Raw genomic sequence first — 144,179 nt, forward strand, 5'->3', positions numbered from 1 at the left:
TTCTATCTTACACTTTACAAATTTTTTTACACTTGCCTTCTTGAGTTTGTAAAACGTTTTTTTCGATGTAGCATTTTCAGCGATGTAGTACATCAGAATACGGCTAAGACGTGCTAACTATCAGGCTGGTTTACTTATATTGAATTGATAATTTTTTAACAATTACCAACAAATTTTCACTGTTTCGACGACATCTGTGCACTGGAGAGGTTGCTTGGCCGGAAAGGTTCACTGTGGGCGTGTGTTTTGGTGCGATGTAGCCAAAATTTCTTGGGTCACAGCGCCGAGCGTAACCGCGTTTTCAAAATTCTAAAACCTTATATGGATATTACTTGAGGTGAGCTATACGTCCCACAAAATCAAAGGAGCCTACCAGGATTAGTTAGAAAGTTAGGCATTCAGTATTCGTTAATTAGCCTGCTAGTTATGAGTTAGCAGCCTAAAGGCCCCTGTTGGCGCTGTAGAAACTAGTTTGAAAAATGTGTCAAAGTTTGACAACATTGATGCGCTTGTCGTTTCCGTTCAGGAAGTCAAGTTTAACATCGCCATAGCGCACAACGACATTAGGGGTTCAGTAGAGGACATGAATACCAGAATGACCCGAAATAACCTGGTCATCAAAGGACTTCCTGAGGAACATCATGAAGGATATGCCGAATCGGGATGAATTGTCAAAGCCTTCTTCAGAGACACTTGAAAATGCAAGCAGCCGACATTGAACGTTCACATCGGATAGGCCAGCGCCTAGGGGTAGTATATAGGCCGGTAATTGTCAAATTCTTGAACTTTAAGTAAAAAATGGAAGCCTTATGTAATGGGTACAAGTTGAAAGATCTAGAGTGACCTAAAGCCTGACTGGAAGAGGACTTTTCCTGGACAGCGCACTTGCACGGAAGAAACAACGTGGCTTCGCTATAGAGAAACAGAAACCGAAGGATCGCTTTTCCATACGCTTTAACAAGCTTCATATTCGCAATGGAATCTACCGGTATGATCCTACCTCAGAAAACGTAATATGCATAAAGGAGGGATAACAATAAAACGAATGACAGCCTGCGATTGGGAAAAGCTCAGACTAATGCCAGCCGAGTGTCCTTGCTCATGGCAAATTTTCACAGCACGTTTCTGAAACTTGACATATTTAAAGGTAGCATTCATGCAACCTCATAAGACATTATTCTTGGGACAGAAACGCGGCTTTCAGACGACATCAGTAGCAGCTATCTCGAACTTCCATCATTTCTAATTTCTTCGCAAAGATAGAACTGTATCTGGAGGAGGTGGAGTGCTTAAATTTATTTATTTATTTATTTATTTATTTATTTATTTATTTATTTATTTATTTATTTATTTATTTACTTATTTAACAATACTGTCACCCTTCGCGCGAGGGTCCTTACAGAGAGTGTATGAAAACCTCATAGAAAAACTGCATTATTCGCAAGCACTGAATACATCAGCATGAAGCGGTACATTGTCAAGCATCAAATGACACCTTCAAGCAGATGGTTATTCAGAGATCGTCCGAATTCACGCAGATCACTCTGTTCCACAACACTCATTGGCAAATCATTCCACATTTCACTTACTTCGGGGAACAAAGAATGTCTGAAGGTTTCAGTACGGGCAAAGTACGTCTGAATTATCCGACTATGATTTGTTCTAGAACTCAGTTTGCCTTGTCCTTGCATGTATGTTTCCTTCTGAATATTTATCTGTTCTTGGAGCATCTGGAATAATAGCTTCAGTCGATTTTTTGTCTGCGTGCTTCTAATAAATCCAGGTTACAGGAAAAGAGCATATCTGCCACTCAGTCTTTCCGGCTATATAGGCAGCAAGTTAAGCGTACTGGGTAGCTCAGAACTCTTTCGAATTGCTTCTTTAAATAATTCTGATTAGGTCTCCATATTACTGATGCATACTCAAGGACTGGCCTCAAAAATTTTTTATATGCAATTAGTCTTACATCCCGTGTAGCATGCTCCATTTTTTTTTCTCAAGAACATCACTTCTGGTATGCTTTAGAACATACCTTTTCTATATGTGTGCCCCAATTTAAATTTTGTGTTATAGTCATTCCCAGATGCTTAAATAATAATAATAATAATTGGATTTTTGGGGAAAGGAAATGGGGCAGTATCTGTCTCATATATCTTTGGACACCTGAACCGCGCCGTAAGGGAAGGGATAAGAGACGGAGTTAAAGAAGAAGAAGAATTAGGTGCCGTAGTGGAGGGCTTCGGAATAATTTCGACCACCTGGGGATCTTTAACGTGCACTGACATCGCACAGCACACGGGCGCCTTAGCGCTTTTCCTCCATAAAAACGCAGCCGCCGCGGTCGGGTTCGAACCCGGGAACTCCGGATCAGTAGTCGAGCGCCCTAAACACTGAGCCACTGCGGCGGGGCCTAGATGCTTAAACTGAGTTACATATACCAAACATTTGCCACCAATGAATTATTGGGACGAACGGACTTTTTACGTTGTAATGCGCGTGTATGTTGATTTCTAATAGTTTATTTCCATGTTCCAGTTTTTGCACTATTCGCTTAATTTCTGTATAGAGTTATTATTGCCAAGCTGTTCGTCCGTGTTTCTAACTGTAGAATAAATTAAACAGACATCTGCGAACAACTATAGTCGTACATTTGGTTCCCTGACAACACAGATATCAATACATAGTTAATTCCAGTGCCTTTGCTTTACCCTTACTATTAGTTGTCTATTTTACGATCTTCACCAAAATGATGTATTTTTTGAACTGTTATTACTAACCCTATTTTTCCTCCTGCAATAATCCCCAATGGGATTAGAAGTATGTAGAAATAAATAAATAATAAATATAAACAAAAAATAACGACGGTCCCTGAACAGAACCCTGTGGGACTCCTGAAACCACTGCTAGTGAGCCGGACACATGACCAGTTATTTTGACCAGCTGCTTACGATTTGTTAAGAACGCTTTTATCTATTTTACAATATTCATATTAATTGCAGCTCTTTCAGTTTAAAAACTGATTTATTGTGCGGCACTTTATCAAACGCTTTCGCCGTATCTACAGTGACTACGTCAATCTGCTGCTTCGCATAAATCGTCATTTTCATATCATGAATTGTCTATGCGAGTTGTGTAGTGGTGGTAAGGGCTAAGTAAACAGCTTGTTTTTAGCTGAAGAAAGATGTGATTCGCTATATGTTCGATAAGTTTGCAAGAAATCGATGTAAGAGATATTGGGAGGTAGTTACAAGTGTTTGGTTGCCTGCTTTAGACACCGGAATTACTAGTGCATTACGCCAGTCTTGTGGTACACAATGGGTGTTCAAAGATTTTTGAAAAATAAGTTTAAGGTACCACGACGCCCACTCGGCACATCTTCGAAGAAACTGGGTTGGTATGTTGTGTTGTCCATCGGCCTTTTGTTGCGATAGCTATAATACGGTAGCATTTCGAGCCTTCAGCGTGACGGCGCCGCCACCCCGTGGCTGCGCCGCCACGCTGTCACGTGGTTGGTCACGTGGTGCGGAGCAGCTGCCGGCGGCGCGGCGCCGTGGCTTATCACGTGGTTGTTCATGTGACCAAGTACGACTCAGCCAGCTGTAGCTATCGCGTCACTGCAGGTTTAACCAGAGCTAAACCACCGCCAAATGTTTATCATCCAAATTGCGGAGCTGCTCAAATACTCCGTCCTGCGAAATTATGATGTCATTCATTTGGCTAGGAAAAGCGTTCTGAGCTAAAGACTATGGCATCTTTGCTTGAGGTGAATACGGAATGAAAAGACATAATTATCCGTCTATCATTCCTGTAGATTCGCCCCTTGAATCAATTCGCGTTTCCGTCAGATTTGGCCATGTACACTGCGTTTTATGCGTCTGCTACCGCCCGCCAGACAGCGGCCCTGACTTCATTGATTCATTAGGCGAAGCACCTGAGCTGGTTTCAAAAAACTCTTCTGAATGCCTCCTAATATTAGGTGGGAATTTTAACTACGCAGCCATATACTGCATATCATCTTCCGTCTGCGCACAGAGTAACCGGACCGAACCTGTACGCTCTTTTTACTTACTCCATAGTCATGGTCTGACACAGCTAGTTCCTGAAGAGACGCGCGGGAATCAAAATTTACATCTTCTATTCATGATAAATCCTGGTGCTACCGAAACAGAAGCTCTAGAAAAAGTCAGTGATCATAGAGCTGGGCACTGTTCGTTCTCGATCTTATAGACAGACAAAACAAAAACGAAAAGAATCATTCTGAACTATCCGCGTGCCGACATTGACAAAATGAATCGAATTCTGCAACCCCTCTCCATCGACTTTGCGAGAAGATTCGGGAATCGGACGACTAATGAAAATTGTTGCATATTTCGTGATGAGCTGAAAGGGATAGAAGATTCTTCCGTCCCAAAATTGACAATAAAATCACAATCTCGTGAACTATGGTTCACGCGAGAAGTTAAAAGGTGCCTGAATAAGGAAAAAATAGTATAAAAAGCGTCAAGAAAGAACACCTCTGCTGACTGGCAGAGCGACAGAAGGATATCTGGCTTGACAGAAAAAAATATCCTTGACATAAAAAACCAGTACTTCAACTTCACGCTTCCTAAAATTCTAAAAAAAACCGACCCTAAAAAATTCACAAAGGTTGCTAATCCAAAAAATATTCACTCGTTTCCAATACTTCTTGGGAAAGCCGGCCTACGTGTACCAGTGTTTGACTGCACAGAGGAGTTTAACAATAACTTTGCGAAGTTATTCACAGGTGAACTGCCCCTTGATAATTCACTAAGCTTTCACAACGTTCAACTGAGTTTTCTTTTAGACCAATCTCTATTACAGCGCGCAGAGTATCCAGGGCAATAGAACGCCTTCCCTTTAAAACAAGTCTAGGTCCCAACGGCATCAGCGCCAAACTTCTAAATCTTACAAATCAGTATTCAGCTCCCTTATTTCTTTAATATTTCAGCAATCCATCGACACAGGACGAGTACCCGATGATTGGGGGACTGCATTTATAATACCTGTATTTAAATCCAGTGACAGTTCCCTTCCAAACGGCTATATGTTCATCTCACTCACCATCAATTAGCTTCAGGTTAGTAGAACACATACTATAAACACGCACATAACAACATAGTTGTATGAAAATACTCCTGAATAATAAGCCCGGATTTCGTAAAAGCCTTTCCTGTCAAACTCAATTCATCGAATTAGTGACTGATATATATCGTTCGCTGTACTCATCGCTCTGTGTTGATGCTGTGTTTGTGGATTTTTCAAAACAATTTGATCGCTTCCCCTATTAACTATTAATCCTTAAATCCGTAGCCTCAAACATGATCAGAAAAACAAACAAACTGGATATAACATTTTTTAACCAATCGTTATCAGTCTGTCAAACTTGACAATCACATCTCGAGCCCGGCACCAGTAATAGCAAGGTTACTATTGGGCTCACTCCTATTTTTAATTTATATTAATGACATAGCAACTAACATAAATGCAGCCGTTTCTTCATTCGCAGACGACTGCGTAATATACAAGAAGATAACGAGCCCTAACGGCATTATTGAACTGCAGTCTGTCGTTAACAAACAGAGTATGGTACTCTGTTTGGCAGATACAAATTAATGCAGAGAAGACAAAGCATCTTAAATTTACCTCTTTGTCTATGACTCTACTTAACACATATGCAATTAACAAGACCTCAGTAGACTCAGTTTTGGCATTAAAATACCTGGGTATGGTATTTAATTCACTTTACGTGGCATGACCATATACAGAAGAAAACTTCCAAAGCTTTCAAGAAACAAGGCCTTCTCAAGCCACGACTTCAACTGACCAACAGTGACACTAGACTTTTCGCATTCAACTCTCTGGTCCGGACATCCGTTAGATTACGCGTCAATCATTTGGCATCGCTACATATGACGTGGACCAACTGCCCTAAAGCTGTCTAAAACAAAGCAGCATGTTTCATCCTGTTATCTTACTCGCCATTCCAAGCCATCACCAAACAAAAAGGCATCCTGTGTATGCAATCACTGGCCACGCGCCGAACATTTTCTCGGCTTTATTTTTTCTTCCATACCTTATACCATAGTATCGCGTCATTTTCTCGTTCACTTTTTTCCAGCTCATCACATTTACAGTAGGATTGATCACGGATTCAAAGTGAAACCGATTTTTGCCCGCACTGAAAAATTCTCCAATTCATCGCTTGTATTATATTACAATAGAAATAATTGTCATCAAGTGTTGCCACTATCAACTATGCTCGCTCTTTTCAATCAGCTCTGCAGTCATTCATCATTGAAGACATAATATAATTTACAATTCAATTTCAATTCTTTATTTTCTATGTACACATGGAGAGGGTAGAGGGAAAAAAGCCAGTAAGATGTCGCTTGACGAGCCCCTCGGCCCCTACACACAGCGCAGAATGCAACATGAAGCGAAACATATGCAATCAAGCTAGGGGATGAAACAGCAATAATAGCAAACAAAAGAACAGAAAGAGAATATAGCAAACAAAGCGCGTCTGAGGTTACTTCAATAACGCCGTTTCATGAGAATTCGAAACAAGCAGTGAAATATGCATGTTACAATCTAAAATATAGCACATGCACTCTGTATATCTTTGCGGCATACTCGGGACACGTCAACATTTGCAGCATGAAACTTATTTAAAAGACCCGTGGTAACGTGTTTGCTAGGCTATGGGTATCATACATTGTGCTGCATGTGGAACGTGCCACAATTCGCTATGTCTGTGTGGGTAAGTTTGTACTTTTAGCGAAAGATGCGCCATGTCGCTCATGTGATTTAAATTGTTTTATTTCTTTTTTGTACCGTTCAGCCAGCCTAACATGGTACATTTGAAATATTTTTACAGCACTGAGTTGGTTGAATAGATCGCATGTTTCTACTCCATAACCGACGTTAAGTACGGCACGCAGAGCCTTCTGTAGAATATATATTTTTTTTATTTGCAAACTGTAGTTGTTCTCCAAACTAGGTGAGCATAGTTCACGCAGGACATAAATAAGGTGTTATATAGGAGAAGCTTAACTTTGTATTGAAGCATGTGACGATAACTGTTGATACCCGTGACAAGAGAAAGTTGGCTAATGACAGCGTCAACATGAATGTCCCAACTGAGCTGACAATTAAAATTTACCCCTAATATATTATTATTTTCTACAACCTCAATCTTTTCCAAACCAAGCATAAGATCGCATGGTGCCGTAATGCATTTATTTTTTAGTCTTAAAATAACATCTTTTGTCTTAGTTGCATTAATTTTTACCTGATTTGCAAGTGACCATTCGTGCAGTGTCCTCAATGTTCTGTTTGTCTGGTTTATGCCTTCTTCACCTGCGACTGACGAGAAAATAAGTGTGACATCATCTGCATACATAACACATTTCACATTAGGGCATTCATTAACAATATCATTAATGCATAAATTAATAAGTAGAGGCCCGAGAATACTGCATTGAGCTACGCCAGCGGTTACTTTTTTTACCGAGGATCGGAAGCTATTAATACTGGTGAACAGAAAGCTTAGTTAGTTAGTTAGTTATATTGATTTTAATGGCGCAAAAGCAACTTAGGCTATGATGCGCCAAACACACGGTTAGAGCTTTTGTTAAAGGTTACGCTTTTTATATCTAAAGTTTGTATAAAACATTGGCTTCTCTGAGAAATTTAAAAATACTAGAAAAATCAACCAGTGCTTGATCTCCTAAAAGTAACCTGGGGTGTAGTGGGATGTATTCATTGTACAATGTTGTGAAATATTTTTTCCTCAGTTGTTCCAGTTTTTTGCATACAATTAAAATGTGGTTTACCGTGAGTTCATCGCCACACATTTCGCAGAGAGGTTTGCCTTTTTTTGTCAGTAAGAAGTTGTGAGTAAGGTGTGTGTGTCCAATGCGTAGTCGACACAAAATAACTTCTATGAAACGCTCCTGATGTGTACATGATCTCCATTCTCCCAAAACAGGTTTTATAGAATGTAGCTTGTTGTTTGTTTGTTCGTCCCATGCAATCTGCCACTTATTCCTGAGTTTACTGTGCAGTAATTTAGAAAAATCCCTCTGTGGTATGTTAACTTGTTTTATATGGCCAATTATAGCTTGTGCTGCGCAAGCATCTGCTCTCTCATTACCTAAAATTCCAACATGACTAGGGACCCAGCAGAATATAATGTTATGTTTTTGCTTTGTAATTTTGACTATGTTATGTATGATTTTTCCTATTATGGGTTCAGCAGCGTTTGTAGAATGCAGCGCTTTTAGCATACTGAGTGAATCGGTGTAAATGATGCTATTTTTTATGTTTTGTTTTACTATTTGTTCTACAGAAAGCGGTGCTCAAGATAAGTCGCAATAAGTGCATGAACAGGACCCCTGAGACCGTAGTCAGTTTTGCCAAGAGTCGGTTATGACTGATGTAGTCAAAGGCCTGTGAAAAATCTATGAAAACACCTAGAGCAAGTTTCTTGTCTTCGAAACATTGCAAGATATACTCTTTCAGGCTGAGTAATGCGGTCTCAGTTGACTTCTGTTTAATAAAACCAAACTGAATCTGTTATAATTTTGTGTGTCACAAAAATATGCTATTCGAGTGTGAATGACTCTTTCCAATCCCTTAGAAAAGATTGGCAGCGCAGAAAACTTGTCTATAATTCGAAATACAAAGTTTATCGCCTTTCATATACAGAGCTGCAATTTCTGCAGTTTGCATGCGCCGTGGAAACACTCCGGATTCTAGACTTAGATTAAATATATGTGATAAAACTAGGGCTAAAATATCCAGTACATGCTACTCTTCATATTTAAAAAAGCTGTGAATACTTCAGAACATGTAGTTGGATTTAAGTACATAGAATTTATACGGGGCCTGATGCGAGTCTCATATGCTATGTTTGAGCTGCTTTGGTATTCTCGAGTCACAAAATATTGGTTGAACGCCTCTGCTAAATCGCGTCCGCTTACTTTTTGTCCTTGAACAAGCACTTCTTGAGGAGAGCTAATCTGAGGTGTGCGTAAAATAAGTGAGTTAATCTGGTGCCGTAACTTTCGAATATCGCCGTTGCATGATCCAAATTTACCGTAGTAATACGTGTCTCTAGCACCCCTTAACTCTTTAGTTAACTTATTTCGAAAACTTTTGTACCTTAATAACTCTGGATCGCGTGTAGTGATGAAGTGTTTGTACATTTTTTTCCTTAGAGTATCTTCTGAAGCAGACGTGACGTCATCCACTCCTTGTGCCCTTTCCGAGGTGATACGTGCGCCTTGTATGGAAAATGTTCCGCATAAAGAATTTTAAATTTGTCCGAAAGACAGTCATAAGCAGCTTCTGCATCTGTTACAGTCAGCACATCCGACCAGGTCATGTCTACAATAGCCTGTCTGAAAGTAGCAGGGCTGGCTTCAGTCATGGATTGATAGAAGTAGGTATGTGGCGGTTTTCTTTTAATATGTATTTTCACTCCGAGCAATATCGAGAAATGGTCGCTAAGGTCATAATGAATGACAGAAGACATAAAGCTTTCTTTCTCAAAATTTGTAATAAAAAGGTCAATGAGGGATTCTGTACGAATAGTAACCATTGTAGGTGCGGTGATTGTATTAACGCAGCCATTTGCTGAGAGTAGTAGAAAAAATTTTTTTGCCGTGCTGTTATCAGAAAGCAGGTTTATAGTAAAATCTCCACCTAAAAACCCTGAAACCATTCTATTTCACAAAAGTTAAAAAGAGATCAATGAAGGAAATGAATTCTGCAGTGCGGCCATCAGGAGGCCGGTAGCAAACTGCAATAATAGTGCGGCCAAACTTTAAGCACACCATTTCGCAGTCGGCAGTGACAACAGAATTCTGGCATAAGATCACAGCTTATACAATTTCTTACCAAACCACAAACACCACCACCACGCCCTGAAGACCTGTTCATGAAGTATGAATTGTAACCAGGCAAACTGATTATTTATCACATGAGTACCAGGTTTCTGTAATCATAAACACTTCAACAATACCTAGTTGATTAAACAAATTCTCAAGATCAGCCGTTTTGCTCAGTGCAGACCGTGCATTCACATGAAGGCAACAAAAAGATGTATATTATAATATATCTTCCCATTTTACTTTATTGCCATAAAGAGAACTTCGAGTACTTATCGCTGCCGATGACGGTTCATGCTCATGTTCAAGCAGAACGTTCTCGAGGGATCGGACTTTATTCATAATGCTGCTAGCATTTATATTTATAATCGTCAGGTCCTTGACCGTGTGCTGGGTTGAGTAACTGGTGGGCATAGTTCGTTTTTTTCTAAAGGTACTTTGTCATCATTCGCATCTTTTTTATTCAGTGGCACAAGCTCCCTTTTTTTATAGTCCCAGAAGTATACGCGGCCGTTGATAAACAACTTGTCGAACGCTAAGGATGCCTTTTCTTCCTTGTCGCGCTCTTCTTTCGCACTCGCCCATAGGTTTTTTCTGCGAAAAGTCTTCGCCAATACAGAATCGCGTTTCTTTTAATTTGTGACCGTTTTTCAATATAGCTGTCTTTTGTTTTGAGTCTAATTGTTTAAATATAACCGGTCGGTGTATTAACTGCTTTTCCAAACTTTGTAGATAAAAAATAAAAACTAATCCAAGCGTGAATTACTCCATCTGATGCCTCTACTGTTCTGTGAAGTGACCTCTGCCGATTGCCATTTTTATGTCATTATTTGCGAAAAATAAGTGTGCCCAACAAACGTTTTCTGCACATGTACTTTTCTTTGCAGGAAATTCTCATTCGATTAGCAGTGATTGCATCTTTTTTTCTTTTTTCTTCTTCTCTTCCGTTTGATTTTCAATACTTAGCTTTTGTGTTCTATGTTCAAATAGATCTTGTGCCTGTTTTATAATCATAAGTGTTGTTTTTTAATAAACACCACAGCCCCCCCCCCCCTCTATGTAATGCTCCTCAACCGGGCCCTTAAGGTGTATATATATATATATATATATATATATATATATATATATATATATATATATATATATATATATATATATATATATATATATATATATATATATATATATATATATATATACTGTAAGACAGCCAATTGGGGTTTTATGCTCCAGCGCCCAGTGCCGACGAAGGAGAAAAAGCAGACGGAAGACGAAGCCCACGAAATACAATTTGGCGCTCAGGAACGCTTGACTACTGAGCTGCGCTGTGCTGACAGACATTGCGGCCGTCAACATTTACTGCTACATTTGCGTCTTTACACTTGGTGGAGGTGCCGCCTGTTCTCACCCTGTAGCTACGGACCTTACGGACCAACGGACCTGCGCACCTTACCAGGCTCTGCCATGATGACTGACACCCCCCGACCCAGCCGAGCGAAACTGTTCCCGCCGCTGTCGTCTGTTCGGGTCCCGTGCGTCAGCGCTACCCTGTGATCTTCAGCAGCACGGACGACACCGATACCGACGATACCGCCGTTGAAGACTGGCTCGCCTTCTACGAACGTGTGAGAGCCTACAACAAATGGGATGACTTCTTTAAGCTCAGGACGTCATCTTTTATCTCACCAACTTCGCCAAATTGTGGCCTCGCAGCCACGAAGCCGATTTTTCTACCTGGTATATTGTCTTCGGATGCCCCGCTGTCCGAAAGCTTCGAGCCGAACAACGGTTGCGCAGTCGGGCCCACTAGAGCGGCGAGTGTGTCACAATACATCAATGAATAACGCTTACAAAATCAAGCACATTCCTAAAGGGATTGAGGACGACGCATTTCAAATATTAGTGTCCAAAAATGCCCAGTCTCCGAGGTTGTTTCTTTACGTCAGAGATATGACGAGCCCCGAAAAAAGCGTGTTGTCAGCCGGCGCACCATTTTCCCGGAGGACACTCTTTCGAGCTCGGCTGTAGGCGGTCCTGCTCACGATCAGTCGAACCTTCTACACTACATCCAGCAGTTTGCGCGGGAGGAGGTCGCCCGCCAGTTATCGTTGGTTACCTGCACTCCCGCAGCAACACCGTCGCTCTCGCCTTCCATTCAGCGTGTCATCCAGGAGCAGGTTGCGGAGATGCTGCGGACCGCTACTCCACCTCCTCTGGTCACTGCTCCACTGACATATGCAGAAGCTTTCGCCCGGCCACGACCTCAGCCGGTTGTTTCTTTTTCGCCTCCTGGCACCATCTTCTCTCAGCCGTTGCTCGCCCCTACACTGCCCCTCACCCACCAACCTTTCCCTCGCCCGGTCCAGGGCCTACGAATCCGTGGCAGACGCAAGATAACCGCCCGATTAGCTATGATTGCGGTCTGGCTGGTCATGTGGCCCATTGGTGCTGCACGCGCGGATCCCGTCTTCACGACTACGGGCGAGCGCCTACGTACGATGTTTCCTTGCCATCCGCACCTGTCTCTACGTCAGCATGCCTCTACATATCGCCACGACTCCTACCACCGAACCCACCAGCCGCCGTCTCCTCGCTTCCATTCGGTCTCATGCTCCAAGCAAGAGACTATAGCCCAGAGTAGACCGGACACAGAAGAAACGAACAACACGAGCGCTAACTTCCAACAAATTTTATGATATATATATATTATATATATATATATATATATATATATATATATATATATATATATATATATATATATATATATATATATATATATATATATATATATATATATATATATATATATATATATATATATATACATCAAAGACAGGTCATCACCTGTGCTAACAGTACCGTTGCCTCAGAAACAAGAGTTCATTATCACAAAGAAAGATAGAGAAAGTGCTCACACATGTCTCGCCCGAAGCATTTATCCTATCAGCTTCAATTATTAATCGTGTGGTCATGTCGCTACTTTTTGCTAGCTAGCACAGCAGTTTTTTCAAAAATTAGTTTGCACGCTTTAGATGCGCATGAATGAATGTGGCCAACAAGCGATTTCTCTTTTCCGTTCTTGACGTCGCGTGCGTGTTCCATCAATCGCTGATTGAGGCACCTCCCCGTCTGGCCGATGTAATGGCCTCCGCACGATAACGGTATTTTGTATACGACACCTTCAAAGCATGTCACATACAGCTTCTGATGAGTCATGCATCCACGTGTTCTGATGTTGGTTTTTCCAAACTTGCACAATGAGTCAAGTTTCTTTGGTGCCGAAAATAAGACAGTTGCGTTTGCGCGCTGTCCAATTCTTTTCAGATTGTTAGAAATCTGATACAAATATGGCAATACAACAAAGCGCTTCCTTTCACCGAGCATCGGGGCCGGTTGGCATTGATCTTCATTCAGTTTCCTTAGAAGCTTCTCGGCAATAGACACCTGAACATCGTCGGGGTACCCAGCATCAGTCAGCCTTTTGGTCTGCTAATGAAAACTTTCATACATCCTGTGCGCATATGATTTTCTCAGGGAGTTCTGAAAACACATGTTGACGATGGCTCTTTTTACTAGTTTGGAATGTAAAGAATTATAGGTTAATATATGCTTGTTACTACGAGGCTGGTAGGCCCAGCAAATATGACTAGGATGAAAGATGAAGTTGAGGTCTAAAAACCTGTTAGTCATTTACTGGAAATTAAGTGGTTAAAACAAGTGGTTCAAAACAATCCTTCATGATGGATAAAATGCCTACGGCCTTTGACTTTAGTGAGCCAGAGTCTGTGTTAACAAGGATTACGAAATCATCAACAAATCTAAAGATTTTCACATCGTCCTTTCCATTAAGACGACTAAAAGCAGTCTTGTCAAGTTAGGATAGATAACAAGTTAGTTAAAACTGGGGCCAAGCATGATCCGATACATATTCCATCTTTTTGAAGGTATGGGTTTCCTTTCCAGTTTATAAAGGTTGATTTGAAGTAAAATGCTAAAAGCTCCGGGAAGTCGGCCACTGATATACCCGCCGGGTTTTGGAAGGCAACACATTCGAAATCTTCAATATAATCCTCAACACAGCAAAGCACCTTGTCATTTGGCAACGAATAATATAGATCCTTAATATCCACTGAAAACGCGTTAATACTTCCACCTGGCCAGTTCCGTACAAACTCAATGATTTCACCAGAATTCTTAACAGCAAAAAGATCGTCATTCCACAAAAGGTTCAACTTTTCTTGCAAATACATGGAGACAGTTTTCTGCCATGTGCCATTTTCAGAAATGATAACCCTGAATGGTTGTTCCGGCTTATGCGTTTTTACGCTGAAAAACACATCTAGAAAATCTTTCTTTGACTCACCTATTAATTTGGCAAGCTTGGTAAGGTTGAACCTATTAAATAGCTTCTTTGCTTCGGCCTTTACTTTCGATATAGCTATATCGTCACATGAGCCAAACACTGAAGACACGGCTTTGTCTGCCTTCCAAGAATAAAGTTCTAAAGATGAAACAACAAATGCACCTTCTTTGTCTGCTGGAAGTACGCGCAGTCCATTTTCCCGTATGTACGTCTCGTCGCGCTTGAGAGGTATCTTGGAACAACCTGCCTTGGAGCGGTGTACGACGTCGACTCCTTCGGATATACATCGGTAGTGTTCCAGTTGCGTTGCATGCTGCGAAACTTGTCGTACCATCGACAGTAATTGTGGTACTGACGGCTTCGGCTCTAGGCCCCAAAGATAGCACTTTGGACACGTACACCGGTAGGTCCAAAGCCTCCAACGTGTGGACGGCGCTACGGGTAGCCTTCGGCTTCCTAGAAGCTTTAGTCAGCAGTTTTGACAAATGCTGCATCCATATGAATTCGGTTGTTTGGGCTGTCAGTCGCTGGTACTCTCGAAGAGTTTGCCAGGTGTCTTGGCCTTCACCGTGTGGAGAGAATCTGAGCCTCGAGGCACTGCCTGTAATTTTGAGCTTGCCTGTACCACTCGGATTTCGCGAGCTTGCATGCCCTAGTGCCGTATCCAGCTGATGGGACAAATCCTCCAAACAACCGCCTCACATCCTCAGGAAGCACCTTGTTGCGAATGCAAAAAGACAACGAGCGCACACGACAAATTGCATGTGCCATCTTAATCATGCACCAACTAGCGCAAAAAGCCACGCTTTTGAACCACATCTCATGCTCCGTCGGTTACCACCTCTACAAGCGGAAAACTAGGCACCGCAGTTGCGGACGCAAGAACTGCGCCGTCAACGACCGTCTCAAGGCCTATTACCGCCCCTGTAAATGTTATTGAAGCACCGGTTGAAGGCGTTACTGTTCATGCGCTTATTGACACTGGTGCTGCCGTGTACATCATTAGTCGCAGTTTGTGCCGCAAACTAAAAAAATGTGACGAAGCGGCTTTCTGAAATGTCCCTTCGAAGCTTCAGTGCTGATCCCATTGGACCTCTCGCAGCGTGCACAGCCCGCCTCATCATCCAAGGCCTCTCCTACACCACTGAGTTATTTGTTCTCATCCTCTGTTCTCATCCTCCGGTGGGACTTCCCGCGCATCACTTATCATCGACTGTGCACGTGCTCAAGTTTATTTGTCGGCGCTGTGTGATGCTCTTGCGGACGCCTCTCCTGCTACCGCCGCGTTTATTCTCGCCGCTGACGACTCCGTCGTGCCGCCTGTCTCTTCTGTTCTTGTGCCCCTACTTGTGCTGCACTCTGTGACGCTACTGTCCTTTATTCACCCTTACCCCTTTGCGCGCACCACAATTGTGTCATGCTCCCGCATGCTGTGCTCAGAATTTCTGGCGGTTGTAGCGCCCTGTACGTTGCGAAGCCGAGAATCGCTTGGCACGTTTGATGTCATCGATTTCGATGACGCTGCTCCTGTTCGCGATAACCCTGCCACGCATGACATCAACGCCCTCAATCCCCCCATCGAGGTAGCCGACCAGACCTCACCCGACCGGCTTCCCATTCTGTCGATGCCGCTCTCCCAGCTCTCATACCCACCCAGCTTACCCCTTTCTTCAACGCTTCGGCGCGTCCTTCGAGTCTCACCAAGACACCTTGGGTCGTGCAACAATGGTTCGCCACCATATCGACACTGAAACACATGGACACTTACGTCAGCGCCCCTACCATAAGCGCCGCATCATTGATGAACAGGTGAGCGACATCCTACACCGTGGAGTGATTCAACCCTCTCACAGCCCGTGGGCTTCTCCGGGTGCCCGTCAAGAAAAAAGGACGGTTTCATTAGATTCTGCGTAGACTACTTGCGGCAAAACAAAATTTCTCGGAAGGACGTGTACCCCGTTCCTCGTACAGATGCGCTTGATTGCCTGCACAGAGTGGAGTACTTTTTTTCGTTGGATCTGCGCTCTGCGTACTGGCAGGTCCCGATGGCCGAAGGTGAACGCCCGAAATGGGCTTTCATCACGCCTGATGGGATGTATGAATTTAATGTGATGCACTTCGGCCACTTAAACGCCCCTGCACCTTTGAGCGCATGATGAATACCATCCTCAGTTCGAGAGCCGGCTCTCGAACTGGACGGACGTGTTTCGCCCAGCTCCTGCTTGCTGGCTCTGGCTCGCGCACCCCCCGGTGCGAGCAGCGCTCCTGCCTGCTGCTGCCGGTGACGGGCCCTTGGGTGCCGGTTGTTCCTGCGGTCCTGTCACCACATGCGGGCTTCTCTACGGAGGCCGCCAGCGGTTTTTCGACCGCATTTTGCGGTTTTTGCGGCATTTTGTGGGCCTTTGCTTAGGCGCCGCCGCCTTTCACCGAGGCCCGGGAGGACAAAGAAGAATCTCCTCTCGGGCGCCTGAGCTGCGCCGCTGCCTCGGGGTCCTCCAGGGCCCTCTGAGGCACGTTTTCTGGCCGCGGGATCTGATCGGGGCCTCCCCTGCGGGACTCCTGCGTGGCCCGGGGTCCTCCGGTCGCATTTTGCGGTCGGGGCCTCTTCTGCGGCTGCCCGCTGGACTTCGTGCTTGCGGGCCTCCGGTGACCGGCGGCCGCTGTACCGGCTTTTTCTGCGCCGCGGATTTGCCGGCTTTGACTTCTAAGGTGATTTTTTCACCTTTTTTTGGCGGCGTCCATACTTCGCGCCTCGCACTGAGGCTTGGCCCTTGCGAGGCCTGAACCCGCCGTCGCCGTGTGGCGGCGGTGGTCGGGAGCCGTCTTCACGATCACTGCGGTCATGAATGCCCCCGGCGCTTCCTCAACTGCGTCGCCCACTGGGGTGAATCGACCGGTGGTGACACTCTGTCACTTATAAACCGACGAGACCGCAGGCTCGGGTGCCCCGGAGACCCGGTCCGACCCAGGCCGATCACCATTTTCGGAGGCCGGGGACGACCTCTTGGCCTCCGTCCCGGAGCCCTAGCCCGCCTGACTCCCTCCTACAGCGACTTCAAGCGAGGCGACCTCCATCGCCGGGGAGACTGCCTCGCCTTCTCGATGGGACCAGGACTCTCGATCCTCGACTGGGGTCGCGGGCCCGGACGGCGCCGGGCCTGGCCCTGACCGGACCCCTCTTCCCGGGGACGCTGCGGACGCCGGTGCCAGGCTGGACCTGGCTTTTACGGCAATGCCAGATTTTGCGGACATTACGAAGATTCAGGAGCGCCTCACTGCGTTCCTGAACTATGAGAAGAATAAGATTTCAGTGCAGGCCCGGACTAACATCTCTCATATATTTAGAGAGATTGTGTTGCGGTGCGTGGAGTACCGTGCCCTGGCGTCCGATGCCAGGGGTCGGGTCGAGGTGCTCCGGGCAATGTGGTCGGCGGAGCGCCGGGAGTCGTCGGAGGCCAGGGCCTCGGCCTCTGTGGCGGAGGCGCGACTCGGGGCGGCGGCCCCGCCCGTTCCCGGACCCGTGCCAGCTACGGGCGTCCAGCCTCCTACTTTTGCGGAGGTGCTCCGGGGCTCGGCGACGCGGGCTCCCACGGCGACATCAGACGATTCTGCTACTGCGCCCCGGCAAGTGCCGCCCGACCATTTTGCGTTTTTAACATCAGCGCCCGCGGCTAATATTTCGCCCAGGGAACTTATAACAACATTTAAAAGAAACAGTTCCCGAAGACGCGGGCATAGGGCCCGTGGTGCCCCGTGACCACCGCTGGTTTTACGGTGATTGCGAAAGACAAACCATCCTTAGGAAACTTGTGCGCCGCGGTGAGAACAAACGAAACCACGAAATCAGTCATGAACGCTAGGGTGGCGGCGTCGCCCGCACGTCAGCATCTACGGTTGGCGGCGTAGCCCGCACTCAGCATCTAAGGTGTCGATCCTGACGTTGCCAACGACGACGTCGTCCCGCAGCTCAATGCAAAAACCCGGGTTTGGACCTGAACCCCCGTACGATGACCCGGAGGTATACTTTTGCCCAGCGCGACGGCGCGAAAGCCCACATACTCTCCCTGGCCCCGGACGCTTTCAGGCGCCTCCTTTTCAGGGAGAGGGTAGCCATCGGTTGGTCCTCGGCCGAGGACACGCACGTGGTGCACGTTTTGCTCAACTTATGGGCACTCTAGGAGGGCCTGCCGCCAGCCCATCCACCCGGACAGGGCGGTCTGTACTAAGTGCGCCGGCGCCCACCTCGCGGAGACGTGCGCGGTTCGCGCCGGTGACGCGGCGGTTGCCTGCGCGGAGTGCCGGAGGACGGGCCGCGAGGGCATTCGCATCCTGCGGGTGCGGCGTCCTGTCCCGTGATGCGGGAAAGGGTTAACAAACTCCGCGCAAGAACTGATTATGGCGCCTCTTGAGGCGAGGCCAGCGACGACGAGTGGGTGGGTGGCTGCGAGCCTTTTATTCTTTTTATTCTTTTTGCACCGCACTTGGCGCCACGCTTCGGCCAGTCTTCTTTTTCTTCTCTTCCTTTTCGGCGAAGACTCTCCTTTTCCGTTTTCTCACTTTGACGTCTCTACGACGTTACATTTTAGAGAGCTACTGTTTCTCCTACCTATTTCTTTTAGATTGTCCTCTTTTTTGCTCCTGCCTTCGCCGATTCACTTTTTTTATATCCCGTGCAGCCTGCCCGCCCACACGTTTTTCTATTCTTTACACATTTTTTGTTTCCTTTTTCTGCCCTCCGCTTATCCGTTCCCGGGCGACGTAATTCCAACTCGAGGGTGAACGCTCCGCCCTCCTCCTTTCGCCTGCGCGCCTGCAGTATTTTTCTGGTCCTATTTCCTTTGTTTCATTCACTTTTCATCATCTCACTTTTCCCCGTGGCTTTAAATTTTCCTTTTTCTTTTATTCAGACAAATTTGAACCACTGCAGGCGCGCAATGGGGGTTTTGGTAAATGGGATGCAGGGCGGAGATTTCGACTTCGCGCTTCATTCAGACACATGTCTTCGCGAGAACGCGATACCCTCTTTTCCACAGGAATAGACGGTGTGTGGGGCGCTGGCGGGCCCGCGGTGTGCGGTTGTCGTTCGGCGGCTCCGAGTAGATGTTTTTGCAACCTACGTCTCCTCGCGGGTGGTCGCCATTCGGTGGGCGCACCGCCAGCGTTTCCTTCTTACTCTTAAACGTATACGCGCCGCCGCAGTCGCCCGTGGCTCCCGTTCTCGCGGAGGTTTCGGCTGCCCTCGCGTTGGCGGCCGATGCTCCGGCGGTAGTCGCGGGAGACTTTAATGCTAAACGTGAGGTCGGGGGGTCGGAGCTTTGCGAAGCCCGCGGCGGCGAACTTCTGCGTTTCACCGCGACAGCCGACCTCCTCGTCCTCAACGATCCAGCTCCGCCGCCCACACAGAGTTGGATCGATGTCACCATGGCGAGCTCTAACACGGCGCTTGCGGGTTTCACCTGGTCCGTGGCCGCGGCAGAGGCTATCAGAGCATCGGCATATCGAGGTTCGGTTTGGGGCGGGAGACGTGCCCCGGGAGAAAATTTTAACAAACCGCGGTTTGGCTGGCGTTATTGCGGCCCTCCAAAATTTCTCATTTTTCCCGTCGGTTTTCGGTGGCAATCTTCAATCCTGTAATGCTCTAGATATGATTGTCTCCAAATTTCACCAAATTTTCGACCACGAGCGCCGGCATTGTTCGTCCGCCCGTCCGGTGTATTCCCCGGGGAGAGGGAGGGCGTCCTGGTGGACGGACGACTTGGCCCTGGAGCGTAAACGGGTGCGCGCGCTGCGCAGGTGGTACCAGCGCGCGCACGACTCTCTTCGAGCCATTCATAGGGCCGCATTCAACGCGGCCTTGGCGCGTTTTCCGAACCGCGTCGCTGCTGCGAGGGAGGCGGCTGCGCGCGATCTTGCCCGGGAGGCGACGTTACAAAATCTCTTTGGTCGCCTGTTTAAGCGTGCATTTGGCCGCTTTCGCCTACCTCCCTTGCTGCCTCCGGTATTGAGGCAGGATGGAGCTCTCACAAATTCAGTATTAGAAACCGCCGGCACCCTTCTTGAACACCTCGTTCCCGGTGACGTCGAGGACCTTGATGCGCCTGCACACATGGTCATACGCGAGGCAGCGGCTCGTCCTATTTTGGGTGGTTCGGGGGATGTTCCCTTTCGGTTTGGCGAGGTTGAGTTGGCTGTCTCCAGAGCCAAACTGGGAACGGCCTCAGTCCTCGACGGGATCACCCCCCGTATGCTGCGTGCACTTTGGGCGGCGCACCCAATTTTTTTTATGTACGTCTTTAACGCGGCGCTCCGCCTTGGTTACTTCCCTCGCGTTTGGCGCAAGGGAATATTCATCTTTTTATTGAAACCCGGTCGGCCGCCCGAGGTCCCCGCGTCGAACCGTCCCATTGTTATCAATTCTGCGTTGGGGAACGTTTTAGAGAGGTTGCTTTTCGATCGCATATACCATTTTCTAAGCCGTCGAGGACAGCACCACGAGGCACAATTCGGTTTCACGAGGGTGCGGGGGGCTGTTGAGTCCCTTTACGCTCTCGTTTCAAAATTGACAGATGCGAGACACTGGCCTGCACGTACTGCTGGTGTCCATAGATTTCCAAGGGGAATTTGTCAGCGTGTGACATCCTCTGGTCCTGAGTTCTCTTTCCAACTGGGCGTGCCCGATGAACCTCTGCGCGTTGTCCCGGTCATTTCTATCTGACCGAGAGGTGGTTTTCCGCTCCTTCGCGGGAGACTTGGTCGCGCGTCCCACCCGGGGCAGCCCTCAGGGATCCCCGCGGTCTCCCTTGCTGTGGAACGTACTGGTACGTGGCCTTTTTTTGGCGGTGCCCACGCCGGAGGGCCTGTCATTCCTGGCGTATGCGGACGACGTTGTCGTTCTGGTGCCTGGAGCCAGCCGAAAAGAACTTGAGCTGTTGCGGACTATTCGCTCGGCCGAGTCACCGCGTGGGCGAATGGGGCGAGGATTACCATCTCGCGCGACCAGACGGTTTGTGTGCTCATCTCTCCTACCAGGAGGGGGATGGGCCGCACCATGCCGGCAGTTCACCTTGTGGCGCCCGCCTGTCTTTCAGGCCTGCCGTCAAGGTGCTCGGCATCGTCTTCGACAGCACTCTTTCCATTCCCCACGCGGAGAGGCTCAAGGAGCGTGCCGAGACGCTGTCCGCCCTCCTGGCGACTTTCCTGCGCGTCAGCGGCACGCCGGCACCGGCCCGTCTGAGGTTGGTCTATAGCCAGGTGGTGTTGACACTAGCGTACGCGTCGCCCGTTTGGTGTACTGAGTGTCCCCATTCGGGTCTCTGTTTTCGCCTCGTGTCTTCGTGTTTCCGCCTCGGCGCTGTGTGGCGCCGCTGGCTTGTTGAGCCCCGCTCATGCGCGCTGTCGTGCAGAATTGTGGCGCTCGTTGGTGCTGCCATTCCGGACTACGTTCGGCGCAGCACGTAACTCCTATAAGACTTCCTTTCTTAGCCCTGCCCGGCCGTCGGGAGTGGGGCCTTTACGTTTTTTGTTGGCCCACGTCATCGGGGCCAACAAATCTCGTTCGAGCTTTGTCGGGGGGTGCGTCGCTGGGGCGCCCCTATTACCTTTTTTCTTCTCTGCATTAATGATGCAGACTCCTCTCCTTGGCCGCACTTGGCCCTCGGGCGTGGGGCCTTAAAATCATCTGTTGGCCCACAAGATCGGGGCCACAAATCTCATTTTCGAGTCTCTCCTGGGGGCGCGTCACTGAGGCGACCTGATTACCGTTTTTTTATTTTTATTTAGTTATTTAGCTATTTATTTAATTTTATATCGTCGTCTGCTTGCCTCCCTTCCGTCCTTGAGAGCCGGTCTCGAGTGCTTTGGGGGCCTCTAACCACAAGCACCCTTTCTTTTGCTTTTGATCTTTCATTTCTGTTTCAAGTTTGTTTTATTTATTTATTTATTTAAATCTTTCATTGCTTTTCTCTTTTCTTTCCTTTTTTTTCTTTCTTCCATGACATTGTGGTTTCGCAGGGGAGACGATCAGGCCACACGAGGTGGACGTCTTAGACGTCCGCTCCTCTGCGAGCCACATGTCACGGATTCCGTGTGCGTGTGTGTGCGTGTGTGCATGTGTGCGTGTGTGCGCGCGTGTGCGCGTGTGTGTGCGTGTGCGTGCGTCTGTGTGTGGTCTTTTTTCAATTGCCAGGGCAGTATTTTTTTGTGAAATATTCTTTTTCCTTTTCCTGTGTTTGTCTCCTTATCTTTTGCAGATTGTTTCAAGCATTCTTCACCTGCCCTTTCGCCACCTTCGTCTCTACGTTTACATCTTTATTCTCATTGCCTTCTTTTACTTTCTGTCTCCGTGTGTTTGTTTCCTTTTTCTGTACATTTTTTGGGCACCATCATACTATATTAAAGCATTCCTATTTCATCAATAAACCAGCTCGAACGAGGCTTTTTCACCCCTCTGTGCTCGCTGCGCCCTTAGGACACCGTTATTAGTTATTGTGCTCACAATTTTATTTTTCCAATCGGCTTTTTCTACCAAATTAAATTTTTGGCCGAATGGGCCCTGTTCATTTTTTTTTTATTGGTTTAAGCCTGGTGATGCTTTGCAGGGACAGGTTACTTCTCATTCCACTTTATTTTTGCCGTTACTTTCCCCCATTTAACCGGGAATGAGACTGGGGCACAAATAGCAGACATGCCTCTACAGACATGCCTATAGAACTCCTCACGGGCGCCAGCGGCATCGGTCTGGGTGCCGTTCTTGTTCAGCGGAAGCATGGCGTCAATGAGTACGCCGTTGCTTATGCAAGCCGTGCACTCACAAAAGCGGAGAATTTTTGGCGATTATTTTTTTTTTCATCAGTTACCTACTTGGCCCAGAAGGCGTTATAGAGGCGAGTAATACAGTACAAAATAACAAAAAAATAAGAAAGGAACAGACCATTTGGATTACAGGAGTGGACTGTGGATTAATCAAATCTGAAAAGCACACGGTAACGCGGGGTATAAAAATGTTCTAACATGTATGGGAAACAGAGCTAATAGGTGCCAACACTCGTCAATGTTTGTCGTTAAAAACGAAGAGAGTAAACCAAACATGAAACTACATAAGACAACAATATAACTGAAAACTGTGAATCTAAAGGAGTTAGAATAAAGAAACTTCTATGCGTTATAACGCAAGCATAGGTTTTTCCTGAGCACTTCAATATTCTTATTAAGCACAAGCGCGGCAGGCAGACGATTCCACTCTGTTGCTGTTTTAGGTATAAATGAATATTGATAAGATTTAGTGATGAAGTAAGGGATGCCTACTTCGCACGGATTATCGACGCGCGACGATGCATATGTGGGTGACGTGATCAGTTCATTTTTTTTAGAATTGGATTGGTGTAGTAAATTTTAAAGAAAAGGCTCAAACGAGAAATTTTTTTGCGCATCGACAAGGGTGCTATTGATAAAGTTTCTTTCATGAGTGTGACGCTTGATAGACGATCATAGTCAATGTGGGTCCATACTGATGAGGCGTATTCGAGTTTAGAGCGAACAAGTGTTTTATAAAGAATTAGTTTCACAGATGACGCTGCGATAGAAAATTTGCGTTTAATATAGCCTAGCATGCGGCTAGCTTTTGTGATAATGTGTTCATTCCAGGTAAGGTTCGACGTTAGAAAAACGCCGATTTACTTAAAATATCTTACTGATATTAGTGGATCATGATTATGGCAGTAACAGGGAGGGCATGTGATTCTGCGGCGTGAAAAACGCATTAGTTTACATTTTGTCGTGTTAAGTGTCATATTCCATGTCGAGCACCAATCGGAAATAACATTAAGATCACAGTGAAGTACGGCTATATCGTTTGTAGTCCTTATTGCCCGCTAGACGACACAATCATAAGCAAAAAGTCTGACTGGAGATTTAAAAATGTTTGGCAGAACTTTAATGTAGATTGAAAATGAATGAGGGCCAAGCACGGACCCCTGTGAGACATCTGATGTTACAGGTATTGGCGACGACATGTAACCATTAGCGCGCAAGAACTGGGAGCGGTTTGTTAAAAAGCATGCAGTCCAGGCTAGTACATGCTGGTCAAAATTTATTTAACTCAATTTATAAAGAAGATGTCTTTGGGACACTTGATCAAAAGCTCGCCGAAAATCCAAATATATGCAATCAATTTCGAGCCCTTCATTATGTAAATAATGAATCTCGTTTGTAAAAGCAACTAATTGAGTTTCGCATCAGAAATGTTTCCTAAAACCATGCTGACAGGAAGAGAAGAATGACGTCGATTCTAGAAAGCTTGCTAAGTGAGAGAAGATGACGATTGCCATGATTTTGCAAGAAATAGAAGATATTGGTCGATAGTTAGTTGCCACGTGTTTGTCACCGGATTTATGAAGCGGAACAACGCTGCCAATCTTCCAGTCGTCAGGCAACATCGCACGCAGAAGCGACTGCTCAAATATCTTGGATAATGCGATCCCGGAATATGTCTTTGTGCTTTTTAGCACTTTGCTACTAATATTTTCTGAGCCACAGGAAGAGGACAATTTTAAGCGATCTATTATGTTCAACAAACCATCATAGTCAAATATTATTGGATCCATCCGAAATTTAGAAGCGCCGTTGTAGATGGGAAGAGGGGAATTACGTAGTGTCACAAGAAAAGGCTTCGGCGAAGGTCTCATTTAGAATGTTGGCGCATTCATTGGTAGACACAATTTCGGACTGTGAGTCGAGGAGTGATATTGCCCAGTTGTGTGGTTCCTTGATAATGCTCCAGAATTTTTGGGATTGTTTGATAAAATCGATGGCGGTGTTACGTTAAAAAATTTGATTCGCCTTTTACAGTGCTTTCTTATAACTACAGAGGGCTATCTTTAGGGCTGACCACAACTCCTGCCTTTTGGAATATTTTGTTTCCGAGAAAAGCCTCCTCTTTCTGTTTGCGAGACGTTTCAGCGTCTGGCTGTACCACAGGGCATGCCGATTGGTAACAGTAGTTTAACGAGGATTGTGTAGGTTTATTAGATCTAGAAGCTTGTTTTTGAATATCATTCAGTTTTCATTAACCGGTCGCTCGTCAATAAAAGGGCCAAGAAAAACTTCACGAGCATGATTAATGCGAAAAAATTTGCCTCAAAATTGTTGTAAATTGTCTTCTTTTTGTTTTGCGATGTAGCTGCTGGGAGGTTCAACGTATTGTGCAACAACATATGGTCACTTATTCCAGGCATATATCTTATACTAGAAACTAGATGGGGAACAGTGGTAATACATCCAATATGTTGGAGCTGGAAGATGTCACCCTGGTTGATTCTGTAATTACTTGGACCAACGAAAAATTCGAACAAAGCATTGCAAAATTTGACAACTCAGGTGACCCATTACTTTCAATACTAGAACAGGACCAGTCAATATCAGGGAAATTGAAATCACAGACCTGAAAAACTGGTAGATTAGGAAATCTGGTATAAATAACATTTAAAATGTCATCAAGATCGTGACAAAATCCGATCGATGCAGAGGGTGCGCGGTAGCAGGCGCAGATTATAAACATTTGATGACTGATTGTTATCGGCACGCAAACAAATTCTAAGGAGGTGGCAACATTCATATGAAAACATTCTGTGCATTCAGAGGCTGCTATTGATACGCCGCCACCACGGCCTGAAGCGTTGTCACAGCGAAGTATCATGTAGCTTTTCTGCGATGAAAAAAACTCGTCGCGTACAGAGTTTCCGTCAGCACGATTATGTCAGATGATGTAGTGTCGGATGCAGAAGACAAAGAAAAGCGGTTATGGATGACACTCCGTATGTTCGTAAAACAATGCGATAACAAAATTTCGCCCTCGCTTATCTGGGCGCCCGTTCGCTGTCCTAACAGATCACCGTGCCCTTTACTGGCTGTCCTCACTCAAAGATTCTTCCGGCCTCCTCGCTCGTTGGGCTCTCCGTTGAGAAGATTAAGACATTAAGTTCATTTACCGCTCCAGTCGTAAGCACTCCAATGCCGAAGGCCTCTCACGCTCCCCTGTGTTGTCTGATCCCTGACCAACTGTGTTTCCGGCCTCACACCTTCTCTTAATACCACCGATATGGCTTCATCACAAGGATCCTTGGATTGCTTCTGTTCTGGACGTCTTAGTCAACCGCTCAGCGCCCCCTCCTTCTAGAACACTCCGTCTTCAAGCCTTTCGCTTTGTCATGCGTGACCAGCAGCTGTACCGTCTCAAATACCGATCATATGGTCGCAAATGGCTGCTCGTGATTCCACGGCATCTCTGCTCCGCCATTTGTGTCAGTTATCACGACGACCCGCAGTGTGCTCATGCCGGTCTGCTGAAAACTTTTGCCCGCCTTGGTCTTCAGTATTTTTGGCAAGGAATGTACCGTTTTGTTCGTCTGTACGTCCGGTCTTGCTGGGAATGTCAGCGTCACAACGATCAACCATAGCACTCACCTGCTCCTCTCCGACCATTACATTGTCCAGCCTGGCAATTCGACCGTGTTGACCTCGACCTTTATGGCCCTCTTCCTAGCAGTGCCGCAGGGAAGCGTTAGATTATTGTTGCCATAGATCATCTCTCGCTATGCGGCAACGTCCCTGTTACAAACAGCAACGGCCTCCGACGTAGCCGGTTTCATACTTCAGAACATAATTCTTCGCCACCCTGCGCCTCAGGAATTGCTTAGCGATCGAGGTTGCGTCTTCTTGTCCGGCGTCTTGGAGGCCCTTCTTCGGGAGTGTCATCGTGCACCGTACAACGTCTTCATACCATCTGCAGACTAACGGCATGACCGAGCGCTTTAACCGAACCCTCGGCGATATCATCGCCAAGTACATTTCATCCGATAAGTCAAACTGAGACCGCATTCTACCTTTCGTTACCTACGCTTACAATTCTCCAACATAAGCAACTACTGGTTTCTTTTTTATATTTTCTTCTCTATAGCTTGGAGCCATCTTCCATCATGCACAACGCACTACTTTATCGCTCAGGTTCCTCCGAATTTACAACAGTCTCTAAAGCCGCTGCGCATGCCGAAAAATTTCGTCAACTGGCCCTTCCTTTACTTCACACGACCAGCACCGCCAGAACAGTGCACACGCCACTTCTACCTGTCTCGCTGGCTTACCTTCCTGAATCCTTGGTTTGACTTTTTGTCCCCTGCTCCGGGCCAGCCTACAAAACCGGTGAGCAAATACCTGCAGGGACCCTATCGCGTAGTTCAGCAACCATCTCCAGTTAATTATCACGTCGTGCCTTTCACGCCTTCGCCTGATCATCGCACTAACAGAATAGCTAACAGAATAACATGCTGAATAATAGGTCTCCGTTGGCGGAGCAAAAATAATCTCTTCTTTGTGCGTTAATAGAAGCCTCGGTATATTAGGTTTCTTCGGTGTTACTCTGTTCGTCGTGTATAGACGCTCGCAAGCTAGCTTTGGCGAAGCCATGGACGATAACTGGACAAGAAAGCGCTTACCAGTATTCCACCACACACTTGCACACTTCTGAGTAGGTCTATGCCATCCGAGTTGAAATAACATGTGGCAGTAAGCGCACGTAAAACCTTTCTGCCCCGCGGCGGCGACAGGAGCACACGGCAAGCGCCACAAAACTTCGTGACAGAATCTCACTGTGCATTTTTCTACGGCATCAAAAAGAAACAAAAACTACTAGATAGTGGTCATACATGCTAGTGCGCAAAGCGCGAAATCCCTAATTTTAAGCATTTATTGTCCGCGTGCTTTCTACCAGAAATAACGGCACACGAGCGAATAAGAAGAAATGAATATATGTTTGAAGGCAAATGCTGATGTCAAGGTTCCCCTTATTTTCAGGCACGTCCATGACTGTAGGCCTTTTCGCTGCCTGCCTGTTTTCCCACAGATCGCAGATAGAACATCGACGAGCAGCAGAAAATCGGAGAGATGCCATTGCTCAGGACGTTGCACAGCTCGACCTCTAGGCGTGCGCAAGAGGAGCAATGTGTGCCTCGAAGGCGGGAAGATTGGAATCTCTCCAATCAAAATTAAGAGATCTCCAAGTTAAGGGACTGCACATATTAGGCTTATTAAGCTGCTGTTGTCTGCGTGTCGCGGGTGCAGGCCGAACACGTTGCTGAACGAAAGGGTAAACACGGAACCGAAATTTAACGAAGTTTGGCGAAACTTTCAGTCTGCCTTCCGACTCAGCGGTGGATACAGAGTGTTCCACTTTACACTTAACACAATTTTTCAATATAGGATTCTTCAGTTAGAACAGCGCTTTTTTTCGGCACGGCATTTTCAGCGATGTAGTGCTTCAGAATAGAGCTAAGACGCGCTAACAAGCAATCTGGTTTACTAATATTGAATAGTTATCTTTTCAAATACTTCTAACACATTTTGTCTGTTTTAACTAGATTCGTGCACTTGAGAGACTCCTCTGCCTGCAAGCTTCATTAACCAAAATCTCAGACATGGGAACAAGATGCCTCGATGTTCTCGCGAGTAACATAGTTGGCTCCACCGATGTTTCGATCGTGCGTAGCGGCGTAACTGAAACCTTAAGACAATGCAGGTTCCAAGCCACATCATTTGACAACGTAAGCGGACGAGTTTATCATGCGAGAACTCAAAACTTTCACAATTGAAAAACATTACGTTGTTTCCAGTCCCTGGAATATATACGGATGATGACATTGATGCGTTGATGAGGCTGAGACCACAAGAAGGTGGTGAGACTAGAAGCAGGCAGGCTATGGCACAGGTGGAGCAATCTTGTGCAATAGGAGTGGCTCTCACCTCATGTCACACATTAGGTGTGGTTTTTTCTCCGTGGCGCGCCACCTTGGGGCAGACACCGCGCTCATCCGGCTGAGCCACCTTCAGCGGCTCTCGCCTTGGCAGTGCGAGACCGCGTCAATTCGGACAATGCCCTTCACGCCCGCATCTCTGACGTCACCGGCGCCAGCAACCGGCTCCGTGCCTCCAAAATACAGTTCTTCAGCCCTGTACAAGTTAGCGACACAGGATGATGGCGCGCGTATGATATATATCAACACATGTCTAACGTTCCCCAAAGTTTAGTAGTAATGAGCAGGAGGTTTGAGTTTTATGGGCTCCTAAAGAAAGTGTACCATTATTTCTTCCTGGAGCTTAAATAACTCAAAACAAGAATAAATGCTTGGCAACAATGCATCAGCAGATAAGAAGGTCACTAATATTTTCACATCTGAAATCAACAGATTCCAATCTCCCTAGGCTAAAATTAATACAGGTTCGTTTTCCCTCCTCAACCGGCGTCTCTTTTTTCAATGCGGGAATCGCTTTGACATGGTCAAACCACGGCATATCTTTTCGTCCCTAGTCATTCTCATGCTCTCTGAGCCGACCACTCAATGTGCGGTTACTACGCTTTGTACGTAGCACATCACAGTTTTTCGGCATCATAATCAACGGAGCACCTGCGCTCCGAAAGCACCGGTGGCGAAGAAAATGGAAGGCAGTCAAGCCACATTCCAACGACATGTTTTCCGGTGGCATGAGGGGAACCTAGTACAACACTGGGTTACACTTTCTGTATGCGACGAGTATTTCGAATTTATTGTATTTCCTCAGCTGACTAAATTCATGGAGTTCCAAGCTAGAGCCAATTTGTGACACGTGGTTCGTCATGATCAATGCGACAAGCACATGGAACGGCTGGTTCGTCATGATCAATGCGACAAGCACAAGGAACGGCTGTACTATGTGTTGGTCAATGTTGTCCATTCAAACTGCAAATTAATTAAAAATTTCTTCGTTAAAACAAATAGGACAAAAAAGTAAAAATATAGGTTGGTATGCATCGATAGGGTACGGCATTTTAATTATAAATACACTAATCTCATCGACAACGGAGGTTTCGTAAGATAGAAAAGACCAAAAGACGAAACAAAGGTCTCGCCTCCATCAACTGACTCGGCAAGTAAAATGTTTGTGGGCGACACCCAATTTTCGGGTGCGTACCCCAGACCCAGACGCTACGCTACACCCGCCATTGACTTCAAAACGGTGGCAACCCCTACTTTTCACTAAGAACGTAACGGGTTTAAACCGACTGAGTGGAAGATTTGAAAATTCATTTTTCTAACCGATAATTGCGTGTTTTGGTGCCGGACAAAACATAGCCAGAGAGAAGCAAACAACTTTACTGGGAACATTAATAAGATGCCGTTGTCATCAGTGTCCCAATAACGATTACTGGTATTGAAGGATGTATTCGACAGACTGTGCGCATCACTTCATATCGCCCTGCTTTTTGTTCCTGCTTTGCTTTCCGGCTACTGTACCGTGTTATTTTGCCCCTTAACTCTTGAATGGAATGAATGAAAAACCTGCGATAACTCTGACGTAACGACTGAACATGCGCACGCAGTGCTGGACCATCGCATGCAGTCAACAAAAAGATCAGTCAGATTTGTTTATTCACACCACTCGTAATTAGCCCTCCTGTGTCGTCACGATGAAATCGAATGCGACATCGCTTACAGCGCGACGTGAAGTTTCGGCACAAAGCACTGATCAAAAATATTGGCATTACCCCCTGCCGACATGACACCTTGCGTCCTCCACTCAGTCAGGCCTTCAAAATCATGCAATGCCTGCTAGCGCTTCCAACTTCAAGAGTACGAAAGCAAAGATTATACTATAGCCTTCTGTGATGTGGGCGCCTTTGCGATGCACGTCTTTTGGGTCACATTTTAACCGCACATGCAATAGTAGAATAAATATAACATATTCGCCACCAAATAAACCCAAACATGAAACTCTTCCGGAACCTTTTTGAAAAAGTGTTAAGAGAACCGCGTCCATTTGGAGGCTTTCAGAACCACGGAGCGCCGCAGCAACAAAAAGATTTCCTTAGCCAAAGCGGTGATTCGAGGCGGTTATTTTATCAGCCTGGAATATAGGCGGCGACCACTTGCGCCCTGAACACCAGCGGCCTAACACACTCCTGCCAAATTTATAGTGTTCAATGAAGGAGCTTTTCTAGCGGTAACGACTGCAAGACAGCACACGTCAGCGACCGACGAGCTCATTGGCATAGAAGACAGACAAAATGGTTATCCGTTTAATTTCCGGCCCCAAAAGAAACCAAAAGTGAAGTCGGTGGAGGTGGAGTTAGCAACATGCTCACTGCCCTGCACAGCGGTTGAGAAAAGCCCCGAGCATGGTAATTATCTAGAACACCCTGATCGCACTTGTAAAGTATATATCGGCTGATAACTTGTTATCTCTCACAGGCGGAAAGCGGTAGGGCGGCGTGCGGAGGTAAACGAACACCGCTCGTCTCGCTCAAATCCAAACGCCACGTAGTTGACAATAGCTATTCTTTTCTTCCTGCGCCAACAGCGGAAGCAAAGACAAGCGCACACAGTGGCAAAATAGCGCAGACGGTTCGATTTGCGCTCTGTAGGCAGAGCACCACGTCTCTAGGTGGCGTTGCGTTAAGACTGAACTGCCTGCGCAGCTGATGCGCTGCGTTTACGTTTTGTGCTGACTGACACGCCAGATTTCCTTCTGCTGTAGTACTCATGTAAACGGTTTTTATGTTTTTTTAAAAGGCTCATAGGACATAGCTTCGTCCACAGTTACAAAAGCGCCATCAGCGCTAGCCACCCTATTAATATGGTAAATAGAGCACTTTAATAACTACCTCGAGAATAAGGACGGTCCTCGAAATTCGGACTCCCGACACGGCTGACAGTTGCAATTTAAACTATTTTCTTTCTTTTTCTACCACTCTTTCAGAATTTCAGAAAAGTTCTGTATAACACACAGCATATTCTTCTCGGCAACGTTAACCAAATATCGAAAATTCTTGACAGTTTTCACACAAAAAAGGTGCATCTACCTGTAGACTCTTCAATTCCCACCAGTTTTTATGTGGATTCTAGACTTTCATTCTTCGGCGCAGGTAAAAGTCAACGAAATCGGCTGGGTACCAATATCGACACGCAAAGCACAGTTTATTCTACGAGTGCATATGAAATGCACTACGCATTACCATTCAATATTTTTCTTCAGTTAACCGTGAACTTAAAAAGTGCTTATTACGCTTCATTTGTACCTATGCAATCAGGCTGTGAGTGCCACAAATGTTGAAAGATATCACGGCCACAACCCAATATGAGGCAGTCTTCGTAGCGGAATGCACTGGCAACGAACGCAGTCATGCATTCCATCCAATACAGCGGATGGCGCAAAAGTACGCGCCCATCATGAAGACGCGGTGTCGGCGTCGAGGCAGGGCTTCCTCACTCACCGTCTCGGTCGGGCGCCTCCTCTTGCTCGCCGCCGTCGGCCGGCGCGGGTGTGACACCGCTCGGTGCCTCCTCATCGGGTTTCGCGTAACGGGTGCCTGGAATGCCGGCGCGGGTGGTGACGCCGCTCGGTGCCTCCTCATCCGGATCCGCGTAACGGGTGCCTGGAATTCCTGCTGGTGGGCCAGAATGCACAACGCCCTCATCCGGCCCGGCGTTCGCCCTGGGTATGGTGTAGAGCAATAGAATGATAGTCCGCCTGCGACAATGTCGCTACATGCTTCACGTTTAATGAAGTTTTTGGTATATGTTAGTGTTTAGTGTAGTGTAGTGTTTTTGCTGCTCTTGAGCAGCAGTAAGCACGAGGCGTCAGTTCGGTCCATTGGTGTAGACAGCGCATGGTTTTCAGGTCTAAAAACATCAAACGAAACTTGCCGTGAATAAGACGAACTACTCGCCAACGACGAATGGCTTGAAGATCAGCTTAGTGAAATTAAATAATTAGTGATATGTCCTAAGGCGCCTTTTAGGCGATCCTCAAAGGCCGCATCGAGAGAGGTATAAACACGACTGTGGTGGAGTATTTGAGCCCAGGATTGGTGTCGCACTCGGTGGCCAGGCGAAAGGGCTAAGACTCGATTTTCAGTTCGCGCCGATGGATGCGCTGCTGTTCTGACCGCCGCGGAGTCACGGCTGTAGGCGCGGTGCTGCGTCGAAGAGGTCTGCCCTACGTGCTCCTGCGTGTTGCGGCGATGGTTCCACAAGAGCTGTACATCGAGTAGCGCAGACGCTGTGTGGGGAAAGACTGCAGGCTAATTTTAACACGCCTTAAAAGGTAAAAGATATAAACGAGGCGGCATGCAGAGGAAAGCAGCTCTAATTTAAGTTGTGAGAGCAAAGGTACCAACAAGAAACAAGAGCGGGAGAACAAAAAAGAAGCACTCGCGATAGGTAAAGCAGAGAGCTAAAAAAAAAGAGGAAATGTTCACTCAAAGTTTTCCGTGTCCCAGTGATGAGCCGGTAGGTCGTTGATATGTGGAGTGAAGTCTAGCATGGCGTCGGCGCAGTATGTTGGCTAAGGGCGGTGCCCTAATGAAGTAACGTGGACGGCAGTCTCCACGGTAGGCATGAGCGTCAAAGCGTTGGCGTACGGTTGACGGCGCTGCCCACGGCGGTCCTTGACGCTGACGCTGCCTTGGCGGGCCTTGACGAAGCCGTCACACCTTTGGGATCCGGGCGCGGCCCACATGTCGGGTAACCCGGGTAAGCACCGGTGCCGACGGAGGCGGCCCGTGCTCATAGCCTGCTGGACAGGACGGGAACAGCGGTACCTGGGTCTGATGGCTCAGGCTCTCGACAACGGCTGCCTGGTAGCCCGGACGTCTGCGGCTGAGGCCCAAGCCTGAGAACTCGGGGAGCCAGCACATATCGTACACGTCCGTCGCCGACCGCGTTCTTCCTGTTCTCCCTAGCACGCTCGCTTCGCCACGTTCCACTTCCGCTTTCTCTTCTTCGTCCGCCACCCCGTGCTTCTCTGGCCGCAGTGTGGCGCTGGCTCCATCAGACGTGGAGCTCCAACGTACACGCCCTCCTTTTCTTCCTTCACTGCTTCCACCTCCTCTTCTTCCACTCCAGAAAAAACGCTATCAACATCATGACACTACCGCCCCTTTCAGAGACAGTTACCAGGTAACTGTTTTACACACTAGCGCTGTACAAGCACAGTACTGCAAGATTCATTGTACTTGTATGCAGTAACATAGCGCCAGCATAACACCAAAGCACTGGCACAAGAAATCGAAGGGTTAAAGCATGCAGGCAGCACGTCACACGCGACCTAGACAGTCAGCGCCCACATTCTCAGTGCATTTGATATAGTCGGAACTAAAAAAATGACTCCTGAAGCAAAAGGATCCACCGTAAAACTTGATTGTTCAAGTGGCAAGCCGACTGCAAATACTGGAGTAGTCGATGGTCACATTGAATGATGAATGGCTTGCCGTAGAGGTCGACATGAAACTTCCATACCGCCCAAACGAGCACTAAGGGCCGTTATACGATAGTTTCGGAGCGCCTTCCGCCAGGTCCGCTTCGCGAGCGGTCCGCCAGTTTTCGGCCGCCAGGCGGACGTGAGGCGGAAAGGTGTTGTACGATCACTTTGGCGCTTGCGAGCGAGGCGGATGGTCCCAGCTTTCCGATTGGCGCGCCCGGCAGTGCATGCCGTCTAATCGCGTGCGGCGGTACAGGCATGCATGCTTGTAGCAAAACACGCAGATATCTCGCAGGTATCTTGCAGTAGGAACAGCCCGTATTAACTGCGGCGTACTCGAGACATCCGTTGCGTCAACGTTTTTTTTTTTGCCGCAGGATTTTCGTCGAAGGTACAATCGTGGTCGGCTGTTTATATCATTTATATCCATGAGACAGAAAAACGCGTCACATCGCGATCGCGAACTCCCTCTCGTTCGATCGCGATGTTTTCACATGTAACGGTCGACAATTAGCCAAAATAACACAAGGCTGCCCCCTCTGAATGTTAGGCTACCCTCAGGATTTCAGAACAACGACGCTCTAGTGCTGTTTGTTTAAGTTTATAACAAGCACTGGGATAGATGAATGTTCAAAAAAGTATCCTTACTGAGAATCGTTGGCCAATGCCAAGGCGCTGGTTGAAGTGATAACTACGCTACAAGCAAATTTCAACCGCCTGCTGCTGCTGCTGCTGCTTCGTGCGGCTCGCCTGACGTCCGCTAGATCCGCGTCCGAAGGCGTCGCGGAAATCGAGCATAACTTTATTTTATTATGGGACAGGTTGGCAGTAAAGGGGTGACTAGAGAAGAATCTTTATTACGGCGCTAACTAGTTCCAAAGCGCCCTGAGCTGCGGCATCAATGCGAAACCAGCTAGGCTTAGCGACGAGCACGGCAGCCGGGAAGCAGCGCAGTTCGTCGCACTGGCGCTCCCGCAGGCGGCGTCGTTGACGAAAGCGCGGCTGTTGCACAGGCATGCTGTCGTTGCTCGAATATAGCAGGCGGTCTTTCTGATAGCATGGCTGTTTTGTCGTTTTTGGTGCGAACGTGAAGTAAACCGAGCCTGCTCGCCGGCAGGCCAGCCTGGATCCCGTCCGCTGCCGTAATAAAAATCAGCTTAAGATTGTTTTTGTCGTAAGCAGTAAACGCTGAGACAGAGAAATGTGCCAAATGTATCATTCCTGAGGATCGTTGATCAACACCGAGTTGCTGGCAAAAGCAACAACTCTGATGCGAGCAAAATTTCTCGCCACAATCTCCTCGCAAGCTGCCGCTGGCCCGCCGTTTCGGTCCGGCTCACCTGTCGGCCGCAGCGGTCCGCTGGGTCCGCAGCCGAAAATGTCGCGGAAATTGACCATAATTTTAGTTTATGGTGAGATTATACTGTTAACAGCAAAGCGATATTAAGAGATATTATAGCGCAGGCTACTCGCGAAGCGGAGTGTGCTGCGCCAGACAGCAGCGCAGTTCGTCGCCTGGCGCGACCGCAGGCGGTGCCGTTGCCGAAATCTCGCTACTAGCGCAAGCATGCTTTGTCGCTGGTCGTGTATAGCAGGCGGTCTTTCTGATAATATTTTTATTTTGTCTTTTATGGTGCGAACTTCAACACCAAGCCAAGCAGTAATCAGACCCCTGCGAGTGGCAAAGCGTACGTTTTGAGCTCGAGCGCTTGAGTCGAGCGGCGCAGCGATGCTTGCTGCTCTGTGTGTCCCTGCTTGCAGTGGGGCTGCAATTCGTAAGCAGCGACCGGTGCAGCGCACCGGCCGAGTTTTCGCACATTGGTCGCCTGCTTTTTACTTCAGTCGCGAGTGTCACACTGCTGAGTGCTTCTTATCAGCACCTCTGATTACAAAGAAATGCTCTGTTCTCCATGGCATTGTGGGTATAGCAGTAGCTTCGCATTTCAGAGGTTCCTAGTTCGAATCCGCGTGGTCGTTGATTTTTTTCTTCTTTTCATTATTTTAGATTTAAATAATCTCCCCCCGTCTTGTTTACCCGCGAGCGACTGGATTTATTTTTCGAGCCATGCCTTTCTGACCCAGCAATAAGTGCTGCTCAGTACTAGGCTGCACTCAATCTAGGTTCATAATCACGAGTGTTAAGAGCTTGTTTTAATAAGGTGGGATTTATTTAAAAGAGTTGAAAGTAAAGCGTCCCAGCCCATGAATTTCGCATAGGAGGAAATGACAAAAGAAGAGTGAGAACGAGAAAGGGCCAAGTCGGCGGGAGGTCTCGCACATTGTCTCGCTAATGTTACATGGGAGTTGGCGAACCATCGGCCAACTGCCGTCTTGTGGGAGACGTGGCGCCGACGTCGACAGTCGACCGACTGTTTTCATCGGCGCAGTGTGACATAGAGCCAGACATCACGATGACATGGTTTTGGCAGACCGAATCGGGCGACTGTTGGCCTGTCTTTTGCATAATTGTCATTTTAATATGTTAACAACCCCCCCTCCCAACTACCTACAGCCAGCGGACTGCTAATGCAAAAGACAGGCTTATCTATTCAATATATAAGTTGTGTGTGTGTGTGCCTGAATTGTGTATGCATTAAAAATTCACATTTTAGCACACTGCTGTCAAACGCAAAATGCAAATGCACATAAGAAATTATGACTTTTCAAGTTGTTTGGAATAGCTAGATAAAATCGGTTCTAATTAAAGCAGTTCTACATTTTACAGAACACTGACAATGTAACAATAGTGACTTATTTTGTTGTTTTTCAGTCCATTATTAAAGCCAAAATAGAAGTAGCACTGTGTGGCTGCAAAGGGGCTTAGACATGCATCACTTGGCTGTAGTGCAAGGCGCATTGTTCTCCACAGAGACTGCGCGCCATCAGGTAGTCCTTTAGCATAACTTCATGAGCTGATATTGCCGTTGCACAAGTCAGACTACAGCATTGAAAACAACTACGGGAAGTTCTGCTGAAGGACATGTCATTGTTGCCATGTACAAAATTAGCTGCTATATACTTTGCGCAACTCCAAAGCATTCTCAAACGTCGCTGTGAGTGGAAAACAATGTGGGTGCCTTTGTATTGCATAAAAGTCTACACATGTCTTTCTATTACTATAAACATAATGAGATGTGGGAGCCAGTAAAGTGGATTACAGGTAGAGGAAATGCAAGGACCAATTTGGAGGGTATACATTGCAATGGCTCCTGGGTTAGGCTGGGAAAGAATACTTTGTACTGTCAGGGAAACAGGATACAATGACCCTATAATCTGCTTATCTCCAGCAAACACCAACAACTCAAGCAGAATTTGTAAACTTGGATTTCCAGTATGAGGTCTATGATGTTGCACAATAAAATGAAATAGAAATTGAGCCATTTAAGTATGTGACAGGCTTATAAGCGTACGTTCTCTGATACAACTTTGAAGCAATGTTTAAGAGTTATTTTCACTCATTAGTAAATTGTAGACTGATTGAATGTAAAGGTGACCAGTTCACAATCCAGCTAGCAAAAGTGACCATCGCTTACTGTTAACTCATGTTTATACCACTCAACATGTGTTGAATTTTAGAGTGTGCTATTAGTTGCCGACTATCAACATTTTCAGAAAATTATACCTATTTCACTGCCAGTCTGGTTTTAAATTAATTGAGGCATGGATAGGCATTAGAAACTTGGAAAAGGCCAATTTGAAGTTAGGCCGAATAGAGCCGAAAAAAAACAACAGAAAAGCAGTGATGACTTTTGTCTTTACTGGTGTCTCTTTGCTGGAAATTGAAGTTGACAGCTTTTGTGTTCAAGATGAACCAACAGCCCTGTTAACACTATACTGAATATATAAAAGTCACATGCATAAACAGGCATTCGTAGCATTCTCACTGAGCCATGTTATGAAGCTGGAGTGTTGCTTACCTGAAGAGACGATAAGAGAGAGAAACTAAAAAAAGTTTGACACAGATAGGCACAATAATGCATGCTTAGCTTTTGAGTGCACAGGTTGTTGGCTAGACCTAGCTTGTGCACAGTGTGAAAGTTAGCGTAAAAGCAACTGAATGCCGTCCGACAAAACTATTGTGTAAATGTTCCCCAATATAACTTGAAATAAATTGTGAGGAAAGTTCTTACGCGTAAGAGAACATTCCATTGGCTTGCCGAGCTGAGCAAGCGACTAAGCACTTCATTAGAACAATTTATTTTAACATTTATTATACCTAAACAGTACTAAAGGACAATATCTGAGTGGTCAGCTTTGTGTAGAAGTAATCAACCATTAGCATTCAAGCACAGCCATACGGCTACAAAGGAAACTTTGTAGCTCTTCTTTGCAGCCTTATGGCTGCACTTGGGTGAACAATAATGAGTATTTACTCCCTTATTACAAATATTCTCTGCCTTGAAGGAATTACTTTAATTAGTGGACGAGCATCATCATTCATTGCGTGCCTTTCTGCAGTGACTAGCTCAAGGGACAAGAGGATAGTAAGCCTTGTTAGGTGGAAGTCCATTCCAGCCTTTAGTGGCAAAACAAAAATCAATATTGAAATGCAGTGGCATGAGCTAACTAGGCACAACAGTACTAGTGCGGCTAGTGCAGAAGGAAACATGAGTCAGAACAGATTAGTTGGTTATGTGACAGTAAAGAGTTTAAAAAACCCTGCAGTTTCCGCACGACATGAAGAAATTTGAAGATTCACCTTTGGTGCTGTGAAACTGGAGCTTCAACAATAGTCTGAGAAAATAAAACAAGGGCTCAGGTCAGAACTCATTCTAGAATTTTAGTTAAGTTCGGTTCGTGCCATGCACCATTAGAACGCCCAAAGTGAAGGCACACAGAGGATACGAACGCAAGTAACTTGGAAGACGGCAATGCTAAGTACATGTTATAGTGTAAATATCCTAGGCTGTGGGAGGGCGTACAAGCATTATGAGGTTAGACCATGCGAGCCACGTGAATGGCTGAGTGTTTCAACCAGTATCCAGTGAATATACCTTTCTCGGTAAGGCCTTATAAGTAGGCAAAATGTAGTTTTGCTTACAATGAAAAAATATGAGTGCATTCTTAGTAACATTAGCAAACAGGCCATTCTAGAGCATGCAAAATGTTATTTTGGAGAACTAAAACATGGGTATTGATTGAAAGATGGCAAACCCCTTAATATAGCCATCAATGAAGGCATGTAAAAAAACACTGAAAGGAAAGCCATAATGTTGGCAGTAAAAAGCTCAGGCTCAAGGGCAATGCCTTGAGGGACATCCAAGACTGCAGGAAAAGGCAGGATGCTTAAGAATTGGCAAGGGAAATCTGCCGACGGCTGGCTTGGATCCAGTTTAGAGCGATTAGATACAAGTTAAAGCACGACAAAAATGCTATACATAAATAAGCGAATCACATGCTTTTTCAAGGCCAAGAAGAAAAGCATCGAGGGGGATATTGCTGTCAAGGTATGGCGTGAAGAACAAGAGCAAGTTGGCTATTGCAGAAATGTTTTCTAAAAGCTTGCCAATTTGTATGAAACAAATTAATGGGCCAAAACAATCTAGCAGGGCAAGAGTACAAAATGTGTTTGGTGATTTGCAGCACATGCCAATGGCATAAATAGGGCCATAGGTGCAGGGAAATGATAGGTAAGAAACACAGAGGGGCTGAACAATAATGAGGCAGGAAGCTATCTGCGCAGTATGCACTAGATATGCGTACACCGTGCTTCCTGTCCTGTTGATGTTTGCTACAAGTTTCACAAAACTTGGTACGAGTGTACTGTCGGGTGAGCCGGCGGTAAGTTTGCATGTTGAAACTGCGCTAAGGGACGAGGACAACAGAGCAAGAATTGTTACTATGTGCAGTGGTGCTGTTTTTCCTCGACATTGTTCCTAACATACCTTTACCAGCTGTACAGGGCTCATTTTGCAGTTTTAAGTGGTGTCAGGTAAAGCCAATCTCTATTCTTCAACCAACAAACTGCTGTGCCATACAACACATCCTTCTAATCATCTTCATAATTTGCAAGATAAATGTACTTCTTTAGTCTCGTATTCAAAATAACACAGATTAATCGCTAGTGTCATCATTCGGACTAAAAAAATTAACCATACTTTCACATATGCAGCTATTGCTCATTAGTGCAGTCCTCGTTAATATGGACTCAAACTATTAGCAGTATTTCTGGGGAAAAAACTTTTTTCATTTTACTTACGCTTTGCTAACATAGAAACTTGCTGATCATAGTGGACAGAGTGAAAATGCGTACGGCCCATTGTCGCATGTGTTCTTGTCCCATTAATGGGCAGAGGGGAAGGACTTAGAACCTTGGATTTGAGCAGATAAATCGAACGCTGCCTGAATCATATACCTTTCTTGCACACTGGAATTGCCATCACAATGATTGCCCCACTGTCGGCGCAGACTGTTACGCTAACCCGTGGACTGCCAGGCACACTAATTTCTAACCAGCTCACACACTTTCTGGTTGCCAAAGAGCTTCTCTTTCTAGTGTAAAAATCACTGTCATGGGCTCGGCGACTCACATCCTGGCTTGGATTGCTCATTGCACAAAATGAAATAACCTGCTTAAAATTAAAACAACAGAATTGCTTGCTTATATTATAACCTCACATATGCCTCCCCGCAGCCCGCAATGCTAGGTTAACACCTTTTATATTGAGTACACCGCAGAAGAAAAGAAAAATGCAACACTCCTGATTCAGGCATGCGCAGCGGGCAAGAACAGAACTAGGCGCCGGTGCATAGCGGGGAATCCGCTAATGCAAGCAGCAACAGCCATTTCATTCAAGTAAAGGAACGGGTTCAATTTAAATGTAGTCTTTGCCTTGGCAGGTCAACGGTTCCATTGATACTACAGGACTTTCAGAAACAGGGCAACGTCGGTATTGCAGAACCAACCACCATGCAACAATGCTTAGCACATTTCAAAGAACTGAAACAAGCCTTGTTATTGTAGCTTTGAATCTGGGCAGGAATGGTACTGTCGTGACCACACAAATGTAAAAGGATAAATGGGCCAGGAAACCTAGTCGATCACTAGGGAAAGTGCAAATATGCGTCTATATGTCAGCAAATAAATTTTTGTTAGTGCAAAATGTAAGGAGGATTAAGGAAATCTGGGAAGCGTTCTACACTGTCGATACACAGCTGATTGTGCTCCCCATCGCCGTCACTCAGCAGAAAAGTAATCTTGTCCGTAGCAAGCAGTCGCAGGCAAATGAAGGTAGCAGGGTGCATGTGCATTCTGACATCTCCTTCTCAAGGCTTCGAAAATGTGTTGATAAACAAACTGGTGCGGCTGTCCCAGCGAGTGCTGTTGAATAAGTACTTAACACCAGCAAAGCAGAGTTCACGAGCTGCTCTGCAACAATAGCATTGTGCACACACCCACTTTCGTACCGCTGATCTTCTGATCGAAGGGGACCGTGAGCAAAATCAACAACTAACAGTGTCACGGTTCATGAGGCGCTCCAAGATCACCAAATTTTTCAGATTACAGAGGAAACCAAGATCCCACTTCAACTTCACATTGCCAAGAATTTGACAAAGCAAAAAGAGAAAAAAAGCAAAGGAAAGATTTTCTTTATATATTGCGACGGACGCTGGGAGGACGACGAAGTGGTTGGTAACGAAGACGACGCTGAGGTGCGCGCTTGTGTGCTGAGAGTCTACTCCAAGCCATCGGTTCCTTGCGTAGCAGGTTACCTCTGCTCTTTCTACTGCTGCTTCTAGCCGCCACGTATCATTTGGTGGAGGTTGCTAAATTCGATCCCCGACCTCAAGCTGGCTCTCCATCGTGGCCGCCGTCTCGCCAACATGTCTACCGAGTCCGAGCCATCTCCCTCTCCGTCAACACCGCCAGCGGTCGTCGTCGCCCACCACCACGAACCGGGCACGTTCTGCGGCCCAGACGACGTTGACGGGGACGACTGGCTGGCCCTTTACGAACGCGTCAGCCCGCACAACAGGTGGGATCCAACGCTGATGCTCACTAATGTGATATTTTACCTGACCGGCACCGCGAGAGCGTGGTTCGAAACCCACGAAGATGACTTGACCTCATGGGACAAATGTAAGCATAAGCTCCGCGACCTCTTCGGAAAACCCATCGGCCGCCAACTCGCCGCCAAGAAGGCACTCGCGTCCCGCGCCTAAACTTCCTCCGAGCCATACATAGCCTACATACAAGACGTCCTCGCCTTGTGCCGTAAAGTTGATAAAGACATGTCCGAAGCAGATCGAGTTGGCCACATACTGAAAGGCATTGCTGACGATGCCTTTAATCTGCTTCTATGCAAAGACTGTTCCACGGTCGCTTCTGTACTTGAGGTGTGCCGCCGTTTCGAGCAAGCCAAACACCGGCGCATTTCTCACCGTTTTGACCGGCTGCCGAACACTGCTGCTAGCTCCTCCTGTGAAGATCTGCCAACATTGCGGCAGCCTTCCGACCCGGCTAACTTAACCCGTATCGTCCGCCGCGAACTGGAGGCGATGACGCCCGCTGTTTCTTCCTTGCCACTGCCGGACAACACCTTGGCCCTCATCCAAGCCGTCGTTCGCCAGGAGGTTGCGAACTTGGCCGTCCCTTCTCCTCGCGTCGTGGACAACGCTCATGCCAGCCCGGACCCTCCAGTGATCGCAGCTGCCACTTACAGTCGCAGCTTCTCGCCTCGGTACCGATATCGCAATCCTGCCGAATGGCGTACCTCTGATGACAGGCCGATCTGTTTTACCGGCTCTCGCGTCGGACACATCTCCCGTCACTGCCGCAGCCGTTGGTCCCCGCCACCTCGCCCCTACTCCTTCGTCGACCGCCGCAACGACTACAGCCCGCACTGCTTCACACCACGACCCGATCCGCTCCCTGACGAGCCCGCTCCGCACGCTCGTGGGTCCAGCCGCTCACCTTCCCCATTAGGCCGCCGCTCCCGTTCTCCTCCCACACGCCGCAGCCCTTCTCCTTCGACCTCCCGACATTTCTCGGAAAACTAGCCGATGCAGCCCCCGGAGGTGACGCTGCATCATTGACCCGGCCTGAAAATTCTCTCTTGACCCCCGCTGCCCAACGTAATTTCTTGCATGTTCTCGTGGATGGTGTCCCGGTCCTTGCCCTCATTGATACTGGCGCCCAAGTGTCTGTCCTGAGCTCTTCTTTGCGCTGCCGCCTGAAGAAAGTTTTAACGCCTGCCACCGTGTCCACGGTTCGCGTCGCCTATGGCAGCCCCGCTGCCGTGATTGGAATGTGCACTGCGAGAGGCAGCATTGCCGGGCGTCATATACCCGTTCTGCTCACCGTCCTGACCCGGTGCCCTCAGGACATAATCCTTGGCCTTGACTTTTTAACCGCCCATTCAGCTCTTATTGACTGTTCCTCAGGCCTTCTTCGATTGGATCTGCCCCTGTGTAATGACGACTCCACCAGCTCACCTCGCCTTCAATCCATCGAGTTTGCTCGTCTCCCGCCACAAACTGCTGTCTACATCCCTCTGTCGCCTTCACCTCCTGTCCCTGATGGAGACTACGTCGCCTGCCCTATCACCGCTGTGATTCTGAATCGTAATGTCCTCTTTCCCCACACCATTGTCCACATCAACAACTGCACCTGCCTCCCTGTCCTCAACTTCAGCCTGTCCCCTCAGGTACATCCGACCGGCATTTCCCTTGCAGATCTGTCCCCATTGACCGATTGCACAGTTTCTGTCCTGGCTCCTGACCCAACGACTGCCGTGTCTCCAATGTCCCTATATCGCAACCCTCCCGTGAGGACTATTTCCCGGATGATCGCGGCCGATCTGCCCTCTGCTGATTCTACAGCTCTTCACAGCCTTTTGTCCTCCTACAGTGATATTTTTGACTTTGGGGACCGTCCCTTGGGTCAAACCTCTGTTGTCGCCCACCACATTGACACCGGCGAAGCCCGCCCTATTCACGGACGGCCCTATAGAGTCTCCCTCGCAGAGCGCCGTGTTATTCAGGCAGAGGTGGACAAGATGCTGGCCCGCAACATCATCGAGCCTTCGAGTAGTCCTTGGGCGTCCCCTGTCGTGCTTGTTAAAAAGAAAGATCAAACCTGGCGATTCTGCGTCGATTACCGCCATCTGAATGCCGTCACAAAGAACGACGTCTACCCTTTGCCCCGAATTGACGACGCTCTCGACTGCTTGCACGGCGCCAGTGACTTTTCCTCCATCGATCTTCGCTCAGGGTACTGGCAGATCGCTGTCGATGAACGGGATCGGGAGAAAACATCCTTTGTCACCCCGGACGGCCTGTACCAATTTAAAGTCATGCCTTTCGGCCAGAGCAATGCCCCTGCGACCTTCGAGCGCATGATGGACTCCCTCATGCGCGGTTTTAAGTGGACGACATGCCTCTGCTACTTAGATGACGTGATTGTTTTTTCGTCTACATTCCAAAGCCACCTGCATCGCCTTTCAGCCATCCTTGCCGTCTTCCGCCGCGCTGGTCTTCAGCTGCACTCGAAGAACTGTACCTTCGGCCGCCGTCAGCTCAAGGTCCTTGGCCACCTGGTCGATTCTGCTGGGATCCAACCCGACCCCGACAAAGTACGCGCCGTGCGTTCATTTCCTAGTCCGCGCTCCTCCGGTGATGTGCGCAGCTTTCTCGGCCTATGTTCCTATTTCCTCCGGTTCATCCAGAACTTTGCTGAAATAGCCCGACCTCTTACCACGCTCCTCAAGAAGGACATCCCGTTCTCCTGGGGACCCCCCCCCCCCCCAAGCTGACGCCTTCAGAGCCCTTATCAGTGCCCTCACTGCTCCACCTGTGTTGGCGCACTTTGATCCTTCAGCCCCTACGGAACTTCAGACCGATGCGAGCGGCCATGGCATTGGTGCCCTACTTGCTCAGCGGCAACGCAACCAGCTTCGCCTTATTGCGTACGACAGCCGTCTCCTTTCTGTATCAGAGCGCAACTATTTTATCACCGAGCGGGAATGCCTCGCTCTGGTTTGGGCTATTGCAAAATTCCGCCCTTACTTGTTTGGGCACCCTTCTCTGTTATCACGGATCACCACGCCTTATGCTGGCTTTCTTCGCTCAAAGACCCTGCTGGCCGGCTGGGGCGCTGGGCTCTTCGCCTTCAAGAGTACACATTTTGTGTCGTCCACAAGTCCGGCCGCTTGCACCAGGACGCGGATTGCTTGTCCAGTTACCCTGTCGATCCGCCTTCCTCCAACGAATGCGAGGCTGACGCCTGCGTCTTATCCATCTCGGCCCACCGCAACATTGCGCAAGAACAGCGCTTGGATTCGTCGCTACGTTCCCTCATCGACCGCCTCACTGCCAACCGCTGTGATGCGTCCCTCGCCCCGTTTGTGCTCCATGAAAACGTCCTATACCGGCGCAATATGCGGCCTGACGGCGCTGACCTCTTGCTCGTGGTCCCTCAACACCTGCGCAGCAGCGTCCTTGAACAGCTTCATGACGTTCCCACGGCCGGTGATCTTGGAGTCTCCCGCACCTACGACAGCGTGCGTCGCCGCTTCTTTTGGCCCGGTCTATACTGTTCTGTCCGCCGTTATGTGGCCGCTTGCGAACTGTGCCAACGGCGGAAGACGCCCTCGGTTCTCCCTCCCGGGCACCTTCAGCCGATTCCCATCCCCGTAGACCCGTTTTCCCGTGTCGGCCTCGACCTGCTCGGCCCTTTTCCGGTGTCTGCTATGGGAAACAAATGGATCGTGGTCGCGACGGACTACTCCACGCGCTACGCTATTACTCAAGCGATCCCAACCAGCTGCGCAACTGATGTCGCTGACTTTCTCCTGCGCGACGTCATACTCCACCACGGTGCTCCCCGTCACCTGCTCACCGATCGCGGTCGCTGCTTTCTTTCCAAAGTGGTCGCCAAACTCCTCCGCTCCTGCTCCTTCCGTCATCAATTCGCCACGGCCTACCATCCGCAGACGAACGGCCTCACTGAACGTCTGAACCGTACCCTCACCTACATGATTTCCATGTACGTCTCCGACCATCACCGCGACTGGGATATTAGCCTCCCATTTGTTACATTCGCCTACAATTCTGCGCGTCACGATACAGCCGGTTTCTCCCCTTTTTACCTTCTCTTTGGCCGCGATCCTTTGCTGCCCTTCGAAAGTGTACTGCCCGCCACCGCCTCCATGAGTCCTTACGCTCGGGGCGCCATCGCTCGCGCCGACGCTGCCCGTCTTGTCGCCCGCCAGCGGCTGTCGGCCTCCGAAGTCAATCAGAAACGACGTCATGGCTGTCGCCGTCGTGAAGTCACCTACTCTCCTGGCTCCCTTCCCGCCGTGTGGGCATTTGTGAAAAAGTGCTCCCCCGATATAAAGGCCCTTATCGGGTCGTACGTCCGGTGACCGCGGTGACGTACGAGATCACCCCGCTACATCCGCCATCTCCGGCCGCTGCACCCCGCACCGACATCGTCCATGTGCCGCGCCTCAAACCTTACAACTCGCCGTCTAGCTGGCCTGTGTAGTGCGCACCGGGACGGTGCTTTTGCCGCGAGGGGGGGTCATGCTACGGACGCTGGGAGGACAACGAAGTGGTTGGTAACGAAGACGACGCTGAGGTGCGCGCTTGTGTGCTGAGAGTCTACTGCAAGCCATCGGTTCCTTGCGTAGCAGGTTACCTCTGCTCTTTCTACTTCTGCTTCTAGCCGCCACGTATCAATATATATATATATATATATATATATATATATATATATATATATATATATATATATATATATATATATATATATATATATATATATATATATATATATATTCATCAAGACTCGTTATGCCCAACTTGTTCTGTGGACAGCTTTTATCCCAGCTTTGCTGCCACAGTTATTTTTTTTGTGCAACAGAGTGGAATGCACGTTGGAATGTAGACTCATGAGTTAACACATATTAGAGATTCTACACTGTGAACTAGCCGTGATTTAAATGCGGGAATGATTCTTGTTCTTAATCGCGTAATACCATGTTGTCACAGCCTAAACCGAGATGGCTAGAGGAAGTGTTCAGTCACCCATTCATCGCGCAAATATTTATTGCAGACAAATGTCTGCACAGCGGGCAGGAAATAAAAAGAAATGACGCCCCCGAAGATACATCTGCACTGCACACCCATGTTTTCACAAAAGTCACACAGTGCCGCCGGCCACTCGTGACCCGAGCACCCATAATCACAAAATGTATTGAATGGAGCACCAAGACGCAAAAGGATGGCGGCGTTGCTTTTGTCGCCGCAGAAAACAGACGGCCGTTCAACCACGATCGTGCTACGTCGCACACACGGCAGTATTCGAGCACAGTGCCCGCACGAATCGGGGTCAAAGTGGTAATGGATACGTAGCAAAAATAACATCGTGTGGTCGCGATCACTGCAACCATCACAACGAATGCGACTAGCTGCGTAACGCCACGATCATTTCAGCATTCGGAAAGCACGGCGTCCGTCGTGAGCTTTCGCAGGTACATACACATTTCGCTGCCTTGACGTAAAAGCACTCGCTCCGATCGCAATCACGTTCACTACGCGGACACTTGTCACTGTGCTATGCAGCTCATGCACGCACAAGAAATTGACTGTGAGCAGCTGTTACTCGCCGCAGTCCGTGATGATCCTCGTAGGAATTACAAACTCTTGCAATAACCACAAACAGCTCGAAATAAACACTTCGCGACACCGCCACTGCACAGGTCTTGCATCGGTTTGAAGAGGCGCTCTGTCAACTCCGTCAGCGTAGATGATTACAGAACGCAACTAGTGGAACTATTGCGTGTTGCGGCAATGGTTCCACAAGACCTGAGCCTTGAGTGACACACACGCGGAGCTCCCACTGACACGCTCTCCTTTTCTTCCTTGACCACTTCTACCTCCTTTTTTTACACCCACTAAAAAACACTATCATGATCATCACAACGACTACACCCTAAGAAACCTTTTCGATGCCAGAACCGCTCTAGTAAAAAAAACGGTGTTCTGAGGCTAAATTTCACTAAGAAAAATTTAGAATTACCTTAGTAGAAGGCTGTTACAATGGCGCATTCTGCAATCGACTCGCGTCAGCTGTTTCAATGTGCGCACTGCCAGGTACTAGAACGGCTAATCGGTGAACGTTTCTTCTCCACTGTATTATTCATTGCCAGGCTGCATTTGGTGATTAAGACAATGTGCCGATTACAGCCCCTGCCCTTGGTGGATTGCTGATGACAGGCAACGCAGTTTACATTGTACCTGGCCCCGCAATGCACCGATTCCAACAATGCTGGATGGTTGAAATGAGAAGTGAAAGCGACCACTTCATATAATCCAACAGCTGGTATTACAGAAGCCAGAAACGGACGTTGAAACAGTGTGGCGTTTAGAGGATATTTCTTGATACCATAATACCACACGGCCATGGACTTAGGGTATTTTGATGGACGACTCCATTTTATGGCTAGCAGCTTGGCCTACCTGTCGACACATCTTTTTCGTGAACAGTACAAGGTACACAACAGTCGCTTGTCATATGTTTCATGCGGTCGTGCTTTATCTTAGTTACATTGTTTGCAGCAACCATTGCGCTGATGCTTAAAAGCGCTTCCTTGTGCCATCACGAGGCTCTGGCTGGACCTTCATATGGCTGGCCCCTTGGTATTTCATCTTTACAACTTTGTCCGCAACAACAGTACAATAAATGACGTGGTACCTTTCTTTCCTACAACAATAAAGCAGTTCCTATTAGTCTGCTATATAAAGCTGACTGCGGATGCGCCCTATCTTTTCGCCTGTTTACTGACACAGCTTGTTACAGGGGTGATGGTGTCATTTTTGGCCTATATTCAAGACGAAGTTAATGTCTGGGAGTGACCCGCCACGATGCTCTGATGTGCACCCCACTTTTGTTCAAGTAAATGGTAGGTCTTGACGGGGTCTGATCTGAGGCGGCCTACCACTGTCCGTCAGCGGCGATAAAGAAAAGTAAATGAAATTATTCGGGCAGCGTGCATGGCAGAATTACTTTTTGGGAGACTAAACTATAACTGATTACTTCATATAAAATACGCGAATGTAATTTAATCGTACTCTTGCTCACAAAAACAAAGATTACAATAAAATTACTTCTCGAAAGTGAAAAATAACTTTTAAACTACATTCTATTCCTGGCATGCAAACAACCAAAGCAAACAAGCTGTCGCAGTGGCTCAGTGGTTATGATACTCGGCTGCTAAACCGAAAAATGTGTGTTCAACCTTGGCCGTGGCGGTCTCATTTCGATGAAGGCGAAATGCTAGAGGGCCATGTACAGGTGCGAACATAACAGAGCGAGCATTTTCGTTTTAATTACAATCACGCCTTTCCTATTGGCCAAGAGAAAACATCTTGTGTACACGAGAAAGCGCGGTGACGTTCCCTATCAGCCTGGACATACCACAGTTGCCAGTTTCAGTTAGGAAAGGCGTAATAAATGTTCGAAGGCAAATTCATGCTCCGTTTACTTTTTTCCGTACCTGTACTGTGCGATGTCAGTGCACGTTGAAGAACCCTAGACGGTCGAAATTATCAGAGCCCTCCACTACGTCCTCCGTCATAGCTAGATTCCCTGTGGCAAGCTAAACCCCCAAAACCAAAACGAAGCCACAGCGACAAGATCGAAAGAAGCATCAAATCATCTCTCTAGAAGTGACATACACTTTTTTTGGTCTTACCGCCATATTCCGGCCCAGCCAGCTATTCCCTCATTGTTTTTCCTAAGCACGAGCTATTAGAAAGATTGCAAAACCCGACCGAAAAATTGAAAACCGAAATTGGCAAGCACCCGTCTTTCACTGAGCTGGCAACGGATAACAGAGGCGAACCCAAAACCTTTAATGCTGTCCGAAGCTGTCTCTACCATTTTAAGCCTGCGAGGCAGGTTATTTATTACTTCGGCTGTCCCAGGAATCGACACTGGAGGCCGGCACATGGTAATGTTCTCGCCACAGGCATTTCCGCCTGTTGCCCGGTGCCCCGTGTCGACGAGCTTAACATAGCAAACGTTGTACTCTTGGCCGACGTAACCGCGAGAGTCCGGCTTCGAACGCTTCAGACTAGTTTTAAACACCGATGTTCGCCTCCTTGCACCTTCGGCGCCATATTCATGGCCTCACATTTCCATCCATTTCATATATCTAATGCATTTAATGAGTACTTCCACTCCGTATTTTCTTGAGACAATAACGTCATCCAGCCAGTCATCACTGCTCGTAGTGCCGTGCCAATCGATGATATTAATATTAGTGAAGAATATGATTTAAACCTAATATTGAGACGGCACGAATTAAAAGCATTTAAAAGCCAACCTAGGAAGCTATTCTTATCTTGCCAATTTTAGTATAGCCATAATTGAACAGTGTTTTTTTATGTTTTACTCTCGTCTCACAAAAGAAACATGAAACTCTGCATAACACAAAATGACTCTATAAATTGCTCTTGCTTTTGTGTCGTTTCCAGAAACATTCTTAAGTTTCAGTGTCAATTATATCTTTTTTGTATGATTTTGTACAGCAGCTATTTCTGCTGATTTATTCGTGTAATTCGCGCAGCGTCCTATTATGTGTGATTTGTTTTATGTCATTGGTATGCAACAGTATCTGCAACACGCGTCTGTAAAAGTGTGATATGTTGCATTTTTTATCTTTTTTTATTACAGGAGGAACACTTTATTCTTTCGTTCTAAGATTTGTCTTGTATATGCCCCACTGTTGACTGTTTAGGGTCAGAGGACTCGTTAGGCACCAGCAGCCCTTAGCTTCTCTCCCTGCATCAAGCTCTGTGTTTCTTCTATGCTAAAATAAAAGAAAATAAAAAGACGAGAAAGATGAAAAGAAGTCTGCTTGACCTGATTGCATCGCGCACTTGTTTTTTGGTACGGTACTCATTATCAACCTGTCGGTATACCTTGCTGTCATATTTCGCGAGCCTCTAAATTCCTGTACAGTTCCTTCATCCTGGAAAATGGCTCAAGTTCTCCCTTTATTCAAGAGGGCTAACAAGCAAACTATATCCATTTATCGACATATCCCTCTAACCTCACAATGATCTCATGCATGTAAAATTTTAGAGCACATTATCTAAAAACACATCATGGAATACCTGGAATCACATAATTTAATAACAAATGCTCAGCATGGCTTCAGAGGCGGTTTCAGCCCGTTGACACAACTTAATTCGTTGACTCATGATATTTGCAGTAACACTGATGCGGGTAAGCAAATACACGCAATATTCATTGATTTTTGTAACGCCTTCGACAAAGTAACCCATTCGAAACTAATATATAAACTTAAGACTATCCTGAGCAACCCCCGCCTTCTCAACTCAATTTCAAGTGTTCTTTCTAATCGTTCTCAATTTGTCTCTTTCAGCGGAACTAATTCTAGAGTAGCAGACGTGCCCTCAGGAGTTCCTCATGGTTCTGTATTGGGTCGCATGCTTTTCTTGATTTTTATAAATGAATTACCTTCTGACATAACGTGTAATCTACATCTGTATGCTGATGACTGCGTGTTATATCACAAAATTACATGCCCTGATGCCCACTTAGACCTTCAGCAATCATTCTCAGAATTTAGCTCTTGGTGTTACACATGGAAAATGACGATTAACATACGCAAAACTGTTATCACTTTCATTTACACAATAGCACCTTCCGCGTTTACTTACAAAATTAAAAATACACCCTCCTGAGCGTGAATCAATACAAATATCTTGGTCTCCTTCTTGCACCCACCATGTCATGGTCCCAACATATAGATTTAACAACATCAAAGGCACTTAAAAAGCTAGGATGCCTGCGTGGCACAATAAAAGCTGCTCTTAGAGATGCAAAACTTCTAATCTAATAGTCGCTAGTTAGTCCGCTACTTGGATACGCCTCTTCTCTTTGGAACACGCATAAACAACGCGAAATTAACCAAATCGAGGCAGTCCAGAAAAAAGCCATTCGTTTCATATACCACCGGTTTGGTAGGAATTTCTCGCCTTCCACAGCTTTTTCATCACTGGGCCTGCAACTGTTCTCAGCTCGACGAAGGGCTGAATCTTTAAATTTCAGCATTGTATTATTAAATCTTCTTGCCGGACCTCTGCAAATGATAATCTAATCCCAGCTAGGCTAACTAAAAATAGAAGTCGTTCGCAGCCTAACCATCACTCCTTATTTTGCCCGCACGGACACTTTTAAGCACAGCTTTTTTTCGCGTGTAATCGAATGCAGGAATTCTTTAGCGGGTTGTACGCGCTCTCTTCCCTTAAATCTGTTTTTAAAGGCTACTGAATAGTTTTGCCTTTCCTCGCATTTGTTGTTTCTGTCTACTCATATTGTCCGTGCTGTTTTCCGTTGCTGTGCTGCTTGTTTCTCAACATTGCTTTGTTTACACCCACCCCTGTATTATCCGAATAGGGCTGCAGTGTGTACAAATAAATAAATTGCTGCGAGCATTGCGTAACCGATAAAAATACCTTTTATATATATATATATATATATATATATATATATATATATATATATATATATATATATATATATATATATATATATATATATATATATATATATATATATACACACAGCCAGAGCAGACGCGTTAAGGCAGGACTGATGACTGAAATAGTGTTCATATATGGAAGCAATCTTCGAGATAGCAAACAAAAAGCTGGCGGTCTCCATCGTGGCATGTTCGTTACTCTGCAGTACGTAGTGGACGACGAAGTGAAAGCAGTTTTCTCCCAGCCACGTCGCGCGTATGATTAACAACCATTGCCGATGCACTAGAGATGCGTGAGGCTGGTAGCAGGAGAGCCAAATCATTACTCTTTTCCTTTAGTGGTGTGCTTGAGAGCCGATAGTTGAGCAGCGCGAGTGCAACACCGAAAGCAGACACCTCCAGACAGAGGCAGGTATTCACAGCACAGCCACTGTTACCTCCAATTCAGTGACGAATCTATGCGGTCACACGGCAAAAATGGAGGAAACAGTTGCAGGAACTTCACGCGTAGCGTAAACACCTTAATTGGCCGTAAGACACGCATCGTGAATCTCGTATATGCCGACCACCTGTTTTCTGACATGTTGAATTATAGCTTTTCCTCGTCTAGTGAGCAGAGAAATCACCATGAGCCTCGAAATGTTAAGTACCATTGAGAGATCGAGCGTACTTCATAGGAGCGCAGGAAAGACTTCGCAAAAGCGCCCACAGCACGTGCTAGCGGCTTCAACATACGGCGACTTCAGTAGCGCTGCTTACACGGAGGATCTAATTAAACTCGCTCATTAACACATGGCTCAGGAGAGGCCGCGGGCAGCACGACAGCAAGCATGAACTCTTCGGCAAAGTCAGCAGACATTCCCGACTCACCATTCTTATGTAGCGAATTTCCAGAAAGTAAAAGAAAGGTGTAATAATCCGGCGTGTGAGTAGTCAAGCACATGGCTAAGAGAGCCTCAGAGAGGGTCATGTAAACGCAAACGCATGATATCATGTGCCAGGAAGCAGAAACACTCTGCGGCACTCTCTGGGAAACTGTCAACTGCTAAGCCACGCCCTGAATTGCAGCGCAATTCGATATCGAACAGTCATGCACACGCCGCACAATCTTTTTTGCGGCTTTGATAACAAAGGAAGCAAGAAAGAGAGAGGAAGTCACGCCTTGTGACACTCGCTCAGCAAACACCCTCGAAGCCGCGCGCGACCAGTTGCATTGGCGATGACAGCGCCAAAACAGCGGATAGCAGACACTCCTGGCTTGGTCGGAGCGCGCTGGGAATTTTTCACCACTTCTATACTTCCGTTCAGCTGCGAAACGCCCAAACCACAGATACGACGGCCGGTTGTCACAAAATCGGGGACATATTCGCATATTGAAAAATAATTTTAAAAAAACTGGCGCAGCGCGGAAGAAATCTCGCCCGCGTGCGCCGGAGAGGAATCTAGAGGAACCTACAACCGTGGAGAAGGAACCTCGGAAAGCGCCTAGCCTTGTGTGTGGTGCTAAGTTCGGTTCGACCTTGTGAGGCATTGAAGGTCATGTTTAGAATAGTTCAGTGGCGGCTTACGACCGCGCGCATGCGTCACTTCCGATGTCGACGAAGGCTGTTGTCTAATGCACATCAAAATCAGATCTTGTACCTCGAGGAGTAGGGCTTTCACTCTAAAAGGGGCTGTATTGGGGGGCTCCGGAAATATTTTCACGCGAGCATCTTTAACGCACACTGACAGCTTATATCACACGGGTCCCTTTTGCCTATCACCTCATCGCAACGTACCGAAAGTTGCAGTGCTTTTAAGGTGAGAGAGACCTTGTGAACGCCTGTAAACATGTTGAACTTTCGAAAATAGAAGCGTATGAATAGAGCGGCACTGATCGAAATTGTGGCGACCCGCTGGGCCAGTGCTAGCCATGTGCCTAAAAGGAGGTCACGTGGGCGCATGCTACACAGAACGCAGGGACTGGTCGGTAGCCGCTGTTCCATCCACCGCCAATACAAAGCAACGGCAATAAATGAAGTCGCGGCTGTGAAGTTCACAGCGACCGGCAGCGCATACTTATGCCACTTCCATTTTCGAGGGCGTCGCTGGTCAGGCCGTTCACCAGAGACCAAAACCGAAGGGTGCGGCCGGAGTGAGTCGCGAGCAATAAACACTCACGCGCGCTCACCCTCAACAATAGCCTTTAATTTTTTTCCCAGCTTTCTCTTACTCAACAACACACCGTCAAACTATTTTGCACCCGGAAAACCCTGTGTAAAAACACCCTTTCTGACTCGGTCCATTTGTCTAACTAACGACTCATTTTACAGGGATCTCTTTCCCTCCAGTAAGCTCATCAATCTACATCGGGAACGCCAGATCACTGATTACGCCAAATAATTTTCTTTTCCAATATAGTACAGATAAAACACTTAAGCCTTTCTTGCCTCATGAGTGGCGTGAATGGAAATTATAAACTGTAGTTGTCCGCACAAGTGTCCGCCTGAACTGCCAATCATAAGTAGTGTAGTAATTAAAATAAAATGTAAAAGTTCATGGCTAACATACATGTAGTGGTAGTAGTGGTAGTAGATAGACAGTAAACATAGTTTGGATAGTGATAATGATAGCTACTCATAGTGGCAGTTAGTGCTAGAGATATGCAGTACTAGTGATGGCAGCGAGAGTGATAATGGTTTATGGTTTATAGGGATTTAAAGGGACCCAGAAAGAGGTCTAAATAAAGGTGCGATATGTCTGGGATGTTAAATACGACGGTTCATAATTATCCCCCAGTAAAAATTATTTTAAAGCGTTTTGTGAAAGCTGAGTTATGCGCCGACAAAATTTGAACTTCCGCGTCTTCGCGCCTTTCCCTCTCCTCTCGCAAGCCAAAACGGCGGCGCTCCTCCGCCGGCCCCTCTCACTCGGCCCCTCCCTACTTCCGCCGGCTGCGGAGCGCGCAGAGTGGCCTTGGCCGCGGTGGCGCGTGACGTCTGAAAGAATTTGGCGCTGTGAACCAATGATTAACCCTGGATGCTGACGTCATTTGCAAGATGTGACGTCGTCTGCCAGGTTTTCGTGCAAACGCCCGGCACCGTGCGTCGCCGTGAGGTGCGAAAGTGGGAATTTTTAAAAATTTATAGTAAAGTTCTCGCTCGCGTTTAAGGTCTCGTACGCGGCACGAACGCTCGGTGTCCTGTACTCTACATACTGCAAACATTTTAAAGCGAAGCTCAAGCACTCCTTTCTGTGGCCCTTTAACGTGCAAAGCGACTTAGGCTATGAGCGACGCCGTATAGAAGGGCTCGGGAAATTTCGGCCACCTGGTGCTCTTTCACGTTCGTTGTCATCGCAGAGGACACGGGCCTCAAAAATTTGAAAATTGTTTTTTAAGGAAAGTAAATGACGCAGTAACTGTCTCGCATATCACGGTGGACATCCAAACCGCGCCGTAAGGGAAGGAATAAAGGAGGAATCAAAGAAGAAAAGGCAAAAGTCGTGCCTTAATGGAGGTCTCTGGGATAATTTCTACCACCAGAATAGACGCCACTATAAGCTGAGGGGCTTTGTATTAATTATATTGTGAACAATTTTCGGAACACAATTCGCCTGCTGCTCGTAGAATCCGCATGGTTCGATTGTTGCCTAGAAAGTAAATCATCTGACTTTTATCACCTGCTATAGAAGCTGCAAGGACCATCAGAAAGATTATTGCTTTAGCGCCAAGCAAGCCCCAGCATGGCAACCGCTCTTCTCGAAGGCATCCCGACCATATTTCGACAGCAATGACTGCATTGCGGTATGTCCTGCGTTCTAAAACACTCAGTAGAACATGTGTTATAGAAGACAGGAGCTTATGACCAGAGAAAAGCTCTATTTTCAGTTCAGTCAAAGGTCTCGCAAACGACATTATCCGAAATCAAGGCGCCAGAACGCACAGGCAAAACCTGCGATCCGCGCGATAGCGATGTAGGCCTAGAGCAGCACGTATGAGAGTAAAGACCACTGCGGTATCGAAAAAATTGCTGGTGGCTTCGCTCAGGTTAAAACTGGTCGAAAGCGAAAGCTGCATCTCCCTCGCTGCGTTTGTGTCGAGCAACTGGCGGTTTCTATAGATAGCCATACTGACACACACACAGTAGTAAGAATTTTGTAGCGAGAGCTGCACTGCGCCAGCTGTTCGAGCCTTCAGCGTGGCACCCTTTGAGTTCCGTGGCGGCGCCGTGGTCACGTGGCCGCGGTTAGTCACGTGGTACGGAGCAGATGCTGCTGCCGGTTGGTTGGTTTTTTTTTTTTGGGGGGGGGGAGGAAATGGCGCAGTATCTGTCTCATATATCGTTGGACACCTGAATCGCGCCGTAAGGAAAGGGATAAAGGAGAGAGTGAAAGAAGAAAGGAAGTAATAGGTGCCGTAGTGGACGGGTCCGGAATAATTTCGACCGCCTGGGGATCTTTAACGTGCACTGACATCGCACAGCACACGGGCGCCTTAGCGTTTTTCCTCCATAAAAACGCAGCCGCCGCGGTCGGGTTCGAACCCGGGAACTCCGGATCAGTAGTCGAGCGCCCTAACCACTGAGCCACCACGGCGGGTCAAACCGAGCTGCAACAGCTGTGCGCATGCGCCGTGTTGAGTGGGAGGGTGAGGAGCGGGGGAGAGTGAATTCATGTTCAGAGATAAAGATGAAGAACGCTCAGCGGAGCGTGAATAACTGACTTTCCAATTCGACTGCGCGAGTTCTACTCGCCAGTTGTAGCTCTAGCGCCACTCCAGCTTTAGCCAATTTTTAATTTGTTAAACATCTTGGTTTCTTCGAAATGGTATTAAAGGCGCTCACACAAAACAGTAAATCATAATTGGATTTTGGGGAAAGAAAATGGCGCAGTATCTGTCACACATCGCGGCGGACACCTGAACCGCGCCGTAAAGGAAGGAATAAAGGATGGAGTGAGAGAGGAAAGCAAGAAAGAGGTGCCGTAGTGGAGGGCTCCGGAATAATTTCGAGCAACTGTGAGACAGGCGTCATTTCGTTTCCTTAAAATCAATATTCATTTGATTTTCTTTCTCTTACGGGCGTGGTTCGAGTTTCCACCGAGATATGTGAGACAGGCGTCAGTTCTCATGGTTTGACCTATACCTACATTCAAGGTGAATATTGCAGCCACACTGACATCTAGCTACATTCAAGTTCCAACTTGAGGCCCCGCTGACGGCTGTAAAAGCTGGCGTAGTGAAGCTTTTCGCTTCAAAATTAGCTGCCGTTTAACCACTGCAGGACCTGGTTAGAGAGCGAAAGTTGTGGTGCATCGGGCAACTAAATGCGGCTTGGCATCCGTAACGTTTAGTCGCTTAGGCACACTGATTAAGTAGCGCTTTCACCCGGCCACACTGGCAGTAAAATTAATTGTTGACCACGCGAGGTTGGTCACCCAGTGAACGCTGGGCTTATTGCTGCAGTGCCGCGTGTCTGCCACAACGTCGTCAGCGCTAATGCATGCAGCCACATTTCTCTCTTTGTGTCCACGGCTCCATACTACTCAAAACAAACGTTGCCGGCACGCGAGTTTTAATGCAAAATTAAGACGGGACCGTCTCGATGACATTGAAGTATCTACCGTTAGCTGTTTGATAGCGCAATCTATTGTCCATGAGATGTATTACTACGTGATCAGGCTACTTTTCGAAACCACGCAGCGAGCAGGCGCCTACAGCCTTGTGAGCTGCCGAGTGCTAAAGAACGGCCGCCATGTTAAGCCTAATCATAACACAAATATTAACCTAATTAGGCCATATTGATGTCTAACATGTTGTACTAATCTAACCCGTTACGAATGTGCCCTTAGTGAAAACATGACCTCATCAGTTAATTAATTATAATAAATAAATTTAGGTCTAACCTTATATATATTAACTTCATTAGTTATATTGGCTTCTAACGTGTTTTACTCATTTCGAGGATTCCAAAGATATAATTTCAAATATATTACTCTTTTTTGGATGACCTCATTATTACTGAGTTATAAGCAATTAAACAAATTTACGTGACTACCTATTTATGACGTCACAAAATTACTGATCTCACCAATAAATCATCAGCAGCCTGACTGCACTCACTGCGCGGCAAAAGCCTCTTCCATGTCTCTCCAATTAAACCTGCCCTTTGCCAGCTACATCCACACTTTGGCGTGCAAACATCTTAACCTCATCCGCCTACCTAACCTTCAGCCGCCGCCTGCTACGATTACTTTCTCTTGGAATCAACTCCGTTAGCCTTAAAGAATCGCGGTTTTCTTGCCTTCGCATTAAATTGCCTGCCCAAGCCCATTTATTCCTCTTGATTTCGACTAGGGTGCCATTAAGCCGCGTTTGTTCCCTCACCAACTCTGCCCGCTTCCGATCTCTTAACACTACATATATCATTTTTCTTTCCATGGCTCGCGGCGTTGTCCTTAACTTAAGCTGGATCCTTTTTGTTAGCCTTCACGTTTCTGCCCCGTAGGCGAGTACCGGTAAGACACACTTGTTTTACACTTCTCTTGAGGGATATTCGTAAACTGCCAATCATGATCTCTGAGAACTTTCCGTATGTGCTCCACCTCATTCTTATCCATCTAGATATATTCCCACTCATGATTCGGATCGCCTGTCACTACCAGCCCTAATTAGACGTATTCTTTACCACTCCCAGCCCCTCGTTGCCAATTCTGAACTGCTGTTCCGTTGATAGATTGTTGAACATTACTTTAATTTTCTGCATATTAATTTTGAGACCCAGCGTTCTGCTCTGCCTGTCTAACTCATTGATCGTGATTTGCAGTTGACCTCCTGAGTGACACAGCACGGCAATATCATTACTGAATTGCAGATTATTTAGGTATATTTTATTTACTTTTATTCCCAACTGTTCCCAATTCAGGCCTCGGAATACCAGGCGGTGAATAGCATTGGCGAGATCGTGTCTCCTTGCCTGGCGCCCTTCCTTTTTGGAATTTTATTGCTGACTTTATGGAGGACTATGGTAGCTCTGCAGTTGCTATATATATATAATATTATATATATATATATATATATATATATATATATATATATATATATATATATATATATATATATATATATATATATATATATATATATATATATATATATATATATATATTCCAGTATTTTGACATAATGCTCTTCTACAATCTGATTATACAATGCCTGTATGACTGCTGAGATTTCCACTGAGTAGAATGCTTTCTCGTAATCAATGATGGCTATTTATAGAGGTTGTTTATATTCTGCGCATTTCTCTGTCACCTGATTCATAGTGTGAATATGATCTATGGTTGAATATCCTTTACGCAAGCCGGCCTGATCATTTGGTTGATTAAAGTCTAAAGTTGTCGTGACTCTATTAGCGATTACCTTGGTAAATAGCTTGTAGGCAACAGATAGTAAGCTGATCGGTCTGTAATTTTTCAACTCCTTGGCGTTACCTTTTTATGAATTAAGATAATGTTTGAATTCTTCCGACCTACTGGCACGGTGAGGTGAAAAGGCATTGCGTATACAGGGTGGCTAGTTTTTATAGCACCATCTCCGCTCCGTCTTATATATATATATATATATATATATATATATATATATATATATATATATATATATATATATAATTGGTTTTTTTGGGAAAGGAAATGGCGCAGTATCGCATTATATCAACGATGTATGTTTGTTCCACTCCTGCCTTGGCCACTGGCAGTATTGAATAAAATAAAATAAAACAAATCCTTTACGAAAGCCTGCCTGATCATTGGGTTGATCAAAGTCTAACTTTGCCCTGACTCTATTAGCGATTACCTTAGTAAATACTTTGTAGGCAACGGATAGTAAGCTGATCAGCCTGTAATTTTTTAAAGTCCTTGGCGTCTCCCTTCTTAAGAATTAAGATAATGTTTGCATTCTTCCAAGCTTCTGGTACAGTCTAGGTCATAAGGCATTTCGTATACAGGGTGGCTAGTTTTTCTAGCACGATGTCCCCTCCATCCTTCAACAGATCTGCTGTTACCTGAACCTCCGCAGCTAATTTTCCCCTTTCCACTGCTCCTAAGGCTTTTTTTACTTCTTCGTTCGTTACTGGCGGAATGACGCATTGCTGTCCGCTACTGTCTCTCTCATTAACGTTCTGATTACACTGTCTACTGTACAGATTTGTGTAGACCTCTTCGGCTACTTCATCTTATCCATATTGCTAATGACGTTGCTCTCCTTGTCTATTGAAGCTTACTTTTGGTTTTTACCAATGCCTAGTTTCCTCTTCACTCCTACTGGGCTTCCTCCGTTCATTAGAGCATGCTCGATTCTCTCCATGTTAAACTTCTTTATGTCGGCTAACTTGCGCTTATTTATTAACTTCGAAGACTGTGCCAGTTCTATTCTGTCGGTAGGGTTAGACGCCTTCATGCTTTAGCGTTCCTTAATCAGCTGTTCTGTCACCTAAGATAGTTTGCCGGTATCCTGTCGAGCCGTACTGCCGCCTACTTCTACTGCGCACTCCGTAACGATAGCTGTCAGATCATCCTTCATTGCATGAACATCAAGATCTTTTTCCTCAGTCAAAGCCGAATATCTGTTTTGCAGCGATATCCTGAATTCCTGTGATCTCCCTCTTACGGCTAACCCCTTAATGGACTTCCTCTTCACTAGCTTCTTCCGTTCCCTCTTCAAGTCTAAGCTAAGTTGAGACCTAGCTAGCTTATCATTCTGTGGTCGTTACTGCGCACCTTTCCGAGGAAGGCTACATCCTGAACGATGCCAACTTGAGCGCATAGTATGAAGTCGATTTAACTTTTAGTCTCACCGCTGGGGCTCTTTCTAGGTCCACTTCCTGTTCTCTGCTTTGCGGCACAGTGTATTTATGATTTGTAAATTATTTCGGTCTGCGAGCTCTACTAACTCTCTGCTGCTATTTCTAGAGCCAATCGCATAGTCGTCTACCGCCTGTTCTCTAGCCTGCTTCTTTCCCACTTTCGCATGGAAGTCGCTCATCAGTACAGTGTACTGTGATTTTACTTTGTTCATTGCCGATTCGACGTCCTCACAGAAACTTATGTAATGCCTTCGGGCCTTTAAGGATGAAATAAATGAAAAGAAATGAAACTTTCAATGGTATAATCATAATGACTGGATGCAGGCGCGTAGGCTTGCACCACTTTCAGCTTGTACCTCCTATTGAGCCTAATTACAATCGCTGCTCCCCGCTGTTAAACCTTCTCTACGCTTCCAGCTATATCCTAATTAATGAGGAATCCCACACCTAGTTGTCGTCTACCCGCTAATTCGTGATAGCACAGTATGTGTCTGTCGTTCAGAGCTGTATACGCCTGACTTGTCCTCCTAACTTCACTAAGCCCTATGTCAACCCATTCAATTCCCGCTAGTTCCTCGAGCAGCACTGCTAGGCTAGCATTACTAGATAAAGTTCTAGCACTAAGCGTTGCCAGGTTCAGATTCGAAGGGCGGCCTGTCCGGAGCCCGATATTCTTAGCACCCTCCGCTGCGTCACAGGTCTGGCCGCCGCCGTGGTCAGTTGCTCCGCAGCCGCTGGGGACTGAGGGCAAAGGGTTAATAGGTTTGTTCATGGAAGCTTGTGGCGAAGTACTACAGGAGGGTGGCCAAATCCTCTTCTGGTGAGGGAGTGCGTTGTCGGTTCTGGTTAGAGAGATCAGCACGCACCCCAGGCCTGGTTATGCAATTCCATCGACACGCGGAATTTTTTAAAACCCGCCGGAGAATTGCGCAGCACCAGGATTCGATCCCCGGTCTTCCTGCACGCGAGGCAGACACTTTGCGTCTACGCCATAGCTACATTACCAATAAGTCACCAAATAAAAATACTAATGACGTCGCCAGTTAATCACCAAATGGGTTGCTCTATCGATTTACTTTGAGGGCCGCCATCTTGAATTCCTCAGACTTGGAAAATTTGACGCCTAAGAGAGGTGGTAGCAGACCCCAAGATATCGAGAAACGTGATAAATAAGCGTTAACGCTCTTAAAAAAACGTTTAATGAAGCTCCACCTCGCTACTCAGTCACCTGATATTGTAACGAGAGGAAAGAGAATTTAGGAGTTTAGTGCCTTCATACAATATCAGGCGACTGGATAGCGGGGTAGACCTAAAGTAAACATTTTTCCTAGAACTCGCGTCCGGAAACTTGCCCGCTGCAGTACCTGAAAGCGTGGTTGAGGCTTTCACCAACTCAGGGAGCCACTTATGCACTCTTCCTTTCCTCAAAATCACTATCGAACGTTGTCAACGCCAACGCCAATAAAGACAATGGACGCCGACGGCCTACAGCTCCAGAGGATCGTTTATGCCACAATGTTGTCAATGCCAACGCATGCAGCGCACATTTGTCACTATACCGCCGCGTAGCTTAAAGCGCGACTGAGGTGTAATATTTCACAGGCGGCCAGTTTTGCGTCTCTCCTTTGCTTTCGAAGCTCCCGCTTTTCATCGGATTCGGCGCACCTTCACGCCACACGCGCTGAAGTTCGCTAAGGGTCAAAGCTGCGTGGTCTGCGAAAATCGCGTAACATGCCGTAGAAAAGCTTTCGCTTTAAAACACGCTGGATATGTCGAGCTATAATGGCCAGTTTTGTATACAAAAAATTACTTCGGTTCAATTACTGCTGAAGCTGGTTAGAGACTGAAAGCTGCGGTACATCAGCCAATTGGACACGACTTGGCGTCTGTAACGTTCAGTGCGTTCTACGCCCACCCAGCCACCCTGGAAGGTGGCAGTTAACGGTTTATCGCGAGATGTTTGTCACCAAATGAACGCTGCGGCCCATTGCTGCAGTGCTGCGTCTTCCACAACATTGCCAGCGCTAGTGTAAGCAGCCCACATCTCTCCCCAATTGCACGTATCTTAAAGCGCGATTGAGGCGTCCACTAACCCAAGAAGCCAGTTATGCGCCCTTCCTTTCCACAAAATCATCGGCATATAGAACGTTGTCTACGCCAGTGGCAATTAACACAATGAACTTCGACGGCCTATGGCTTCAGTGCCGCGTTCCTGCCACACCATTGTCAATGCCATACATGAAGCGCACATCCGGCACTACCGCCACCTAGCTTAAAGCGCGACTGAGGTGTCGATTGTCTCAGGGCGCCAATTGCGCGCCTTTCTTTTGCTTTTGAAGCTCCAGTTTTTTGGCCGTTTTGGCACAGCTTCGCCTCGGCGACTTAACGTGCATGGTTCTCAACTTAAGTCCGTATTGTACATACGGCGAAGGAGCTACTGAAGGTAAAAAAAAATATGAGATTACTGCGGCACCTGCTGCGGCATCGGAATTAGAGGAATGCGTAATCAGTGGCGCCTCTTCACCCCTCTTTGCCTAAATAATCAACAGAAGAACCGACAACTGACGAGTTGGTGCATCAAGGACATGGTAAAAAACAACGCAGCGATGACGGACACATACGAAGAAAGAACAGCGCTTGCCCGTGTCCTTTTTTCGTACGTGTCCGTCGTCGCTGCGTTGTTTTCTACCACTTCCATAAATTAATTAGGTTCCATCATTGCCCATTTTAATTGTTCACACTTGGCGCCACGCCTCGCTTTCAAATTTGGCGTCACGCTTCGGTCCGTCCATACTTACAGTTTTAAAAATTTGACGCCGTGATTTAGCTCCGCCCACTTCAGATGTTTTTAAGTTTGGCGCCACTTTTTTTTTTTGCCTCACACATTTTAACACATTTGGTCGTAATTAATTACCTTATTAACCCACCTTAACCTTTTTGTTACCTGCACACCCTCTTTTGATGCTCTGATCCAACCATACCATTCTTTTTTGGAATATATCAACTAATTCCTCCGTTATAGGACCGGTAATATTTGGTCCACGCCGAAACCGCCTACATAGCCATACAATGCTTAGGCATTACTAAAGCTTTCGCTTTAAAATGCTTGCCCAAGAACCACCGTAGTGGTGCCACGTAGAAAACTGATGAGCGGCCACTAGTGCCACGTGATGTAGCGCTCGCGCCAGACCAGCTTCATGCATCTGGCGGAAGAGGCCGCTAACAGTCAAGGACTGCCAGCCAGCCTTTAACCGCGGACACGCAACTCCCCGTCTCCAAGGCCTGCTTGTCGGGGCCGGAAAATTAATTTGTTCTTGGGCAAAGAAAATGGCGCAGTATCTGCCTCACACCTCGGCGGACATTTGAACAGCGCCGTAAGAAAAGGATAAAGGAGAGAGTGAAAGGAGAAAGGAAGAGGTGCCCTAGTGGAGTTCTCCGGAATAATTCCGACCCCCTGGGAGTCTTTAATCTGCACTGACATCGCACAGCACACGAGCGCCTTTGTGTTTCCCCTTCATCGAAACTCTGCCGCCGCGGTCGGGTTCGAACCCGGGTACTCCGGATCAGTAGCCATGTGCCCTAATCTCTTAGCTGCCACGATGCATCGAAGGAACGTCTTTTTTTACGGAAATAAAATCTGTTCAATCAATTGTAAACGCCAGATGTGGTCATTCGACTATGCGTGACTCGGCGTTCGCTTAAGGACGCGACGCCGATCGCGCATGCAGTTTCGCCATGGATGAGAGCGCGGCTGAGAGCGTGCCCGAATCGCCTGCGAAGCATTTCAAGCGTTTAAGCGCAGCCAAGTGTCATGGAGCTTTCGCTTTGTCTAACTAGGTTGAGAACAATTAAGCCACTGCCAATTTTTGCCATCAATTACAGAAAGTCAATGTTAAATTTCCTCTAAAGAACTTGGACCATAATATGCTACGTCATGAGCGTTGTTTGATCTCGAATAGAATGACTCATACGAAGGCCCTAAGACTCGCGTTCGGCTACGACCACATACTAACCATCCTAGAATGCACTGTGCATTTTCTGTCATGCACATCAGGGATAAGTACTACGCACATCTGCTGTCGACGGTGATATAGACCCCGAAGTGCTTCCTCCTCTATTCGAATGCTCTCTCCTGCACTTCACTGAGGAATATAATGCAATTATGTTTTCCATCAGTCCGTGTACTGCGCTCCTTCAAAAGAATGCAAGACGAGCTTTCCCAACAAGCTGCTTTTCCGACCTTCAGATGAGCGAAGAATCATGGCTCCAGCGGCGGGGCTGAGTTGGGCCCTTTCGACCCGCGTCGAATTTCGATTAAAAAAAAGCAAAGTTAACAGCTCACATTGCCGAAAATATACATTACAAGACTTACCCGAACAGCTGCAAAAGGTTGGGCCAGCCGAAGGCGATCGCTTGGCAACGTCTATTCCAGGGAACATCGTTTGAGCGTCGCACACTTAAAAGAAAAGCTCCTTCACCCAACCGCCAATACTACAGCTTCCCACAGGCCTCTTCTGTGACACGTCACAAACATTTGACTGTCATCAACGAACATTCTGTGGCTATGTACGGAACGCTACAAGGGCGCGCTGCTAGGCTATGCACTTCCGTTTCCCTCGTGAACTCGTGAAAACTCCGCGTTTTCAGAAGCCTCGCGCTCGTATCCTGGTCCTGGAATATTGGTTTTGGAGGAAAGAAAATGTCTAAGTAACTCTCTTACCTAACTTGGCGGACACGCAAACCGCACCATAAGGGAAGCGTTAAAGGAGGGAGTGAAAGTAGAAAGGAAGAAGTGCCGTTCTGGAAGTCTCCGGAAAAAGTTGAGAGTAGGGAGAACATTTATCTATAAACGTTGAGAGAATGGCTCGAGGCGCGGCGAATCTAGGCACCCTAGTTGAGAAATTACTGCGGTGTCCCGAATTGGGAGAATGCGAGAGCATTGATGCCTCCTCCACACTCGTTGCCTCTCTCCGCTTCAGTATTGGCACGTCTCAGTGCTGTTTTTTTTTGTTGCGAAAGCAACACAACGCCAGCTAGCCAGCCAGCCAGCCAGCTCGGCTCGTCGCGTGGTCGCACTTCAGCCGTATGCCGTGGCCAACGAATCATCTTGAGCCGCCGTTGCCTTGCAATGCCGCAGCCGCTCTCCAGCAGATGGTGCCGCCTTCGACGCCGCTGCCGTTGCCACTCGCTCCACCCGATGTGCTCCGCTGGGGCACAGCGAGAGGAGTTGTCGCATCGCGAGGGTATATATATATATATGCGCTTCACCTCATTGTATTGTATATGGTTGATACCTGATTTAATATCTGCTGCGGGTCCTTGGGCCCAAGATAATAAAATTATTTTTGGAGTATGGCGGTGTGCATGAAGAAATCTGGCACGGGTCGGCCCGGTATTGCACTGCCTCAGGGATCGGCCCGGGGCATAATAGCGCGCGCCTTTTCTTTCTATCTTTGCTCTCCTATCCTTTCACTCTCCAAGTTTCAGCACGCGGCGGCTAGCGCGGTTGGCCTTGAGCCAGTAGGCAGGCCCGTGCACTTTACTTTTCTTTCATCCTGTCAGCAACAGCAGCTATGTATTGTAGTGGTTATGGGGAGCGCGGAAGAGACGCAACGACGACAGAACGAAGCAAGGAAGAGACAACGCGCTCAAGAGACGTCAGAAGAACGCACCGCACGACTCGAGAAGCGTCGTAACAAAGATACGGCTAGAATAAGTCGTGCTACGTCCCGGAGCGGTTCTTCAACTGCGGAAGAGGCCGGTTTGAGTTCTCGAGAGCATCGGTATGAGACGCTGCGTAGACGACGTGCCCAAGAAACGAAGGTTTCACAATTCGACTTGGGCTAACCAGAGCTAAACCACAGCTAATTTTTTTTCTTTTTAATAATAACAACAATTAGTTTTTGAGGAAAGAAATAGCACAGTATCTGTCTCGTATATCGGTGGACACCTGAGCCGCGCCGTAAGGGAAGGAATAAAGGAGGGAGTGAAAGAAGAAAGGGAGGGAGGTGCCTTAGTAAAGGGCTCCGGAATAATTTCGACCACCTGGGGTTCTTTAACGTGCACTGACATCGCACAGCACACGGGCGCCTTGGCGTTTTGCCTCCATAAAAACGTAGCCGCTGTGGTAGGGCTCGAACCCGGGAACTCCTGATCAGTAGCCGATCGCGCTAACCACGGATCCACCGTGGCGAATCTCCTTCGTTTCTGTTTTTATGTACTTTTCTCATTAGTTATTTTTTTTTCAAGCGAAAAGCTTCAATATGCCAGCTTTTGGAGCCGTCCGTCAGCGGGGCGGCACGTTTGAACTCAAATGTAGCTAGAGGCCACGGTGGCCGCAAGTTTCAACTTGAATGTAGGTAGACGTCAAACGATAAGCACAACAGATGGGGGTCAGGTTCGACTCATGATGTCAGCTACAGCAGCGACACCAGTGGCTGTTACACCAATTATATCGAATTAGACCTTGACCTTTGATTTTGCCCTCCGGTCAAGCGGCAAAGCGTCGGCCGGCATCGCATGCGCAGGTCATGAAAGTGGGTTCGCCATAAAATGCCCTTACCCGCCGCGGTGGCTAAGTGGGTAGGGCGCTCGGCTGTGATCCGGAGTTCCCGGGTTCGAATTCGACCGCAACACGCTGTCGCATCTCACTCTTAAAGACGAAGCTTAAGCGTCCTCCATATTTTTCATATTCATTTTAGAAAAGAGTAGCAGTGTAGAGAATAGGTTAGAAAGAAGAGTAAACATAATAAAATTGAGTTACTTGACATAAAAGTAAAAAAGGTTTCTGATGGTTTAGCTCTTGTAAACCTTTGTCGGAAGCGAAAACCTGCATATCTATTGCTACGTTTATCTTCGAGCGACCGGGGGTTTTCATAGGTGCCATATTGATACACACACAGTAGTAGACATTTTTATATTAAACATTTTGCTTCCTTCAAAATGACATTAAAGGCACTCGCACAAAACAGTATACATCTTTTATAGCTTTGTTCATATATATAGATGTAATATTGCTTCTTGTATGCGGAGATATGGAACCAAATACGGCTTCAAACGACGCGCAAACCCCGCAGATAATTTTAAAAAGCCAAATTGAAAAATAAAGGTTTTTTTCAGAAAGCAGGAATCAAACCACCTTTCGTGTTCCTTCGCCTACTGCGAGATTCGGGTGTCTAGCGAGATATGTGAGACAGGCATAAATTCCTTTCTTTAAAACAAACTTTCATTTCAGTTTCCCTCCCTTAGGGGCGCGGTTCGGGTGTACAGAGATATGTGAGACAGGCGCATTGTCCTTTCCTTAATATCAACTTTGACTTCATATTCCGACCGCGGCGGCTCCGTTTTAATGGAGGCAAAACGCTAAGGCGCCCGTGTGCTGTGCGATGTCAGTGCACATTAAAGATCTCCAGGTGGTCGAAATTATTCCGGAGCCCTCCACTACGGCACCTCTTTCTTCCTTTCTTCTTTCACTTCCTCTTTTATCCCTTCTCTTAAGACGCGGCTCAGGTGTCCAACGATATATGAGACAGATACGGCGCCATTTCCTTCCCTTAAAACCAATTATTATTAATATTATTATTTTCCATCCCTTACAGGCGCGGTTCCGGTGTCGGTCTCCACAGCAGGTGTCGCATCGATCACGCCTAGCATTCTTATGAACACATCCAAGTGCACCGGCATTTTATAATAAATGGTTTTCGGTGAAAGGAAATGGCGCAGTATCTGTCTCATATATCGTTGGACACCTGAACCGTGTCGTAAGAGAAGAGATAAAGGATGCAGGTAAAGAAGAAAGGAAGAGAAAGGTGTCCTAGTGAGGGCTTAGGAATAATTTCTACCACATCGGGATCTTTAACGTGCAGTAGCATCGCACAGCACACAGAGACCTTAGCGTTTTGCCTCCATAAAAACGCAGCCGCCGCGGTCGAATTCGAACCCGGGAACTCCGGATCACAGCCGAGCGCCCTAACCACTGAGCCACCGCGGCGGGTAAGGGCATTTTATGGCGAACCCACTTTCATGACCTGCGCATGCGATGCCAGCCGACGCTTTGCCGCTTGACCGGAGGGCAAAATCAAAGGTCAAGGTCTAATGCGATATAATTGGTGTAACAGCCACTGGTGTCGCTGCTGTAGCTGACATCACGAGTCGAACCTGACCCCCATCTGTTGTGCTTAACGTTTGACGTCTACCTACATTCAAGTTGAAACTTGCGGCCACCGTGGCCTCTAGCTACATTTGAGTTCAAACGTGCCGCCCCGCTGACGGACGGCTCCAAAAGCTGGCATATTGAAGCTTTTGGCTTGAAAAAAATATCTAATGAGAAAAGTACATAAAAACAGAAACGACGGAGATTCGCCACGGTGGATCCGTGGTTAGCGCGATCGGCTACTGATCAGGAATTCCCGGGTTCGAGCCCTACCACAGCGGCTACGTTTTTATGGAGGCAAAACGCTAAGGCGCCCGTGTGCTGTGCGATGTCAGTGCACGTTAAAGAACCCCAGGTGGTCGAAATTATTCCGGAGCCCTTTACTAAGGCACCTCTCTCCCTTTCTTCTTTCACTCCCTCCTTTATTCCTTCCCTTACGGCGCTGCTCAGGTGTCCACCGATATACGGGACAGATACTGTGCCATTTCTTTCCTCAAAAACTAATTGTTGTTATTATTAAAAAGAAAAAAATTAGCTGTGGTTTAGCTCTGGTTAACCGAAGTCGAATTGTGAAAACCTCTTTTCTTGGGCACGTCGTCGACGCAGCGTCTCATACCGATGCTCTCGAGAACTCAAACCGGCCTCTTCCGCAGTTGAAGAACCGCTCCGGGACGTAGCACGACTTATTCTAGCCGTATCTTCGTTACGACGCTTCTCGAGTCGTGCGGTGCGTTCTTCTGACGTCTCTTGAGCGCGTTGTCTCTTCCTTGCTTCGTTCTGTCGTCGTTGCGTCTCTACCGCGCTCTCCATAACCACTACAATACATAGCTGCTGTTGCTGACAGGATGAAAGAAAAGTAAAGTGCACGGGCCTGCCTACTGGCTAAAGGCCAACCGCGCTAGCCGCCGCGTGCTGAAACTTGGAGAGTGAAAGGATAGGAGAGCAAAGATAGAAAGAAAAGGCGCGCGCTATTATGCCCCGGGCCGATCCCTGAGGCAGTGCAATACCGGGCCGACCCGTGCCAGATTGCTTCATGCACACCGTCATACTCCAAAAATAATTTTATTATCTTGGGCCCAAGGACCCGCAGCAGATATTAAATCAGGTGTCAGGTATATACAATACAATGAGGTGAAGCGCATATATATATATATATATATATATATATATATATATATATATATATATATATATATATATATATATATATATATATATATATATACCCCCGCGATGCGACAACTCCTCTCGCTGTGCCCCAGCGGAGCACATCGGGTGGTGGTGGTGGTGGTGAAAACATTTATTACGGATGAATAGGAGGTATGTTTGGATCAGCCAGTAAGGGACCGATCCGTACAAGCACTAGGTGGAGGTCCCTAGTATGGGACCCCAGTGGCGGTTGCCGCCGCCCGGGCGCGCCCGACTAAGGCTTGTTGGGCCTGTAAGTCGTGGCAGCCGAGCAGGGTCGCCTCCCTGTCCTCCCGGGTTGGGTTGGGGATGGGGGGAATAGCGGGTTTGGAGGGGCAGGCCCAAACCATGTGATAGGTGTCAGAGGACACTGCACTACAGTGTGGGCAGCTGCCACTAAAGGAGGGGTCAAAATGTTTTAGCGCTGCCGGGCACAGCAATGTATTGGTGAGAAGGCGGAGAAGGAGCCGCTCATCCGCCTTCTTCAGGCCTTTACATGGACTAGGGTAAAGGCGATGACAATTTTGATAATATGTTGTAATATCTTTGAATGTATAGACCGGATTAAAATCGGGTTCCTGTTCGTATGGGGAGGAGAAAACAGCCCGGTGAGAGAGCGCGTGGGCGGCTGCGTCTGCTGCCTCGTTTCCTGCCAACCCCTGATGAGCAGGGGCCCATATGAGGTAACGGTTTGCGGGGTCCGTATCCCGTATGCAATTTTGGTATATTCGATAGGCTAGGAAGGGAGTGCAGCCTTGTTCGACGTTCCGACAGGCCCCTCGCGAGTCGGTGATTATGTATTTTGAATTGGAATGTGAGGCCGCGAGAGCAATCGCGACCTCTTCTGCTTGTGTTACACTGCGGGCTCTGAAAGTTAGGCCGTTAACTGTGTTGCTGTTGTGAACTACCGCGGCCGTGTACCATCCCCCGTGTTGAGGGCCGGAGGCGTCCACGTAGTAGACACCTGTTTTGTTGCCATAATATCGGGCTAGCGCTTCCGCTCGTGCCAGGCGCCGACCATTATGGTCTTCGTGTGACATGTTTGCTGGAAGAGGCCGCACGTGGAGGGCACGTCTCCACAGTTCCGGGATGCGAAACCTGTCTTCCATTGGAGGGGTGTGTTGGATATGTAGTCGAGCAAGAAGGCGGCGACCCGACTCCGTTAGCGACAGGCGCGTGTACTGGTTTGTAAGGTGCGCCTCCCGGAGCTCCCGGAAAGTGTTCACCACCCCAAGAGCCATAAGCCGGCTGTTTGAAGTAGTGATGGGGAGGTCAAGAGCACGTTTAACAATTTTGCGAAGGATGACCTCAAGTCGTCCTCCTCTTGTTTCCGTAGGTGGAGATAAGGAGTCGAATAGAGAATTCGACTAGTTACGAAGGCGTTTGCCAGCCGCAAGGCATCCTTACTTCGTAACCCTCCGCGTTTGTTGGAAACCCGGCGGACCAAGCGGCCCACCTGGTCCCCCACCTTACGGAGTTTGGCCAATGTAGTGTCTGGCCGCCTGTGTTTGTGGATGTAGAGTCCGAGTACCCGTATCTCATCACTTTCGCGTATGGGACCGTTCTCAAGAGAGAGAGATATTTTAGTTGTGCACTTCTGTGAAGGGCGGAGGTGCACAAATTTCGATTTTTGAGGGGAACATTGAAGACCGCAGCGGCGGGCGTAGCGGTCTACTATCGTCGCCGCTGTTTGCAGGCTGGTTTCAATGTCTCCTGTGCTGCCCTGTGTGGCCCACAGAGTGATGTCATAGGCGTACAGGGCGTGCTGCACGCCGGCGACACCACTCAGCTGGGCCGGCAGGTGCATCATGGCCAGATTAAAGAGCAGCGGGGAAAGTACCGCGCCTTGAGGGGTTCCCCGCGTGCCGAGTAGGTAAGGACCATGGGCTCTATCTTGAATTCGAATGTAGGATTGACGATCCATTAAAAATTGGCTTATGTATTGGAATGTGTTGAGGCCACAGTCATTGTGACTTAGGTTAGTGAGTATGATCTCATGTGTTACATTGTCAAATGCCCTTTTAAGATCCAGGGCGACTACTACACGGTCATTATGGAGGCATTCGAGGGGGTCAAGACTTCCCGATTGAGTTGCAGGAGGACATCCTGTGCGGATCTGTGTGGGCGGAATCCGAACATGGTGCTCGCAAAGACTTGTTTGTGTTCAAGATATGTAGATAACCGATCCCGCATCATCGTCTCCATTAGTTTGCCCACACATGAGGTGAGAGAGATGGGGCGGAGGTTATCTGTGTCAATTGGTTTGCCAGCTTTAGGAATAAAAGTCACCAAAGCCGTTTTCCATTCGATTGGCAGGGGGGTGTCCCCGCACCAAATCGCATTGACGTATTCCAGGAGGGACTGGTATGCCAAGTCGGGCAGGTTCGTCAAAAGCTTGACGGTGACCTTATCCCGTCCTGGCGCAGTGCCCCGTTTCATTTTGGTGAGAGCCGCCCGCAGATCATGGAGCTGGAAAGGTTGATCCAGCTCCGTGTTCTCTCTGCCTGCATAAGAGTACGCAGATCCACGGGGGTCTTGGGCTGTACACAGATACTGGTCCCGAAGTTTCTATGCCAGTTGAGTCGTGTTGCTAGGAAAATGGTGCATGGCTCGCTGCAAATGTTTTTGTGTTTCGGTTCGTGTTTGGGTTGAGTCGAGTAGGGCTCGAAAGAGACGCCAAGTGTTTCGGCTGGACATTTGTCGCGCGGCCGTGTTGCATCTATCTACCCAGTTGGAGTCGGCGAGTTGGGCCGCGTACTCTGCCGCTTTCTGGGTAAGCTCGGCAATTCGAGCTTTAAGCTTTCTGTTGTGTTTCTGGCGTCGCCAACGGCGGACGAGGCTGCGATGGGCTTCCCAGAGGTGTAGAAGGTGGTTATCCACGTCCGTGACCGCCTCTGAGAGCTGGATGTGTGTTTCATGCGAGGAAAGGTGTGCCAGCAGCTGTTGGGACCATGCTGTGTAGCCTTGCGCGGAAATGGGTGTATTATCAAGTGAGTTAAAATTTTGCCTGAATTTCGTCCAATCTGGGATATGGGCTTGTGTTCTGGGACGCTTGAGGGGGCGTGTGCGTAGTGTAGTGTTAATGATGCAGTGGTCGCTACCGAGGGTCTCCTCGGTGTTGAGCCAGTCTGCGTGTTGCATGTTGCGAGTGAAGGTTAAGACCGGACACGTATCCCGTGTCACGGAATTTCCTAGCCAGGTTGGGTGGACAGGGTCCGTGTGGAGGGTGAGGGTGAGGCCCAACGTGGACGCAAGCTCCGCCAGCTTACGCCCGCGTGACTCCTCCTTGCGATACCCCCATTGCTGACTGGGAGCGTTAAAGTCGCCCACAATAAGCAGGGGATCGCGGCCCGCTACTCTTAGCGCGCGGCTAAAGAGGTCCGCAAAAGTCACTCGCTTTAGTTTGGGAGAGCAGTACACGTTGAGTATATGCAACGGTGGGTCCCTGCGGCGGACTGGTAGGAGGGTCACCATTACATAAGAGTACTCTAGTGGGAGGTCGAGATCCACTAGATTTGCTGTGTAGTCTTTGTGGACAAGAAGACAACACGCGGGATCCTGTTGGAACGTCGTGTAATTTGAAATTGTGGCGCCCAGGCCTGGCTCTTGGAGGGCAACCACGGCTGGTAAGGACTCGAAATTTTCAAGGTAGAGGCGGAAATTGGCCCGCTTAGTGCGGTCCTTAAAGCCTCTACAGTTCCACTGTATTATTGAAGTTGACATGGCCGAATTCGAGATGGCGGAATTCCTTCGATTAAGGTGCCTCGCCATGATTTAAAATTCTTGGGGGGGAGGAGGAGGGATTGGCTGCCTCAGAGCCAGCTACTTGCGCCATCAAGGGGGTGATGACGGAAGGAGCGGGGCAGTTGTCCTCATTGTCCGAATCAATAATCAGACGGGTGAATTTTGAAGGGCGGGATACGTCCCTAATGGGTCCCGTCCGACGGAGGAGGCGGGGGTTGTCCGAGATGTGTTTTGAGACCACCGCGGGGACGGCAGATTTGACCTTTGTCAAGATCTGGTCCATGGCGGTCTCGATCATATATCGCAATTTAGAGGTTAAGCGCTCCTCCATCGCAGAGATGGCTGTCACGAGGGCAGGCGAGATCTCCGCGTCGCTCTTCATTGCGTCCGAGTTCTGCGGGCTCGGTGCGGCGGACGCCAATTTTGATTCTAAATTTTGAATTTTGTTCAGCAAAAGCTCATTCTGTGCCCGGAGCACGTCTATCTGTTTTTTGTATTCCGCGTCGAGTGCGGAGACGGTTACGGGGGAGGGTGAGGGATGGGAGGAAGAGGAGGCGATCTCAGCCCAGCTGCTCACCTGTTTGTGGTGTTGAGGCGCTGATGCCCGGGCGTCGGCAGCGCCAATTGTCTTGAGGGCCGGGAAGTGGCCAGTGTCTCTGCCGCTGGGCGGTGGAGGCGCCGTCTTCTTCCCGGGCGCTGGTTTCACCGACGGTGAAGAAGGTGACGATGTCTTGTGGTCGGTGCCGTGAGCACCACGCGGCGTTCCGCCACCGGCACCTGGTTTTGAATGACTTGGCTGCTTGCCAGGTCGCTGGTTTTTTGGCACCTCTGGGCGCTTAGCCTTGGGGCCATGCACCTTGAGCTGCCGGAATTTTCCCGTGCAGTCGCGGGAGTTGGTAGCGTGGGCTTGCCCACAGACTGCACAGGACAGACTGCATTCATGCTGCGCCTTGACTCCGTCGACGGTCGGCGCCGTTTGGCCACACAGGCCGCACTTTTCATCCGGGCAGGGGCAGGTGTCTGCTCGGTGGCCCACAGTGCCGCACCGCACGCAGGCCGGAATGGTTCTCTTGTACGGACGCACAAGGGTCACCTCAGAGTTGTAATGCACATATCGCGGCACCACTTTTCCCACGAAGGTGAGCGACGCGACGTCGGATTTGCCAAGCTTGCGGATATCGGCAAGCTCTCCAGCAGGCCACTGGGTCTTGTTTTGGAGGGACTCACTGGTCTCGTGCTTGGCCACGGTGATGACGCCGCGGCACACGTCTCCAGTGAGTTTCAACTGGCCGTACATGGAGAGCTGGCCCTTCGGTGATGTTAGTTGAAAATCGCGCAGAAGCTTGTCCGCGACGTGCGGCTCTCTGGTGCCTGCGACGATCAGGTTTTGCTCCCATGTGGGGAGCAGGCTGAGGGATGCTGCGGCCTTGGCGCCCAGGTAGTCCGCGAACGCTGCTCCCAGCTCGCCATGTTGGTAGACATCCCTGAGAGCGGCGGTCACCCGGGGCTTCAGGATGATGACGATGTCTTCTGGATGAAGACGCGGCAGTGGCTTTGGTTTCCAAGAGGGTCCGGTCTTAGACTGGGCACATCGGGTGGAGCGAGTGGCAACGGCAGCGGCGTCGAAGGCGGCACCATCTGCTGGAGAGCGGCTGCGGCATTGCAAGGCAACGGCGGCTCAAGGTGATTCGTTGGCCACGGCATACGGCTGAAGTGCGACCACGCGACGAGCCGAGCTGGCTGGCTGGCTGGCTAGCTGGCGTAGTGTTGCTTTCGCAACAAAAAAAAACAGCACTGAGACGTGCCAATACTGAAGCGGAGAGAGGCAACGAGTGTGTAGGAGGCATCAATGCTCTCGCATTCTCCCAATTCGGGACACCGCAGTAATTTCTCAACTAGGGTGCCTAGATTCGCCGCGCCTCGAGCGATTCTCTCAACGTTTATAGATAAATGTTCTCCCTACTCTCAACTTTTTCCGGAGACTTCCAGAACGGCACTTCTTCCTTTCTACTTTCACTCCCTCCTTTAACGCTTCCCTTATGGTGCGGTTTGCGTGTCCGCCAAGTTAGGTAAGAGAGTTACTTAGACATTTTCTTTCCTCCAAAACAAATTTTCCAGGACCAGGATACGAGCGCGAGGCTTCTGAAAACGCGCAGTTTTCACGAGTTCACGAGGGAAACGGAAGTGCATAGCCTAGCAGCGCGCCCTTGTAGCGTTCCGTACATTGCCACATAATGTTCGTTGATGACAGTCAAATGTTTGTGACGTGTCACAGAAGAGGCCTGTGGGAAGCTGTAGTATTGGCGGTTGGGTGAAGGAGCTTTTCTTTTAAGTGTGCGACGCTCAAACGATGTTCCCTGGAATAGACGTTGCCAAGCGATCGCCTTCCCCTGGCCCAACCTTTTGCAGCTGTTCGGGTAAGTCTTGTAATGTGTATTTTCGGCGATGTGAGCTGTTAACTTTGCTTTTTTTAAATCGAAATTCGACGCGGGTCGAAAGGGCCCAACTCAGGCCCGCTGCTGGATCCATGATTCTTCGCTCGTCTGAAGGTCGGAAAAGCAGCTTGTTGGGAAAGCTCGTCTTGCATTCTTTTGAATACTCCGCCGCGGTGGCTCAGTGGTTAGGGCGCTCGCCTACTGATCCGGAGTTCCCGGGTTCGAACCCGACCGCGGCGGCTGCGTTTTTATGGAGGAAAAACGCTAAGGCGCCCGTGAGCATGCTGTGCGATGTCAGTGCACGTTAAAGATCCTCAGGTGGTCGAAATTATTCCGGAGCCCTCCACTACGGCTCCTCCTGCTTTTGTTCTTTCACTCCCTCCCTTATCCCTTCCCTAACGGCTCGGTTCAGGTGTCCAACGATATATGAGACAGATACTGCGCCATTTCCTTTCCCCAAAAAAAACAATTATTAATTATTATATTCTTTTGAAGGAGCGCAGTACACGGACTGATGGCAAACACAATTGCATTACGTTTCGTAGCACGTTTCAAAGATTTCCTCAGTGAAGTGCAGGAGAGAGCATTCGAATAGAGGAGGAAGCACTTCGGGGTCTATATCACCGTCGACAGCAGATGTACGTAGTACTTATCCCTGATGTGCATGACAGAAAATGCACAGTGCGTTCTAGGATGGTTTGTATGTGGTCGTAGCCGAACGCGAGTCTTAGGGCCTTCGTATGAGTCATTCTATTGGAGATCAAACAACACTCATGACGTAGCATATTATGGTCCACGTTCTTTAGAAGAAATTTAACATTGACTTTCTGTAATTGATGGCAAAAATTGGCAGTGGCTTAACTATTCTCAACCTAGTTAGACAAATCGAAAGCTCCATGACACTTGGCTGCGCTTAAACGCTTGAAATGCTTCGCAGGCGATTCGGGCACGCTCTCAGCCGCGCTCTCATCCATGGCGAAACTGCATGCGCGATCGGCGTCGCGTCCTTAAGCGAACGCCGAGTCACGCATAGTCGCATGACCACATCTGGCGTTTACAATTGATTGAACAGATTTTATATCCGTCAAAAAAGACGTTCCTTCGATGCATCGTGGAAGCTGAGAGATTAGGGCACATGGCTACTGATCCGAAGTACCCGGGTTCGAACCCGACCGCGGCGGCAGAGTTTCGATGAAGGGGAAACACAAAGGCGCTCGTGTGCTGTGCGATGTCAGTGCAGATTAAAGACGCCTAGGGGGTCGGAATTATTCCGGAGAACTCCACTAGGGCACCTCTTCCTTTCTCCTTTCACTCTCTCCTTTATCCTTTTCTTACGGCGCTGTTCAAATGTCCGCCGAGGTGTGAGGCAGATACTGCGCCATTTTCTTTGCCCAAGAACAAATTAATTTTCCGGCCCCGACAAGCAGGCCTTGGAGACGGGGAGTTGCGTGTCCGCGGTTAAAGGCTGGCTGGCAGTCCTTGACTGTTAGCGGCCTCTTCCGCCAGATGCATGAAGCTGGTCTGGCGCGAGCGCTACATCACGTGGCACTAGTGGCCGCTCATCAGTTTTCTACGTGGCACCACTACGGTGGTTCTTGGGCAAGCATTTTAAAGCGAAAGCTTTAGTAATGCCTAAGGATTGTATGGCTATGTAGGCGGTTTCGGCGTGGACCAAATATTACCGGTCCTATAACGGAGGAATTAGTTGATATATTCCAAAAAAGAATGGTATGGTTGGATCAGAGCATCAAAAGAGGGTGTGCAGGTAACAAAAAGGTTAACACCAAATGTGTTTTAACACCAAATGTGTTAAAATGTGTGAGGCAAAAAAAAAAGTGGCGCCAAACTTAAAACATCTGAAGTGGGCGGAGCTAAATCGCGGCGTGAAATTTTTAAAACCGTAAGTGTGGACGGACCGAAGCGTGACGCCAAATTTGAAAGCGAGGCGTGGCGCCAAGTGTGAACAATTAAAATGGGCTATGATGGAACCTGATTAATTTAAGGAAGTGGTAGAAAACAGCGCAGCGACGACGGACACGTACGAAAAAAGGACAGGGACAAGCGCTGTTCTTTCTTCTTATGTGTCCGTCATCGCTGCGCTGTTTTTTACCATGTCCTTGATGCACCAACTCGTCAGTTGTCGGTTCTTCTGCTGATTAATTTAGGCAAAGAGGGGTGAAGAGGCGCCACTGATTACGCATTCCTCTAATTCCGATGCCGCAGCAGGTGCCGCAGTAATCTCATATTTTTTTTACCTTCAGTAGCTCCTTCGGCGTATGCTCTGCGGCGGGTTTCGTGGTAGGTGGGGTGCATGTTTTTAGGGAGTGGTTTAATAAGTAGTTCGCGGTGAATTTGGTGGTGGACCGGGAGCTGTGTGGGATCCATGGCTGGTATCCTGATGCCGAGGGTATGTATGATGTGTCTGCCGGTGGTGGTTCTCGCGAGACGTGTGTATTGTGTCTGTCGGTAGGCCTCAATAAGCTCACCTATCGTGTTGTGTACGCCTAGCTGGAGGAGTATTTCGGTTGCGGTATTTAGGGATAGGTGTAGTGCTGTCTTAAAAGCTCTTTGGTGCATGGCATCCAGGGTGGAGGTTTCTGTGCCCTGGAGTTTCAGGTAGGGGAGCGTAACGAGAAAGCGGGTGAGGACGAAGGAATGAATGAGACGACATAGGTGATGCTGCTTCATGCCCTGGTGGTGTCCAGAAACTCGGCGGAATAGGTGAGACATCGACACCGCCGTCTTCTTGAGTTTATGGATGGTGATAGTGTTTTTCCTGTTGTTCTGAATGTGGAGGCCCAATTCCCGGAGAGTGTGTGCCTCCGGGATGTACCGGTTTTCCAGTTTCACGGTTATGGGGGCTGTGCGGCAGTTTCGGGTAGTGAGGCGGATTATGAGGAGCTCCGACTTCTCCGGAGAGCATGAGAGTCCGATACTCCGCGCATGTGTTTGGGTGAGGGTAGCTTCCGACTGCAGAGTAGTCTGTCTCCACCACTGCCATGGGTGGTCCATATGGTGATATCATCAGCATAGAGTGTATGCCGAAAGTGAGGGATGGTTTGTAGTTTGCGGGCAAGGGGGATGAGTGTGACATTGAAGAGGAAAGGGGGGACAGAACCCTAGGGGGTGCCAACCCCGGGTCGTGTGTATTTATAGTCTTTGTGCTTTGTGTTAGTTTTGTTAGTTTTGTGCTCTAGTGTGTGTGCCACGTAAGGTGTATTAAATGTGCGTTTGTGTTGATACACCCGTCGCCTAGTTTATTCTTTCGGTCCGAGTGTTCTCCGGAGAGATCCGTGACAATTGGGTAGGAGCAGCGAGGAAGGGCCTGCTCTATTGTTTGGTGGCGGGTGTCGTACCGTGCAAGGCTCATCTCAAGGTTGAGCACCATGCGCGTAAATGCCGCTTCAGTTTGTTGCTCGAAGCATTGGGACAGGTGGTCGATGAGGTGATTGAATATTGCCTCTAGACGCGCGTTCACTTCGGCAAGTTTAGCGTCCATGCGGGCCTCTAGAGATTGAAGGTCGGTCTGGGTGACGGATGTTTGGTCTGTTGTGCGTTTTTTCTTGGGTGGGGGTGAGGGGGGGTTGGGAGTTCGATTTATTCATGTTTTCAGAGGGTGTTCGAGGTAGCAGCGTGGGTTGCGTGGGAGGGACTATTGGCGGAAGCGGTAGAGGGGTGGAGGTGGGAGTCTTGAGAAAGGTAAGACGACTCTCCTCCTCTCGCAGGGCCTGGGGATCCCGGTCAAGGGGGTCCACCTGCGTGGGCGGGGGGGTTGAGGGCTTGCTGGTAGCTTTGAGCCTGTTTCCTGCTACTCTGTCTGCTCAGGAAAGTTGTAGAGGCTGTTGGTCCTGGCGGCAACGAGACGATGAGCGAGACTTGAAAGAGCGACGAACGCTGGCGCGGTCCGCGTCTCGCTCCGGTGTGCGGGAGTTGTGCTGATGCGGTGAAGCGGGCAGTGAGCGGCGTCCCCTCGCTTTGCAACCTTTAGTATCCGTCATGTGGGCGCCTCCACAGAGTATGCAGGCTGGGGTGCATGTCGGAGTGTCCTCTCGAGGGTGCGGGATAACGCATCTTGAACAGTTTTGCGTACGCTGAAGGGTAAACACATCCGCGCGATTCCCGGGTTTTCTACCGTTGGTGCAAGCATCCTGGTGTTCTCTCTATAAAGTGCAGCTGTGTAGTCCACATCCGTAGGAGATGGTTTGGGGCACCGGACCCTCCCGAAAGGTGATGGAGATTGAACGGGTCTGTCCCATGCGGCGTGCATCAATAATGGGGACGCCAGGGTTGCCCGTGATGAGGTCTTCCAGAATATGTTCTGGGGTTTCTTCCAAGGCGTTAGTGGTTACTCCTCTTACTACACCGTCCGGGACGGGGGGGGGGGGGGGCGATGCAGGCGGTGACGGTGTAGGCTTGGGTTCGAATTGAGATTTGTTTATGGCGACCAGGCGTAGCGCCTCGGCTTGATGCGGGGTACTCATCGTTCAGGTGTTGTTTAGGGGGTGGATATGCAAGTTGGTGGCGTCCGGGGCTTGGAGGTCCTTGGCTGCAGTTATCAGGGCCAGGCGAAGCTGGCGCGGTTGAAGGTAGTTTAAGTTAAGCCCTCCGTTTGAACGAAACACTATCTTGTAGGCATCCTCAGGCAACCGCGGCTGGCGTTGCGACCTTTGCGCCGCGAGACGCGTCGTACGTAGCTGGGACGCTAGGTGTACGGAATCTGCCGGTCGTGAGCCGGTGGTAGCGTTCGCCTGCTCCTGGATTTTCAATGCTCCTTTCTGTAGGGCGGGTAAGCTCATGATATGGTTCTAGTCCCTGGGATCGTAGTCCTTCGGGTTTATGGTCTCTCCGATCACTTTGAGCTTCATACTGTCGATGTAGGGGAGGTCGCAGCGGCTTAGGCTTAGCGTACGGTGACGTGAGGCCTAGTGCGGCAGCTGATCGGCAAAGGGCGGTTTTCTGCCTGCGGCACCACTTATGGGGGACCGACGGCCACCAATTTTGAACAGATGGTAGCGCTCACTTTTACGAACGGTGCAGTGAAGAGATGGGCACTGCGTGAGTCGAAATCCGGACGAAATCGCCGTGCTTGTAGAGAGCCGATGCGTAGCCCGTTCGCAATCGCCGCCCCCTCTCGCCGGCGACATCGACGTCAATGTTATTTATTCGCCTCTAATTACTCGACCGCGGCGGCCGCGTTTTGATGCAGGCGAAACTCAAAGGCGCCCGTGTGCTGGGCGATGTCAGGGCACGTTATTGATCCCCAGGTGGACGAAATTAATAATAATAATAATTGGTTTTTGGGAAAGGAAATGGCGCAGTATCTGTCTCATATATCGTTGGACACCTGAAACACGCCGTAAGGGAAGGAATAAAGAAGGGAGTGAAAGAAGAAAGGAATAGGTGCCGCAGTGGAGGGCTCCGGAATAATTTCGACCACCTGGGGATCTTTAACGTGCACTGACATCGCACAGCTCACGGGCGCCTTAGCGTTTTTCCTCCATAAAAACGAAATTATTGCGGAGCACTCTACTGCGGCACCTCTTTCTTCCTTTCTTCTTTCACTCCCTCTATCGCTTCTCTTACGGCGCGGGTCAGGTGTCCGCCGATATGTGAGACAGTTACTGCGCCAATTGCTTTGCCCAAAAAACAATTTTTCACTATATCAACGTCCAGGACTATTCGATGTCTAATCACAAATCTAAAACACAATGTAGCAAATGTGTGCAATGTCAGTGCACGTGAAATATCCACAAGTGGCCGAAATTATTCCAGAGCCCTCCACTGCGCAACCTCTCTTCTTTCACTTCCAACTTCCTCCGTCCCCTTACGGGGCAGTTCGGGTATCCACCGAGATATGTGAGACATTAGCTGCGCCATTTTCTTTCCTCAAAAACCAATTTCCAATTTCGGAGATTCAGGGGCTTCTGGGTGGGACGGATATTCCGGAAGTCGACTGGCTTGCGCAGCAGCGAGTGCTCCGAGTGCAAAACCACGCTGGTGAGCAGGGTCTCCGCTGAGCAGAATGGCCTCCAATCGCCTCAGGTCTGGGTTGGTGTAGGTTCGGTAGCGGGATTTATTTGGCAAGCCCACACTATGTGATAAGCCGAAGCTATTTCTCTACAATGTGGACATTGCAGTTCATAGAGTGTGGGACACCAAATGTTTAGTTTCACGGGTGTTATAAAGGTATTCGTTTTAAGGCGTCTGTGTGTGTATTCTTTAGCCTTGCTTAAGTCTTCGTGCGGCAGAGGGTATGTGGCCTCGCCAACCTGTGGTGTAGAAGGTATTCGCTGTAAGTGGTCACTGATTGTGGATCGCGTTCCGCGGTCTCATCAGACGGGGGAGAGGGCCAGAGCACAAGCGCTCGGGCATGCCTGTGAAGAGCGGCATTCCCTCTGGTCCCGTCCATTTGGGGGCAGGCAACAGGCACCGCTTTTGATGCTGGCAGGGAGGTTTTGTGTTCCGGCGGCCTTTTCAGCGGGTCGGACTTGGCAGATCTTGAGCTCAGGGTCAGAACAACAATCAAGGTCTCCCTCCAGGTTCATTAGCATTTACATTCAGTGCCCCCCCCCCCCCCCCCCAAAGAGAATTGGGGCATTCCGATGTTATATGGTCGAGGCATACTCTTGTAGCTCCCCTTGCGCCGCGCTCGGCTCGCAAGCCATCACATGCGGCGCCGGGCAAGAAAGAGTAAAAGAGGAGGAGGAGAAACAACAACAACAGTGCGAGCAGCGCAATAAGAAAAACAACAACAATAATAAAAAAATCAGGCAGTGGCTTCGTGCGGCAGAGGGTATCTGGCCTCGCCAACCAGTGGTGTTGAACGTATACGCTGTAAGTGGTCACTGATTGTGGATCGCGTTCCGCGGTCTCATCAGACGTGGGAGAGGGCCGGAGCACAAGCGCTATGGGTAAACCTGGATATACAAGCGAAAAGCTTCAGTTATGCTTGGTTTCACGTCACGGTTATGCTTCGTAGCTTAGCTAGTATTGTATACATTGTTTATCTATAGGCTTCTTTCCGACGTCGTTTAGCAAGACGCATTTCCCGTTATTCAGTCGTTTCGGCTGAACGATTAGCATTGGCTTTATCATTTTTTCGCTCTTGTGCAGCCAACTCCCAAGCGAATACTTCTGGATTGTCACGGATCTCTCCGGAGCACTTGGACCGAAAGAATAGTCTAGGCGACGGGTGTACCCACACAAACGCACATTTAATACACCCTACGTGGCACACACACTAGAACGCAAAACTAACAAAACTAACACAAAACACAAAGACTATAAATACACACGACCCGGGCACACTGCTACTGGCGTCTACTACTAGTGTTCTACTATAAGCGGTCGGCGTTCGTGCTCACGTGTGGCTGCGGCGTTGCATGGATCCAGTAGCCGGCGTCGAGGCGGCGTTCGGCGTGCTTGGGCTGGCGTTGCTGGCGGCGTCGCTGGCTGCGTCGTATAAGCTCCCGGTCCAAGCGCCCGTGGAGGTGATGCCGGTATTGGCGTTGGGGGCACCACCCGGATGGGTGACAACAGCGCTGGATACACCCCTGGCCGTAGCAGGTGGTAGCGTCCTCTGTTGAATCCCCGGAACGGGCTCAAGCTCGGCAGGAAGTCCACGATGCGATGTCGTAGAACGCGAGCTGACTGGAGCAGTAGCCGGCGTCGCTCTCTTCCAGCCGATGTGTCCCTGACCTGCCGGAGCCTCCGCTTCTCTGCTGTTCTCCCCCGGGCCTCGCTCTAACTCGCCCTTTTATAGCCTCGGTGTTAGTCCACGTATGCCTTGTCGTCGTCTTCTCTTCTCCACCAATCATCTCTCTCCACCTCACCGAATGCTTCTCCACCAATCATCTCCCTCCACCTCACCGAATGCTTCTTCCTCTTCTTTATTCTTCGGTTAATTCGCGTCGTCTTCTTCACACCTTTTTCCTTTAAAATTGAATTTAGGCTCCTTAATATAGAGGACAAGGGCAACCTCTCTCAAGAGTTGTTTCATGAAAAACTGCTCACGTCACTCTCATATCCAAGCCATCCAGCCAACCGTCTATCTTCTGTGGCGATTCTGAACCCAGCCCACACCACACCGCAGCGGTCCAGCACACACAAACGCACACCACTAACACCGCACACCAAATTGCGTTTTCAGAACACTAACACACCACTGCCGCTGTCCGCACAGAGGCCTTAATAAACATGTTCGTGTCCACAACACAATTCCTTGTATGATCACATAGCACCAACAACAGCAGCAACAACAACAAGAGAAATCCCAGAGACACATTAACACCGCAACAACAACAAATCAACAACAACATCAAAAAGTTACATTCAAGAGATACCTAGAGCTGTTCAGTTGGCTCTACTCATTAAGTCCGCTCCAACGTTATCTACTGGCTTCATTGAAATTGGGGCTTTTTATTACGTTATCCCACCCCCACAGTGTCAATCGCCACTCGCTGAAACGGTAGGTTGATGGCTGGCATCCCTCCGGAACTGTGCGCTGGCACAAGTCACATGAGCGGACAAAGCGCTTAACGTCACTCTGAACACCCTGCCAAAAGAACTCCTCGGTGATCCTAGACATCGTTTTTTCAACACCCTGGTGTCCGGCCATAATGGCGTCATGTCCTAAGCATAGCACTGTCTCTCGCATATCTCGGTAACACCAGCTGTTGGACCCGTCTTCCTGAACTAAATATGCATTCCCTCTGCAGAAGACCATTTACCAATTGATATTCGGAGGACGTACGACACTTCTTTCTTTTCACTCTTTCCCCGACTCTTTCGAAGCAGGTCTTCAGGCTCGGGTCTTCGTTTTGCCTAATGGCAATTTCTCCCGGTGTTACGCTCAGGCACATCGCAACAGGAGTAGAGAGCGGACGCTGCATTGCTCGGGCTGTCGCTTGAGCTCTTGTCTTTACTGCCGACAAGAAACTGACTGCACCCGCTTGAGCTGTCGCAGGACTTTCCTCCTTTGGATGTTCTTCAACGTCGAGCACCCTCCACTCGGGATCGGGGTCTTCAACGCTTCTTGCACCCGTAACGTTTCCCAAGATGAGATCGTAGATGGATTGGTCTACGCATTTTGCCACTACCTGCCCAGTATAATATGGCGTGGACACTAGAATCCTGGCTTCAGGAAGGTACCTTACTGTGCTATATACAAGAGTGACTGCCGACTCTTCCCCTGTAAGATCCTCGTCCTTCACCAGGCTTCTACGAACCAAGACTGTGTTAGCTCCGCTTTCTCTAAGTACCAATATAGGACGGTCCCTTATTTGCCCAACCACCACTGGCATTGTTGCTTTCGACTTGGGTGTTCCACTCACTGGCTCATTTTCCAGCGGCGTTTGCTCTCCTTTCAGCTGTGGAACTTCGGATGGCATGACAAGTTCTACCCTAGAGTCGACAACGCATGCAGCTCGGTCCTGCGTTCTGTATCGGCACTCATCCAGAGTATGACCCCCCCTCTTACAACCTTGACACACAACCTGTGTTTTTTGGGCAGCACTACTAGTCCGACAGTCAGCTGCACGGTGTCCCACCTTGCCGCAGAGAAAACACCTTACTGGCGCCTTAGATGCACCACCATATGATCTTGGTTTTGCCGTATCGGTCTCTAGGGTCTTTTGGGATTCCTCCTTTCCCTTACTCAAATTTCTTAGCCCTTGATCCACGAGGAATTGGTCTGCAGTGTCTGCGATCTCTTCCAACGAGCACAACTTTCACGAATAGCGCCAGCTTTGAGCTGCAACATGCTAAAAATTGCTCTGTGATCAGCTTGTCACGCTCACTTTCAAAACTCTTTTCTGTGTTTGACCTATCAAGCCACCTATCAAAATACTTGGTCAGCCTGCAGGAAAACTGCTTCGCGGTTTCCGAATCCTCAGGTTTCGCGGTGCGAAATCTCTCACGAAAACCCTCTGCCGTAAGCCTGAATCTTTGGAGGAGTGCCTTTTTGACTTTCTCGTAGTACATGGAATCAGCAGCTGACATCCTTCCAAACACATTCAGCGCCTATCCGACTAAACACATGCTTAATGCCATGGCCCATTCACTGCGCTTCCAGCCTTACCCCAAAGCTATCCGCTCAAATAGTTGCAGATATGCGTCCAGATCATCTCTTTTGTCATCGAAAGGAGCCATCAGCTTCATTGGACAAACTCTGGCCGGTCTAGGAGATTCTGTACCCGCTAAGGAACGCTGATCATTCTCCGTGATCTCCTCATATCCTCCCTCGACATGCGCCCGTTTCCACAAAATAAACTCCTTCTCCCTACTCCTCCGCCGCGCCCAGACTGGCCAGCTTCTGTCGCCAGCAAAGCTCAACCTCATCAACCCGCACTCATACCCGACCCCTCAATGCCCGGCATGCCCGGCCAGAGGCACGGCCGAACACCTTTTGTGGCGCTGCCCTGCTTTTGACGTGGTGCGGGAGCGAGCACTTCAGTGCCTGGGCGGGCACCGACCTGGCACCTTGCAGGAATGGGTCGATCCACCATTACAGATCGGATCATCGGACGCACTCCGGCTCTGGCGGGCTTTTCTCCTATACTTCAAGGAAGAAGAAGGGCCTGGCCGTTTCTTCGCAGAGCCGACCACAGGACCACCCCACTTCGAAGAAGAAGTGGAGACCGGCCCTCCTCCCCCTCCCCCACCTCCACCCCCATGAAGCCCCTCATTTCTGCCGCAAGGCTAGGCCTATTTTATGCAGAAATAAAGACGTATAAAAAAACTCCTTCTCCCGTTTTATCCTTCTTTTCTCCTGTTCTTCTGCCTCGCGAGCTCTTCTCTCTGCCTCGCGAGCTCTTTTCTCTTCTCGCTCTTCCGCCTCGCGAGCTCTTTTCTCTTCTCGCTCTTCCGCCTCGCGAGCTCTTCTCTCTGCCTCGGGAGCTCTTTTCGCCTCGCGCTCTTCTGCTTCACGAGCTCTTTTCTCTTCTCGCTTTTCTGCCTCACGAGCTCTTTTCGCCTCGCGTTCTTCTGCTTCACGAGCGTCTGCGCGTGCTTTCGCCCTTTCCTCTCTCTGCCTCTTTCCCTTCTCCTCATAGAGATGCATCGCCTCTTCCTTGCTTAACCCTAGCTTGAGCGCCAAATCAAACGTTCTTGCCAAATCCATCATTTCTGCCGTTGAGAGATCGGAAAGATCCGAGAGCAAGCAAAAAGAAAAAAAAGGAAATGAAACCTTGCACAGGTTCGCCACTTATCTTTGTCATGGATCTCTCCGGAGAACACTCGGACCACAAGAATGTACTAGGCGACGGGTCTACCCACACAAACGCACATTTAATACACCCTACGTGGCACACACACTAGAACGCAGAACTAACAAAACTAATACAATACTCAGACTATAAATACACATGACCCGGGCACACTGCTACTAGCATCTACTACTAGTGTTCTACCATTAGCGTTTGGCATTCGTAATATATAATAAATATAAGGTCCGATAAAGGAACTTATGTTTCTTTATCGGACCTTATAGTTATACACCACCTTTTGAAGCTGCAATCGAGCCTTCGATTTTGTTTTCTCTGGATCTAATAGATGTCGGAGTTGTTTCCACGTTCCGGTGCTGCCAATATTTCTATCAATTTGTTCACAAATATTACCCCAATTTTGCTTGAGCGATGACAGTCTCCTCTGCCTCCTCAGGCACAGATCCCGAGGGAAGACGGTGAGTTAGGGGCTGGGGTAGGGTTTGAGTGCAGGCAATTGCTACCGCTTCATGCGCTGTACATTCTGCGCATAAGAGAGAAAGAGATAAAACATTTATTATTTCATTGAAGTGTTCTACGAGTCAAGTAGGCGCGGACACTTCAGTTCAGGACTCCGGTGGCTTGGGCGGATGCTTGGACCAGTCTGATGATGCGACACTGGTCCTCCAGACCATTGCTGGTCAGGGCTGCCTCCCACTGCTCGTATGATGTCTGTAATGAATTTAGATGAGGTGGTATTGGGGGACAATTCCAGGAAATATGAAACAGCGTAGGTTTTTCGCCGCACCATGGACAAAAGGGGCGGTATTTGGAAGGGTGAATGAAGCTGTACAAGTACAGGTTAGGGAAGGTATTCGTTTGTATTCGCCTCCAAAATGTGGCTTCTTCTGTGGTGAGTTTAATATGGGGAATGGGATATATTCTACAATCTATTCTAAGCATCTCCAGCCGTTCCCCATAGTTTGATGGTAGAGGGGTGAGGTACGGGCAAGGATCCGCTCGGTTTCTTAGCTCACGAGCTAGATCGTTTGCCGCCTCGTTGCCTTCAAGACCTGAATGGCCCGGGGTCTAATTAATGTTATGGGGGCGTTGAAGGGTAGGTGAGAGGCCGGACGGTATGAGTAGAGCCGCTGTCATTTTTGGGACTCTCCCTGTAACGTAATATTGACAGGCTCTCTTCGAGTCAGTTATTATGTGAGCTGATTTGTCCGCCAGATCAAAATGCCTTATGGCAAGGGCGATGGCGGAGGCTTCTGCCGCGGCAGGATCCTCGGCCCGGAGTGAAGCACTCGTCAGTAGTTGAAAATTGTGGTCAATGGCGACGGCAACAAAGATGCTCGGTTCAGTGTACGCCGCCACGTCAACATAGACTGCTTTGCGATCTAACTCTAGACGCCGGCGTAGGTTTCTTTGTGGATTCGTGAATTTCTTGATGCATATGTTTTGGGAGCGGAGCCACCGAGACCTGTCTTCTTATGTTTGCCGGTAGGGAAGTGTGTCGCCAGAGTTCTTGTAGATCTCGTGGTGTACCAATGCGCTGAAGAGTGGCTCTTCCGGTGGTGGTCTGTTGGAGTCGGGCTCTCTGCAATGCTAAGACCGCATATGTGACCTCCTCAAAGGTGTTGTGGACTCCAAGCTTGGTTAGACGTTCGGTCGAGATGCTTGGAGGAAGGCCGAGAGCTGTTTTGTACGCGCTGCGAATGACAGTGTCGGCCTGCTTAAGTTCTCCCTTTGTGAGATGATGATACGGAAGGCCGTATGCTATTCTGCAGATAACCAAGGACTGTACAAGACGAAGAGTGTCTTCCTCGCGCATGCCTTTCTTGTGGCGTGTTATACGACAATAATACGTGTAATTTGGTGGGTGTTTGTTTTGAGAGTTTTTATGGTGTGTCCTGCGCACAGGTTACTTTGAATCCAAAGCCCGAGAATTCTAATGACCGAGACCTCTCGAATCTGTTGGCCTTCTACATAGAGATCTATTGGTCCAGAGGTTTTGTATTTTGACCGTGCACCCTTATTACTTCTGACTTCTCCGGCGCACAGCGAAGGCCACTACTAGCGGCAAATGTTTCGACAATCGATGCCGCTTCGTGTATGGCTTGTTCCTTCTGTGCAAGGGATTCCTTAGTCGTCCAGATAGTTATATCGTCTACATGCAGTGTAAATCCTATATCGGGTAATTCCTGCAGCCAACGAGCCAATCCTGTCGTGGCAATATTGAATAAGAGAGGAGAGATGATTGATCCCTGTGGAGTGTCCTTGTTTGGCATTGGTATGGTATCTGATCTGGTATCAACACACCGGCTAACCAGTCAACCCTTATAGCCATTCCTCAACACATCCATACGCCTCTCGTTGTGACACCCCTCCGTCGAAACGCTCATCCCCAACATCATATCCCTCGGCGTGTAGCTCGCGCTAATGCCCTCCATAAGTATTACAGGCAAGCCCACGATACCGTTTGAGTATGCGCAGAATTACTAGATATGCCGCCGCGGTGGCTGAGTGGTTATGGCGCTCGGCTGCTGGCCGAAAGACGCGGGTTCGATCCCGGCCTCGGCAGTCGAATTTCGATGGAGGCGACATTCTAGAGGCCCGTGTGCTGGACGATGTCAGTGCACGTTAAAGAACCCCAGGTGGTCGAAATTTTCGGAGCCTTTCACTACGGCGTCTCTCATAGCCAGAGTCGCTTTGGGATGTAAAAACCCCCTAGATCATAAAAATTACTAGATACGTAATTCTGCGCATACTCAAACGGTATCGTCGGCTTGAATGTAATACTAATGGAGGGCATTAGCGCGAGCTACACGCCGATGGATATGATGTTGGGGATGAGCGTTTCGAGGAAGGGGTTTCACAACAAGAGGTGCATGGATGTGTTGAGGAATGGCTATAAGGGTTGACTGGTTAGCCGGTATGTTGATGAGAAGGGAGGAGAGTATATGGCGGCCAGTGGCGCTCGCGGCAAGTCTAAGGTACTGTGTCTGAAGGTTCTCGTCAACTAGTTACTGAATGGTGTTATGCATGCCTAGTGCAAGGAGTTTGGCTGTGCTTGTGCTACGAGGTAGGATTAGGGCTGCCTTAGTCGCGAGGTAGACCATGGCGTTCACGCGTTTGGTCTCCGTGCGGTTCAATTTGAGGTATGGGGTAGCGTATAGAATGCGGCTAAGCGTAAATGCATGCACTACTTTCACTTGTCCGCTTCGTCTAAACCCTTGTTAAGGGAGGATACTCGGCGTAGAAGGTGGAACACGGATTGCGTGGGGGCCTTGAGTCTTTTAATGGGTATGTTCATTTCGTCCACAATCATGCAAATGGAGGCCAAGGATGCGGAGGGCGGGTGTGAAGGAGATAGGGGATCCTTTCAAAGCGATTTGAATGGGCGAGTTAGCGCCAGATTTCGGCCTAATTAGGACGAGCGCAGACTTTCAGGGGGAACATTCGAGCCCGATGGATGGCACGTGAGAGGAGATGGTGTCTGCTGCCCACTGAAGAGGTTCCTCAAATTTCCCGTTAGAGCCATCAGTGGTTCATGTGGTATTATCTTCAGCATACAGGGTATGCTTTAAGTGTGGGATTAGAGCCAGTTTGTGAACTAGGGGGTTGAGAGCAACGTTAATGAAAAGGGGAGAAAGGACCGCCCCTTGGGGGGTTCTGAGCTCTCCGATTGTATATGGGGGTGTGGTAATGTGATTTATGCGCAGGGAGGCAGTGCGGCCTGAGAGAAAGGCGCGAGCGTAGATGCAGGTTTTAGAGCTTCCCTGTAGAGCCTGCAGTTCCCGTAAGGAGGCATCGTGTCGAATTCTGTCAAAGCTTTGGTGAGGTAAACTGTCAGGATAGCTTTAGTATGGTGGGGGATGACATCATTAAGCACGTCATGCGTAATTATAAGTAGGGCGTCCTGCGCAGATAGATGCGCACGAAAGCCGAGCAAACCACGGGGGATAAGGTGGTTGTCTTCCATGTACTTTGTTAGGCAAGCAAGAATTATGTGCTCGAAGACCTTGCCTAGACAGGATGTAAGAGAAATGGGGTGGATGTTTTCTAGGGTAATAGACTTGTGGGGTTTTGGAATAAAGATGATTTTTCCATGCTTCAACGAGGCAGGCAGGGTGAGTACCTGCCTCCCAACATTCATTATAGTAGTTGACTAAGTCAGAGGTGGAAGCATCGTCAAGATTTCGGATAGCTGCATTGGTAATGTGGCCATCTCCGCTAGAGGTATTCCGTAATTTCAATATGGCGGCGCGAAATTCTGATTCTGTAATAAGGGCATCAGCTCGGGCTGGCGTGGCCCCGCGTAATCAGAGTACTTGAAAGGGAGACCGGGGGTGCTATAGTTGCATTTCACTTGCGCGAGGAAGGCGTCGGTGCCCTGTCGATGGTTGTGAGCGAGGCGGCGAATGCTAAGGCACGTCTGGGATTTGGATTCCAGATATTCGCATGCTAGACCACACGCCAATATCGGGAATAAATAAAACGTAGTGCCATGCGCATTCTGTCCAATTTGTCAATTAAATAAGCCTGGCGCCGGGACCATACCATACTGGCATATTCATGAATCGGCTGAACGAGGGTTGTATATGGGGTTAAATTTACATGAGACGCTGCTGTAGCCAGTTCGCGATCCAAAAAAGTGAGCTGCCTGAATGCCTTTGCACTTGTCTTATTGTGAGCGTCAAATTTTAGCGTGCGCGAGAAGGTTTCACCCAAATATTTTACGTTGCTGCTTCTTCAGTTCTACTTGAACTATCAAGCTCATCGGATGCGCCTGGCCCGACCAGATAAGTGCCGATGCCCAGGGGCTGTCTATCACTGTTTTCCTTAACTCTCTGAATAGCTTCCTTGGCGACATACCTTGTCTCTAGCGGCCCATCAAATGAGGTGCCTTTCATAGCTGCATAATTTAAAAGGCCTACTGAGTCCTTTCCCAGTCACGGTGGTATGCAATCGCTAGGTGTGCGGCCTCTTTCGGGCTGCACATGCTTTCCTCCGTTTGCAGCTAACCTGATGGCGCATCACGCTGGTTCTCATAAGTAGTACTGTTTCTGACACTAGTTTGGGTGGTGTCCTATTCGCCCTTTTGGACCGCAGCGGTGGCCTACTGGTTGAGCATCCGCCTCGCATGCGGGAGGTGCGTGGTTCCATCCCTAGTGCCGCGGGGTACCCACCGGTGATACAATGCGTACAAGCTTCGCCCGGCCTGGTGCTCGACTTAATCAGGATGAAAAGCTTGAAATATGGGTCTAGGACCCCACCTTGAGGAAATAAAAACACCTTGTGCCATGGCGCTGTTTGGCCGCAGATGCCCTTGCGCCATAAAAATTCAGCATAATCATAATCATCGTCATTGTCATCCTAATCATCATCATAATAATCATCATAATCATAATCATCATCATCTGTTTGCTCGCTCTTGGTCTATGCACTCCTGGGCTTTCGACATGCGGTTGCCAGATGGCCTGGCTATCGGCAAGGAAAGCAAACGACATGCTCTGTTTCACTCGACCCTTCTTTCTTGCTGCCCGATTCTAGCGCTTTTCCTACCGAAGCTTCTTTTTGCACAATTTCATTTCAGCAGCTGACCGGGACGTGGCCGGGCTCCTTCCAGCGGAAGCATCCGATGACCTTCTTTTGCCTTCCCGATGTTTCCTCGCTCTCATCCTGCCGAGATTGAAACACCGAAACCGCTTTTGCCCCACTACTTCGGCCTGTACAAGACCCTCTTCATGACCCTGCACAAGGCTCTCGCTCGCCAACAAGCACAGAACGCAGTGTTACGGTTACGTTCCTAGGGTAGGGAGTACACAAGACAATGAGGGCCTTCAGTAGGACGACAAAAAATCTTTACAAAACGCAACGTTGGAAAATAGGGATCAAATTATTTTTTTCTTTTCCATAGCGCGTACTTACAGCTTTAAGTGTTGTATAAATGTATCCCAAAGGTAAAGCCAAAATGGAGAACTTTCGTTTGCTAAAAATTCAATGGACTTTTAAGATTAAAAACTATTTGCTGTACAAGAAGTGATGAAAAATTTCAGCAGTTAGCCGGGTGTCCTTGCGGAATAATAACTCCAAGCGGAAAGTTTTTAATTTTGCGAAAACGTGCACAAGCACCGAACTTCGTTATAACTGCTCCGCTGCATATATTTTATTAGCTTGCCCAATGACACCTTTACATTGGACTGGCTTAGGCTAGCGTTCTTCTACCAGTCAAACACCCTCTATTTCAGCCAGGAATATTTTAATACCTGCTTGGCAGATGTGTCTATGATCGTGTTGTTCAAAACTCTAGACTTGGCATAAAACATCATAAAGCTGAGATTCTCTGAAGCTTTTCTGCGTCGAAAAAAAATTAGGGTCCCCAATTGGCTTACAAAGAACAGCAATATTATGTTTATACTTTAATAACCGCAAAGATGGCTCTTTCCGAATCTGCAAAAGACTAGTATGGTGAGCTTGCGCGTGAGCCATGGCTCTTGTACCAGCCCTGCTTGTTAGTTAATTGGATAACTCACGCTTGGAATTCGTTGGAAACCGCACGGAAAACAGCGTAAAAGACAGGACTAGACAAAAGCAACACCGCTGTGTTTGTATCAACTTTTTGCGTTTCCATTGAGTGCTGTCGATCATCTTCTCGTTTAGTGTTCCTTGGCTTTTTCCTTTTTTCAGTTTTTCGTTTTTCAGTTTAATTTTTTCAGTTCATGCACATTTCAGAGAAACAGCATGCATGGTTAGCAGCAGGTATATATCACGTGGAATATGAGAAGTACGGAACAAAATAGTGGTTGGAAAGCGATACGCTCTATGTGCCATGCGGAGCCGTTCCGCAAAACTTCCTTCTGCTGTGACAAGTATTCAGAGGTGGAATACCTTGAAAGGTCAATCTAAAGTTAAGGTCTCCAGGTCTTTTATAAATCGAATAAAATGTTTATTTTAAGGAACGTACAAATAACATAAAGGGCAGAAAGTTCTATTTTTCCACATAATCGCCGTTGCGGTTCACGCATTTTTGCAGACGCTTGGGCAGTTGTATGCCCATGTCATACCAGCTCGCCGCCATGTTGTTGAGGAAGCGTTTCTCCGCATATTTCATTTTGTCATCATCAGTGAAGCGCCTACCAGCGAGGTGCTCTTTTAGCTTTAGAAACAAGTCGTAGTCACTTGGTGCCAAGTGCAGACTGTAGGATGGGTGGCTGATGACGTCCCATCCAAACTGCTCCAGAAGAGGGCAGGCAACGTGGAGGAGAGCGTTGTCGTGGAGAAGATTCACGCCCTTTCTCAGCATTCATCTACTGCGATTTTGATTCGCCCGTCTGAGTTTCCTAAGGGTCTCACAATATCTGTCCGCGTTTACGATGGTGCCAGGAGCCATGAAGTCTACCAACACTACCCCATTTCGATTCCAAAACACAGTTACCATGACTTTGCCGCAGACTGTGTTTGCTTGAATTTTCGCGGCTTGGGCGAAGAGGAGTGCAGCCACTCACGTGATTCTTGTTTGGTCATAGGTGTGAAGTGGAATGCTCAGGTTTCGTCACCCGTAGTAATGAAATCCAAAACAAACTTCATCTCCAAACGCCCAAGAAATTCGCGGGAGGAGTCAACGCGTTGCCGTTGATGGTCGTCTGTGAGCGTTCGCGAAACTCATCTTGCGCACACCTTCTGATATTTCAACTTTCCTGTGAAAATTGTATCTATAGTTCTTCTAGAAACGCCAGGAACCAAAACGCAGACTTCGTCGAGTGTGGTCCTCTGATCCTGCCGCATCATTTCTTAGACCTTCTAGATTGTCTCATCACAAATTGACGGACTCCCGCTTCTTTCTTCGCCTTGAATTTCAGTGCGACCAGCTGCGAAGTCCCTACCCCACATGCGGACGTTTATAACATCCATGCACAATTTTACGTACACTTCCGTCAAGTGGCCATGAATTTAAATTGGTTGAACGCCTTTTGCTTTCAAAAATCAAATAACTGCGCGAACCTCGCACCAGGCGGTAGCTACAAAGGGGCGCTACATTTCAAATGCCTGCCGTGCCAAGACTGACTGTCGCTCTCGCGCTGAGTCACGGCTTGTTTTGCAATCCGGGAGCAATGAATCGGAGTCGTATTTTATGCGTTATGTTATGATTACAGTGATTGCAGTTTATTACATTTTCAGTCTTTTATTTCCTCTGGAATGCATTCATTGCTTCAGGAGATTCAGTTCTATTCCATTTTATTTCCCCGATACTTCTGAGTCAAGACAAACAATTAAGAAGTGGATGTTAACCTGCTCTCTTGAAAACGCTATGTATTATTGGCATTGCCTCGAGCCTTAGGAACACTCTGGTGTCCTCTCCGTATTTCCTCTCATTAAAGAGACTGCGAAGAAAAAAGTATACCTGCATCCTTGGGGCGCTGTGTTATGATAAAAAAAGATATCATTCTCCCTGAAAACACGGGTTTTGTAGCTAGATAAAGCAAACAACGAATTACATGTATTGCTAAAACCGGTCATTTCTCGATTAAAATAGAAGTGTCGACGCCGATTTTTGTGCGCGGTTGCTATAGGCTACGCTGTAATACCTTTTGACTTTAAAATGGCGACAAGCCGTCGCTTCCTTAAGTACGTAACTGTTTTTACTCGGGTTTCATCAAGAATTTGAAACCAAATTATCGCCGAATATAAATGTGCATTTCGCTGCCGCAAAAACGGTAACGTAGTCAAAAGGCGCCGAAGATTCTATTTTTATTCAGAACACTAATTGGAGTAAAGTATTTCCAGTGCTTTTTTGAAGATATGTCTCACTGGTCGACGCAGATTCCGGATTTGTGAGCTGCTTTGTATGAACTTAGTTTTATGCAGCAATATATTATCTTCCGCTGAGATTTTTTCCACGCATGACGGGACGGCAGATTCATTTGGCAGGAATCCTTTTTTTTTCTAGAGTAAAAGGTTCTAATTATTCTCCCATTTATATATGAGGCTGTGTTAGGTTGTCGGAGCATTAGTTGCCCATGCTCGCTCATGGGTATAGAAGTAAAGCCTAATTTCACGCTAAAAAAATGGCTACCGCGAGTGTCGGCTCCCTCCAAAATCAAACGTGGCTTCAAGTTTCTTTCACCCATTCACCGCTCTAAGTCGCCTTAATGAGGCAGTGTAAGGAAAGCAACTGAGATTCAAAGTATGCCTAATGTGGTGTCACGTAGTGGTGACGGCAGTCGAAGCTGCGATGAGGACGGACGAACGGGTCTTTTAAAAGAGCTGTTCATTGGGCTGACTTGCACCCAAAATGGACTGAATCACTCGGCGGCGGCGAAGCGACAAGCGTGCTCGGCGGTCGTCGAACAGAATGCCGGCCGCTGTCGGCCGTGCTCAATTTAAAGCTGATAGCGAACTTCCGAGATAAAGAGCGCAAAGTTACTAGAACATTCCGGAACAACGTAAAATCAGCTCTGCCTGGCTGCGATCAATCGAGATAAAGTGATGTGGAGGCATCTTTGAAAAACGAACATGCTGCAAATATTCGCGGCATTACTCCCCTCTCAAAGAAGCATCGACCCGATGCATTAAAACAAATAAAGCGACTAGTAAGGAAAAAACGGATCTTGCGAAAATAGAGCATGGAAATGCAGCGGACTTTAAAGCGCATAATACGGCTTGAGACGGACTACATGGACAACTTCTGGTCGTACGCGGCGTCGCTGGGATGCAGTCATTGCGTCAAGGATGACTTCATAATCCAGTTCACCCAGCCGACGAAGAACCTTGTACGGGCCGATATAGCTGCGCAAAAGCTTTTCACTCAATCCACGGCGGCGAATGGGCGTCCACACCCAGACTTGGTCTCCTGGCTTGTATTCCGCATTGCGTCTTCGTAGGTTGTAGCGTATGGCGTCGGACCGCTGCTGACCTTTGATCCGTAATCGGGTAAGCCTTCGAGCTTCTTCTGCGCGTTGAAGGTAGGCGGCAATGTCGACGTTCTCTTCTTGTGTAACGTTGGGCAGCTTGGCGTCTAGCGTGGTCGTGGCCTCCCTGCCATGGACGAGCCTAAAAGGCGTCATCTTGGTGGTCTCCTGCACTGCGGTGTTGTAGGCGAAGACGACGTAAGGCAGGATAACATCCCAGGTTTTGTGTTCGGCATCGACATACATAGCGAGCATATCGGCGATGGTTTTGTTCAGGCGCTCGGTCAGTCCGTTGGTCTGCGGATGGATGCAGTTGTCCTCCGGTGGCTGGTTTGGCTGTAGCGCAGGATGACTTGCGTTAGTTCCGCCGTGAATGCTGTTCCTCTGTCCGTGATGAGCACATCGGGGGCGCCGTGTCGAAGAAGAATGCACTCCACGAAAAATTTGGCGACTTCTGCTGCTGTTCCGTTCGGTAGGGCATTCGCCTCGGCGTAGCGGGTCAGGTAGTCGGTCGCTATGATGATCCACTTATTTCCAGATGTTGACGTTGGAAAAGGGCCAAGCAAGTCCATGCCAATCTGCTGAAAGGGTTTTGAGGGAGGTTCAATGGGGCTCAGAAATCCTGCAGGTCGTGTGGGAGGAGTCTTTCGTCGCTGACAATTTCGGCAGGTTTTCACATAGTGTGCCACATCGGCAGACAGTCGGGGCCAGTAATACTTGTCTTGAATGCGGCGGAGGGTGCGAGTAAACCCGAGATGTCCAGCTGTCGGCTCGTCGTGTGAAGCCTGTAGAACTTCTTCGCGGAGACAAGTAGGTACAACAAGGAGGTAGGCTGTTTTGTTCGCTGTAAAGTTCTTCACAAGGACCTCATTCTGCACACAGAAGGAAGACAGTCCTCGCTTGAATGCAGCGGGGGTAAAGTAACCTTGCCCTCCAGGTACTCGATGAGGCCTTTTAGGTCGGGGTCCGAGCGTTGCTGCTGAGCAAAAGAGCTGGGGCTGATGGGTCCCAGGAAGGCGTCCTCATCGTCGTCCGGCGGCTGTGCATCTACAGGAGCCTGTGAAAGGCAATCGGCGTCAGAGTGCTTGCGTCCGGACATGTAAACGACGGTGACGTCAAACTCCTGGAGACGCAGACTCGATCGAGCGAGTCGGCTAGAGGGGTCCTTCAAATTGGCAAGCCAGCAGAGCGCGTGGTGGTCGCTGACCACCTTGAACGGCCGTCCGTAGAGGTAGGGGCGGAATTTTGACGTAGCCCAGATGATGACAAGACACTCCTTCTCAGTTGTCGAATAGTTAGCCTCGGCCTTGGAAAGGGAACGGCTAGAGTATGCGATGACTTTCTCCAGCCTGTCGCTTTTTTGAACGAGGACGGCGCCTAGTTCCACGCTACTTGCGTCGGTATGAACTTCAGTATCGGCGTTTTCATCATAATGCGCAAGGATCGGTGGGGACTGTAATCGACGCTGAAGTTCCTTGAAGGCTTCTGCTTGCGGCGCTTCCCATTTAAATGGCACGTCTGCCTTCGTCAGTTGGGTCAGGGGCTCGGCGATGCGCGAAATGTTTTTCACAAATCGTCGGTAGTATGCGCACAGTCCGAGAAATCTGCGCACTGCTTTCTTATCGGCTGGCGGTGGAAACTGTTCAATAGCAGCTGTTTTCTGCGGGTCTGGGCGTACTCCTTCCTTGCTAACGATGTGGCCTAGAAACAGCAGTTCTTCGCAAGCAAAGTGGCATTTCTCTGCTTTCAAGGTTAGGAAAAACTTCTTGATTGCGTCTAGTACTGTTCGAAATCTTTTGAGGTGCTCTTCAAAGTTCGAGGCAAAGACAACGACGTCATCTAAATATACCAGAGAAATTTGTCACTTCAGGCCTGCCAGCCCTGTATCCCTTACACGCTGAAACGTCGCTGGTGCGGAACAGAGACCAAATGGCATCACCTTGAACTCAAACAGCCAATCCGGAGTGATGAATGCTGTCTTCTCGCGATCTCTTTCGTCGACCTCAATTTGCCAGTAGCCGCTCTTGAGGTCCATCGATGAGAAATATTTGACGTTGCAGAGGCGGTCCAGTGTGTCGTCGATGCGGGAGAGGGGGTAGACGTCCTTCTCTGTTATGTTGTTCAAGCGGCGGTAATCCACGCAGAATCGAAGTGAGGCGTCTTTCTTTCTCAGTAGAACAACCGGTGCCGCCCATGGGCTGTTTGAAGGCTGTATGACGTCATCGCGAAGCATTTCTTTGACTTGGTCCCGGATGGCTTGTCGTTCTCGCGGTGACACACGGTAGGGGCTTTGACGAAGAGGTCGGATGTGTTGATCCGTTATAATGCGATGCTTGGTAATTGGCGTCTGTCGCACCTTCGGCGATGTCGAAAAACACTCACTGTAGCTTTGAAGCAGATTGCGGATCTGGTCTTGTCTGTTCCGGTGCAGGGCTGGGTTGATGTCGAAAGTGGGCGAATTCTCTTGGTCAGGCGAATCTTCTGCGGAAGGGTCGGAGAGGGCGAAGGAGTCTCGTGCGTCAGATATTTCGCCGAAGAAAGCAATCGTCGTTCCTCTGTTAATGTGCCGGTATTCTTCGCTGAAGCTAGTCAGCAGTACTTCGGGCTTGCCATTGCGCAAATGTGTGATGCCTCTTGCGATGCTGATTCCTCGGTCTTGGAGCAACTGCATGTTGCCCTCGATGATGGCTTTGGCGTTTCTTCCTTTCTTCTTTCACTCCTTCCTTTATCCCTTCCCTTAAGGCGCGGTTCAGGTGTCCAACGATATGAGACAGATACTGCGCCATTTCCTTTCACCCAAAAAACAATTATTATTATTATTAATATTAATAATGGCTTTCGTGGCGCCTACGTTCAGGATAACACTTGATCGGTGTGGGACGCTCACTTCTTCCTCCAGGACACTCAAGGCATCGTGATTTTTCCGAGTTTTCATCGAAGCTATGGCTTCGTCCGTCAAAAGCGTGATCAGCTTGGATCGCAGGTCGATGATCGCCTGAAGCTCATTAAGGAAATCCATACCCAAGATCACTTCGCAGGAGCATTGCGGTAGCACAACAAAGGTCGCAGGATAGGTATGTCCTTTGACAGTCACTCGCGCTGTGCATCGTCCTGATGGCGTAATGAGGTGGCACCCTGCGGTTCGAATTTGTGGGCCGTCCCAAGCCGTTGTGACTTTTCTCAGCTGCGCAGCGAATGTTCCATTAATCACCGAGTAATCGGCTCTGGTGTCGACTAGAGCGATAACTTTCCGGCCGTCGATAGTCACTTATAAGTCAGAGGTCCTGGCTCTTGCATTGCACGTCGCTCTTGGCGTCTGGTCACGGCTTCGTCGCGTATGCGAGTCGCGGGTGGGGCGTGTGGTCGAAGCACTTCTGGGTGGCGGCGTCGTTTTCAAGGCAGCCTGCGTCGCGGTCGGGGTTCTCATTGTGTGCGGCGTCGGTGCAGCGAGTGCCGGTTCTTCATGCGGCGTCGCGGGTGCAGCGTCTTCTTGGGGCGTGGTCGGTGGAGGATCTTCGGCGTTTCGCTCTTGAGCAACCTCACCTCCAGAGCAACCTCACCGCCTTTAGTTTCCCCTACGGGAGCTGGGAGACCTTCATCGTACCGCGGCTGCATAGCTGCGGCGTGGCGACGCAAAGCGCGAGGTTGACGGCGATGGTGAGCGCGAAAAGCGGTTCGGCGTGTACTCTTCTCGACGCAGGTACTCGTCGATTTCTTGCGGACGTTGCCCGAAACGCGGTCGTGGGGCTTTAATGGCAAATCCTCGAAGACCGATACCTCAGTACGGGCAGTGACGAAGAATATGGCCGGCCTCACCGCAGTGGAAGCACAACGGCCGGTTGTCGGAAGTCCTCCAGTCGTCGCATTTCCTGGGGCTTGAGCGTCGGTCATAGGCTGGGCGGGCCGGGGCTGGGAGGCGGCGTTGTGGAACAAGTGGCTCATCTCGGGGAGGACGTGGGGGTTGTCGTTGGGGCTGGGCAGTCCTTACTGCAGCGGCGTAGGTCATGGCCTGGGGTTCTGTGGCCGTCGGGGTGCCAAGTGCCTGTTGCACTTCTTCCCGTACCACGTCCATCAGAGTCGCTGCTTGTGGCTGTGGGGAGGATGGCAGTAATCGGCGTAGCTCCTCTCGGACGATTTCGCGGATAACTTCCCGCAAGCTGTCACTGGTGGTGGCCGGCGTGTCCGAACGGATTGCACAGGCAGAGGAAGGACAATTGTACTGCCGAGCTCGGACGTCGAGGGTCTTCTCAATCGTGCAGGCTTCTTGCATGAATTCCTCGACTGTTTTTGGCGGCTGGCGGACGAGGCTTGCAAAGAGTTGTTCTTTTACGCCGCACATTAAGAACTGAACATTCTTTTCCTCGGTCATCCCGGGGTCGGCGCGGCGAAATAGGCGCTTCATCTCCTCGACGTAACTGCGGACGGGATCATTTGGAAGCTGGATCCTGGACTCGAGGAGTCGTTCGGCTCTTTTTTTCCTCACGACACCTGTGAATACCTTCAAAAGTTCTCTCTTGAATAGCTCCCATGTCGTAAGGGACGACTCGTAGTTTTTGTACCACGTGCGTGCGGGGCCATCCAATGATAAGAACACGTGTCCAATTTTTGCCGCATCATCCCACTTGTTGAACGACGCCACGTGCTCAAATTGATCCAACCATTCTTCAGGGTCTTCGCCTAGAGATCCATTGAAATTTGGCGGCATCCGCGGCTGCTGCAGTATGATCGCTGTCGACATCTTTGGCGAGGTTGCGGTTCTCGTATTCGCTTCTTTTCGCTGTCTTGTGCGGTTCGGCAGTTTCCCGAACTCAGGCTCCTCTCCCTGGAGACGTCGGCTGGCTCGCTGAGCTGCTGGCTCGTCCTCGGGTGCGAAGCGCTCAGGGCTGGCTTCACGACTTGAAGGGGGCGTCCGTAACATGGAAGGCTACCCCGCACCTCCACCAGATGTCACGTAGCGGTGACGGCCGTCGAAGCAGCGATGAGGACGGACGAAAGGGTTTTCTAAAAGAGCTGTTTATTGGGTTGATTTGCACCCAAAATGGACTGAATCACTCGGCGGCGGTGAAGCGACAAGGGTGCTCGGCGGTCGTCGAACAGAATGCCGGCCGCTGTCGGCCGTGCTCAATTTAAAGCTGATAGCGAACTTTCGAGATAAAGAGCGCAAAGCTACTAGAACATTCCGGAACAACGTAGAATCAGCTCTGCCTGGCTGCAATCAATCGAGATAAAGTGATGTGGCGGCATCTTTGAAAAACGAACATACTGGATATATTCGCGGCAGTATTTTATCCTTGCTAATCAGGCGCGGTACAGGATCCAACCGTGCGTATTCTGACAGTAATCAGCATGGATATGAGGCTCATCTTGGGTCGCTTCGGCGCCGTCTCTACGTTCAAGCGGCAATGGTTTTGTTTTTGTAAGCTGTGGTACCGTTTGTTTCCGTCTTTTTGCATTTCTTGTTCTGCCAATTCTTCCGACGTCTACACAACTCTTGCGAGGCTGCTGTTATTTTTTTCGTGTATTATTTGAGGCATGTTTAGCTCACATTTCAGGTAACGATAAATGCGCCGATATCAGCGAACTTTACCGAAGAAAAATAACGTGAGGTTACTACTCCTACGCGTCTACTATATTTAATGCAGCTGATTTTCCGGCTACTACTACCATTACTGCTACTGCGACTACAGCTACGGTTACTGCTACCACTACCACTACAAAATCTACTACTATTTCTGCTTCAACCACTATTGTACGTATAGCACCACTATTTTATAGTAATATTATAGTGTAGCACGAACATTTTAAGCTCGGATATTTTGAATTACTGGCTATATCGAGCCAAAAGATTATTCCGTCTAAAACAGTGAGTGAGCGTACATGAATGCCGCGCTTTATATCGAACTTTATTTTCGCCAATAGTTCGATATATCGAACGGCGTGCCGCGACCCTGCAAGTAGCGCTTCTCCTAACTAGCTAATATTAATAATAATATTTGGTTACTGGGGAAAGCAAATGGCACAGTATCTGTCTCATATATCATTGGACACCTGAACCGCGCCGTAAGGGAAGGGATAAAGGAGGGACTGAATGAAGAAAGGAAGGTAGATGTGCCGTAGTGGAGGGCTGCCTCCTAACTAGCTCTCGGATCACTTTACGCGCGCCGAGATTGGTCGAACGCGTGACCCTGGGAATCTGCTTCGGCGCAGCGTTGTGATACCGTCTGAAGGTGAACATGGGGTGTCCTTCAGGGTGATCTTTGTAGTCGTGTACTCATTTTTCACGCCAAACAACTTTTACGCGCTGCAGCCAATATAATTACCTGCAGCTTTTTTCTGAATGTATGATTTATTGCGCTATCTGTCATTGCTGGCTTATGCTTTGATTTTGATTTGCCATTTATAGGAGGTCCCGATACAGTCGCTGACTATGGGGACTCATTCTGTGCGTAATTTTTGTAATGAATTCTAACCTTGCTGCAATAAAATGAATTTCATTGAATTGAGAGGTGTAGCGGCTGGGGCTCGCTTCTCAGAAACAAGGTTTATCTGAATTTTTATGAGTGACTTTTTTTCTATTGATAGTGCTCCCGTGTCCGAATTATACATCTTATAATGGGAAGTGGCTATCTCCGCAGCAACGTCCGTTGCGGCTTCAGTGCTAAATAAGTTAGGCAAAGCAAACGTCTTGTCAGAAGTGCGCTGCCAGCACGCCGGTAAGCGGAACGCCACTGAAAGTAGCGCGTCTATAACATGGATGTAATGTATTCTTGCTTCTAGTGTAAAGATAAGCTAATCTCTATCCGTTTTATGTATATCGAATAATATATACATCGAACTATTTAGGTATCTCCTTCGTGTACGATACATGTGGGTTCTAAAGTAATCGTGGAAGTCGAATAAATATTACTATTGTAATCAATATTGCTTTTACTAGCATTGTTGACAGTAGTCTGCTGATTGTCCGCATTGGCGCGCACGTCCATCTCCAACATTCCGAGCGTTTGGTGGCAGCGCTAAGCTTATGAAGGGGACATGCGATTACTTTTACAGCCCCACGCATCATTCCCGGTATTCAGCGCCAAGTTAGCAAAGACAAAGAAAGAGGCACAAAACGAAAGGCAAATATAGAAAACCAGGAGAAGAATGAGGAAGAACTTGATGCGTCCATCACTTGATATGCAGCTGTGAAAGAGCAAAAATGCTGCCAAGGGATATAGATGCAGCATGCAGATGGCTAGCAGTTCATGTTAGGAAGATAGACGCTCTGGCGATAGTAGAAAGAAGCTGAAAAAATGAGGTATTTATATAATAATACGCAATCAAAATGAAATCATAAAGTGAGATACAACGCCTCTTTGATGCGGAAGCGGATGCCCTGTGACTTTGATGTTGCCGTTCGGGGCAAATAGTTCGAAAACTGACAGCTTAAGTGCACAGGCACTTTAATGTTCGCTCCTACTGCAAAAGCTGCAAAGACAAGCACGCATAGAATATCGCGCAGAGTATAAGTGCTAAAGGCCAAACTTCTGTTAGAAACGATTACAGTACAGGTGAGCTGAGTTGACAGGAGGGGACTTATTGGCGGCACTCATATGCTTAGCGGGACAAGTGCGTATGAAAATACAACGAAGACACATGAGCGAATGAAAACCCCCCCGGCTGTCCCCAAGGCGATACTGCAGTGGAGCTCAATTTGAAATTGAAGAGCAGAAATAAGTAAACGCTGCTGATCCACTCCACGCCTGCCAGAAATAAGTGCACGGTATAGTGAAGCAGAAAGAGAATTTAAAGAATTGAGTAATAGATGCTTACAATTGTCATCTTACCTCTCTTGGACGCAGTCATAGCTAAGGTGAATGCATACAGCTCAACTTCGATAAGGTTTCCATGAAATGCAACGAACTAGACTACTGAACACTGGCAACTCTTCGCGCTGTGCAGTCGCCCAGCTAATTAAGGAAATAGGATGCAGCCAATGAGGTTAACTTTTCAGAAATTTGGCAGTGGCTTAGCTCGGCTATGCCAAGATATGCGTAGCGAAAGCTAAGGCATAACATGGTTAGCCTTGATTCATCTTGACTGCAAATCCAGGTCATGTTGTTCATCGGTTTGTTGAGCCTGCTGAAGTCTCTTGGTCGCATTCCATCGTTCATCACGGGCCGTCTTTAGTGAAGCAGGACTCAGGTCTCTCCTCCGGCTGCTGTCTCTGTTGCTTGCGGTCGAGATATCGGACGTTAAACGTGCCCGTCTCGAGGAGGCGCACTCACGGCAATTAGCCAGTCGTTCGGCGCGCTTATCCGCTGTTTCTTCGGCGATTCGTTTCCTCTTCATCTCGTTCCGATATAGATTCCAGGCCTCCTAATTCTAATAAGAATTGTCGCCGTCCATACTGCCCGCTATACTGTGGATTGTGGTGCACGCGAGCTCTCCTGTTCAATCCTACGACTGGTTATCAGGCATGCGACGCAGCTCGCGAAGCGAGCGGAGGCGAGCGCAACGACGAGAAACGCGGTGTGACGTCATACCAAATGCCGGCCGTGCCGATCCGCGCGGTGTGATGTCATGACAGATAGCGCGACTAGGGCGCGAACCTTAGCGTACCTCAATGCCAGCGCCGGGGTGGAGACAACTTCAGCGGCGCCGCCATATTGAATCACACGGGATCAGCGGCGCTAGCGTCTGTAACGGCGCCGTTCATGCTCTCGGAGCGCTTAAAAGTGCTTTAACTTGAATGGCCTTTTGCAGCGAGAGCTACACTGGGCTACCAGTCGAGCATTTCGCGGTACATGGGAGAGGGCAGTTGTGATTCAATATGGCGGCGTCGCTTAAGTTGTCTCCACCCGGGAACAGCGGCGCTGGCATTGAGGCACTCTAGCGAAAAACAGTAACCGTCTCACATATCTCGTTGGACGCCCGAACCATGTCGTAAAGGAAGGGATAAAGGAGGGAGAGAAAGAAGAAAGAGAATAATGAAAATTGAAAGTTGGATTTTGAGGAAATCGCGGCGCTGCGCAGCGGCGGAACACCGGTGGCTCGGTGCTACTATTGGCGCAAGCGCAGTAGTGACTAGGGAGAGAGAAAGAGAGAATTATCTCATGTGGATTAGCTCAGCTATTCCAGGATATACAAAGCGAAAGATGCCGGGGTTCACTGTGTTCATTGGCGTTGGCATTTAAAATGTTCTAGACGACGATGGCTTTGAGGAAAAGAAGATCGCATAACTGGCTCCATTGATATGCGGACAGCTCATTCGAGCTTTAGACATGCGGCGTTTTGAGAGAGAGATGTGGCCTGAATGCATTAGCGCTGACAGTGTTGTAGCTGACATGCAGCACTGCAGCAATAGCTAGGCCGAAGCGTTCATCTGGTGATCAATCTCTCGCGATCAACCATTAACCGCATGCCACCTCCCAGGGTGGCAGGGAGGGCGCGCTGCCATCCAGTGTGCGGAAGGCAATCAAAGCAGGCTTGTGCAGTTTGACACCAGCGCCACGTACATGAAAGCGCGATTAAGGTCTCCACGGACCCATGGAGCCAGTTTTTCGCCTTTCTTTATTTAAAACGAACTAATAATAATAATAATAATAGTAATTGGTTTTGGGGGAAGGAAATGACATAATATTTGTCTCAGATATCGTTGGACACCATTCACTTCTACTGAAGGTGCATATATGTCATTGGTGCAAACCACAAGACCCCCAGTTTTACATTTTACTCTCCGCAAGCCCCGCCGCGGTGGCTAAGTGGTTAGGGCGCTCGACTACTGATCCGGAGCTCCCGGGTTCGAACCCGACCGCGGCGGCGGCGTTTTTATGGAGGAAAAACGCTAAGGCGCCCGTGTGCTGTGCGATGTCAGTGCACGTTAAAGATCCCCAGGTGGTCGAAATTATTCCGGAGCCCTCCACTACGGACCTATTTGTTCCTCTCTTCTTTCACTCCCTCCTTTATCCCTTCCCTTACGGCGCGGTTCAGGTGTCCAACGATATATGAGACAGATACTGCGCCATTTCCTTTCCACCAAAAACCAATCTCCGCAAATAATGTTATTCAGATTAGCAGTTTTGGTAGTCAGTTTCGGCACATGTCGTCAGCAACAGCAGCGATACTAGCGGTTGTTACACCAACTATCTCTACTTTGAGCTTGACCTTTGTCTTTGACCTCCAATCAAACGAGAAAGCACCTGCCGGCATCGAATGCGCAGGTCATGAAAGCGGGTTCTGGTGCACTTTGATGCGTTCACGGAACGCTAGGTGTGATCGATGCTTCGCCTGCCGTGGAAACCGACGCCCGAACCGCACTCGTAAGAGAAGGAAAATAGAAATGAAAACTCGTTTTAAGGAAAGAAATTAGCTCCGCCGCGGTGGCTTAGTGGTTAGGGCGCTCGACTACTGATCCGGAGTTCCCGGGCTCGAACCCGACCGCGGCGGTTGCGTTTTTATGGAGGAAAAACGCTAAGGCGCCCATGTGCTGTGCGATGTCAGTGCACGTTAAAGATCCCCAGGTGGTCGAAATTATTCCGGAGCCCTCCACTACGGTACCTATTCTTACTTTCTTCTTTCACTCCCTCCTTTATCCCTTCCCTTACGGCGCGGTTCAGGTGTCCAACGATATATGAGACAGATGCTGCTCCATTTCCTTTCCCCCAAAACCAATTATTATTAAGGAAAGAAATTACGCCGCACCATAAGAAAAGGAAAATGGATTTGGTTTTAAGAAAACGTGGAGGACGCTTAAGCTTCGTCTTTAAATGTGAGACGCGGCAGCGTGCTGCATGCAGCGTTGCCAATGAGTCCATCGAACGCAATCGCCCGTTCACCTCGACGCGTGGCACGTTGGACAATTTGAAATGAAATGAAATCTTTATTTGCCATCAAATACAGATGGGGGGTTGTAGAAAAAAAGCTGTCATTGGAAATCTTGACGGGTCCACAAACCCTTAGTTTGGCAGAGTGGCGGCAACCCGTAACATATTCTTGATATGCAAACATATACATACATATTTAATATGATACAGACTTAGTACTCGTAAACGACAACAACAGAAAACAAAAAGAACAGAAAACAACAGCGGAACTCACTTCTACAAATCCAAACGAAAGCAACAGCAAGGCTAGATAATATTACATAGAAACCAAATACATCTGCACGGGGTCCTTGTAGGTTGCCGTGAAGAGGTTAAAACGGGCAGAATTATAATAATTCAAAAGCGTTGGTATTGTGTACTTAAGGCACTGTTTCCCGTAACTTGAACGTGACATTGGTACTGACCAATCCTCGAAGTGTCTTGTAAGGTAACTTGGAGTTCTGTCTTGTAATTGGGATAGGTTACGTATATTGTTGATATTCCTGTGGATTTCTTGTTTATATACATAGCTTAAGCGATATCTATAGAGATTGTGAGCTGGAATTACACCAGAGTTAGTAAAAAAAGTTGAGGTGGAAGCAGTATAAGAAGCATTATACGTGTGTGGGAGATACTTTTTCTGTAACAGGTGGATGTGTTCTATATTAGTGGATGTTGTGTTTCCCCATACTAAGTGACAATAGTTCAAGTGTGACTGAAAGAGTGAATGATAAAGCAAACGTTTTATGCGTGTGGGAAGGATATACCTTAAACGACCTATAACACCAGGTATTTGATTTATTTTGCTTAGATCATGCTGCTTGACGTGATTAGGAAAGGACGCCTGTCGCACATATCACGGTGGACACTCGAACCGGCCCGTAAAGGAACGAAAATGAAATGAAATTTGGTTTAAGGCAGGCAGGCAGGCAGGCTGGCAGGCTGACAGACTGGCTGGCAGGCTGGCTGGCAGGCTGGCTGACAGGCTGGCTGGCTGGCAGGCTGGCAGGCTGGCAGGCAGGCAGGCAGGCAGGCAGGCAGGCAGGCAGGCAGGCAGGCAGGCAGGCAGGCAGGCAGGCAGGCAGGCAGGCAGGCAGGCAGGCAGGCAGGCAGGCAGGCTGGCTGGCTGGCTTGTGCTGTGTATAGGTGTGCGGAAAGAGAGGTGCCTGCTCATAGGGCTGGGGCGAAGGAGTGCCCCTTCCTTGCCGAGAGGATAGCAAGGATGCGGCTCCGTACTGATTATGAAATTCATTGATCACTGCCATGTATTTTTCGAAGGGCGGAGGGCCGTGCTCTTTCATCTCCATACACACTCTGTCCGGCGCCTGCCTCTCAGATTATGGCGCTGGCGTTCGTCACTATCACTGTGTCATCCCTTCCTATTGCATTTAGAGGACTGTACATTTAAAAGCTATCCTTTCAATCTCTTATCACTTCTTTCTCTTTTTCGTGCAGGCCAGGTAGGCACGTACCCTGTGCCTGTTTCATTTCTTCACCTCTTTGTTCACAACTTTTTCTGTAATGCCTCTACTTTTACCGTCCTTTCTTTTTTCCAACCGCCCAAACACGGCTCCTTCGCTCGTCTACAAATGCATAACTCCTTTGCCTCTTCCTCGCTTCTTAAGCGACGGGCGCGACACGGCTCTCGGTTCCCTCTGGTGGCCTTATTTTCGTACACCACCCAACTCATGTATATCTCTTTCACCGCCCCTCGCATTCACTGATTCTCCCTCTCTCAATATTTACCATTATTATTTCTGCTGAACTCTCCGCTACACAACTTTTCAACATGGAGCATTCCTGCTTGCACTGCCTGCAGCTTCAGCCCACATAATCAACAATAACGATGCCTAATCTAACATTTTCGTTAATTCAAGCCGACCTCGATCACTACCGGAACGCCGCACCAGTATTAATTGACAGGATGAGAGAGGGGGACTTCCAGTTCGCACTCATGTCGGACCCCTACATATGCGCAGACATCATAACATGCATTCCACCGGAATAGTCCATGTTCGCTGCCTCCTCGCACCCCCGATTAGCAATCCTCGCCCGACAAAACACATTCGACATGTTTCCTATTGTCGTTTTCCACCCGAGTTGTAGCAGTCATCTGTTCCACGGCCACCGCGTCTTACCTACTCATATCAGCCTATGTACCCCCCACACACTCCCATGACCCAAACATTCGACGATATTTGACATGCATTCATCCTCACAGAGGGCATGCGGGTTATTCTTGGCGGCGATTTTAATGCAAAGCACACAGCCTGGGGACCACATATTTGTAATTTTTGGGTAAGATAATTCCTTAATTTCGCTGTCCTAAGGTTTTTAATTTTAAAATACCCGGCATCCCCTCGTACCTATTCAACCCCATACACAGATAGCTGGATCGACTTAACACTAGCATCCCCCGAAATGATCTCCGCACCATACCCATGGACAGTATCTGAAACAACGCACACGAACTCACAGAGGCACTACACGTCTCCTACACGACATACCTCGTGACCCCTTCTTTGATGCGGTGGCTGATGTTCATTTGGGCTCGGCGGACGTAATTGACACTATTACAAAATCCCAATACATTTTAGACAAATCACGCAAACGCCACTCATCAGTAGACTGACTCTAAACAGAATAAACATTCCTGCGTCCTGATGGTGACATGAACTCACCACCGGACGATCATGGATGTGCGCACTACGCAAGAGATGCCAACGCTGCAGACCATCTAATGGGACATCACGGACACATTTATTACACCATCCTTCGAACCTTCCGACTACACGTTGACGAGGCCCGACACATTGACACTCAATCATTGACATATGACTGTATAAAAATCGGCGTATACGGCCGCCGATTCAATATTGCTTTCGGTAGGTAGCGTGCACCCCTCAAACTATCATCCATATTGCTCCCTGACTGCACTCTCACCACTTCTTTACTTTGCACAGCCAACACTTTTTTGTCAGCGCACATTTCGACAGATGACACGTCCATTGACCTTCCGCACCACACACACACATCAGATCAATAGCGCAAGACCCGGCACTGGGTGGTCCGGATGACGTGTCCATTAATTACGGCGAGATTGACTGGGCGGTCTCTTGCATAAAGCAGGGCACAGCGTCCGGTCTGGATGGGCTCACGCCAAGGCTGATCACGGAACTTTGCAGAATGAATCCACATTTTTTCACTACAATATCCTCCGTGGCATTGAGTTTTGGTCACTTACCCGTGGCCTGACGCAAGGGCAGGAAAATTTTCATTCATAAGCCAGGCAGACCACAGTATGCCCACACATCATACCCCCCCCCCCCCCCCCCATCGTAATGAACTCGGTGTTAGGCAAAGTGCTGGAGCGTCTTCTCTATGCTCGCCTCTACCACTTCATGGCCCACAAAATTTACTTCATTCCAACCAATTCAACTTTACATACAGCGATGTGCCGTACAGGCATTTTACGCTTTAGTCTCTAAATTAAGAGGGTTCCGTGCGGATGGCCTCGACGCCGTAATAATTTTCATCGATTTCAAAGGTGTTTTCGACAGTGTATGGCACCCTCTAGTGCTCAGTTCCAGCACTGAGCAACCTCTAATGCTCAGTGCCCGAGAAACTTTCGCGTGCTGCCCCGGTCTTTTCTATCGGACCGCGAGGTGGTGTTCCGCTCTAACGCGGGCGACGCGGTTGCGCGTCGCACTTTGGGGAGGCCGCAAAGATCTCCGCTGTCACCGCTCCTCTGGAATATAGTGGTGAGTGGCTTGCTCGAGCTGCCGATGCCAGAGGGCCTATCGCTCTAGACGTACGCAGACGACGTCGTCATCATTGTTCATGGATCCAACAGAGACCAGCTGACGGCTCTTGCGGAGGATGCGCTCGGCCGAGTAGCCTCGTGGGCGAAGCGGGCGAGGGTTTCCATCACCAGGGAGAAGACGATGTGCCTTCTTATCTCTCCTGTTATGGGGAGGCGGGGGGGGGGGGCGCACACCTCCTGCCATTCTCCTCGATGGAGCACGCCTTCAATACAGGCCCTCTGTCAGGGTGCTTGGCGTGGTCTTTGACGGCACCCTCTTGTTTATAGCCCACCGGGATTTACTAAACGAGCGTGCCGAGATGCTCTCTGCACGCCTCGGCACTTTCTTGAGGCTCAGTGGCACGCTGGCTCCCGAGCGGCTCAGGGCACTTTACACCCATGTAGTCTTGCCGGCTCTCACATACGCGTCCCCTGTGTGATGGAACGAGCGCCCTCACTCAGGTTTACCTACTCGTTTGGTTTCCGTGCAGCGGGCCCGCTTCTGGCGTTGGTCTGGGCATATTCCACAACGAGCACCAGGGCGCTTCAAATGCTTTTGAGGGCGCCTCTTCTCCAGTTCGATCTTAGCAGGTTGAACGTGGAGTTTGCGGTCTTCACACGCAAATTGGATGTTTTGTTCGGATCAAAAACTTTTCGCGCCTCCGAAGAGGCAGTACCTGTCGATGGCACGATCGAGAACCCGGCCGATGCCGTTGCATTCACTCCCGCACAATTACAAGCAGCGGACATACACATCCAATTCTCATTTCCCCAGATATCACATATACACGAATGGCTCCTGCACCACAACATCGGTTGGTGCTTCCTACGTAGTTTTCACCATTTAAAATCATTTGATCTCAGTATTGCGCTTCCGAGTAGAATTGGCGTCCAGCTGCGGTTGGTGCTAAGCTGGTCGCCTTCCACGAGGCTCTCAATTATTAATTAACATAGCCCGGCACAACAACTCTACATTTTTACTCTGGGTGCTTGTCTCTTTTAAAAACTCTAAACAATTAGACCATAACAGACCACCGCATTTTTATGATAAAAATACTTTTACAATCCTTAATGTCTATGAGACCCATTCACTTGTACCACGTTCGATCTCAGAGAGTAGTTCTCGGCATTGAACTAACAGACCTCATCTCATCACGCGCCAGCCGAGCCACACGCATCTGATCATCTACACTATCACGATTATTTATTCGTAAACTTTTACACACGACAGCAATAATCCAAAGGCAACACTTGTGGACAGACAACAACGACGGCACTGCAATATTTACATGAATAGCTGCCGTACATAACATTCCCAACATGTTTCCTCTGCAGAAGCCTCTCACCACACTACTCAAAGGACATGGCCGCTTTCTATGATACATCGTTTTGGTTTGTCATCGTCGTCGGCGTGTCCCTGCGGCCACCCTGACGCTGATGTTTCCCACTACTTATCATCCTCATGTCCAATTACACAAAATTTAGTCAATCGCTTACCACATCACACCAAATTTGCTAATACCACTGCCTTGTGGCCATCATGGTTGGATGACCCTCCCACATGCATATACACGACGGCGTACCGCCTCCTCTGGGGAGACATTTGGCCCAATTATGGGTGGACGTTGCCGTGTCCTTCCATCGTGTGGTGACGTGTAGCAGTCTCCCAACGCACCTACACAATACGTTTCATCTCTCACGTTTAATTCTTTACACTTACACCTACACCTTCACCGCTACACTTTAATTTTATTTGCTGCCGCGGTGGCATAGTGGTTACGGCGCTGGACGGCTGGCCCAAAAGACGCGGGTTCGATCCCGGCCGCGGCGGTCGAATTCCGATGGAGGCGAAATTCTAGACGCCCGTGTAATGTACAATTTCAGTGCACGTTGAAGAGCCCCAGGCGGTCGAAATTTCCGGAGCCTTTCCATCACTACGGTGTCTCTCGTAGCCTGAGTAGCTTTGGGACGTTACTTCCCATAAACCAAGCCAAACTAAACTTTACTTTTGTTATTTCACACAAACTATACCCTACCCCTACACTAGACTTCCTTCGCTTTTTCTTTCCTCCCATCCCTTATGACGCCCTTTTGCTCTCTTCCTATATTTATGTATATAAATCTACTACTTTTCTTCCTGGCCTGGACTTTTTTCACCAACTAACTCGTTACCGAAAAGGCACACCAACACGTTACACATGCGAATTGTCGTTTCTTTCTTCCTCGCTGCTCTCTCTCCGGCTCTTTTATTCTTCACAGATTTCATCTGTCAACCTCCTCTACCAGACCTTCCCACCTGCACTCTTCGCCATCTTCACTCCGTCACCGCCAATAATTCTCTTTCCGTCTATTTTCTCTTGTCTGTACCTTTCGTCACCAATCATTTTGTATATTTTGCACAATTCATTTTATTTATTTATTTATTTATTTATTTATTTTTATGGCACCTCTATGAAATCTTTTTAACTTACATCATTAAAAAAAAGAAGCTCTCCGAGGCATTATCATCCCTCTGTGCTCGTTGAGCCCTTAGGACAACCTGTTACCGAGCCCAACTTTAATTCTCCAATCGGACTTCTCTAATAATTGGTTTTTAGGGAAAGGAAATGGCGCAGTATCTGTCTCATATATCGCTGGACGTCTGAAGCGCGCCGTAAGGGAAGTGCTAAAGGTGGGAGTGAAAAAAGAAAGGAAGAGATAGGTGCAATAGTGGAGGGCTCCGGAATAATTTCGACACCTGGGGATGTCTAACGTGCACTCACATCGCACAGCACACGGGCGCCTTAGCGCTTTGCCTCCATAAAAGCGCAGCCGCCGCGGTGGCCTTTTCTACAAATTATAAATTTTTGGCAACTTGGGCTCTGTTAATTATATTTTGATTTGTATAAGCCTCTTAATGCTCCGCAGGGGCAGGCTCTTTCTCATTCCGCTTTATTTTTGTTGTTGCTTTTTGATTATTAGCCTTGAATGGGACTCCAACTGGGGCGGCGATAAGTGGTTAGTGGCAGATTCGAAGATTAGCGGTGCAAGAATAAACGAAAAGGCGCCAAAGCCACGGTCGATGCAACTCTTTGTAGCCTTTTGCTCCGAGGAACCAAGTGGTGTGAATACTTCACAAGGAACCACGAATTGATTGACCGCACAGGGCTTACAGTATACGTCCTTAAGGTTACGGCACGGCGCGGTCGCTACATCTACACCCATAGCAAGAACAAATATTGCTTACCTGCACTGTAGTGTACAACTGTCACCAATTCCGCTGCCGGCAAGCGCCGGCACTAGGCTTCGCCTGAAGACGAAATCGCCCCGCCCTCTTGGTGCCGGCTATGCCTGAATACGCTGCAAAATCTGACACAGCGTCTCCGAAGACACATAATAAAAGCAACCCCTGTAATTGGTGGAGTTGCGGAGTTCATCTCCTATCAACCTGGTACTCCAGAGCCGTACTCTTTCCCGTGCGTCAACCATGCCAGAGGGGACTGCCTCAGCACCGGGGGCCATTTTCACCACAGTCTTTTGTTCTGGCGTCATCCGGCAGCGTGACCCTTCCCTCTTCAGAGGCACAGCCGATCAAGATTTTGACAACTGGCGGTCTTCGCACTAGCGAGTCAGGAACTACAACAAGTGCGGTGACTCCATCAAGCTGATTTATGTAATATTGTATTTTATGGATGTCGCGAACCTCTAGCATCGCAACCATAAGGCCGACCTAACCACTTGGCCCGTATTTTGAGAGTTTTGCAGAAGTATTCGGCCCCCGTGCAGTGCGCAAGCTCCGTGGAGAATAACGGTTACGTGATCGTGCTCAACACACCGAAGAGACCCTCACTAGTTACATAGAGGAAATCATCGGCCTCCGTAAACGTGTTAACCCCGCCATTCCCGAAGCGAGCAAGATTCATCACATCCTCAAAAGCATTGCTGAGGACGCATTTCAGATGCTATTCACGAAAAATTATACCGCCGTCAGTCAGGTCAATAAGCTTTGCCAGAGCTACGTCGAGCTCCACAAGCAGCGTGCTTCTACGCGACGCTCCAGTGTCTGCAAAGTGGCCTTCTCCACACTGCCCTAGGTGATCTTACTCATAAGGACTCACCTCTTCTCCACCAAATAAAAGCCTTCCTTTGAAAAGAGGCCAGCCGCCAGCTGTCCCTCATTTTACATTTTCATGACCCCACCCGCCGCAGTGACCGGGCACCCAATGTGCACGCACGGCACATCCTCTCTGAGCGAGGCGCTCGATGCGCGAGAGAATTTCCCGCAGTAGTGGAGCGGCCGTTAGGTATCGCCGGCAACGAAGAAGCTGGCGACCTTGCGACCGCTGCACACGAACTACCTGCCAGCGATCGGCTCCCTGCGCTGGAGGACGTGCGTGCGGCCATCCACGACTGTCTCCGAAAGCAGCACCCGACCCACGCATCGCAGGAGGTGAGCGCATCGACAGTATCACTGGCTGTCGCGCACTAACACGGTCACAACTTGTAATGATTCTCCGCGCGCGCACTGGCTGCGTGTGGCCTGGGGAACGACGGGAGCGTCACGGAATCTCTAGGAGTGATGTGTGTGACGGATGCGGTGCAGAGGCAACGCTAGAACGCCTGCTCCTTCACTGTGCCGCGTTCGGCGATGCTCGTCGCGATATGCTTGCCGCCTAAAGGGCGCAGGGAATACTACCAGACTCCATCAAGACGCTATTGTGGCTGCAGGGCAGTGCGCGCACTCGTGAGCGAACATTGGTGAGCCTCTGTGCATTCCTCGAACACACGGGCTTGACGTCCCGTCTGTTCTCCGTCAGGTAGTTACACGCAGTGAGCGAACGCTCCGCGAGTTGTACCTTGAACGATTATTAACTGCACGCCCCACTCCAGTTGTAGCCAATACAGTGATGTGCGCGTGTGTTTTAATTCCTCTGAAAGGAACTATTCACGCGCACAACCTGGACACATTTCTTATCGTGTAAATAAATTGTATATATTACTTCTCCCCCTATCCTCTCTTCCCGCCCCCTCGCCCCTGTCATGTAATTTTTCCATTCTGACTGCTATCCTTTATTTCCGCTGCCCCAGATCAGGTCTTCTGTATCGATGGCAGATGCCGGGGCTAGCAAAAATCTTTTCCTTCCTTTTTACTGTTATTTTAATAAAAACCACTACCACCACCACCAAGACACCACCCACCGTGCTCCTTACTCCGCCCAGTCTTTGGCCCCAACCATACTACGCCTTGTCGTGGAGAACCACGTCGCTGATGTTCTGCCGTCTAGCCCTGTGCTCCCACCTGTGACAGCACCCCTAACGTATGCCCAAGCGGTGGCCAGGCCTCGACTTCAGCCGCCACTCGATTCCTATCAGGCCGTTCCTCCCTTCCGTCCTCCACCGCCATCTCAGTCCCTGTCTCATGCTCCATTCTCATGAGCCCGCCCACATCCTACAAACCCTCGGCGTACTAGGGACAATCGACGTATCTACTACACCTCTGGTCTGCCCGGCCATGTCGCGCGGCTTTGCCGCCAGCGCCTTCCGCCCACTCTACCTTATCTGCGCTCCTACACGTACGATGCCGAACCATCCTCGCCGAGAAGGCCGCCCTGCTCCCCCTTTGTGTCCGCAGATTTCAAAATTTACTCCACTCGCTAATGGCCTTCCCACCGTCACTGTTCCCCTTCTTCAATGTTGCGACGTTCCAACTCCACCCTTGAGGGAAACTAACAGTCGCCGTTCCGGGGGAAAGAATTGCGCTTGTTTTGAACTCAAGTTCTGCGTGTCGTCCCACTAATGTAATCACACGTGGATGGCGCCGCAGTTCTCGCTCTCGTCGGCATGGGCGCTGCTGTACACCTCCGCACCGCCTCCTCACCCCGCACTCATCCCTCAGCCGCGTGTACGGCCTGTGTTCTCATTCAGGATGTTTTGCACACCGTCGAGATTACTGTTTTGTCTCACTGCTCACACGACATCATCCTGGGATGCAACTTCTTTTCGACTCATTGTGCCGTTATTGACTGTGGCCGAGCGGAAATTGCTTTTTCTCCGCTGTGTGAAGACCTCTTGCGCGACGAACCTACCCATTCTGCCAAACTTCTTGTTGCCGCTAATATCGACATTCATCCGTTTTCTGCAGCCCTCGTACCACTCTCCTGTGCGGACGTCACTCAATCAAACGTTTTCTGCACGCCTACCACAGCCGTGGCCTTGTGTTTGAGCGGTCGCCTCGGCTTCGGGATGTCGGGGGTTTTATCCCCGCGGCCGCTCGTTAATCGGGCACCTCCACCAATAGTAGGGGTGCGTTTATAATGAATCCTCAGAGACGCTGTACTAGACCTTGCAGCGTATTCAGGCATAGCAAGCACAAAGAGATCGGGCCAACTTGGTCTTCAGGCGAAGCGTAGTCTCAGCGCATGCCAGCAGCAGAACTGGTGACAGTTAATGCACTACACGGTAAATAATAGTATAAGTGACAGGTGGCGATATATTCACCGAATTCTGCTGTTTTGCTTATAGAGTTTAACCTCTCAAAGCAACTCAGACTACGAGGGGCGTCGGAGTGGAAGGGTCCGGGTTATTTCGACCACCTGGGGTACTATAACGTAGAGTGACGTCGCACATTACACGGGGCTGTATCATTCGCCCGCATCGAATTTCAACCGCCTCGGCCGCAATATAACCCACGTATTTGGGATCAACGCCGAAATCGGCGCATTTTCGCTTCTTGCTATTATAATAAAGTAAAGAGTGCACGGGCCACCGGCTGCAGTGCATGATGCACGTTTTTTAGAATATGGCACGTGCTTTAATCCTTTCGGCCTTGGATTTTTTTTAATTTGGTCACACAACTTTTTTCCTGCGTCTTTTTAAATCGTGTAAGGCCCCATAACTATGTAGTAAAAAGGAAAGCTCTGGTTGGAAGTGTAATCGATTTACAGGCATGGTGTCGAAATGGATCATCAGTGCACAGTGGGTGTAAAATAAGAAATGAACCATTTTGGTTACCGCAATCGACAACAAAGAAATGATTGGAGAAATTCTTATTTTTCCATGTAGAGAAATCTAAAGGAGGTTGTTTTTTTACTTTGTAATGGATAGATAGAACTTGCAGCTGCTACAAAAAAAAAAGCCGGTCTCTCCAGTTTACCTTGCGTTTTGTATCATACCTCCTCGTTCTTCGTGCTGATAGTCTTGTGTTTCAGCTTGTGCACGTCACGTAAGAAACACACTAGTTCCAAACTTGCGTATACTTCCTGGAAGGCGACTGTGGACAAGACGAAGGCTTCCAATAAATCTGTAATGCCCTCGTGTATCGAGTTTCATGACGTGCTTCCGTAAAGCCCAGCGCGGAACTCGGCGCATTTAAGTTCTAAACTTGCGTAAGGCACAGTGCATCTGGATTTCGCCTGTTTTCAAACCAGCTGTTTATATAGAAGAATTTATAAATTCGAAGATAATCTATCATTTCTGTATATTTACCAAATTCTGTTCTATCGGCATCGCAGTTCACGCATTTCCATTCATCTCTGCGGTCTAAGGAAGAAGAAGCAGCAGAACGGTAGGAATGGGTTCAAGAAGCCGAGGTATAGCAAATTTACAGGCATGCGCCTGTTTTCAAACCAGCTATTTACTATAGAAGATCTCATAAACTGGAAGATGACCTGTCGTGTCTGTATCTTGATAAAACGCTGTTCTCTACTCGTGACAATAAATTCCCTGTCATTCCTAAGCTTACGCAGCGCTGATATTCTCGGCCGAGAACAAAGCAGGAGCTATTTATGAGCACACCCCATATGCTTTCACAAGAAATGAGCCAAACACGCTACATTACTCCCAGCGTCGAATGTGCTCTACAGGTGCTGCACGAGTGGTGGTGCGCGATTTTCAGTGTGGATACCTCGGTCGCTTCAAGCCCTCAATGCCGAGCTCAGAGGGGGAGGCAAGCGTTTGAAGAAAAAAAGGAATAAAAGCGCAAGGTCAGGTCTGCATTTTTTATCACTATTCCTCCGCTGCGGTTGCTTTCGACATCCGCAATGGCATCCGCATTGTCATTTCCAGGCTCGATTCGAACGTTCACCTGGTGTGATAGCGAAAAATTCTAATTTCCAGTTCATCGGAAAGCTTATTTGAAGATTTAGTGCAATTGCTGCGATGAAAATTCATGTCAGCAGTCCCACAAACATACCAGCAAAGGCGTATCCGCAAAAATTCTGGCAGATTCTCTTCTACAAAGAGCACCTATTATCGCACTATGGCCACCGCTGGTAACCGTTCAGCCCTGGTGTTGTCAAAATCGCGCATCTTAGAATGTGCTCATGCGCAGCGTCAAGGTATTCAGTAATATTTTAACGTGAAGATGTGCACACCAAAAGGGAAAAATATATTTACAGGGAAACAGCTTACAGCCACGCAGCCGAACAACCGGGCACGCGAAGCGCAGCAGCAGAAACGCACCTCGTCCTCTTCGCGTTCCAAGCGCGAGCGCACCAAGCACGAGCGTTCCAAGCACAAGCACAACCGTAGCATAACTCCCGGCGGCAAAAGCACCGTCCCGGTGCTAAGTGGATGATGTAGCAGGCGTGTGGTACGGTTTGAGACGGACTACATGAACGACGTCAGTCAAAGGGCTAGTGGACGACGTCGGAGCATGAAGAGGTGTAATCTCGTAGGTCACGTCGGTCACCTGACGGATAACTCGATAAGGGCCACTGTACTGACGTAGAAGTTTCTCAGAGAGACCGACACGGCGAGAAGGAGACCAAAGGAGGACGAGTGAGCCCGGCGGATAGTGTACTGGGCGATGCCGGCGGTCGTAAACCGACTTCTGGTAGGTCTGAGATGCGGTGAGCCGGTCTCGGGCGATTTCACGGGCCATAGTTGCTCGGGAGATGGCGTCACGTGCATACTCTGTGGTCGAGGCAGTAGAACTCGGTAGTAATGTATCCAATGGCAGCGCAGGATGCCGACCAAACAGAAGGTAGAAAGGAGAATAGCCGGTGGTATCATGCCGCGACGAATTATAAGCAAATGTTACATAAGGCAAGGCAACGTCCCAATCGCGGTGGTCGGGCGAGACATACATGGATAGCATATCGGTCAGAGTCCTGTTGAGGCGCTCGGTAAGCCCGTTCGTCTGGGGATGGTAAGCTGTAGTGAGCTTATGCTGCGTGCCACAGGACCGGAGGATATCGTCAACTACTCGGGACAAAAAGTAGCGGCCGCGGTCCGTCAGCAATTGGTGTGGAGCGCCGTGGTGAAGGATTACGTTCTGCAATAGGAAGTCGGCGACATCGGTTGCGCAACTTGTTGGTAACGCACGCGTGATAGCGTACCGGGTCGCATAGTCGGTCGCGACAGCAATCCAACGGTTGCCGGAGCAGGACGTCGGGAAAGGTCCGAGAAGGTCGAGTCCAACACGGTAGAATGGTTCGAGAGGTACGTCAATAGGCTGTAGAAGGCCAGCAGGCAACGTTGATGGTCTCTTCCTGCGTTGACAGAGGTCGCAGGAGGCAACGTAACGCCGAACAGAGCGGTACAGACCAGGCCAAAAGAAGCGGCGTCGGACCCGATCGTATGTGCGGGAGACGCCGAGGTGGCCTGCGGTCGGTAGGTCGTGTAGTTCCGCTAGGACAGATGAACGGAGACGCTGAGGAACGACTAGCAGGAGCGGAGGTCCGTCAGGACGAAGGTTGCGGCGGTATAGGACGCCATCCTGAATGACGAACAGTTGCAATGAAGGATCTCGGCTGGCACAGTTGAGGCGATCAATGAGAATACGCAAGGAAGAGTCTTGTCGCTGCTCGTCCGCGATGTTAACCAGATCGGAGATAGCGAAGAGGCACGGGCCGAGGTCGTTGTCTCCAGGATCAGGCGGCTCTACAGGGTGCCGAGACAGGCAGTCGGCGTCTTGATGGAGACGCCCTGACTTGTAATGAACAGTGTAAGAATACTCTTGGAGGCGCAACGTCCAACGTCCGAGCCGGCCTGTGGGGTCTTTCAGTGAAGACAGCCAACAAAGGGCGTGGTGATCGGTCACTACGGAGAATGGACGGCCAAACAGGTACGGTCGGAACTTAGCTACGGCCCAAACAAGAGCTAGACACTCGCGCTCTGTAATTGAGTAATTTCGCTCAGCTGTAGAAAGGAGGCGGCTGGCATATGCAATAACGCGTTCTTGCCCTTGGTGACGTTGGGCTAGCACGGCGCCAATCCCATAACCGCAGGCGTCTGTGCGAACTTCAGTCGGAGCCGACGGATCAAAATGGGCCAGAATAGGTGGGGAGGTGAGTAAGTCGACTAGCGAAGAAAAGGCCTCCTCTTGGGCAGGGCCCCAGGTAAAAGGGGTGTCTTTCTTTAGAAGGTCGGTCAGGGGGCGAGCGGTGCCGGTAAAATTTTTGATGAAACGGCGGAAGTACGAGCAGAGGCCGACGAAGCTGCGCACATCCGTAGACGACTGGGGAATAGGGAAGTCCTTGACGGCTTTAACTTTAACAGGATCCGGGCGGACACCAGAAGCGTCGACTAGATGTCTGAGAATGGTGAGTTGGCGGCGACCGAATTGACATTTCGACGAATTGAGCTGTAGCCCGGCTCGACGGAAGACAGAAAGAATGCTCGCCAGTCTTTCGAGGTGCGTGGTAAACGTGGGCGAAAAAACCACAACATCGTCGAGGTAACATAGACATGTGGACCATTTAAAGCCGCGAAGCAAGGAGTCCATCATTCTTTCGAAGGTAGCTGGCGCATTACAGAGACCGAATAGCATAACTTTAAACTGATATAAGCCGTCCGGTGTGACGAATGCCGTCTTTTCGCGGTCATTGTCATCAACAGATATTTGCCAATACCCGGACCGAAGGTCAATTGAAGAGAAAAATTTGGCTCCGTGAAGGCAGTCCAAAGCATCGTCTATTCTTGGGAGTGGATACACGTCTTTTTTTGTTATGTTGTTTAGGTGCCGGTAATCAACGCAAAAGCGCCAGCTGCCGTCCTTCTTTTTAACCAGCACAACTGGTGAGGCCCAAGGGCTCGACGAGGGCTCTATGATGTCTTTACTGAGCATCTTGTCCACCTCTTGCTGTATGATGGTGCGTTCTGTACTGGACACTCTGTAGGGTCGTCTGTGAATAGGAGCTGCGTCACCGGTGTTGATGCGATGCGTGACCACAGATGTTCGAGCCAAAGGGCGGTCATCGAAGTCAAAGATGTCGCGAAAAGACGACAGAAGATACCGAAGGTCGTGAGCTTGCCCTGGTAAGAGGTCAGCAGCAATCATTTTTGCATATTCATCAGGTGGTGGGACGTCAGAGTCGCGGCAGTTCGACGAGGGTGGGACGCTTCTCACCGCCGATACGACGCATTCGGCAGCAGGGCACAGCGTGGCGAGCGACATACCTTGTGGGAGCGGCTGAACGTAAGAGGCAAAGTTGAGAACCGGAAGGGACGCTTGATTTGCCGACATGGTGACAACTGTATGCGCAAGGGCAACACTGCGTGTAAAGGGCACATCAGGAACCGGAGTAATGATGTAGTCACCATCGGGAACTGGCGGGACCGAGGAGAAACGGACATAAGTGGCGGCATCGGGGTCCAGGCGGACAAAGTCGGCGGTGCACAGTCGGTGAACAATTGGATCCGGTGGCTCTGAAGGAACAGCTAGAGCGAGTCGAACGATGCTTGTGGCGCAATCTATAAGGGCGGAATGGTCGGTGAGAAAGTCAAGGCCGAGAATGATGTCATGAGGGCAGTGTTCGAGGACAGTGAAGAGCACAGAAGTATGGCGGCCGGCTATTGAAACACGAGCAGTACACATTCCGACGACAATAGACATACCGCCATCTGCAACACGGACCACAGTTGAGGGGGCAGGAGTGAGCACTTTCCTTAGGCGACGGCGAAGACGGGCATTCATGACTGAGACGTGCGCTCCAGTGTCGATCAGAGCGGTAACAGGGACCCCGTCCACGTCGACGTTAAGGATGTTCCGATGAGCATGAAGAGTTAAAGGAGGGTTTTCTGGTCGGGTCGTCAGAGCAGCATCACGCCCAGACGCTGCTGCCATCAGTTTTCCGACCGGGAGCGGGCATATGGGGCCGGCGACGAAGGGCGGCGAGGTCGGGGCGATGGAGATCGACGGCGCTGAGGTGACGACGAACGGTTGGTAAGCGGGGTCTGAGCGTTGTGGCCAGAAGAGGTCGTTTCCGAGGGCGAGGGAGAGCGGCGGGAATATGCAGAACCCGGCGGGTAGCGGCTGTAGGTCGAGGACGGACGGCTTCGGCAGTGTCGAGATATGTGGCCAACTCGGGAGCAGTTAAAGCAGATGGGCCTGTCATCAGGTGTTCTCCATTCATCTGGATTGCGGCTGCGTCGAGGGTAGTATGCACGTTCAGAACCGAGCTCCGGGGACATGCGGCGAGCATATGGGGCACTAACTGAGCAAACAGGTTGAATCCCAAGATTGGCAAATTCTTTGCGAACGACAGCCTGTATAAGGGATACTGCTGGAGTACTGTCTGTTGCGGGTGGATGAAACGCAACGGGGGACATTGCCTCTACTTCTTGGCGCACAAGTCGTGTCAGGCTCTCAGATGTCGGCAGACGGCTCGGTGGAGTCGAGTCTACACAGGACGACGTCGCAGTCGTATTCGGCAACCGCGTGAACTGCGGAGAAATTCGGCGGCTCTTCGCTTGTTCGAACCGGCGGCATTCCTTGATGATTGCGTCAACCGTTCCGCAGTCCTTGTATACAAGAAGGTTAAAGGCGTCATCTGCGATGCCTTTGAGCACGTGACCTACTTTGTCGCACTCTGACATAGTGGCGTCGACTTTCATGCAGAGAGCTAATATGTCCTGAATGTATGATACATAGGACTCTGTGGACGTTTGTGCACGGCATGCGAGCTCCTTCTTCGCAGCGAGCTGACGCCCGAATGGCTTACCAAACAGGTCCCAAAGCTTGCGCTTGCAGAGATCCCAGCTGGTGAGTTCATCCTCGTGGGTCTCGAACCATACCCTGGCAGTGCCCGTCAGGTAGAAGATGACGTTGGCCAACTTTAGGGTCGGGTCCCACCTGTTGTGTGTGCTCACGCGCTCGTACATTGCGAGCCAGTCCTCCACGTCGACGCCGTCTGTTCCGTTGAAGGTCCCAGGATCTCTCGGATGGGCAATGATGAACGCCGGGTTGGCGGACGCCGACGGAGCGGCCCCTTCGCTGGTCATGGTTGAAGAGCCGGCGAGCTGACGACCGCTGCGAAGTTCCGTGCTTGCTGTGGCTGTACCCAGCACCTCACACCAATAATGTAACGTGAAGATGTGCACACCAAAAGGGAAAAATATATTTACAGGGAAACAGCTTACAGCCACGCAGCCGAACAACCGGGCACGCGAAGCCCAGCAGCAGAAACGCACCTCGTCCTCTTCGCGTTCCAAGCGCGAACGCACCAAGCACGAGCGTTCCAAGCACAAGCACAACCGTAGCAATATTTACGGCGGGGATATAAGCTTGGATAGGCTTTTCATAAAACATTAAAAATCTGATGGCAAAAGAACGAATGGGTAGTGAGATATAAATCTACAAATTTGCTATATCTCGACTTGTTGTTGTTTCCCTATCAAAAGATGGCACATACCCACACTGGGGGATCGGCCAAGAATCTGGTGGATCCCCCAGTGTGGGTATGTGCCATCTTTCTTCCCCGCATGTCTACCACGCTGCTGCTTCTTCCTCAGACCGCACAGTTCAATGGAAATGCGTGAACAGTAATGCCTATAGAAAAAGGGATCTCGGAGGAACTGTTGTATTAAAATTATTAGTGCTTTCTTGAAAACTGATTTTTGGGGAAAGGAAATGGCACAGTATCTGGCTCACATACCGGCGGACACCTAAACCGCGCCTTAAGGGAAGGGTTAAAAGAGGGAGTGAAAGAAGAAAGGAAGAAAGACGTGCCGTAGTGGAGGGCTTCGCCATAATTTCGACCACCTGGGGATCCTTAACGTGCACTGACATCGCACAGCACACGGGTGGGTGCCTTTCCGTTTCGCCTCCATAATAATAATAATTGGTTTTTTGGGGAAAGGAAATGGCGCAGTATCTGTCTCATATATCGTTGGACACCTGAACCGCGCCGTAAGGGAAGGGATAAAGGAGGGAGTGAAAGAAGAAAGGAAGAATAGGTGCCGTAGTGGAGGGTTCCGGAATAATTTCGACCACCTGGGGATCTTTAACGTGCACTGACATCGCACAGCACTCCATCGAAAGGCAGCCGCCGCGGCCGGGTTCAAATCCGGTTGCTCCGCATCTGTAATCGAGCGCCCTAACCGCTGAGCCACCGCGTCGGGTCTTTCTTGAAAATAAAAATTTGCTTTTGAGGAAAGGAAATGGCGCAGTAACTGTCTCACATATATCGGCGGACACCTGAGCCGCGCCGTATGGGAAGTGATAAAGGAGGGAGTGAAAGAAGAAAGCAAGATAGAGGGGCCGTAGTGGAGCTCTCCGGAATAGTTTCGACCACCTTGGATCTTTAACGTGCACTGACGTCGAACAGCTCACTGGCGCATTTTACGCTCCGCCTATGAGGCGCGAGCGGAATATTTGTGTTGCTGTGTCATTGACACCGCCGGGGCCAAATTTGTTAAGAACAAAAACCACACTCTGCACTGCACTTCTGAAGTAACCATCAGAATAAGATTAGTCATCTACTGTTTGCAGCGTTGCTTTGTCTACATTGTGCTCCTTAACGGCCGACCAACATTGGAAAGCCTGCAGCCCAACGAATGTAAGAATATCAACAACGTAGCTACCCTCTGTGCTGTGGCCGAAAAATTTTACCTAATTCGATGAAATACGTGCACTGGAGCGGTTGCTTTGTCTGCAAGCCTTTCGAAAGCGCTTGTATTCTGCGCGATGTACGCAAAATTTGTTGGGCGTCAGAAGCGAGGTAACTGTGTTATAAAAATTCTGAAACCTGATATGGACATCTACGGTAGGATACAGGCCTCTTAATAGAGAAGAAGACTAACAGTTAGAGTAAAAAAAACAATTGGAGGACGCTTAAGATTTGCCTTTAAGAGTGGTACGCGAGAGCGTGTTGCAGCACTGCCAGGGAGTCCACGGAACGCCACCGCCAGTTCGGGGCGACGCTTTGCCCTTCAGACAAATAGCTCTGCTACGCGCGGAGCGGCAAACAACGTAGAAGTGCTGCCAGGCGCCTTGCCGAAACGCGCGGGACTCAGGTTGCAGTCGTAGTTTGCCGGCACATCGTTCTCGACAAACCCGATGCGACGACCGCCAGCATAGATTCCGCGCCGAGCGAACGGGCAGGAAGCCGCAAGCTTCGTGGTGAACGCGCCTTGGATGTACGCTGCGTTGTTCGCCGCTCACCGCGTGATTCCTGCGGCCCCACTGCGCCCGAAGGAGACGAGAGAGAGGCGCTGCCATCGCGCGCTATCTGTTGGGGCAGGGGCGTACATGCCTAGGAAGAGGAGGAGCGAGGAGGAGGAGGAGGAATTTTTCGCTCAATGAAAACGACGCCGACGACACCGGCTTTTCTGCGACACGGGGCCCTGAACGCTGTCGCGTCCAAATTTGACTAGTCAGTATTAGTTACCCAGCCTACTAAAGTCGGATAAAATCGATGAACGAAGCGCTTTTTGCCGTCCAAGAACCCCTTTCTAACCATCGGCGTTGGCCAATATACATCATCCTGCTAAAGTGAAAATACAGGGTGTGCCAGATGACAGGGGATACCCGGTTCCTCAATTGTCGGGGATGAACTCCTCCCTGCATTGTCGTGCCTCTCCCTCTATTGTCACACTAGAGGGGTCAGGAGAACTGGTCGACGCTTTGATTGGTAGGGGGTCCTTTGAAGAAGAAAAGCCGCTTTTTTCTTGAGTTGTATGGTGTATATTTAGCATGTCTTAGCTGTAGTCTTATGGGCAACACCACTCACAATGTTAAGCTGAAAAAAAGGACCCTTCTATGTCAGAGCCTTTTTAAAGGAAATGCTGAACAACTGTGGTTGGTTGTGAAACTTTATTTCCAGCGGATATAGAGGAGCGACACGAAGTCGCCCCCCGCTTAAACGGCGGCCGCTATCCCTTGGGCAGCGGCGGCGTCTTCAGCCAGCTGGAGGAGCTTGATCTGTATCCCCGGGTCGGGGCTGAGCAATAGAGCCTCCCAATGAGAAGAGTCGGTAATGAAGTGACTCGCGGGTAGGGACTGCGGGCAGTTCCAGATCATATGATTTAGATCGGCTTTCGCATCACAATTTTTGCATTTGTTTGAGTAGAGTCCTCCCGAATAGAAGCTACACAATTGGGGATTTGGATAGGTGTTAGTTTGAAGTTTACGCCAGGCTTTGGCCTGTTGCTTGGAGAGCGTTTTATCTGCTGGGGGAAATCTGAGTCTTGCAAGCCTGTAGTGCTGCAGGATTTCTCTGTAAGAAAACAACCTGTCCTTGCCAAAGTATAGGGCGGGTGGTCTGCATGACCCAGCTCGGCGGGACAGTTCTCGAGCAAGGTTATGAGCCGCCTCATTACCAGCAAGGGAAGCATGAGCAGGCGTCCAGATTAGGCGAATGCGCCGCGTGGGCTGATAATTTAGCAGAATCCGTGCTGCTTGTGGAGAGATTCTTCCAAACGTATAGTTACGTATAGCCAATTTTGAGTCGCTGACAATGGTTTCTGCCGAGGATCCCACAATGGCTAGAGCAATGGCTGTTTCTTCTCCAACATGTGTGTGCTGAGTGCGTATAGTGCCCCCAGTTATGAGTGTACCACGTTCCGTGGTGACCACAGCTACCATCTTGTCAGCCGAAGAATCTGCCGCATCTACATATACCACAGAGGTATCATTAAGAAAGCGTTTGCCTGTTTGTCTAATGATTTGGCTCTCTCTTTACGACGTTCAGCGTGGAAATCTGGGTGCATGTTCCGAGGTAGTGGAGGAATAACCAGAAGCTGGCGTATATGTTTGGGAAGGTCAGTTGTGGGTCCGCCTTGTCGTTCGTATGTTATGCCTAGTGTGGACAGAATGTGTCTGCCAGTTGGTGTGGCCGATAGTCGTTCGTACTGCGAGACGGTTACCGCTTCAATAATCTCGCTTAGGGTGTTATGAAGACCGAGACCTAACACTTTCTCAGTCGCTGTGTGCATGGGTAGCCCAACTGCCTGTTTGACGCATTTTCTGATTATGGCCTCAACTTTTTCTTTTTCAGCTGACTTCAGATGTAGGTAAGGGCATACGTAAGCTATGCGGCTTATCACAAAGGCTTGTACTAAACAGAGAGTATTGCTTTCCTTCAAGCCCGAGTGGCGGTTACTAATGCGGCGAATGAGTCGCATAATTTGCTGCGAGGTTCCCTGAAGCTTCCGAATTACGTCACCATTGAAGCCGTGTTCTTGTAGAATTAGGCCCAAGATTTTAATTTTGGGCACTTGAGGAATGGGGACTCCGCGAATACTGAGTTCGGTGGCCGGTGGGGTTTGCGCAAGGGATCTGATGTTGCGGAATAATAGAAATTCAGATTTGGCTGGAGAGCACCGCAGCCCCCTAGGGTCTACATAGTTCCCCACGATATCTATTGCATGCTGTAGTCTCTCCTCGATTTCGGCATCATTGCCCTCGGCGGTCCACAAGGTGATATCGTCAGCATAGAGGCTGTGGTGGAGTTGCGGAACCTGCGCTAATAGGTGTGGAAGTTTCAACATTGCAACGTTGAAGAGAAATGGTGATAGGACCGATTCCTGCGGGGTGCCCTTGTTGCCGAGGGGAAAGTCATGCGAGTGGAGACCTCCTACTTGAAAATGCGCCTTTCTACCTGAAAGAAAGTCGCGGATATAGTTGAAGGTGCGGGCTCCCACCCCGAGTTCATGAAGGTTCTCCAAGATGCATCATGTCTGACATTGTCAAAGGCCTTTTCCAGGTCAAGTCCAAGAATTATTCTGGTGTCCCGCGTTTTTGCCTCAATAATCTGATGCTTGAGCTTAAGCATTACATCCTGCGTAGAAAGTTTTGGTCGAAATCCAATCATGGTTGGAGGGTACAGCTCGTTCTCCTCCATAAACCGGTTGAGGCGGGTATGAACTACGTGCTCTATGAGCTTACCTACACAAGACGTGAGCGCAATCGGCCTGAGGTTCTCAAGGCTGAGTGCCTTCCCTGGCTTTGGGATGAGAATGATCTCTGCCGTTTTCCATATTTGTGGGATGGAGCCCTCCGACCAACATTTCTGCATATACTCAGTTAGTGATTGTAGCGACACTTCATCCAGGTTGCGGAGGATCTTGTTGGATACTGCATCGGGGCCAGTGGCGGATTTGCAGTTTAGCCTGGCAATCTCTGCCCTAACCTCATCCACAGTAATGGGGGAGTCGAGCTGCGTGTTTTCCGGACCAGCATAATCTGGGAAGGCTTGGATAGGAGCATTGCCAATATATCTATCTTTAAGTTCAAGGAAAAGGTCCTCTGGTGGGCCTGCATACTCATGCACAAGCTTCTGCAGGTTCTGCCTCTGGGTGGTTCTGCTACCTGTAGGGTCAAGTAGATGACGGAGCAAGTGCCAAGTCTTAGAGACTCCCATATTGCGATCCATTTGGTTGCATATGTCATCCCAGTTTTGTTGAGTAAGTTTAGCTGCATGATCCTCGATCTCCTTGTTTAGCCTAGCTATTCTTCTGCGCTGATTGCGGTTCCACCGCTGTCGTTTGAGTCGGTTCTCGAGTCCTCTCTTTGCCTCCCATAGGTGAAGAAGCCGGCTGTCCGCAATCTCCAGGTGGTCAGCCTGGTCTAACGTATGGGTGACTGCTTTGGCATCTTGACAAAGATCCTGTGCCCAGATATCTATGTCTAGTATTTCGGGAGTATCAGCTTCTCGGGCGGATCTATTAGCGCGGAACGTGTCCCAATCGACAAGGGTGGGGGCTCGAGCGCTACGACGTTTGGGGCCAGTTGAGGTCACTATTTCCAATATGTAGTGATCGCTGCCGAAATTTTGTTGAGTGTTTATCCATGTTGGAGTGCCCGAATTTTTAGCAAAAGTCATATCGGGAGACGTATCCCTGGAAACACTGTTACCGCAGCGGGTGGGGACTAGTGGATCTGTAAGAAGAGTCAAGCCACACTGTTGTGCGGTGAGCCACAGTTTTCTACCTTTAATGTCCTCCTGTGCGTAACCCCAAGCCGGGTGTTGGGCATTAAAGTCTCCCGTGAAAATGACGGGGTGATTGCCTGCGAGCTTCAGGGTCGCCTGAAAAAGCGGGCCGAAGCTTGCTTTCCGTAACTTTGGGCTGCTATAGACATTCAGCACAAACAGACTGTGGTCGGGTTTCCTAGGCGGAATTAATTCGACTAGCACGTGTGTGATATTTGTGACTGGGGTATCGTGCTGTACTACCGCAATATTTCGTTTGACAAGAGTCGTGACTCCAAGCGTTCCACCCCCCGATGAAAAGGATTGATACCCAGCTAGCTTGCTATTAGTTTGTGTCTCTTGTAGTGCGATTAAGTCCGGTCCGTCCCTATTGTTGAGGAATTGTTGGAGTACAGCTCGTTTGCGGCTAAATCCTCGGCAGTTCCACTGCCAGATGGTGTCATTGGGTTGTGGCGCCATGTTGTTGCTAGTCGGATACCGCTTCAGAAGAAGCGGGTTTGCGAATTTTGTGAGGAAGGAGCCTGCTCTCTGCTTCCTGCTGCCAGCTGCCTAAGTTAATTAATTCCTGCCGGTGTCTGCATATTTCTTCCATGATGGAAGTCATTGTAAGCTGCACTTGAATGAGGGTGCTGTTAGTCTGCGTTTGCGCTTCTTCAATTTTGTGAATGGTGTCGGCTAGCGTTTGGCCTTCGGACAGGGAATCGCCTGCTTTTCGCTTAGGCGGGGGTGCCCGCGTTGATTCAGCATGCATGTCCGCTCCGGCGGAGGTAGAGGGGGTAGGTTCATTGGCGCCATCGGTCGTAGGCGGTGACCCAGCCTGCATTTGTTGCTGTTTTAGAGCGGCATTTTCTTTCTTTAGGTCCTCGACCTCACGAAGTAATTTCCCTACCAGCACTTTCAGTCTGCTAGCTCAGAGGGGTTGGAGTTAGATTTCTGGGAGGCTTTATCTGCCCAGCCTACCTTTTGCGTGCCGACGGCGTCCTGGTTCAAACCGGGGTTCCGTGGCTGGTGTGAAGGAGTCCTGGATTTGGAGGCGGACCGGCCTCTCGGTTCCAGTCGTGGAAAGGAGCTGGATCGATGTCTATAATTTGTTCGTCCCCTGCTTTTGGAGCGGCTGCGTCGCTCTTTAGACTGCGGCGACTCTTGGCTATGCTGGGTCAGATGTTGGCGTTCCTGTTCCCAGCGGCGTTTGCTGACAATGTATGGAGTGCAGTAGATTTCACGGCATTTGTTGCTGCCCAGTTCATGGCCCTTACCGCACAAGGCACACTCAGGCTCGCAGCTATGTGTCTCAGGAGGATTGGCCACGCCGCATCCGCGGCAGCGAGCGTTTTTCGGGTCCGGGCAAACGTCTCTGCGATGTCCGAGTTGTCCGCACAAAGAACACACTTCGTATTTTTTTTTGTAGAGGCAGCAGCGAATCATGCCACCACCGAAGCTGATCCAACGGGGAACTCGCTCACCGTTGAAGAGAATGAGGACCGTCTGCGACTGCGCACCCATGCGCCGGACTCCACATATTGGAGGATTCCTTGGATGCTGAAGGTTCGCAAGGATGTCAGCGTCCGATAGATGTTTCGGAACGCCTTGGATCACTCCTTTACCACTGCCATCCGGCGTGGCGACATACGAGGTGATGGCGATCTTGTTCTCGCCGTAGATGAGCTCCTTGATGTTTAAGTAGCGTTCCACTCGTACCGCGGAATGGGTGGCCACCAGTATGGTGTGTTGCTTGAAGTTGAGTAGCATGCAGTCTTCAGATGATTCTGCCAAGGTGAGGCCCGCGGCGTCCCGGATGAGTTGAAAGATGCCGAGTTGGCCACAGCTCTCGAGTATACGGAGGCCGCCCGATGGCCGGAATATCACCTTGGTTAGGCCCTTGGGTAGGAGAGGTAGGTTCGACGCCACCGATTGTCGAGCAAGTCGTCGGCCAAGCTTTTTCGCAGAGGAGTCGGCAGAGTGCCGCATGCTGCCCTGTCCCTGGGCGCGATCGGTTCCATTGTGTGCCGCGGGGTTATTCCTTTGGCGTTCGTGACCGGAGCGTTTCGATTCACCGACGGTGAACCAACCATATTGGTGCGAAACTTCTTCGGGGCTAATGTCAGCCCCCTCCACGGTGACTTCCATGTCCAGTGTTGAAGGAAGATCCCACTCAGATAATGCGGCACAGCCCCGTCAGAGCGGGGTCGCTAGGCCTTGCGTGGGCCTAGCGGGCCGTGCGTACCGGCGAGAGCCGAAACGCAGAAAAGTCCGCAGAAACAGGCAAAAAGGGACTTGCCGATGCGTCCGGCGGCGTTATCCGAGCTTCGAAGACGAAATCCAGGCAAGAGCGGTGTTGACCGTCGCTGAATTCAGCGGTGGGCATGGGTGAAGCGAGGAGCGTTCGCGCGAGCGTCCGATCCACGCCACGTCCGAGCCGGTTCTCCAACAACTGTGGTAAAATATTTTGTATATAATTCCATAAGAAGAGAGTGTGCAGATATTGCTTGAGTATTGAGTTTTCTGCATAGCAAACGGAATGACGTGACCCATTGTAACTTTACCTCCATAGAAGAAATCGCTTCTCTTTAGTATTCTTCCCTTATATAAAGATGCCCTCGGTGAGAGACACACAAAGAACAGCTACCGCAAGTGTTACCTCTTGAAGAATCTGGTACAATAGATTACATAAGGCTGCGGTGAACATGTCATCAAAAAAAAAGAAATGAAATCGTCCAGGGTGGCAATTAGTGTAACAATAGTAGCGTGCACTGGCACGTTGTCTGCTGGAACACGATTTTTTTCGTGATCCAATGGAACATCACAACTTTCACTACTACGGTGCTTCAAGTCAAATCCCGACAGACAATTCGCAGCACTAAAACCCAAAAACGTAATGATTCTTGGCGGTCACCGAAACAGTGGAGGTATGCCTGCGTCCGACTCGTAACTGTTTATCATTCGTGCTGCAGTGAAAGGACTTCTGTTTTCCACTCTATGATTTAACTTCACTATTTTGTTTTGTGTGGAATCTTTGTGTACTCATTCCCACAGACGTCGCTCCGTGATTTTATGATTTATGTGACAGTGGACGATTTTGTCGCCTTATTCCGTTTTTCCGGCTTTCACTGTCTTTTTCTTCTGGTTTGCCTCGCTCTTTGCTTTGTGCGCTGGAAGGTCACGAAATATTCTTTCAAGTTTTCTTGGTTGCTTGAACTGCTTTCGGGACTTTTCCTTGCTTGCGTCCTATTGAGAAACATAGGTATATGTAAAAAAAAACATCATTTCAAGAGCTGTGGAAGAGTCGCAAATCCGCACTTTGGCAAATCAAATGTCCCAAATATTTTATGCAGCATGAAGGCTTAATTCAAGGAAGGAAAATCAGAACAAATAAGCTGAAGCTACGGGCTGAAGAAGAACATTAGTAAACCTTCTTTACTTAAAAAAAGCAAATACTACATTAAATGAGTGAATGTTTCACAACTGTTTGACTGTACAAGGCACCTTGGCCAATCTCCCTCTGTTGGTATGTGCCACTGCAACAAGAAACAACAGCTACAATTATGCTCTTGCACCCGTGTATTATGGTACTAACTCAATCTGTGCTGAAAGCAATCGTTATGTTAACAAAATGTAATGATGAGATACCATGTCATCCTGCTCAAGGCCTGAGGTGAAGGGGCGGGTGAAAGCGAAACTGCGATATTAGAAAGCCGTGTCGTCACTATCTATGACATGACAGCGATCACCCAGTCCGATCTCTTCGGCTTCTATCTTGAAATACACTTTTAAGTAGTTTTGAGATGCCACAGAATAAAAAGCTTTTTCCACCTTACATGCGCTCCTAACATCATTCAGTTTTTGGCAATTTAGCAACTCTACACTGTGCCTTGAATAAAAATGATTCGTTCACCTCCTACACACGAGATTTTTTCCACTATAACAAGAAAAAACATATATCTTGGTAAACCGACCCAACTCTCATGGCTCGGCCATGAGACCGAATATCACTGACAGCCCTGGCTTCTGCTCGAAAACAGCGCCAACGCTGCTCCTTAATGCTTCATCGTCAAGTTCTCACTGTTCAACTGTAACATGTTTGCGCCTTCTGCTCAGGGCTCCGGCAATGACGCTTATGAAGGTTTACATTATTTGTTTTCTTGCTCAAATGGCTCTTATAAATCATGCATGGCTTATGATGACTAGAAACTGCTGCTTTAGTTGTGCTTGTTTTCATACTTGGAGACGTTGTTTAAAGTGTGCAGTGTTGCTCACGGAAGCACAACTCTCCTTCTCTCTGTCAGACTTTAAGGTCAGACATCTCATTTTACCATTGTTTAAAAAATGAAGTGGGCATTTCTCGGTTTTAAAAGCCCTCTTTACAGACATGCACGCACGCGTGCGCATGCGCACACCAACACAGAAATAATGTTAAGCTGTGTACAATGGTAGCTTTACAAACGTGAAGAGAAGGTAGAAAAAAACTCTCATGGCAAAAAAACAAATAAAAAGGTAAGACAATATTCTGATATTTGCCGAAAACTTATTAATGCTTTGCTTATGCTCAAATAATAGAAAAGTAATGTCTTTGTAGCGCTAAAAACACCTTATAGGCACAGTTGAGGATGCCTCTGGCCATTTTAGCTGCAAAGGGTGAATAGACGCGATATTTATGCTTTATTCTGGAGATATATTCTGCACACGTTTTAAGAAAGACGGTCAAATTCACCATTGCGAATGAAACAATACTTGCACTCAATCTGAGTCAGGTCGTCGTGGTTTTGAGAATAATGTCCGTCTGAGAATAACTCCTTTAGGTGCAAGTTTCTAGCCATAACCGATAAAAAAATTTACTGCGGTATATCACTGATAATCGCTTTCCATCGGATCGCGAAAGTTCCTTAGTGCTAATAGTACACACGCATGGCTGAACAAACTTCTTACTGAACTCTTTTATGTCAGGTATTGCTCAGAGCTTCTAATGTTTCTATACAGACATACTACACCCGGAAAGATCATACTAGGTTTCTGGTTGGGTTAAATCTGAATTCTACTGATCTGGAGTTCCCGGGTTCGAACCCGACCGCGGCGGCTGCTTTTTTATGGAGGAAAAACGCTAAGGCGCCCGTGTGCTGTGCGATGTCAGTGCACGTTAATGATCCCCAGGTGGTAGAAATTATTCCGGAGCCCTCCACTACGGCACCTCTCTCTTCCTTTCTTCTTTCACTCCCTCCTTTACCCTTCCCTTACGGCGCGGTTCAGGTGTCCAACGATATATGAGACAGGTACTGCGCCATTTCCTTTCCCTCCAAAACCAATTATTATTCGCCACGACATGTATTCATATGCGCTGTGCTTTGTAATGAAAAACGACCTCAATTATCGAAGAGCCCGCAGAATTGAAGCATTGTTTTCGCCTTCTTTTACCAGTAATTAAAAGAAATTGAAGGTACGCTAAGGAGTTGTGAAAATTGAATGGCTGCCATAGGGATGCCCTACGCTCAACATATTGATTGATAGTGAGACCCTGAACCTGAGCTTCACATGGGGAGCAATGCTGTACGAAAGAACCGTACGATGCAGCGAGTTGTTACTGGAAGCGAGGCTTGTAATTTATTAAGCTGGAAGAAACTCATTTTTCAAATGTGCGCAACCGGCTATTCGCCGCTTATGTTGCTCTCAAATGGCTGTTTTCTGCACTCGTTACACTTTTATCGTGTCGTGTTCACAACTGTAGGCTCTTTAATGAATTACGAATGTCAGCGCACAGCCGGCCAATATTGTGACATTTTGAAGCCAACGTCTAAAGAATTAATGTACAGCGCAGTGTGATGAACTGGAGCGACGAAACAAGTTATACACGGTGTGCTCTTTTGCAGGCTCGTACGTATTCTCGCCCATTGAGCAACTTCATTAGGTCATAGGATGCCGCACAACCGGTCGTTCGATATTTGTGTGGTGCTTTTAAAAATTCTACAAATGCTAAGCTCTGTTTAAGCAAAGAATTGAGCAAGAAGCTTTCACCGCGATGGCGTTTTTCTCGCTCTTTGACTATGAGAGCACTCTGTTCACACGTTAGCAGACTATTGGCAGGCGGCGGCTCCGTCAACGGTCCGGAGCCGGCTAAGAAGACAGCTAGACTATATGCTTCCCTGATAAGCTTGAGGTCCTGCGTGACATCTACTAGTCACCTGGCGACTACTTAAGAATTTACCGCTAAGCCTCTCTGCATCGTGTTGCGCCTCACACATGCGTGGTTTTTCGCGTTGTCGGCGCTTCAGAATCTCACGAGCACGCCGCATTTCGTCCAATAATTGAAGCTGATCTGTCGATCCCGTGTCTGCATTTTCATGGGAACTGCACCACGCGACCTTTGACCTGAGCCCCAAATAAGACGAAGTGGCAACCCTGCTGCGCTGTAAATTTATATTTATCTGCCGCTTGAGATAAACCTGGATGAATGTTCTCCTTTGTGGACCTGCACAAAACCCTGGCCAATCCCCCACCGTGGGTGTGTGCTATAGCTTTTGAGGCAACAACAACAACAACCACTCTGCTTGGGGAGTGCTGATGAGTGCCATCGTGGACGATCTCCCTAAAACAGGTTTTCGCTGTAAAAATGCATGCCTGCCCGTCGGGTGTAAAGGTGCCGAAGGAATTGGGCGCCAAATTTTCTGAACGCCGCTCATAAGGTCCATAAGTGGTCCGAGTGCGCGAGCGACATGCAGCCAACTTCTACCTTTAATAATGCGTGCTCTAGTTCTGCTTCTACAATGGCATGGATCATTACTTAGGGCTTCATCTCAAACAGTAATTTTATCTTAAGAAACATGCTAAATCATTTGACACCGCTTCGAACATTCTGCGTCAAAAGGTTGGCCCCTAAAATTTATACAGTATAAAATGGCGGTCCCGGTAAGGGGGGGGGGGGGGGGGGGTCCCAATTCGATGGCTGCTATGCTGGAAAATATATGACAGATAGAAACTAAAGATATAAAATGAGGCCCTACGCGCCCACTAATGCTATGGGACATATTGTGGTCAAGCGGCTACTGCTTTGGTCAATTTGACCTTCATGGTACACAGACGCGTCCTTTACATGCCTAAGTAATAAGAGCTAATTCTCTTAAAGCGCAGGACAGGCTTTCTTCTTCCTTTTTCACGCTTTTAATTCTTAACATGTATTCCCAACACGCCCATCTTGCTATATTGCGTTAAACTGATAAAGTCTTGCGCCGGCGGCGCTTAGCATAAAGAATTGAACATTAGCGGGATTTCCGGCAATATAATTTGGCCAGGCACGTTAGCGACCCGCTGTGGGATTTTGTTATATTCAGCCGATGTGCCTTCTTCGCGTGGGTTTAATGATAGTAGATGACTCTATTCACGGTCCTATTCTTACGACATTCTATAGTGTTTGCAGTGGTGGCTTGAGGATAGCAGAGCTCTTTACTCATAAATAAGTTGTTTTATAAACATCTTACTGGAAAAGCGGCTGTCTTATAATTTTGCCTAACCTGCGCGATATTATAATTTGATTCATCCTGTGCGTGCACTTATAAGCACGTAAATGCTTTGCAGGGCCCTTGAAGCAGTATATCTTCACAAAAAAAACGAAAATTGTTTTTTGAGCAAAGAAACAAGGCGCAATAATCGTCTCACATATCGGAGGCTATATACGCCGACGACATTACGATCTGGTGTTGCAGCGGTAATGAAGGGGAAATTCAAGACCGGCTTCAGGAAGCAGCGAATGTCGTGTGCCAGCATGCGGCGAGGCATGGGTTAACGTGCTCTCCAGAGAAATCAGAGTTACTCCTGATCGACCGTGGCAAGAAGCAAAATACGGGGCTTTTGCCGTCCACTCCCTCTGTCACCATTACGGTCCAGGGTATGAGCATTCCGATCAAGAAAGAGATCAAGATCCTGGGAGCCATCATACCCAGAGGCAACACCAACACTACTACAATCAGACAGCTACAAACTAATACTCTGCCCAATTCTTACCTAATGAGTAAATGGTACCCAGAAACCTACGATTCGTCCTGCCCCTTCTGTGGAGCAGTTGGCACACTCTTTCACGCTGTTTGGGAATGTCAAGAAAACCCAAACTTCGACAGCAATCCCGATCCGACATATGAGCGCTGCGAGGCAACCCTTCATAACCACAGCCCCCTCGACCTGAAATCGCTGGTTGAGAGGGGCCGGATTATGATGGCGACCAATGGGTTTTTGTACTGAACCCACCCAGTTTTTATGCTGTGAATAAATGTTTTTCCTCCTCCTCCTCCTCTTCCTCCTCGGAGACACCCGAATAGTGCCGTAAGAGGAAGGGTGAATAGGGAGTGAAAGAAGAAAGACAGATACTGTAGTGGACGACTCGGTAATAATATCAACTGCCTGTGAATCTTAAACGTGCACTAACATCGCACAGCTGCTCCTGCTATTGCTGTCAGGAAGAATGAAAAGGAAAGTGCTCGGGCCTGCCGACTGGCTCAAGGTAAGCCACAACCGCGGCCACGTGCTGAAAGTAGGAGAGTTGTCAGTTTTATTTACATCAATATGATGTGGGCAGGCTCAGGCAAAAAGCGAACGAATATGATGTGGGCAGGCTCAGGCAAAAAGCGAACGATTTTCGCTTGATGGAGCCCGAGCCCCTCTACATGGCGTACAGCAAGGGCAAAAGTTTTAAAAAAATAAAAATTCACACACTGCATAACAGAATATAATACAAGAAATTCAGAACCATCGATATAAACTCTTGCTCCATGCTCAATAATACGCAATGCAGAGGTGTTAACAGAGATGCAAACGTCATACACATCACACCTTGAAAGAAGAGAATACAGCGGGTTACAAAAAAAAATTAATGTGGATTAGCTCAGCTAATCCAGGATGTAGAAAGCGAAAGATATCGCCGTTCACTGTGTTCATTGGCGTTGACGTTGACATTGTTCTAAACGGCGATGGTTTTGAGTAAAGGAAGGGCGCATAACTGGCTCCCTGGATATGTGGACGCCTCATTCGTGCTTTGATTCGAGGTGAGAGAGAGATGTGGAATAAATGAATTAGCGCGGACAGCGTTGTGGGTGACATGCGGCACTGCAGCAATACCTAGGCCGCAACGTTCATTTGGTGATCAATCTCTCGAGATCAACGGTTAACTGCATGCGACCTCCCAGGGTGGCAGGGAGGGCGCCCAGCCAATCCAGTGTGCGGAACGCAATCAAAGCACGTTTTTGACACCAACGTCATGTACATGAAAGCGATATTTAGGTCTCCACTGACCCACGGAGCCGGTTGTGCGCCTTTCCTTTCGTGAAAATGAACAACCTTTGCAAAGTTGTCAACACAAATGAATTCTATGAATGCCGTCGGCTCCCTTGTTTTGTTTGGTTTTTGAGGAACGGAAATGGCACAGTAACCGTCTCGCATATCTCGGTGGACACCCGAACCATGCGTAAAGGAAGGGATAAAGGAGGGAGGGAAAGAAGAAAGAGAGCACTGAAAACTGAAAGTTGAATTTTGAGGAAAGGCGCGGCGCTGCGCAATGGCGGGATACCTGTGGCTCGGTGTGACTAGGGAGCGAGAGAGAGAGAAAAGGCGACGGAGTCGGCGGTGGCCATCTGCGCCGTGCGTGACGTCACTCGTGCGCCGACATACGCCGGCTCGCGCGAAGCGCGGTGCTGACTAGCGCAGTGAAACTTTTCGCTTCAAAATCATTTTTTAGAGTTTGTGAACAAGATTTTTGAAGACAGAAACGTTCAAAGATGAATTGATTTAGTAACTTAGGAACTGCGTGATGCATGATCTGTCTACCATGTTCTGTATACGGCAAAAGTGAAAGGCCCAATGTTCGTGTTTTCGAAATGAGTTTGGCGTTGAGTTCGGTTCAAGGGATGACAACGCTATCGAGAAGTTGTCACAGTGAGTAATTGATTTTGTATATCCTATGATTAAGCAAAATTCGTATAGCTTATGAACCGTTATGATTTTGAATCGCTTAAACAAGGTCATTTTCATGTTAGCGGTATTGTGGCGAGGTAGGAAATGTTAACTTGCCTCATACTTTAGTTTTGACAGAATAAGCAAGACAGATTAATACGCATCGTTAAAATTTCATTTTCATTAAAATGACTTCTCAGGAATGCTAACAGAGTAAAACCTTTAGAAAAAGTACACTAGGCTTTCTTTGAGTTGCTTCCAAGGTCTTCGCTCTGATAGTTGGTGACAAAACCAGAGCGGTGCTTGTAACCTCAGCAAAAGAAGGACATAGGTTGGGTTTTGGCATTTTTTTAATGTACGGAGCTAGTAGGACATAAAAAAAGATAAGTAAATGGCAATAATAAACACATCATGTCAAGACAAGCTTACAGAATGAAAATAAAAATATGAGAGAGAGAAGTGGCAGAGGAAAGGCAGGGAGGTTAACCAGTAAAATGTTCCGGTTGGCTACCCTGCAATGGGGGAGAGGGATGAGGGGGACGTAAAAGAATAAGAAGTAGAAAAATGCGGTTCGTAACAAGCACGACAGGCAATGACACAAGCATTGTAATTCACAGGCCGCCGCAGCTGTAGCCTGCACTCCTTTAGGGCTGCCGACTGCTGCGACCTGTGTGGAACAGATCGATGGCCCTCCATCACAAGGGAGCGCAGACGTTTCAGTGTCCAGAAGGCTGCTTGCCGTTGAGGCTGATAATGTTGATGACAACGTAAGCATCGGACTTCTTCTCGAAAGGATGAGGCTAGAGGATGCGTTGTGCCAGCACTGGGTTCAACAAATCCAGCATCTGCAGTGCATTTTGTGCAGCTGGTATGTGCATGCTGGAAAGCTGCACACGCATGGCATTCACGATTGGCTTTAGCATTGCAATCACTTGCTCATCTGCGACCTGGTCGGGTTTCTGACCTACTACCCGACCAGCAGTAGGCTCAACACACTGGGTGCGCGGTGCTGGGGTGGGTGCTGGGTGCTTTGGGAGCGATGGCCAAGTCACTTGGCGGTCCCGGTCTTGGACCGGAGTTGTGACTTGTACTTAATTAGCAATGGGCTCGGGACTCTGAGTACTCAATACATGCTCGGTCACTGCGGGTGTGTGTAGCTCAGCCTGGGATGGCCAAGGCCCCTCTGCGACAGCCGACGGTGCCTCACCAGTCATATTGCCCCCAATCCTTAAAGTAGCATGCGGAGGGGTAGGGCAAGTTGCGGAAATTCTTGGACTACCTTTTCTAATGCTCGCTACACGTTTAGAAGGTCTGTGACGAGGGCGACGACGTCGTCGCACCTTAGCGGCAGCTTCTCCGTGTTTGGAATTGTCCCTTGTCATTTGTTTGAGTATCGTATCGCCCTTTCCCTTTTCAGGCGAGGACAATCTTTTGAGGGAGCGTCATGTGGGCCGCGGCAATTGGGACACGAGAGGGCTGTTGCCCGGCAAGAATCGCCGCCGTGTGGCTGAGTACAAAGTGGGCACACGATGGGGAAATTGCACACACTACTCACGTGTCCTATCTTCATGCATTTCCGGCACTGGAGAGGCTTTGGGACGAAAGGCCTAACTGCATGCCGAAAGTGCCCAACCTTCACGTACGTTGGAATGCAGTCCCCTTGGAAGGTCAGCCTGATGCACTTTGTCCTCCCAAGGCGCTGAGCTTGCAGTATGGCTACACCGTCGGTAGCTTGTTGAATCAAAATGGGCAGATCAGAGTCGCGGATGGCTACGTCGACGTCGTAAATGACGCCTGCCGTAGGGCCACTGCCTAGAAGGATATGGGAACGAACGCTGATGCCGCCGAGCGTTCTGATGTTGCTCAAACTCTGAAGCACGTTCCCGTCCATGACATCAATGGCGACAACATTCCTAAA

General features: G+C 48.7%; 1 long non-coding RNA gene and 1 pseudogene across 1 annotated transcript; one reads left to right on the plus strand and one right to left on the minus strand.

Annotated features, from left to right (window-relative positions):
• Window positions 1-29,209: 29,209 nt before the first annotated feature.
• Window positions 29,210-33,936, minus strand: LOC144130236 (uncharacterized). Its single transcript, XR_013314021.1, has 3 exons — window positions 33,905-33,936; window positions 32,576-32,796; window positions 29,210-29,277 (listed from the first exon to the last, which is right to left on the minus strand). It is a non-coding gene; the product is annotated as an uncharacterized LOC144130236 (long non-coding RNA).
• An 8,451-nt stretch (window positions 33,937-42,387) lies between these two features.
• On the plus strand, window positions 42,388-113,644 carry LOC144129641 (uncharacterized; annotated as a pseudogene).
• The last annotated feature ends 30,535 nt before the right edge of the window (window positions 113,645-144,179 follow it).

This window comes from Amblyomma americanum, chromosome 4 (genome assembly GCF_052857255.1).
Source record: "Amblyomma americanum isolate KBUSLIRL-KWMA chromosome 4, ASM5285725v1, whole genome shotgun sequence".
NCBI lineage: Eukaryota > Metazoa > Arthropoda > Arachnida > Ixodida > Ixodidae > Amblyomma > Amblyomma americanum.